The sequence below is a fragment of the Orcinus orca genome, chromosome X, assembly GCF_937001465.1.
Source record: "Orcinus orca chromosome X, mOrcOrc1.1, whole genome shotgun sequence".
NCBI classification, from domain to species: Eukaryota; Metazoa; Chordata; class Mammalia; order Artiodactyla; family Delphinidae; genus Orcinus; species Orcinus orca.
The window spans coordinates 98,364,420-98,508,598 of NC_064580.1; the positions used below are offsets into that span (position 1 = coordinate 98,364,420).

The 144,179-nt window shown below is 40.3% G+C and overlaps 1 protein-coding gene across 2 annotated transcripts; it reads right to left on the reverse strand.

The window, feature by feature from the left end:
• Positions 1–58,579: 58,579 nt before the first annotated feature.
• LHFPL1 (LHFPL tetraspan subfamily member 1) lies at positions 58,580–110,429 on the reverse strand. 2 transcript variants are annotated; one of them, XM_004283970.2, is made up of 4 exons: positions 110,117–110,429; positions 102,193–102,588; positions 90,898–90,996; positions 58,580–59,679 (listed from the first exon to the last, which is right to left on the reverse strand). In XM_004283970.2, exons 2-4 carry the CDS (start codon positions 102,572–102,574, stop codon positions 59,498–59,500), a joined length of 663 nt encoding a protein of 220 aa, XP_004284018.1. In that variant the 5' UTR covers positions 102,575–102,588; positions 110,117–110,429; the 3' UTR covers positions 58,580–59,497. The 2 variants fall into 2 exon arrangements, with proteins under 2 accessions (XP_004284018.1, XP_004284017.1); XM_004283969.2 differs by lacking the exon at positions 110,117–110,429 and having other exon boundaries at positions 102,193–102,714.
• Between the last annotated feature and the right edge of the window lie 33,750 nt (positions 110,430–144,179).

The window sequence follows — 144,179 nt, forward strand, 5'->3', positions numbered from 1 at the left end:
TCAAGTGCATCCTGTTCCAGTAGAACTTAGAGGTGACTTTGGCTTTGGCCATCACCTCGTTTGCTGACTTGTAAGATACTCTGAGCCAGAGAACCAAGCTAAGTCATCCACAGATTCCTGAACCACAGATACTGTGAGGTAATAATTGTGTGATGTTGTAATCTGATAACGTTTGGGGCCATTTGTTAGTCAGCAATGAATAGCTAATACAGCAGGGAAAGCAGCCTCTGAGCTCATGCATCAAAAGGGGAAAGATGAAGTGGGCTCTATAACGTTTTGAGAATATAAGTGGCAGCAAATTTCAGATCACAGTACTGATTATTACAAGGCAGCAGGGGAGGGAACTATTTGAGAAATAATATACTAGAAAAGCCCCTTGTCCTATTGTTACCAATGACACATAATAGAAGCAGAATCAAGGACTCAGAGAAGGAAGTCTCAACTAAGGGCCAGAGGCCAGAAGCCCAAAAGAATTCACACCCTGGGTCACTCTCATGGTCTAGTCAGCCCAGGCATCTATCTTTACCAGAGACCTGGTGGGGCAGAAAGCTCCTCTGTGACCTCTTTTTCAAGTCTTCCTTAGAACAATGAAGACTTGGATGGGAAGGGGAAAATAGTAGGCTCCTGCCACATTTGCAGCTTCTGAAATGTGCTGTGTGAATTGAAGAGGAAATCAACTGGAAGGTGGAGGGGAAATATTAATCTGAGCAGGATGGTGAGAGGAGAGAAGAGCCATGTGCAAATAGCCACTGAGTCTGCTTCATTGTTTTCTGGGACAGGGGCCACATGAGACAGGATGAAAGTCAGAGCTAAGATATCATCCATGGGCTTCCATTACCAGTACTCCAGCTACCGTCAGTCCTGACGTGTCCGATCTACCAAAATAGGGGGAAGGTGAAAGGGATTTTCAAAACTTGAGCTTGAAATGATGCATTTCCTCACCCTTCTTTTTGACTTCCATTCTTTCTGGAGCAATGATGGCACTGTAATTTATGCACATCGTCACAGACCCTGATACAATGCTAGTTCTCTCTTGCTCCTACCTCTCATCCTAGTTGCCTTGCCCCACTGTCATTTGTTTCCTTCCACAATGCTAGGAAATAATTATCCAATGTATTTGGTTATTTGATCCTCACAACAACCTTCTGAGGTGGTTAAGACAAGCACTGTCATTCCTACTGTATTGATGAAGAAAGTGATACCCGGGGAAGTTAACCAGCTGATATAAAGGCACATAGCTAGTTAGTGGCAGAGTTGGTAGAGAAGCTAGATCTTTGGTCTCCTAGTCCACTACCTTTTAAAAAAATCATTCCATGCTACTTCAGAAAAAACTTGAAAAGAAAGTGTTACAAAAATGTCAATGTTCATTCCTGTACAACTGTATTGGCCCTTTCAATAATGAAAGGTTTGTTTTTCCTTACTGACTGAGGGAATGGCAGAAATGGTTACAAGTATACAATACAAATAAGTCCTAAATGTAGGTTTGGTGGTGCATTGGATGACTTCCAGAGTTCCTACATTGACGTCTCTCAGTCTTTGAAAACATTTTTCAAATGGTGATCTGCAGTGTATGATAAGACGTTCCTCTAAGAAAAGATGCCATGCTTATATGATAAGGGTATGATGGGTTTAACAAAGATAAACAGGTTTCATAACTGTAGGACTTCTCAGGGCCTTTAGTAAGATAATATGCAAAGTAAATATATAAGATAAGATTTAAAATATTCAGCCTTACCAAATTTATTTTTTTATGGAGTCCATTTTTCTCTGAGCATCTTGAGGGACTAGTGTACATCAAAATATAGTTTGGGAACTGTTAGACTATGAACTATATAAAATGTGCTTTGTAAACTTATATTAATACATATGTCTTAAGTCCTGGAAACCACAAAGGAAAAAGACTGCACCAAACACATGTAGAACTTGTCTAGGCTGTGGTGTGCTGGTACTGGTGGAAGGAATTGCACATTGCCGCTGTGTTGGAAACGCGTGTTTTCCAATAACAAGAAAAAGACTTTCTCCCCTGACTACTGGTGCAATGGAGTGGAATGAAGTTTGGGAAAGTGAGCCAAACAATCTCCCCATTGAGCTGGCACCTATCTATCCCAGCATGCTTTCTAAGCCCTGTGTGCAACCCCTAAACAATTACAGGTTATGCTTCATTATTCAGCCAAATAGCCCAGGAAGCTTCAGAGCGCAGCTAAGGTTCTGGACTTGATGCGTTTTGAAAGACATAACCATAAATAAGAGACCAGTGTCAGGCCAAGGAATGTAGCCTTAAAACCCTAGAATTTTACAGTTGATTTTCTCAGGTTGAAAAGACCAGCATAGGCATAAGCTGTCTTGGTAGACTTCTGAAGGGCCTCTGTGTATTTTCCAGGATTCTTGGGTCATCTCAGATTGGAAACAAACATAATAATACAGTGTTTTCCAAAGCAGCCAGCTTTATACCTGCTCTTACTCTCATTTTTTTGAAAAGATGGTATAATTCCTAAGAGCAATTGCCCCAATTGCCTTCCTTTACTTGGAAGTAAAGCTCTGGTTGAAAAGAATATTAGAGCCGAAGACGTTGCAAAACAGCTAGCCTCATTATGACTAAATTTAATCCCAGTATGAATTGTTTTTATTTATTTATTTATTTTAACATCTTTATTGGAGTATAATTGCTTTACATTGTTGTGTTAGCTGCACATCGTCACAACCCTGATACAATGCTAGTTCTCTCTTGTAGTATAACAAAGTGAATCAGCTATACGTATAGATATATCCCCATATCCCCTCCCTCTTGTGTCTCCCTCCCACCCTCCCTATCACACCCCTCTAGGTGGTCACAAAGCACGGAGCTGGTCTCCCTGTGCTATGCGCTGCTTCCCACTAGCTAGCTATTTTACATTTGTAGTGTATATGTGTCAATGCCACTCTCTCACTTTGTCTCAGCTTACACTTCACCCTCCCTGCGTCCTCAAGTCCATTCTCTAGTAGGTCTGTGTCTTTATTCCTGTCTTGCCCCTCGGTTCCTCATGACAATTTTTTTTTTGTAGATTCGATATATATGGGTTAGCATACGGTATTTGGTTTTCACTTTCTGACTTCCTTCACTCTGTATGACAGTCTCTAGGTCCAACCAACTCAATACATATAACTCAATTTCATTTATTTTTATGGCTGAGTAATATTCCATTGTATATATGTGCCATATCTTCTTTATCCATTCATCTGTCATGGACACTTAGGTTGCCTCCCTGTCCTGGCTATTGTAAATAGTGCTGCAATGAACCCTGTGGTACATGACTCTTTTTGAATTATGGTTTTCTCAGGGTATATGCCAGTAGTGGGATTGCTGGGTGGTATGGTAGTTCTATTTTTAGTTTTTTGAGGAACCTCCATACTGTTCTCCGTAGTGACTGTATCAATTTACATTCCCACCAACAGGGCAAAAGGGTTCCCTTTTCTCCACACCCTCTCCAGCATTTACTGTTTGTAGATTTTTGATGATGGCCATTATGACCGGTGTGAGGTTATACCTCATTGTAGTTTCGATTTGCATTTCTCTAATAATTAGTGATGTTGAGCATTCTTTCATGTATTTGTTGGCAGTCTGTATATCTTCTTTGGAGAAATGTCTATTTAGGTCTTCTGCCCATTTTTGGATTGGGTTGTTTGTTTTCTTGATATTGAGCTGCATGAGCTGCTTGTATATTTTAGAGATTAATCCTTTGTCAGTTGCTTCATTTGCAAATATTTTCTCCCATTCTGAGGGTTGTCTTTTCATCTTGTTTATGGTTTCCTTTGCTGTGCAAAAGCTTTTAAGTTTCATTAGGTCACATTTGTTTTTGTTTTTATTTTCATTTCTCTAAGAGGTGGGTCACAAAGGATCTTGCTGTAATTTATGTCATAGAGTGTTCTGCCTATCTTTTCCTCTAAGAGTTTTAAAGTGCCTAGTTTCACATTTAGGTCTTTAATCCATTTTGAGTTTATTTTTGTGTATGGTGTTAGGGAATGTCCTAATTTCATTCTTTTACATGTAGCTGTCCAGTTTTCCCAGCACCATTTATTGAAGAGGCTGTCTTTTCCCCATTGTATATTCTTGCATCCTTTATCAAAAATAAGGTGGTCATATGTGCATGGGTTTATCTCTGGGCTTTCTATCCTGTTCCATTGATCTATATTTCTGTTTTTGTGCCAGTACCATACTGCCTTGATTACTGTAGCTTTGTAGTATAGTCTGAAGTCTGGGAGCCTGATTCCTCCAGCTCCATTTTTCTTTCTCAAGATTGCTTTGGCTATTTGGGGTCTTTTGTGTTTCCATACAAATTGTGAAATTTTTTGTCCTAGTTCTGTGAAAAATGCCAGTGGTAGTTTGATAGGGATTGCACTGAATCTGTACATTGCTTTGTGTAGTAGAGTCATTTTCATATTGTTTATTCTTCCAATCCAAGAACATGGTATATCTCTCCATCTGTTTTGTTTTTTTTTTTGTGGTACACAGGCCTCTCACTGTTGTGGCCTCTCCCATTATGGAGCACAGGGCTCCGGACATGCAGGCTCAGCGGCCGTGGCTCATGGGACCAGCCGCTCAACGGCATGTGTGATCCTCACGGACCGGGGCATGAACCCGTGTCCCCTGCATCAGCAGGCAGACTCTCAACCACTGCGCCACCAGGGAAGCCCTCTCCATCTGTTTGTATCATCTTTAATTTCCTTCATCAGTGTCTTATACTTTTCTACATACAGGTCTTTTGTCTCCCTAGGTAGGTTTATTCTTAGGTATTTTATTCTTTTTGTTGCAATGGTAAATGGGAGTGTTTCCTTAATTTCTCTTTCAGATTTTTCATCAACAGTGTATAGGAATGCAAGATATTTCTGTGCATTAATTTTGTATCCTGCAACTTTCCCAAATTCATTGATTAGCTCTAGTAGTTTTCTGGTAGCATCTTTAGGATTCTCTGTGTATAGTATCATGTCATCTGCAAACAGTGACAGTTTTACTTCATCTTTTCCGATTTGGATTCCATTTATTTCTTTTTCTTATCTGATTGTCATGGCTAAAACTTCCAAACCTATGTTGAATAACAGTGGTGACAGTGGGCAACCTTGTCTTGTTCCTGATCTTAGAGGAAATGGTTTCAGTTTTTCACCATTGAGAATGATGTTGGCTGTGAGTTTGTCATATATGGCCTTTATTATGTTGAGGTAAGTTCCCTCTATGCCTACTTTCTGGAGGATTTTTACCATAACTGTGTGTTGAATTTTGTCGAAAGCTTTTTCTGCATCTATTGAGATTATCATATGGTTTTTATCCTTCAATTTGTTAATATGGTGTATCACATTGATTGATTTGCATATACTGAAGAATCCTTGCATCTCTGGAATAAACCCCGCTTGTTCATGATGTATGATCCTTTTAATGTGCTTCTGGATTATGTTTGCTAGTATTTTGTTGAGGATTTTTGCATCTATGCTCATCAGTGATATTGGCCTGTAGTTTTCTTTTTTATGACATCTTTGTCTGGTTTTGGTATCAGGGTGATGGTGGCCTCGTAGAATGAGTTTGGGAGTGTTCCTCCCTCTGCTATATTTTAGAAGAGTTTGAGAAGGATACGTGTTGACTCGTCTCTAAATGTTTAATTGAAATCACCTGTGAAGCCATCTGGTCCTGGGCTTTTGTTTGTTGGAAGATTTTTAATCATGGCTTCAATTTCAGTGCTTGTAATTGGTCTGTTTATATTTTCTATTTCTTCCTGGTTCACTCTCGGAAGGTTGTGCATTTCTAAGAATTTGTCCATTTCCTCCAGGTTGTCCATTTTATTGGCATATAATTACTTGTAGTAATCTCCCATGATCCTTTGTATTTCTGCAGTGTCAGTTGTTACTTTTCTTTTTCGTTTCTAATTCTATTGATTTGAGTCTTCTCCCTTTTTTTCTTGATGAGTCTGGCTAATGGTTTATCAATTTTGTTTATCTTCTCATAGAACCATCTTTTAGTTTTATTGATCTTTGCTATCGTTTCCTTCATTTCTGTTTCATTTATTTCTGATCTGATCTTTATGATGTCTTTTCTTCTGCTAACTTTGTGTTATTTTTGCTACTTTCTCTAATTGCTTTAGGTTTAAGGTTAGGTTGTTTATTTGAGATGTTTCTTATTTCTTTGAGGCAGGATTGTATTCCTATAAACTTCCTTCTTAGAACTGCTTTTGCTGCATCCCATAGGTGTTGGGCCGTTGTGTTTTCATTGTCATTTGTTTTAGGTATTTTTTCATTTCCTCTTTGATTTCTTCAGTGATCTCTTGGTTATGTAGTAGCATATTGTTTATCCTCCATGTGTTTGTATTTTTTACAATTTTTTTTCCTGTAATTGATATCTAGTCTCATAGTGTTGTGGTTGGAAAAGATACTTGATATAATTTCAATTTTCTTAAATTTACCAAGTCTTGATTTGTGACCCAAGATATAATCTATTCTGGAGAATGTTCCATCAGCACTAGAGAAGAAAGTGTATTCTATTGTTTTTGGATGGAATGTCTTATAAATATGAATTAAGTCCGTCTTGTTTCATGTATCATTTAAAGCTTGTGTTTCCTTATTTATTTTCTGTTTGGATGATCTGTCCATTAATGAAAGTGGGGTTTTAAAGTCCCCTACTATGATTGTTTTACTGTCGATTTCCCCTTTTATGACTGTTAGCATTTGCCTTATGTATTGTGGTGCTCCTATGTTGGGTGCATTAATATTTACAATTGTTATGTCTTCTTCTTGGATTGATCCCTTGATCATTATGTAGTTTCCTTCTTTGTCTCGTCTAATAGTCTTTAAAGCCTATTTTGTCTGATATGAGAGTTGCTACTCCAGCTTTCTTTTGATTTCCATTTGCATAGAATATCTTTTTCCATCCCCTCACTTTCAGTCTGTATGTGTCCCTAGGTCTGAAGTGGGTCTCTTGTAGACAGCATATATAAGGGTCTTGTTTTTGTATCCATTCAGCTGGTCGATGTCTTTTGTTTGGAGCATTTAATCCATTTACATTTAAGGTAATTATCGATCTGTATGTTCCTATTACCATTTTCTTTCTTTTTTTTTTTTTTTTTGCAGTACATGGGCCTCTCACTGTTGTGGCCTCTCCTGTTGCGGAGCACAGGCTCTGGACGCACAGGCTCAGCGGCCATGGCTCATGGGCCTAGTTGCTCCACGGCATGTGGAATCTTCCCAGACCGGGGCATGAACCCGCGTCCCCTGCATCGGCAGGCAGACTCTCAACCACTGTGCCACCAGGGAAGCCCTACCATTTTCTTAATTGTTTTGGGTTTGTTATTGTAGGTCTTTTCCTTCTCTTGTGTTTCTTGCCTAGAGAAATTCCTTTAGCATTTGTTGTAGAGCTGGTTTGGTGGTTCTGAATTCTCTTAGCTTTTGCTTGTTTGTAAAGCTTTTGATTTCTCTGTTGAATCTGAATGAGATCCTTGCCGGGTAGAGTAATCTTGGTTGTAGGTTTTTTCCCTTTCATCACTTCAAATACGTCCTGCCACTCTCTTCTGGCTTGCAGAATTTCTGCTGAAAGATCAGCTGTTAACCTTATGGGGATTCCCTTGTATGTTAGTTGTTGCTTTTCCCTTGCTGCTCTTAATATTTTTCCTTTGTATTTAATTTTTGATAGTTTGATTAATATGTGTCTTGGCATGTTTCTCCTTGGATTTATCCTGTATAGGGCTCTCTGTGCTTCCTGGACTTGATTGACTATTTCCTTTCCCATATTAGGGACGTTTTCAACTGTAATCTCCAAATATTTTCTCAGTCCCTTTCTTTTTCTCTTCTTCCCCTGGGACCCCTATAATCTGAATGTCGGTGCATTTAATGTTGTCCCAGAAGTCTCTAGACGGTCCTCAATTCTTTTCATTCTTTTTTCTTTATTCTGCTCTGCGGTAGTTATTTCCACCATTTTATCTTCCAGGTCACTTATCTGTTCTTCTGCCTCAGTTATTCTCCTATTGATTTTCTTCTAGAGAATTTTAAATTTCATTTATTGTGCTGTTCATCATTGTTTGTTTGCTCTTTAGTTCTTCTAGATCCTTGTTAAACATTTCTTGTATTTTCTCCATTCTATTTCCAAGATTTTGGATCATCTTTACTATCATTACTCTGAATTCTTTTTCAGGTAGACTGCTTATGTCCTCTTCATTTGTTTGTTCTGGTGGGTTTTTACCTTGCTCCTTCATCTGCTGTGTCTTTCTCTGTCTTCTCATTTTGTTTAAACTACTGTGGTTTGGGTCTCCTTTTTGCAGGCTGCAGGTTTGTAGTTCCCATTGTTTTTGGTGTCTGCCCCCAGTGGTTAAGTTTGTTTCAGTGGGTTGTGTAGGCTTCCTGGTGGAGGAGACTGGTTCCCATGTTCTGGTGGATGAGGCTGGATCTTGTCTTTCTGGTGGGTAGGACCATGTCTGGTGGTGTGTTTTGGGGTGTCTGTGAACTTAATATGATTTTAGGCAGCCTCTCTGTTAGTGGGTGGGGTTGTGTTCCCTGTATTGCTAGTTGTTTGGCATGGGGTGTCCAGCACTGGAGCTTGCTGATTGTTGAGTGGAGCTGGACCTTAGCGTTGAGACGGAGATCTCTACGAGAGCTCTCACTGATTGATATTACATGAGACCAGGAGGTCTCTCGTGGTCCAATGTCCTGAACTTGGACTTCCCACTCAGAGGCTCAGGCCCGACACCTGGCCGGAGCACCAAGACCCTGTCAACCACACGGCCAGGTACATGGGGAGTTTCTTGCCTTTTGGGAAGTCTGAGGTCTTCTGCCAGTGTTCAGTAGGTGTTCTTAGGAGTTGTTCCACATGTAGATGTGTTTTTGATGTATTTGTGGGGAGGGAGGTGATCTCCACATCTTACTCCTCCACTATCTTGAAGGTCCTCAGGAATTGTTTTTAAAACAAAGGGGTAAGAGTGTTTGCACTTCAAGGAAAAAAACCAAACAACTAACTTCTTCCTCTGAATTATTTTCTGCATTTAAGGGACAAAGCCTACTCCATGTGAAAATGAAATGTAACACTCAAATGCCTGCCCATCAGCCAAAGCAGTAAGTAAATGGCTGTATCAAAATCACCTGAGCGTGTTGTTTAAAACTACATATTTTCCCCACCCCCCACTCCTCGCCAGATGTCTTGAATCAGAATCTCTAGAAATGGAGTTTAAGAATCTAAAATTTGGGGCTTCCCTGGTGGCTCAGTGGTTGAGGGTCCGCCTGCCAATGCAGGGGACATGGGTTCGAGCCCTGGTTGGGAAAGATCCCACATGCCATGGAGCAACTAAGCCCGTGCACTACAGCTGCTGAGCCTGTGCTCTAGAGCCCGTGGGCCACAAATACTGAGCCCGCGTGCTACAACTACTGAAGCCTGTGTGCCAAGAGCCTGTGCTTCACAGCAAAGAGAAGCCACCACGATGAGAGGCTTGTGCACTGCAATGAAGAGTAGCCCCCGCTCGCCACAACTAGAGAAAGCCTGCACGCAGCAATGAAGCCAAAAATAAATAAAAATTTAAAAAATTTTAAGAAGTTCTTGAAGTGATTCTGATGCATAGCCAGGGTTAAGAACCACTAGATTATATGATCTACAAGATCTCTGCTAGATCAAAATTTACAGGTACCCTTATTTTAAAAAGGCAGAGATATAGATCCACAACCTACTATGTGCCAGGAACAGTCTTAAACTTGCAGCCTTTCTTAGCCAATGTTCCTCATCTGAACCACAGATTTGCATGACTATTTTTTCAATTCTCCCAAAGATGGTACATAACGAATACAGATGCATAGAAGTTTATGGATTATACACTCAACCGTTGCTTTGCAGCATTAGGGCTTAGTTCTCTCAGGGTTACTAAAGCCTAGTAGTAGAGAAACAATTTGTGAAGAACAGACGAAGTATCTGAAATATATTTATACTCTAGATGGTTCAGCTACAAGATGATGCTTGCAGCTTCCTAGCTCCCTGAATGACTGTGTGGTGTGATGTAGGCCCCCTTCTCCTTTCCCACACCTACATCAGAAACATATAGTGATTAATAAATAGGTCACTGTTGAGAGTTTGGGATTAATTTGTTACCATAGTGCAAAAGTCTATCCTGAGTAAAGCAGTAACGTTAACATATTTGAAGTTTGTTCAAACATAAAACTATTGAAGGGTTTTTGACAGGATGAGTAACAGGATAAACTATACATTTTTCAAAGATCAGTCTGCAGAGTTGAAACTGGATAGGAGGAGGGCAAGAGTCAATATAGACAGACCAACTTCTTAATAATTATTGAATTAATGTGTTCAGTCAACAAATAATTATTTAAAGACTCCTGTGTGATAGCCACTGTGCTAGGTGTTAGAGATACAAAGATGAACAGTATCATTATAGGTGGTGTTAAATGCTATGAAGAAAAGAGCCAGGGTGCTATGAAAGAGAAAAAGGAGGGTCTACCTATTTTATATAGTAGCATGATGACAGAAATAGTGTGCAAGCCACATATATAATTTTTTAAAAAGCATTTTGGTTGCTGTAGGCAGAATGAAAAGGCTGTAGTGAGGCAAGACTGACCACTGAGCCCATCAAGATTAAGTAATCCAGGCATGCACACTAGAAGAGAATGGGTCAAGTTATCAGGCACACCCTGACCTCTGCAGTTTGGAGAGCTGAGTCAAAGACTCGAGCCAGTGAGAAGCCCTTAATCAGTGGAGAATGGTCCTGGGAGCCCTGTGCAAATATACCTAGGGGAAAAGGGAGCGGGTGATAAACTTGATCTGAGCTGGGTATACACAACTGTCAAAACTCATTGAACTGACACCTAAGGATCGTGAATTTTATTGTGTACACTTTATACCTCCATAAGTTAAAATAATTACATTCAAATGATTTGTCTTAACCAATAGTACCTTCAGGTGAAGAACACGGTGTGAACATAATCATGTTCTACTGAAATTCCAATGGAAAAATTTCACTTGAGGAAGGCCCAAGTTTGCTAAAGAGATATCAATTATTCAGAGAGAAGATAGTAATGCATGAATCATATCATATCTGATTGTTTACATGTTCAATAGAGGTTTTGCAACTAAAACCTGTGTAATCCAGCCTTTGAATGACTGAAGTGTTCTTTTTCTTCAGACATCCAGATGGCTCCCACCTTTCACCCATCCCCATCCCTCTTCCACTGGAGTCATAGTTTCTTCCTCCTATCATCTCACTTTTTTTTTTTTTTTTTTTTTTTTGCGGTACGCGGGCCTCTCACTGTTGTGGCCTCTCCCATTGCGGAGCACAGGCTCCAGACATGCAGGCTCAGCGGCCATGGCTCACAGGCCCAGCCGCTCCACGGCATGTGGGATCTTCCCGGACTGGGGCACGAACCCGTATCCCCTGCATCGGCAGGCAGACTCTCAACCACTGCACCACCAGGGAAGCCCCATCTCACTTTTGAGATTTATTTTCCAGGGGAAAACATTTGTAGCAAAAAAAAAAACAACAAAACCCTTCAATCAGAAAAATTCTCAGGGTTGGCCTCTGGGTTCAACCTGTTTCCCCACAATATTCACACATGCTAGGAATCAGAGTCAATCATGGCAGACCTATGAGAGAGGACTGAAGCACTGGGGTATACACTGAGCGATGAACTGAACATTAACAGCAGCACTGAATCCCAAGTTATGCAGAGAATCACTGGCTCCTACTAGCTACTACCCTATCTCTTTTTCCAGAGTGAAAGAGAATTTTATAGAGAATATTGAATATGGAGATTTTCTTAGTGTCCTCCACTGCTTCTCCCTTTTCCTCAACATTTTATGTACTGCTATCTCCTCAGATTTTCTTCCCATGCTACATAATCTTCTTGGGTGACCTTACTCACTCCAACAGCTTTAACTATTACAAGTAGGCTAAAGACTTCTACATCTTTATCCCTAACTCAGATGTATTTCCTCAGCATAAGACTCAAATATCTAGGGCTTCCCTGGTGGCGCAGTGGTTGATAGTCCGCCTGCCAATGCAGGAGACACAGGTTTGAGCCCTGGTCCAGGAAGATCCCACATGCCGTGGAGCAACTGAGCCCGTGTGCCACAACTACTGAGCCTGCGCTCTAGAGCCTACAATTCACAACTACTAAGCCCGTGTGCTGCAACCGCTGAAGCCCACGTGCCTAGAGCCTGTGCTCCGCAACAAGAGAAGCCACCGCAATGAGAAGCCCATGCACCGCAATGAAGAGTGGCCCCCGCTCACCACAACTAGAGAAGGCCTGCATGCAGCAACAAAGACCCATACAGCCTAAATAAATAAAATACAAAAAAAAACCCCACTCAAATATCTAAAAAGCTTAGTGGGCATCTGCACCTTTATATCCCACAAAAACATAAAACTCAACAGCTCTGTCATTGAACTCTTAATATCCTCTCCTAACTCTTGCCCCAGATCCGTTTTCCCTTTTGAATTATCTCTCTAATATATTAATGACAGTACCCAATCACCCAAGCTAGAAACCTAGAATTCATTCAACCTCAATTTTCATTTTTCCTTCTCACCATCCCCTAAAACCACTCCAATCATTTATTACATCACATCACTTATATGTTATAAGTATCTTTATCTTTGCCTTATACTCATTCTTAATATTACTGCCTCAGTTTAGGATATTAGCATCCTTCATCTATTGCAATCATCTCCAGAGGTATTCCTATAGTCCATTATCCACAGTACTATCTCAATGATCTGTCTAAATATTTGTTCACTAGTTTTTCTTTCTCATTATATTGTGAACTCTTCAAAGGCAGATACTATATTTATCTTTAAATCACTGGTACCTTGTGTAGTGTTTGGCACAGAATAGGCCAGATGGTTGGATGAATGAATGAATGAATTACAGAGGAATCCATCATCATTCCTGAAAAATTATAGAGGTTCAATGGTGAATAAAACAGAACTGGACTCTATTCTTTCCTCACAGAGCCAAATCACCACTGTATTTGGTCAATTATCCTCGTGTCTCATCTTCGTGCCTTTTCTCCTACTCCTATTGTCACTGTACTTTGAACTTTTGATATATGACATTGCAATACTGTGTTTAAGTGAGCATTTATCTGAAGTGCATCTGCAAGTTCTGCAAGGGTAGCATGCCTTGTTCATCTCTGCATCCCTAGCACCTAGCCCAGTGATTGGCATATAACAGGTGATCAATGAATGTGGAAAGAATGAATGAAACAAGGTAGTTCAGCTGCAACCTTCCTGCGGCTGGGTAGGGCCATGCCCATTTCTTCTGCAGTCACCACTCCTATCTCCACAGATACACTGCAAACCTTGGGAGAGCTCTATCTCCAGAGCTTTGGGTAGAGTCTTATTCCTTTGACTTCATCTGGGCCTTTAGTAACTATCAATCCATGATTATTACATGCACAGCTGGTGGAATACCTTAGAGTTGAGCTTGGTATGGAGGCCTAATTTATACTGGCAATCTTTCTGAAATATTACAGTATATTCCCCACATCTAGCTGGCTGGATGAATGATAAATGTGGGGATATGGCTAACAGTAGCTCCAGACTGACCTGCTGAGAGTATGCTTTGTCAAGCATACGTCACAAACAGGAACCTTCCAAGTAGAATCAAATTGGGTGTCATTTTTTTATTTAGCTAAATTAACAGCTTGACATCAACATTTTTCTCTCAGTAGGTAAATGTTTTTCTCTACTGATAAAAATCCCCTCTGTCTTTTCAGATGAAGACCACATAGTAGGCACTCAACGAACATTTTGATGATTTGATGAAATGTTCAGAAGGAGCCTCTACCACCACCTCCTCATTTGCTGTATAGTTTCTTCTCAGGAACGTGTAGGTGATAGAAGGGGCTAGCAAATGGATCTGCTTCTTCTATGAACTCCTTCTTACCACCTTTCTTTCTTCCTTCCCCATACACCCACATACCCCCAAAATCACAAACCACAAATACCACATTTTTGAATTCCTAATTTGGGAGCACAGCTAACAGATTGCAATTCAAGGGAAGGTCTTTGTAAGTTGGAGGAACTCCTGAATTTTAAAACAAGAGCTTCTTTTTAGAACTACCTATGTGCAAATGACAACGTGGAGAAATGGGTCAGCATCTGATTTCCAGGTTAAGGGAAAATCCAGTGTTTTCCACCAAACAGGGATTAGAAAACACCCCTAGCCAGAGAAGCAAAAGAGAGTTAAAGCTGCAATAATACAGAAGCCAATATAGGTTAGGCTGTGCCTGAGAAACTTGAATTGAAATTGAATTGTGGAATTCAATTTCCTAATTCCATGTAGGCACCAATTAAAACCATGCTACCATGCTGTTTCCAGGTGTCCTAACCAGAGTTGAACTTCCCTGAGAGCAACTGTACCTTTTATGAATAATTTGTGGAACCTTACCTGCACTTACTGCACTTTTCTGAGGGACTGGCGCGAAGGAACTTATGCCACCCTCGTTACTCAAGCTAATGGGAATTTGCTCAAGCCTGTTTTCCCAAGCCCCCCTAACCTATTCACTAGTTTATGTTTTGCCTTAAATGTTTCCCTTGATATTTTTTAAATTATCACATTATTTCTTATCTGATTGTATCATTGGCTACTTCTTAACACCAAAAGGCCAATGATACTTTGTCTTTATCAAAGACTTTTATAATTAAAACCTTACCTTCAGCCCAAGAGCAAAACAGAATCCCCAAGAGACAGAGTATCTTGACTGGAGATTTCGTTGGAAAAGCCAAGAGCATGGAGGCCATGATAGAGAAGTAGACTGAAAAGTAAGTTCCTTCCAGGCAATGGCCAAGATAAATAACTGAAAGTGTTTCTTGCTTGAGGATGTTACAATAAGAAATAAATACCCCTACTTCAAAACATACACAGAAGAAAGTCCCAGACAACATTCACTCCATTTTGCAATAAGAATTTAAGAAACACTGGTACATACCAAGCACTGAAAAGGGGGCTGTGAGTTACAGAAATAAATAAGACATTATCTTGCCCTCAAGAAGTTGGCAGACAAGTAGACTTCCCATGGCCCCTAAGGCTTTACATTACCTGGACTGCCTCTCCCAACTCATTTTGGACCAGTCTTGTCACTGTGCACCATGCACTCCCATCTTCTTTCTATTTATTCAACACACCAAGCTTGTTCTTTCCTTAGTGCCTTTGCATTTTCTCTTCCCTTTGCCTGGAATGCCGTTAGCTCCAATCTTTCCCTAGATGGCTCCTTTTCATTATCATCAGTTCAGAAAGACCCTCCCTGAGCCTCCTACCTAAAGTAATCCTCCCCTTATTCTTTTTCTCAGCATCATGTTTGTTTTCTTCAGAAAACTTATTATAACTGACAATTGTTTGTTTTATCCACTATAATGCAAATACCATGAGGGTAGGCACTGAGTCTTGTTCACCATAGAATCCCTAACAGTGCTATGCCTGGCATAAAATAGTTGCTCAAAAATATGTGTTGAATTAATGAATGAGATGATAAGGCACACATATAAGTAACCACTGTATACATTGCAGTATGGAACAAATATAATGGGACAGAGTTGTGGACATTTGCCTCTACAGGATCCATTTGCCCTTCTTCTGGCAATAGTCTTAATATTCCCCTTCTCAACTTCAGCTCACACTTAGCCTTAGAGGGTGGAACATGCGATGCGGGCTGAAGCCAAGCAGTGCCTCATATTCCCCTGACCACAGTTATTGATTCAGTGGTTGGCAAATCAGAGCAAATCTCAGGACTTACTGGGAATGCTGAGATGAAGATTACTCTTTTCTTCCTTTCCCAGGGCAGGTGCGACTAGAGCTAAACAGCCATCTTGTAATCACGGAAGCCCTGAATAGGGAGAACCAATTGTAAGTCATGAGCTTTGGGTTGGGATAATATTTGAACTAGACCTTGAAAACAGGCATGATTATATTTGTTACCCGGTGATTTTTTTTTTACACTTCAAATTGGAAAGAACCTTAGAGACCTAGAAAGTGAGGCTCAGAGAAGTGAATTGGCTTACAGTCACATGGCAAGTTAATGGCAGAGCCACAACCAATATCCAGACCTACTATCTCCTGGCCCAGAACTCTTTCCACTTTTTAGGTAGGATTTTGGATCTGCACTTGGAGGCACAGATACACTATGCAAAATTTGGCATAAAATTTAAATATGCTCATAAAATAATAATCTGTTTATGTAGCTAGAGGAAAGGGTGTCAGTAAGAGATCAGGAAGGAAGTATCAGGTGGGGTCAGATTTTAGAAGGCACAGTGAAGCCATTCACAGTCTTTGAGTAAAAGAACATTATGATTTAGGTACCATAGAAGATGGGGACAATTGAGGCAAAGAGACCAGCTAAGTGGTTGTTATACTAGTCTAGGCTGCCACAGTATGGGACCAAATCAAAAAGTTCTGAGTTAAAAAAAAAAAAGGAAAATAAGGGACAGATGTACATAGCTGACCTCAGAAATACTTGTATTACTGTCTAAAAGCAATTCCAATTATGTTCATTTCTGTGAATGGTGTCAGCAGCATAATAACCATTTACCACTAAATATGTATCAGATTAATTATGCTATAAATTTTATTTCACTTTAACCAATGAATATTGTTCATGTATGCTCAACTCAGCCTTCTGGATATGGTGCTCATTATGATGAAAAAGGGAAAGTGGAGAAACTCGGCCAGCCACTTGGCCTTTGACTTTATCATTTCTCACCCATTTCTGTTTGAGAGTAGCTTTTTCCAATCCCTGAAAGGGAGGTGAGCACCTTCCTTTGTCCTGGATAGAAATTTTGAGGTAAACCCCATCAGGAAAGGACAAGGCCACCCCATAAGCCAAGAGCCTGAGTAAAGCTGGCCACCTGCTTATTCTGTTGCAAGAACCAAAGTGGGCCACTTAGCTTCTCCACTGAGTACCCAGCCAAGATGTGCCCCAGGCCACTGTCTCTGGCTGCTCAGCTGGGGAGTCTGTCCATACCAATCCTGGTAGTTCTGCTTTGCACTATACTTAGCAACATGTCAGAGGCAAAACGTCTGTAGTATTAGAGAGGAGGAAACAAAAAGATTCCAGGGGAAAACTGGAACCCATTTGAGTAAGCAATCATCAGCTGAAGCTAAGCACTGCAGCTATTTATATGGGAATCTTTAGGTTGTAATAGCAACATGTTTATTCATGGCCCAACTTTTTTCTAGGTCAGATATTTCAAAGAACACACACACAATCATACATATACATTTTCTTGCTCTCCCTGAACAGGATGCCTACACTAGAAGATAAACCAGCATTTTAGAATGAAGAGATGGGAGAGGAGCCAAGTGAAGAGGTGGGAAAGATGGACAGAATGAAATAAAAGTCAATGTAAGGGTGACCATATTCTGGACATGCCTAGGAGAGTCCCATTTCATGCCTGTTGTAGACTAATAACAGTTAATTATTTCACTTCCAAATTTATTTGATTTACAGAGTAAATTCTATGGTCATTCTATCAAGTCCATTACCTTAAAGAGAAATACCTTGCATTTTTATAGCTCATAACAATTTTCAGTACACTTTGTCATCCATTATCTCTATTAACATTTAAAACAATTTTATAAGGTGGGTACAATGGGTGTTTATGCTCTTTAAACAGATGACAAAACTGAAGCCAAAAGGGGTTATTTTTCCTGAGGCTAATAAATGGCAGAGCTGAGATTTCTGTTTTCCAATCTTGTGCTTTTTCCTAATTGTACTGCTTTCCTGTCCCCATTATACTTAAGACAAGTGTTCAACTCTAATGTCTAATGTCTAGTGTCAAATAATCAGCATAAAGTTAGCAGGACCAGCTATGTACAATCCTTAGCCCTTTGATTCCTGAGCTATACAAAGGTTCATACAAACCTGGGAAAAGTGCGAGAATCTTCTGTAGGTTAAAATGATGAGAAAGTGTAGGATTAGTAGAGTCATGCCTTATATCATGGTAGCTCCAAACATCGGCAGTCAAAGCTTGGATGACAAAGTTGGCATGGTGGCATGTTGAGTCCAAGTAGACTCTTGGTAAAATGTGAGCTAAGAGAAGCTTGGATTCAGAACTGGCACCTTTCATACTAACCCCTCCTAAAGCCACTGCCTCTGGACCCCTTCTCTGCTCATGTTGCCCATTGTCCCCTGTTTGCCCAACTACCTCTGCAGCAAGTGGCAATTCACAATGTCCTCTTACTCAAGCTCAGATCTCCAATGAGAGGAAGTTAAAACCATGTAGCAGCTGAAAGATACCTGACTATCTAAGTTAGGTTACTCACTATGAGTGGAGAAATGGCGATTTGAGACTTCACCCTTCCAGTGATACTTGCATCTGGAGAGAAGGCATAGGGCCTTCCAGTATCCCTTTCAGATTCCAGCTATAAGCCAGCTCATCTGAGTGCTTGCTGGGTAGGAAACAGCAGCCTAGCACATTCTTCTGCAGCCCTGGCAATCAAACTTGCCAAAGAGGCAAGACAGGTAAAGATGAGATCACAGTAGTATTGTCTGAAGGTGGTTTCTGCCACTCACCACTCTGGCCAGTCCCAAAATGTCTTATTCTTCTTACAAGGACCTTATGACTTGGTACAGTATGTATGAGATCAGAAAACAGTAATTGTCAGTTCTGTTTCAGGATCCACTAACTTCTGTTGCCATGGCCAAGGATTTACACCTGCTATGTATTCATTCATTCAACAAATATTAAGTGCCTACAATACATCAGGTCATGTGGGAGGTGCCACTGATGCAGCAATGAATAAAACATGGTTCCTGCTGTAGATAAGCACAGTCTAATGGGGAAATCAAACAGGTAAATAAATAATTACAATACAGTATAATTAGTGTTATTCATTCATTTGTTCACTCATTTGTTCAACAAACATTTATTGAGCCAAACTCTGTGCTAGGTACTGGGGATATAATGGTAAGCAAGAAAGATAAGAGGCATCTTCCATATCTGTGTGTCTCCTCAACAGTTTACACCCAACACAGTGCCTCACACAAAGATAGCTCTTGGCAAATAAATGAAATAATTTACTTAGAAATTTTTCCCAATTTTTTTCCTAAATAGTGAAACCTTTTCTTCAAAGAAAATCTTGCATGAAAGCCTAATATATCAAATAAATGGAAGGGGGCAGGGAAAAAAGGTAGATACTAATTTCTAAAAAATAAAGTAAGGGAAAGGAATTTTCTGATTGAACTTAGAATGTGAACCCAGTAACTCTGCTCTAGTATTCTATTCACCCCCCCCCAATCTCTCCTACTTCTAAGGAGTCCATGAGACATCTTAGTAGTATGAGGATACCAAAGGATCAGTCTGTTTCTCACATCATAGTTCACAACCCAACAGTATCAATATTACCTGAATAATTTGTTAAATAGACTGATTCATGAGATTCATCCCAGACATACTGTATCAAACTCTTTGGGGTGGAGCCCAAGAACATCACCTTCCAGGTGGATTCTGATGAATACTTGAGTTTGAGAAACACTACCTAAGAAGATTTGTCCAGAAAAATGTGAATTCATTTTCTATTGCTGTATAACAAATTACTACAAACTGAACAGCTTAAAATAATATCCATTTATTAGCTCACACTTCTGTAGATCAGAAGTCCAGGCACAATGTGATTGGGTTCTCTGCTCAAGGTATCCCAAGGCCAAAATCAAGGTGTTAGCTAGGCTGCTTTCTCATGTGGAGCTCAGATTCCTCTTCCAAGTTTGTGTGATTGTACCAGAACTTGGTTCCTTATGGTTGTAGGACTGAGGTCCCCATTTCCTTGCTGGCTGTCAGCTGGAGTCTGCTCTTAACTACTACAGGCCACCCACATTCCTGGCCACATAACTTGCTCCAGCGGTAGAGAATCTCCATCAAGTTGAATTCCTCTTACACTTGAAATCACTTTTGCTAGGAAGAGCCCAGTCCCTTTTAAGGGGTCACCTGATTAGGTCAGGCTCACTGAGAATAATCTCTCTTTCTTAAAGATAACTGATTTGGGATTTTAATTGCATCAGCAAAATCACAGCAGCACCTAGGTTTGTGTTTGATGAATAATTGGGAAGTGTTTTATACCAGAGGATAAAAATCTTGAGAGCTATATTAGTTTGCTAGGGCTGCCATAACAAAATACCATAGATTGGGTGTCTTAAACAACATAAATTTATTTTCTCACAGTTCTGGAGGCTGTAAGTCCAAGATGAAGGTGTTAATAGGTTTGGTTTCCTCTGAGACCTGTCTCAGGCTTGCAGATGGCTGACCTCTTGGTTGCTCTTCATATAGAATTTAATCTGTGTGCACCCATCCCTGGTGTCTCTTCCTCTTTTTAGAAGGACACCCAGTCATATTGGATTAGGGCCCCACCCTAATGTCCTGATTTTAACTTAATTACCACTGTAAAGAACTTATCCCCAAATACTGTTACATTCTGAGGTAGTAGACATTGGAACTTCAACATATGAATTTGGGGAACACAATTTAGCCCATAACAGGAGCCATCTCAGAATTGTGTCCACCATACAAGGCATCTGCATCACCTTTTTGAAACACACAGGTACTCTCAGTTTTGCATTGAGAGTAGCCAAAACAACATAACCAAAAACAACCAGCCCAAAACAACATAACCTACAGGGGGTCTCTGAGGCCTCATATTTGTCAGAATACTGAATTCCAATCATAAAACAACTACTTCCAGGCAGTAAGATTAGTGGTCATGCCGTAACAGGGGGCTTGGAGAAAAAGGAGTAAAAAATGACATCCTAGGTTATTAAGCAAGGGTGAGCTTAGTATTAGCTGTGAATAGCAACCAGCATTTCTGCACTGTGGTTTCTTTTTTTTTTTTTAAAAAGGACTATTTATTTATTTATGGCTGCGTTGGGTCTTCACTGCTGTGCACGGGCTTTCTCTAGTTGCGGCAAGCAGGGGCCACTCTTCGTTGCTGTGCACGGGCTTCTCATTGCAGTGGCTTCTTTTGTTGTGGAGCACGGGCTCTAGGCACGTGGGCTTCAGTAGTTGTGGCTCATGGGCTCTAGAGCACAGGCTCAGTAGTTGTGGTGCACGGGCTTAGCTCCTCCGTGGCATGTGGGATATTCCTGGACCAGGGCTCGAACCCGTGTCCCCAGCATTGGCAGATGGATTCTTAACCACTGCGCCACCAGGGAAGTCCCTGCACTGTGGTTTTGACATTGAGAAAAATGTTTAGGAGCCCTTTCTCTACAGTCATGATTTTCAACATGGTCCCTCCTCAGCAATGCCTACAGTCTCACCTCAAACCTACTGAATCAGAGCTTCAGGACCAAGGTCAGAATATCTGTATTATATTTTTGACATCTTCACTGGTGAATTTAATTATGTGCACCAATGACCCAGAAACTAATGTGCCTAGGGTACTATATTTGCTCAATAAATATATCTTGAATGGGAAACTCTAGATAATTTTCAGTAGTTTATTAGGTTGCATTTTATAGTCATGCGGAACTCTGGGTTCTACATGTAGACCCAAAGTCTGATGTACGTACGAGTGATGTTCATCTCCAGGATCTATTTCAATGCCAGAAGCAGTGATGTTTCGTTTTTGTTTCCTATTTAAGCTCTAGACAACTTGAGGTGCTATTGCTTCTGTCTTGACAAGTAGCATTTTACATATGAAGTGAAAAGATCCTAATTATTGATCCTACTGCTCTCTCATCCCTGAGGATGGTGGAGGACTGACTGAGACTTATGGCAGGCCTCTTGCTTAGAAACGATTCTGGTCAAGGCTTTCTTTGGGTCAGCCTTATTTACCTCACATGAAGAAACACCTTCTTCCCCAGCCAAGCAACATCTTTTTTTCCTGGCTGATTGATCTGACTTGTTGTGACATGAAGCTCCTATAAGCTTCATAGAATCTTCCTCTGCATAGTTTTAAAGAATATTTTTTAAAGTGAGGTCTAAAAACCATGTGAATGAGAGAAAAGGCGATTACCTGATTTAGCATATGCATTTCAAACGGGATCATCTAACAGGAAAATATCGGTTCGTGTGAGAGGGGCAAGGATAAAAGAGAGGAGTGGGAGCCATGAGTACAGCTCACATCATATAAAAGGAAAGCCTGAAGGGCCATCAGGAGTGAGAGGGGCCAGAGCACGAGAGAGGTGGGGGCCATGAAAAGGTCTAGCAAAAAGTGACAGAGCTGTTGGAGTCCCAGAAAACCTACCCTTAATCTCTGCCATGCTGAAAGTGCAGTCTGAGGCCCTGCTGTTTCGGAAGCCCAGAGGAAGTGTATTAAAATGCACATTTCTCTGCGTCTGTTGAGATGATCATATGGTTTTTCTCCTTCAATTTGTTAATATGGTGTATCACGTTGATTGATTTGGGTATACTGAAGAATCCTTGCATTCCTGGAATAAACCCCACTTGATCAGAATGTATGATACATTTTATGTGCTGTTGGATTCTCCTTGCTAGTATTTTGTTGAGGATTTTTGCATCTATGTTCATCAGTCATATTGGCCTGTAGTTTTCTTTCTTTGTGACATCCTTGTCTGGTTTTGGTATCAAGGTGATGGTGGTCTCATCGAATGAGTTTGGGAGTGTTCCTCCCTCTGCTATATTTTGGAAGAGTTTGAGAAGGACAGGTGTTAGCTCTTCTCTAAATGTTTGATAGAATTCGCCTGTGAAGCCATCTGGTCCTGGGCTTTTGTTTGTTGGAAGATTTTTAATCACAGTTTCAATTTCAGTGCTTGTGATTGGTCTGTTCATATTTTCTATTTCTTCCTGATTCAGTCTTGGCAGGTTGTGCATTTCTAAGAAGTTGTCCATTTCTTCCAGGTTGTCCATTTTATTGGCATAGAGTTGCTTGTAGTAATCTCTCATGATCATTTGTATTTCTGCAGTGTCAGTTGTTACTTCTCCTTTTTCATTTCTAATTCTATTGATTTAAGTCTTCTCCCTTTTTTTCTTGATGAGTCTGGCTAATGGTTTATCAATTTTGTTTATCTTCTCAAAGAACCAGCTTTTAGTTTTATTGATCTTTGCTATCGTTTCCTTCAATTTTTTCATTAATTTCTGATCTGATTTTTATGATTTCTTTCCTTCTGCTAACTTTGGGTTTTTTTTTGTTCTTCCTTCTCTACTTGCTTTAGGTGCAAGGTTAGGTTGTTTATTCGAGATGTTTCCTGTTTCTTAAGGTAGGATTGTATTGCTATAAACTTCCCTCTTAGAACTGCTTTTGCTGCATCCCATAGGTTTTGGGTTGTTGCGTCTCCATTGTCATTTGTTTCTAGGAATTTTTTTATTTCCTCTTTGATTTCTTCAGTGATCACTTCGTTATTAAGTAGTGTATTGTTTAGCCTACATGTGTTTGTATTTTTTACAGATCTTTTCCTGTAATTGTTATCTAGTCTCATAGCATTGTGGTCAGAAAAGATATTTGACACGATTTCAATTTTCTTAAATTTACCAAGGCTTGACTTGTGACCCAAGATATGATCTATCCTGGAGAACGTTCCATGAGCACTCAAGAAAAATGTGTATTCTGTTGTTTTTGGATGGAATGTCCTATAAATATCAATTAAGTCCATCTTGTTTAATATATCATTTAAAGCTTGTGTTTCCTTATTTATTTTCATTTTGGATGATCTGTCCATTAGTGAAAGTGGGGTGTTAAAGTCCCCTACTATGAATGTGTTACTGTCAATTTCCCCTTTTACGGCTGTTAGTATTTGCCTTATGTATTGAGGTGCTCCTATGTCAGGTGCATAAATATTTACAATTGTTATATCTTCTTCTTGGATCAATCCCTTGATCATTATCATCTCAATAGATGCAGAGAAAGCTTTTGACAAAATTCAACACCCATTTATGATTAAACACCCTGCAGAAAGTAGTCATAGAGGGAACTTTCCGCAATATAATAAAGGCCATATATGACAAACCCACAGCCAACATCGTCCTCAATGGTGAAAAACTGAAAGCATTTCCACTAAGATCAGGAACAAGACAAGGTTGCCCACTCTCACCACTCTTATTCAACATACTTTTGGAAGTTTTAGCCACAGCAATCAGAGAATAAAAGGAATCCAAATCAGAAAGGAAGAAGTAAAGCTGTCACTGTTTGCAGATGACATGATACTATACATAGAGAATCTAAACATGCTACCAGAAAACTACTAGAGCTAATCAATGAATTTGGTAAAGTAGCAGGATACAAAATTAATGCACAGAAATCTCTGGCATTCTTATACACTAATGATGAAAAATCTGAAAGTGAAATCAATAAAACACTCCCATTTACCATTGCAACAAAAAGAATAAAATATCTAGGAATAAACCTACCTAAGGAGACAAAAGACCTGTATGCAGAAAATTATAAGACACTGATGAAAGAAATTAAAGATGATACAAATAGATGGAGAGATATACCATGTTCTTGGATTGGAAGAATTAACATTGTGAAAATGACTCTACTACCCAAAGCAATCTACAGATTCAATGCAATCCCTATCAAACTACCAGTGGCATTTTTCACAGAACTAGAACAATAAATTTCACAATTTGTATGGAAACGCAAAAGACTCTGAATAGCCAAAGCAATCTTGAGAACGAAAAACGGAGCTGGAGGAATCAGGCTCCCTGTCTTCAGACTATACTACAAAGCTACCTTAATCAAGACACTATGGTACTGGCACAAAAACAGAAAGATAGATCAATGGAACAGGATCGAAAGCCCAGAGATAAACCCACGCACATATGGTTACCTTATCTTTGATAAAGGAGGCAGGAATGTACAGTGGAGAAAGGACAGCCTCTTCAATAACTGGTGCTGGGCAAACTGGACAGGTACATGTAAAAGTATGAGATTAGAACACTCCCTAACACCATACACAAAAGTAAGCTCAAAATGGATTAAAGACCTAAATGTAAGGCCAGAAACTATCAAACTCTTAGAGGAAAACATAGGCAGGACACTCTATGACATAAATCACAGCAAGATCCTTTTTGACCCACCTCCTAGAGAAATCGAAATAAAACAAAAATAAACAAATGGGACCTAATGAAACTTAAAAGCTTTTGCACAGCAAAGGAAACCATAAACAAGACCAAAAGACAACCCTCAGAATGGGAGAAAATATTTGCAAATGAAGCAACTGACAAAGGATTAATCTCCAAAATTTATAAGATGCTCATGCAGCTCAATAACAAAAAAACACACAACCCAATCCAAAAATGGGCAGAAGACCTAAATAGACATTTCTCCAAAGAAGATATACAGACTGCCAACAAACACATGAAAGAATGCTCAACATCACTAATCATTAGAGAAATGCAAATCAAAACTACAGTGAGATATCATCTCACACCAGTCAGAATGGCCATCATCAATAAATCTAGAAACAATAAATGCTGGAGAGGGTGTGGAGAAAAGGGAACACTCTTGCACTGCTGGTGGGAATGTGAATTGATACAGCCGCTATGGAGAACAGTATGGAGGTTCCTTAAAAAACTACAAATAGAACTTCCATATGACTCAGCAATCCCACTACTGGGCACATACCCTGAGAAAACCATAATTCAAAAAGAGTCATATACCAAAATGTTCATTGCAGCTCTGTTTACAATAGCTAGGACATGGAAGCAGCCCAAGTGTCCATCGACAGATGAATGGATAAAGAAGATGTGGCACATATATACAATGGAATATTACTCAGCCATAAAAAGAAATGAAATTGAGCTATTTGTAATGAGGTGGATAGACCTAGAGTCTGTCATACAGAGTGAAGTAAGTCAGAAAGAGAAAGACAAATACCGTATGCTAACACATATATATGGAATTTAAGGAAAAAAATTGCATGAATAACCTAGGGGTAAGATGGGAATAAAGACACAGACCTACTAGAGACTGTACTTGAGGATATGGGGAGGGGGAAGGGTAAGCTGTGACAAAGTGAGAGAGTGGCATGGACATATATACACTACCAAACGTAAAATAGATAGCTAGTGGGAAGCAGCCGCATAGCACAGGGAGATCAGCTCGGTGCTTTGTGACCACCTAGAGGGGTGGGATAGGGAGGGTGGGAGGGAGGGAGACGCAAGAGGGAAGAGATATGGGAACATATGTATATGTATAACTGATTCACTTTGTTATAAAGTAGAAACTAACACACCATTGTAAAGCAATTATACTCCAATAAAGATGTAAAAAAAATGCACATTTCTAACTCGATTGTGTGGAGTGGTTATACAACTCTACACATTTACGAAAAATCCTTAAATTGAATGTATTAAACAGGTGAGTTTTATAGTATATAAATTATACCCCAATACATTTATTTAAATGCAGATTCCTGGGCATCACCTAAGACCTTCTGAACAAGAATCTGTTGGAGTGGAACCCAGCTATGTCTATTTTAACAACTTCCCTTGGTGATTTTGATGCCTGCTGAAGTTAGAGGTGCACCTGGTAACATAGGTGAATCATAAAATATTAGAGTTGAGTGGGAAAAGCAGCAGTGCGATTTAGAACAACACTTATGTAAATTACAAATCTGCACAGATTCTGCATGAACACATACAAACAAAAAAATATGCATTGGTTCTCTTGGAATTGTTGGCTGCAGTAAAGATAGGAGACAGAGAGAGGGAGATTGAGAGAGAGAGGCCAGGGAGCATGCCTTAGCGGAGAGGCTTTTGAACAGTTATCAGAATGTCAAGATTCTACCTTTAAACACATCAAGGAGAGAAAGAATCCCTTTAGTCACTTTCCCAGTGTGCCCATTCTAGTTTTCAAGTTTGTTGGTCTCACTGTTTAACAGTCTGCTCTTTCAACGCCGCGCAAGCCCGGCACTTCCTGATCTATCATGAGAACTTCCAAGCTTCAGCAACAAAACCACAGGGCAGAGAGTGTTTATGGCTGCCTACTAGAGTGACTCCCCAGGGAGAAATGAAGCACTCAGATCTCAGGTTCAATTGAGTCAATTCTCCACTGATTGCTTTTATGCCTCAAAAAAAAAAAAACCCCCACATTTAAATACTTCCAATTATGAACTGTTTGCAGGAAAAAATCAGGACAATTAGTAACAGGAAGCATGTATAAAGAACATGCAATTAAATCTATTGGGTTATCATTTATGTCTAATCTTTCTGAGCATAAATCATTAATACAGACTGTAAGAAGTTATCCCTCTTCACCAGAGGTTGAGGACTTCATCAGGGATTTTCAAAGTGTGGTTCCCTGACCAGTTGCATCAGCATGACCTGGGAACTTGTAAGACATACAAATTCTTGGGCTCCATCCCAGAACTAGTGAATATAACCTCTGGGGGTGGGACCAGCTATTTTGGTTTTAACATGCCATCTGTGTACCTAGGGGGCACTGAACTACTGAACGTCTGCTCTACATTTAAGAAGGGAATCAGCTCAGCCACGCTACTGCCAGAAGAGATGAGCCAAGAAAGGGATGAAAACCTTTGACAGCGAGTCCCAGGAGTAAAATCCATGGGCTTTTTATAAAGACTGTACTCATGCCTCCCCTGCCAGGAACATCCGCAGTTCTCTATGTTACACGAAAATCTTCTCCAAAACTCCATGTCACAATACATTCCTGTCCCCTAATATCAAAGAATAACAATTAATTGGAAAGGGACAAGGACCTCTTTCAGCTTGCTAAATTTTCTAAAGATAGTTTTGCATATTTGTTCTATGTAAAGTTGTATAGAAGGACATTTGTAACTTCAAGGTGTTAAGAGCTAAGTAAAGCAGTCCATCTGAGGACTTTACTCATTCTCTCTCTCTCTCTCTCTCTCTCTCACTCATATACATTATTAGTAAATGGTAGTCTTTAAAACTTAGAGTCTGTTGTCTTTACTCCATGGTATTTTACACCAGGTCACAAGTTCAGTTACTTATATGGACAAGATGGGTAACATAAATGAGTAATATGGGTCTGACATCAGAAAACCTGCCACCCAGCCTCTGTGTCAGAGCACAAAAGGAAGCTCTGGGGACTGTGGCAAACTGGAGAACACACTGGGTGGGTGGGTGGGGTCAGCTGCTACCCAGATCTAGCTGATTTAGATAGATGTGGACAATTTTCATGTGGCATTCTTGAATTTTTAAATAAATGTTGGCCTCAATTACAACCAGCACATGATGAAAGCCAAACAAATTATATCAGCTCAGGGACTAACCAGTTTGGATTTCTGCTTTACCTCGCACCACCCAACCTTTACCAAGAAGGCTTGGGTGTCCACATGCTGTCTTCCTGCTCTCCAAGCCAGTGCAGGGGTCTTCAGGTAAGTTATGTAATCTACATGTGAAAACCACCCCACTGTCAACGGCCCAATAAGAGGTTTGGATTTAGAAAACCCAGATTATTTTGTGTCTTATTATGGATTCAAGAATTGTGGCCGAATTCCAGCTCTTAATGATTGATGCTTAGGGCAAAACAATTTTGTTATCTATTCTATTATTACTTATTATAGTGCTCATTGTAAGTACAAATAAGTACTTATTAAGTATTACTTATAACATCGTAATAATTCTCTGAGAGAGAAAGAGAGAGAGTGTGTGTTTGTTTAGAGTCCTCCGCTATCCTCCCAACAAAGTTACCAGTTTGGGGTTAAAAATAGGGTTGTATAGTTTTGTGTTTTATTTGGCATATCTCTGATTACTAGTGGATTTTTTTCATAGGCGTTTTGATGATATACAACTCCTTTTGGGTGACTGGCCTATTTCTATCATTTACCTGCTTTTTCACTGGACACTTTTTTTCGCAGGAGCTCTTTATATGTCCTGCTTATAATCCCTTTGTATCCTATATATATAAAACATTTTTTCTCAGTTGATATTTTGCGCACACTATTATTTTTGTTGAGGTATTTATTTATATACCAAAAAAGTGGACAAATCCTAAGAAGAGTTTTGACAAATGTGTGCAGTCATGTGACCACCACCCTGATCAAGATAGAGGACATTTACAGCACACCAGAAGTTTCCCTTGTGCCCTTTCCCAAACAATACTGCCCCCAAGATGGCTCTCATGTCTATCACCCTAAACTGAATTTAACATGTTCTTGAGTTTCATAGAAATGGAATCAGTGTATACTCTTCTGTGTGACTTCTTTCACTTAATATAATGTAACTGACATTCATCAATGTTTTGGGGTATATTGGCAGTTTGTTCTTAGAAAAAGGACTGTCTTGTATTCCATCTTATGAATAGACTACAATTTCATTATCTATTCTATTGTTCATGGATATTTGGGTTGTTTCCAGTTTGGGGCTCTTATGAATAAAATGGCTATGAACATTTGCTACAAGTCTTTGGGTAAACATATGTGCTCATTTATCTTGGATAAATACTGAAGACTGGAAATGCTGGGCCACAGGATAGGCACATGGGAATGAAAGTTTTCTTATTACAATGTCACTTAATTGTTTGAAGGTCTTCTGTATTACATGTAAAAATTTTCACAGTGTTCAACTAGTGGTTACTGGGGGGAACAGGGGGAGGGGCAATATAGGGGTGGGGGAGTGGGAGGAACAAACGACTAGGTGTAAGATAGCTTCAAGGATGTATTGTACAACACAGGGAATATGGCCAATATTTTGTAATAACTATAAATGGAAAGTAACCTTTAAAATTGTGTAAAAAATTTTTAAAAAACTAGAAAAAAAGTTTCACAGTGTTCTACCATCGACATTCCTTTTAATGATCAATCAGCTGATAAATTGACTAGTCCTTCAATTTTGTTGAAAGTAAATAATTTAAACCATCTGACTTGCAAAGGAATTTGTTTCCCAATTATTGGAAATCCCAATGGTTAAAGCTAGAACAATTTGAGGAACAAAATAAACAACAGTACAGTATTATAGCCCATCGAATACAAGAAACATCCATGAGTCCATATTGATATAATACAGAATTGAATAAATAAATAAATAAGGTGAAGAAGGCATAGCTATTCCTTACAAAAGAATTCCACGTAATAAATGTAGAAGGAATATGGGAAATACAAAATCACCATTAGAACACCAAACTAACAACTGTAGCAGACAACATCCACCAATGGATGCTAAAAATAGTAGGTAAAAGTTTAAGGAGGACCTGGACATTTGCACAGTCTCAAAATATCGCTCCCAAGATATGCATTAATTACAAAGGGAACATCTAAAATTATTTCAAAGAAGTTAAAAATAAATTTAAAAATTGGAAATTGTGCATTTTAAGATTTGTCTTGTGGGCTACAGACATATAAACACATACACACATTATTTTGTATGCTGTATTTCAGTTTTCTAATCTAAATCTCCTAGAAGTGCCTTTAAAATTAATGGTAGACAGAGAGAAAGATACTTGATAATTTTATATATATATTAGTAATTTAATTTTATTGTTGAAAATTATTGTTTATAATTATTCACTTGACAGCATTAGAAAAACATATAAGCTGAGGAGAAAGATTTTTTTCCCTACTTAAATGAAACTGGTTTCCTAAAGTCTTGGGCATCACATTCTAGAAAGCATTTTAGAAACACTTCGTCCTACACTTGTACAGAGGTAGACATTCTGCTTTTATAAGGGCAATTTTAATCTATATGTAGAAATTAGCAGCACATGGAAGAGAAGCTATAGGACCATAAAGAAGTGAGAAGTCCACAACCTAATCAAACTTACAAGCTTTTGTACAGCAAACAAAACCATAAGCAAAATGAAGAGAAAATCTACGGACTGGGAGGACATATTTGCAAATGATGCGACTGACAAGGGCTTAATTTCCAAAATATACAAACAGCTCATACAACTCAACAACAAAAAAACAAACAACCCAATAGAAAAATGGGCAGAAGACCTAAATAGACATTTCTCCAAAGAAGACATACAGATGGCCAACAGGCACATGACTACAATGAGGTACCATCTCACACCAGTCAGAATGGCCATCATTAAAAAATCTACAAACAATAAATGCTGGAGAAAGTATGGAGAAAAGGGAACCCTCCTACATTGTTGGTGGGAATGTAAATTGGTGTAGGCACTATGGAAAACAGTATGGAGGTTCCCCAAAAAACTAAAACTAGAGTTGCCATATGATCCAGCAATCCCATTCCTGGATATATATCTGGACAAAACTATAATTCGAAAAGATACATGCACCCCTATGTTCATAGCAGCACTATTTACAATAGCCAAGATATGGAAACAATCTAAATGCCCATCGACAGATGAATGGATGAAGATGTGGTACATATATACAGTGTAATACTACTCAGCCATAAAAAAAGAATGAAATAATGCCATTTGCAGCAAAATGGATACACCTAGAGATTATTTTACTAAGTGAAGTAAGTCAGAAAGAGAAAGACAAATACCATATGATATCACTTATATGTGGAATCTAAAATATGACACAAATGAACTTACCTATGAAACAGAAACAGACTCACAGACAGAAAACAGGCTTGTGATTGCCAAGGGGGAGGGAGAGGAGGGGGAGGGATGGATTGGGGCTTTGGTACAAACTATTATATATAGAATGGATAAACAACAAAGTCTTACTGTATAGCACAGAGAAGTATATTCAATATCCTGTAATAAACCATAATGGAAAAGAATATGAAAAACAATATATATATATGTGTATGTATGTATAACTGAATCACTTTGCTGTGTAGCAGAAATTAACACAACATTGTAAGTCAACTATACTTCAGTAAAATAAATTAAAAAAAAAAGAAATGAGAGGTTGACAAAAGTTATTTCTTACCAGTGCTCTCCTTGCTTTTCTCTCTTAGGACTCTTAGGAATGTTGCTGTTGTTTTTAAGCAATAGTCAGAAGATGAGTTATATCACAGTAAGTCTCAGGATATATGTTCTGCCTTTCTTTCTTTTTTTTTTTCATCTTTATTGGAGTATAATTGCTTTACAATGTTATGTTAGTTTCTACTGTACAACAAAGTGAATCATCTGTATGCATACATATATCCCCATATCCCCTCATTCTTGAGCCTCCCTCCCACCCTCCCTATCCCACCCCTCTAGGTTGTCACAAAGCATTGAGCTAATCTCCCTGTACTATGCAGCAGCTTCCCACTAGCCATCACTTTTACATTTGGTAGTGTATATATGTCAATGCTACTCTCTCACTTCGTCTCAGCTTCCCATTCCCCCCTGCTGTGTCCTCAAGTCCATTCTCTATGTCTGCGTCTTTATTCCTGCCCTGCCACTAGGTTCACCAGTACTGTTTTTTTTTAGATTCCATATATATGCATTAGCATATGGTATTTGTTTTTCTCTTTCTGAATTACTTCCCTCCGTATGACAGACTCTAGGTTCATCTACCTCATTACAAATAACTCAATTTCGTTCCTTTTTATGGCTGAGTAATATTCCATTGTATAGATGTGTTCTGCCTTTCTTTTGTGTAGCAGGAGAACAACTCTGAAAGGACAGGTGGGAAAGAAAAGCTTGGTAGGACACCTTAACTACAGGCACATTCTCAGGCAGATCAGTTTTAGGAATTATACATATTTCAGAAAGACATGACAATTTTTGCTTCAATGCTTCAATAGCTTCAAATTGAAAATTAATTATAATGGTTATAATTGGTACAAATATTACTACTATTATATAAGTCATAGTAATAGCTTATATTACATAGCATTTTGGGGTTTTCAAGTTCTCTCATATATATTACCATTTCATGTCATTCTCTTTGGCCTTAGTTAACCTGTAAGCAGAGACTGAGGGAAAGGCTTGAGTGCAGGTGGTATATTAGAGAAGCAATTCGAAGGAGAGAGATGGGGAAGTGAAACAGGAAAGGAGAGAAAGACAATACGTTCTTGAGTTTGGTATCTCCATGGATAGTTGGGAAGCTGAGCAAACTAAAAGAGTGTGTCTTAGAACTACCAGCCCAGGGGAAAATGAGGAAAGCATTTATCCATAAACTCTGGCTCCCATTGGTCAAGGGTAGTCCCAAGAACATTCATTTCCACAGAGTAGGGAGCAATAGACAGGAGCAGTGGGTCTAATGTGAAGCAGTGTCAGATTGGAAGTCTTTGAGGAAATAAACAATGCAGGAGTGGCTGGGGTAGGAGGTAAGGTCAAGATGGTTTGAAACTACACGAGAAGTGTCCTATACATGTCCTTATAGAAACACTATAAGATAGGGCAGGCATTATTAATCTCACTTTAAAAGTATCAACAACCTACTGTGCTATTACTAGTAAATGAATTGGACACTCTGTGACTCAGTTTCCATAGCTGGAAAAAAGCAGGGACTAAAACCTCTTACCCCTTCCATTATGAAAATAACTGGGAACAGCTGCAAGATGCTATGAGCTCCCAGAACACAGCTATGTAAATAAATTATTGTTATTGTGCTTTATAGTCAATTTGAAAACAAGATGAGTCTTTTGTCATTTTAAAATATTGAATTCTACATCCAGCAACATTGAAAAATACAGAGGGGCCAATTTTAGCTCTCATTCTTTATGCATATCTCCCACTGACTTTAAAGGGAGTTTGGCTCCCTCTGTCTATACATAATTATACAAAGTAATCATAAAATTCCACATTTTAGTTCTTGTATAATGAGCCTCAAAAGTCAATAATGAACTACAAATATTCATAGAAAATATTCCTTTCTAATTTTAGGATTGATAATCCACTGCTGCTTCTATTTTGTGCATCAAGAACAACTAGTGGTATGATTACTTCTCAGAATTTATGCCCTCATTCAGGAGCTAAGTGACTCCTTTTTTATTGTATTGTATTCTTTGAAGGAAGCCATATTGAAGCCTTTCCTGGCTCCCTGGCCATCTGTGACTCCATGCTACATCAATACACCTCCACCTCAAAGTACAAGGAGGAGTTAGTCTATAGTGATCCACATGGATACAGGTGGCATGGAATTGTCAGGCTAGTAAACAACTGATGGCCCATGGTCTGGTCCCTGGGACATATAATTAGCTTGAATGATTGTATTTTTTTCCTGATTAACTGGCTGGGTTTTGGTATGGTCATGGACCTATGACCATAGCCCTCGGATTGTAACCCATGCAATCATGCCCAGGTAATCACAGTCACCTTCCTGCGATCCCAGGCCAAGGCAATGACATAGACAGAGAGAATCCTAGGACTGTATAATCTTGTGAGAGCTCATTTCTTCTTTTTCTTCTTCTCCTTCTTCTTTCTCTTCTTCATTGCTGGTTTGTATTATGTGTTAGGTTCTGTTCTACTTTTTAACTCATTAGTCCTTACAATAACCTATGCAATAGTTGTGTTATCATATCCATTTTACAGATGAGAAAACTTATGCTTAGATAGGTTAAATAAATTGGCCAAAGTCACCCAGCTTGTCAGTGGCTGAGAGGGTATTTAAACCAAGATCTGCCTGATGTCAAAGCATTTATTTCTTCTAAGTAACATTCTGTCTGTGTTGAAAGTTCTGTGTCCTCTGGACACAAGTTATCAGGGCAGCTTTACACTATACTTGAATTTGTTATTTCAGTATTTTCTTATTGACCTAGTATAGATACAATTACTGTCCTGACCTCCACATCATTCACCCTGGCCATGATAATTTCTGACTCTGACCCTATCTTGAAAGATTGTGCTTAACCCCAATAGTCCTTGGCAGGAAGATCTAGAGCCCAGAACATTCAAAGTTTTAGTCTCTTCAGACCTTCATGATGCTTATATCCCAAAACCCTTCTCTACCCATTCATTTATTCAAAACATTTTTTACTGAGCTAGGCACTACATGGCCATTACCACTACATTAATGAAGCTTGCAGCCTAATGGGAGAGACAGAAACACACACAAACAACACACACATGCACATACACTCACACATGTGATAAGTATGCTGAAGGAAACAAATAGGGGGCTATGCCAGAGAAAAATGGAGGTGGGTCTATTTTAGATTGTCAGGGAAGGTCACTCTGAGGTGGTCAACTGGAAAGATAGAAAGAGGCAAGCCATGTTAAGAGACAGAGAAAGAGCACAGCAGACACAGAGAAGAGAAATGGCAAAGGGCAAGAGGAAAGGGTTTGGCTAGTTCAACTAATAGAAAGGAGACCAGTGTGGAGTGAAGTGGGAGGGGGATTGAGATGGAGGAGTAGAAGGATATGGAGCTCATCTCCTCCCACAAACACATCAAAAATACATCTACATGTGGAACAATTCTCACAGAAAACCAACTGGGAGAAGATCTCCTATACAACCAATCTACAAGAAAGATCTCCACATAACCAGGTAGGACAGGAAAAAAACTCATCAGGACGGGACCAGCGCCCCTGGAAAGTATCTGTAAAGAGCAGAAAGTCCACACAGGCATACCCTCACCCTGGGGAGCTCCCTTGCCTCCTAGGAAATCCACTGGGACAGACAGAGGGGCTGGAGAAGCCTAGACTCTACTTCAGAGGAGTGTGCACATGCTGGCTTGCTAACAATCAGGGCAGAGAGAGACCAGCACTGGCCACCACCTCCCCACACTTCCCAGTCCGAAGTGCACACTGGGTGGGGCTATAAATATGCAGAGCTGCTAAGCACTGAATATTGGACAGACAGGCCCTGGGAGAGGACTCATCTAGCTACATGGAGACAGCATGGAGGACCTGGGGTTTGGGCCAGCCAGAACCACGGAGCCCTTTTGTCAGTGTGTGCGCGGTGGGGGTGGGTCCGGGTGTGGAGTCCACTATCAACCAGCTCACAGCAGAGACAGGTCCAGCGGCAGTGGACTTTGGTGTGCACACAAGTGGGATCACAGAAACACACGTTTTAGGCAGACAGCCCTTGGGAAAGAATACGCAGTGGTTCATTTCCTGGCAGCAGCACTCTGGCTCTGCTCACACCACATGGCAGCTTGGAGCTGGATCTGGGGTGGACAGATTCTATGAGAGGTCTGCCCCAGAGACAGCCCAGATCCCAGGAAGCAGCATAAGCTCCTGCAGGCAGCACCCTGGCACCCAACACCAGCCCATTCCACACCATAGCCTAGCACTAAGTCTGGGATGAACATAATGGAGAAAGGGATACAACTTTGGGCTGCTTCTGGGCAGAACTGCGGACGCCTGTACAGGCGGTGAATAGGTTGGCTGTGCCCACACGGGACTCACTTGCTTCAGCAGTCACCTCCATTGGGGCAGGGCATGCACAAAAGGGCAATTGAGACTGATCAAAAGCAACCCTCAGGGCTTCTCATCCAATAACTGGGGAGGAGACCCTCTCCCTGACAGGGCCATGACAGCCATGGAGCAAAGAGGAGGCCCCGGCCAACATCCAGTGTAGGCTCTGGACACCACAACACCAATCACACTCCCTATCAAGGGGATAACAGCCAGCACACTCTGAGGAAAGACATGGCTGACATCCATACAAAAACCAGCCCTTGCACCAAAAATATTGGACTCACACACTCTACACAGGGACATTCCCACATAAAAATACCCCTTCAGGACCACAGTATATAACTGTTTCTCCTAAAGTCATAGAGATAGAGAGAGTTAAGTAATAAGAAAAAGCAGAGGAACTACTCCTAATTTAAAAAAACATGAGAAATTCCATGAAAGAACAAATAATGAAACAGACCTCACCAGTCTACTAGACCCCAAGTTCAAAACGGAGGTAATAAAAATGTGAAAGGAATTAAGAAGGATTCTCAATAGAAATGCAGATCCCTGTAACAAGGAACTAGAAACTATAAAGAACAACAAGTCAAAACTAGACAAATCAATAGCTGAAATAAAAACCAATCTAGAAGCAATGAATAGCAGACTAGATAACACAAAAGAACGAATAAGTGACCTGGAAGATAGAATAATGGAAATCACCCAATCAAAACAGCAGACAGAAAAACAAATGGAAAAAAAAAGAAAGCAACATACAAAATTTATGTGATAATATAAGGTGTGCCAACCTACACATAATAGGGGTTCCAGAAAGAAAAGAGAGAAAAGGGTATTAAAAATGTATTTGAAGAAATTATGGCTGAATATTTCACAAAACTAAGGAAGGAAACAAATATCCAGATACAGGAAGCACAAAGGGTCCCAAACAAGATGAACCCAAACAGACCCACACCAAGACATATCATAATTAAAATGGCAAAAGTTAAACAGAGGATTCTAAAGACAGCAAGAGAAAAGCAGAGTCAGTTACAAGGGAAATCCCCTAAGGCTATCAGCTGATTCCTCTACAGAAACTTTGCAGGCCAAAAGGGAGTGGCAAAATATATTCAAAGTCCTGAAAGGGAAAAACATGCAACCTAGGATATTCTACCCGGCAAGATCATCATTTAGAATACAAGGAGAAATGAAGAATTTCTCAGACAAGAAAAAACTAAAAGAATTCAGCAATACTAAACCTACCCTAAAAGAAATATTAAAGGGTCTTCTATAAATAGAAAAGAAGCGACAACCTATAGAAAAGAGAAAATCACAATAGGAAAGGCAAATGTATAAAAGGACTGAAAATCACTTAAATAAGCCAGTACATAGAGTAAAAAAAAATTGTAAAAGCTATTATAACTACAATAAACAGTAAAAGCATGAAGATGTAAAATAGGCATCAAAATCATGAAATATGGGAGAGGGGAGTATAAAAATCTTTTTAATGTGTTCGAATTTAAATGAATACCAATTTAAAGGAAGTAGATATAGTCATGGGTCAACATACTTGAACCCCATGGTAACCAAAAATCAAAAACACACAATAGATTCACAAAAACCAAAAATAAAGGAACTCAATTTACTACAAAAGACTAAATGCTCTGGTCAAAATACATAGGTAGACTGGATTTTTAAAAAACCACGAACCTGCAGTATGCTGCCTACAAGAGATTCACTTCAGGATCAAAGACCCACACAGACTGAAAGTTAGGGTTTAGAAGAAGATATTTTATGCAAATGAAATGGCAAGTAAGCAGGGGTAGAAATAGTCATATCAGACAAAATAGACTTTAAAACAAAGTCTGTAAAGACAGGCAAATAAGGGTATTATATAATGATAAAGGGATCAATACAAGAAGAGGATGCTACACCTGTTAACATATGCACCCAACATAGGAGCACCTAAACATATAAAACAAATACTAATGGACATAAAGGGAGAAACTTACAGAAATACAAAAATAGTAGGAGGCTTTAACACCCCACTGACATCAACGGACAAATCTTCCAAACAGAAAATCAAGAAGGCAATGGAGGTCCTAAATGACACAATAGATCAGTGGGATTTAACTGACATCTACAGGACACTGCATCCAAAAAAATTTTTAAAAGAAGTACACACTGGGTCACAAAACAAGCCTCAACAAATTTAAGAGGATAGAAGTTATTTCAAGTACCTATTCTGACCACAATGGTATGAAACTAGAAATCAAACACAGAAATAAAAATGGGGAAAGAACAAATGGAGACTGAAAAACATCCTATTTAAAAAACCAATAGGAAAATGATGAAATTGAAGAAAAAAATCAGAAAATACCTCAAGCCAAATGACAATGAAAACACAACCTTACAAAATCTATTGGATGCATCAAAAGTAGTTCTAAGAGGGAAGTTCACAGCAATACAGACCTTCCACAAAAAAACCCAAAAAACAGAAAAAACAAACAAAAGAAACCTGAAATAAACAATCTAACCTACTACCTAAAGGAGTTTGAAAAAAACAAAACCCAAACTCAGCAGAAGGAAGGAAATAATAAAGATCATAGAGGAAATAAATAAAATGGAAATTTAAAAAAAACAATAGAAAAGATCAATGAAACCAAGATCTGTTTTTTTGAAAAAATAAACAAAATTGAAAAGCCTCTAGCCAGGTTCATGAAGAAGAAAAGAGAGAGGACCAAAATAAACAAAATAAGAAATGAAAGAGGAGAAATAACAACTGTTACCACAGAAATACAAAAATTCGTAAAAGAATACTGTGTACAGTTATATGCCAACAAATTGGACAACCCAGAAGAAATGGACAAGTTTCTAGAAACATACAGCCTGCCAAAATTGAGCTGAAAAGAAACAGATAATTTGAACAGACAGATCACCAAAAGTGAAATAGAATCTGTTAAAAAAAAAAAAAAAAGACTCCCTGCAAACAAAAGTCCAGGACTAGAGAGATGTACTGGAGAATTCTACCCAACATACAAAGAAGAACTTATACCTATCCTTCTCAAAATATTCCAAAAGATTGAAGATGAGGAAACACTGCCAAGTTCATTCTATAAAGCCACCATCACCTTGATACCTAAACCAAATACACTCAAAAAAAGCAAATTACAGGACAATTATCTTTGATGAATATAGATGCAAAAACCCTCAACCAAATATTAGCAAACCAAATCCAACAATATATAAGAAGGATCATACACCATGGTCAAGTTGGATCAATTCCAGGGTCACAAGGATAGTTCAACATAATCAATTAATGTGATACATCACATGAACAAAAGGAAAGACAAAAAAAAAAAGAAACATGGTCATTTCAAAAGATGCAGAAGAAGCATTTGACAAAATTAAATATTCATTCATGATAAAGACTTTCACCAAAGTGGGTATAGAAGGAACATATCTCAACATAATAAAAGACATTTACAACAAACCCATAGCCCACATAATACTTGACAGTGAAAAGCTGAAAGCCTTCTCGCTGAATTCAGGAACAAGACAAGAATGCCCGCTCTCACCATTTCTTTTCAACATAGTATTGGAAGTCCTAGCCACAGCAATCAGAGAAGAAACAGAAAGGTATCCAAACTGGAAAGGGAGACGTTAAACTGTCACTATTTGCAGATGACTCTAGAGAACACTGAAGTCTCCACACAAAATTATTAGAACTAATAAATTAATTTAGCGATGTAGCAGGATACAAAATTAATATATAGAAATCTGTTGCATTTCTTTACACTAACAATGCAATATCAGAAAGTAAAAAAAAAGTGCCATTTTAAATTGAGTCAAAAACAAAACAAAACACCCTAGGAATAAACTTAACCAAGGAAGTGAAAGACCTATATGCTGAAACCTATAAAACGTTGATAAAGAAAACTGAAGATGATTCAAAGAAATGGAAAGACATTTCATGCTCTTGGACTGGAAGAATTAATACTGTTAAAATGGCCATGCTACCCAAAGGAATCTACAGAGTTAATGTCATCCCTATCAAAATACCCATGATATTTTAATCAGAACTAGAACAAATAATCCTAAAATGTATATGGAAACAAAAAAACCCCCAGAATTTTCAAGACAATCCTGAGGAAGAAGAACAAAGTAGGAGGCATAACTCTTCCAGACTTCAGACTATACTACAAAGCTACAGTAATCAGAACAGCATGGTATTGGCACAAAAATAGACATATAGATCAATGGAACAGAATAGAGAGCCCAGAAATAAACTCACACACCTAAGGTCAAATAATCTATGACAAAGGAGGCAAGGATATACAATGGAGAAAAGACAGTCTCTTCAACAAGTAGTGTAGGGAAAGCTGCACAGCTACATGTAAATCAATGAAATTAGAACACTCCCTCACACCAAATACAAAAATAAACTCAAAATGGTTTTAAGACCTAAATATGGGCTTCCCTGGTGGCACAGTGGTTAAGAGTCCTCCTGTCAATGCAGGGGACGTGGGTTCAAGCTCTGGTCTGGGAGGATCCTGCATGCCACAGAGCAACTAAGCCTGTGCACCACAACTACTGAGGCTACGTTCTAGAGTCCGTGAGCCACAACTACTGAGCCCGCGAACCACAACTACTGAAGCCCATGGCCCTAGAGCCTGTGCTCCGCAACAAGAGAAGCCACTGCAATGAGAAGCCCGTGCACCACAACGAAGCGTACCCCCCACTCGCCACAACTAGAGAAAAGTCCTTGAGCAGCAATGAAGACACAACACAGCCAAATAAATAAATAAAAAGAAAAAAAAGACCTAAATATAAGACATAACACTATAAAACCCCTAGAAGAAATAAATAAATAAATAAATAAAATAAAAAATAAAACCCCTAGAAGAGAACATAGGCAAAACATTCTTGTATGTAAATCATAGCAGTATTTTCTTACATCAGTCTCCCAAAGCAAAAGAAATTAAAGCAAAAATTAAAAAATGGGACCTAATCAAACTTATAAGCTTTTGCACAGCAAAGGAAACCATCAACAAAACAAAAAGACAACCTACAGAATGGGAGAAAATATTTGCAAACAATGTAACTGACAAGGGTTTAATATCCAAAATATACAAACAGCTCATACAACTCAATATCAAAAAAACAAACGACCCAATCAAAATATGTGCAGAAGACTGAAATAGACATTTCTCCGAAGAAGACATACAGGTGGCCAAAAGGCACATGAAAAGATGTTCAACTTTGCTAATTATCAGAGAAATGCAAATCAAAATCACAATGAAGTATCACTTCACACTGGTCAGAATGGCCATCATCAAAATGTCTACAGATAATAAATGCTGGAGAGGTTGTGGAAAAAGTGAAACATCCTACACTGTTGGTAGGAATGTAAATTGGTATAGTCACTAGGGAAAAAAAATCTAGAGGTTCCTTAAAAAAAACTAAAAATTGAGTTATCATAAGATTCAGCAATCTCACTCCTGAGCATATATCCAGAAAAGATGAAAAATCTAATTTGGTAAGATACACACACCCCAATTCTCATAGCAGCACTATTTACAATAGCCAAGACATGGAAACAACCCCAGTGCCCAACAACAGATGATTGGCTTATGAAGATATGGTGTGTATATATATATATATATATATATATATATATATATATATACACACAATGGAATATTACTCAGCCATAAAAATAATGAAATATTGCCATTTTCAGCAACATGGATGATCTAGAGATGATCATACTCAGTGAAGTAAGTCAGACAGAAAAAGACAAATATTATATGATATCAGTTACGTGTGGAATATAAAAAATAATACAAATGAATCTACATACAAAGCAGAAACAGACTCTGGACATAGAAGGGTAAAGGAACCAGGGAAAGGGATAAATTAGGGATATGAGAGTAACAGATACAAACTACTACACATAAAATAGATAAGCATCAAGGAATTACTGTACAGCAGAGCGAATTATACCCAATATCTTGTAATAACCTATAAAGGAAAATAATCTGAAATATACATATATATGTATATATGTATTTGTGTATTATGAATGGAATCATTTTGCTGTATACCTGAAACTAACACAATATTGTAAATCAACTATACCTCAATTAAAAAAAAGAAAGGCTACCAGTCTACTTTGAGCTTATTAATCAAGAGAGCAAGAGAGACTGTTAGATCAGGCTATAGAAAGACATGGGGGCCAGATCTTGACCAGACTCTGTTGGAGGCCTTGAAAAAGTATTTTTGTTTACTTCTTATATTCATGGGAAGTCATTAGTTTTTAAGTGCCAGAGTGATATGATGTAATTCTTAGTATGTAAGATCATTTTGACTATTGTGTGGAAAATGAATTATATGAAGGAAAAAGTGGAGGCAGGGTGACCAATTAGTAGTTGCTTGCAGTTTTTCTGGTGAGAGTTGACGACAGCTTTGATTGGGGTGATAATCATGGAGGTGGTGAGAAATGGACAGATCCAACATGTATCTTGATGGTGGAATTTACAAGATTTGCTGACAGAATGGAAGCTGAAGAAAAGAGAGCAAATCAAGAATGACTCTCAGGTCTTGATCTGAACAACTGGAGGAATTGTGACACCATTTATCAAGATGGGGTATGCTGTGGGAGGAACAGATTTTGGGGAAAAATATCAAGAGTTCTGTTTTGGTCGTGTTCTACTTGAGGGTCCCATAAGACCTAAGTGGAGACATTGAATTGGCAATCAGGTAAATGAATCTGGAGTCCCAGGGAGACATCAGGGCTGGATATGTACATTTAGGAGTCAGAATATAGATGGTAAATAAAACCATGGAGCTGGATGAGATCATTTAGGGAAAGAGTCTGTTAATTGTGTCTTTTGCCTGCTCCAGCCCCACACTGGAATGTAAGCTCCATGAGGGCAGGTATTTCTATTTACTGGCAATTCTATAGTGCCTATATTTGTTCACTTATTAAAAGTTCATTGAATGTGTAGAATGAATGATTTTAAGTTTCTCATTAAATACCTCTCAATAGATGGCACTTGGGCCCACCCTAGCCTCCTAGCATTTGTTTCTTATTTTTTTTAACTATATAAATTTCAGGTAACAACACTATAATTTGACATCTGTATACACTAATCTGTTTTGAGTTTGTTTTTGTTTATTTGTTTTGTTTTGTTTTAGATTCCACATATGTGTGAAATCATACAGTATTTGTGTTTCTTCATTTGACTTATTTCACTTAGCATAATACCTTCAAGGTCCATCCGTGTTGTCAGAAATGGCAGGAATTGATTCTTTTTTATGACTGAGTAGTACTTCACTGTGTATTTATACTGCATCTTCTTTATCCATTCATCCATTGATGGACACTTAGATTGTTTCCATATCTTGGCTATTGTGAATAATGCTGCAATGAACATAGGGGTACATATCTTTTCGAATTAGTGTTTTTGTGTTCTTTGGGTAAATACTCAGAAGTAGAATAGCTGGGTCGTATGACAGTTCTAGTCTTACTTTTTTGAGGAATCTCCATACTGTTTTCCATAGTGGCTGCAGCAATTTACGTTCCCACAAAAAGTGCACAGGGTTCCTTTTTCTCCACATCATTTCCAACATGTTATTTCTTGTCTTTTTGATAATAGCCATTCTGACAGGGGTGAGGTGATATCTCTTTGTGGTTTTGATTTGCATTTCCCTGATAATTAACAATGTTGAGCATCTTTTCATGTACCTGTTGGCCATCTGCATGTCTTCTTTGGGAAAATGTCTATTCAGGTCCTCTGCCCATTTTTTAATCAGGTAGTTTGATTTCTTTGTTGTTGAGTTGTATGAGTTCTTTATGTATTTTGGACATTAACTCCTTATCAAATATATGATTTGCAAATATCTTCTCCCACTCAGTATGTTTCTTTATTCTTTCTTGTTTCTCTCATAAGGAGTCATATTCAGTCATGGTAATAACAGCCATCACATCTCCAAGTTTCAGGGAAAGTTACTGTCTGGTCACATCTGCCTCTCGTGATGTGTTCTTCTCTGTGAGTTTCCTTTGCCTAGGCCTTGTGACTTTTTTACTTGCCACCACTCCCAATTCTTTGCCCTATTACCCAAACGTAGAGGGAACTTGAAAATTGAACTCCTCACGGGGCTATCTGAATCGAGGTCAGGTTGAGAATTGGCAAAGTCTGCCTGGAGAGGCAAAATAGGATAAATGCACTAATGCTTGATTTTATCACACTCCTCTAGGCAAATCCAGCTCACTGCTTGTGCATAGACTGGGCTGCTTAAGTTTATGATCTAGAACTTGTAACTCCAGTAAACATTCCCAGGATCCTTGTAATGCAATTGCACTGTATAATTTTCTTCAGATACTTTAAAAACAAATCCTCATTGCATGTCCAATCTGAGTGCCACCAAGCATGATGCGACATTAAGAATGCTTCAAAGCAGACTTATGTTGGTTCAAGACAGTACTCAGTGACAGTGCTGTTAGAAGCTGCCTTCCCTGGGCTATTTCTCTTCATAAGAAACTCACTGAAGAACCTAAAACAGTCAGATGGCTGGTTTTACTGTGGACTAAGAAAGTTATTTGCTTTAAAAATGGATAGCAGGGGCTTCCCTGGTGGCGCAGTGGTTGAGAGTCTGCCTGCCGATGCAGGGGACACGGGTTCGTGCCCCGGTCTGGGAAGATCCCACATGCCGCGGAGCGGCTGGGCCCGTGAGCCATGGCCGCTGAGCCTGTGCGTCTGGAGCCTGTGCTCCGCAACGGGAGAGGCCACAACAGTGAGAGGCCCGCGTACCGCAAAAAAAAAAAAAAAAAAAGAAAGAAAAATGGATAGCAGTTTAAGAGGCCATACAGCCTGCAGTGGAGTGCAAATAGTCATTTTCTAGATTGGTTGGTCCGACCCAACTCAACAGGGACTAAGTCACATTAAATAGAAAAAGGAAGAGAGACATGCCTCTGACCTGGGTTAATGCAATAACTTCTTATATGGACTTGTGGACTCTCATCTCTTCCATGTGTGTGTTCTCTAGGTCACTGTCAGATAAATTTCTTACTGGGCTATTCACATGAGTAAAAACCTCTAGTGGCTTCCCCACAGCCTACCAGCTCCTGAATTCCTCTGACAGCCTTTCAAGACCAGCATCATCTGACTCCACCTTGCTGCCTAGTAAAATCCTATCCCTCTCAACACCACCATCACTCACACACACACACACACGCGCGCGCGCGCACGCACACACACACGCACGCGCACACACACACACACACACACCCCTCTTCTGTTTACATAGTCAGGCTGCTCCACTACCAGTCCCTTTCCTCCATCCTGGTGCCAATGCTATGCTCATTCCCACTTCTGTGACTTTGCTTACCCTGTAGCCTCAATCTGGAGCACTTTCTCCTCTGTGTCAGCTGAAATCTTGCATTTCTTTTAAGACCTATGTTAAAGCCAACCTTTTCTGCAGAATCCAGCCCATTTTCCTTCCTCATGGTTCCCTGGTTCTCTCATATATCTTTCATGTATACATTTTATTGCCCATCTTAAACTCTGATCTACCCATAATAAAGCTTTCTACTCCTTTTAAATCTTCCAGAATGCATATGAGACTGGGCAAGCCACAGATACTTAATGAATCCTCACTGCCGGAATCTTAGCATTCTCGACTCTTTCCCATAGGAAATAGTGAAGGGAAGACAGAGGCATAGCTCTGCCCCCCTCCCCCAGCGCCAGTATAATTAGCATGGTTCTCCTTTTATCCATTCTGTATATTGAGTTTCAGAGTAAGATAATATTTGAAAAAAAAGGGTTCTGTCAATTTTTTAAGTATGAAAACCACCAATATAGACCATTCATTGAATGTGTCGAATGAATGCAAATGTGGCCAGCACTGTGCTAAGCATTCCTATGTGCAGTTAGGAAAGGGTTGGAGTTATTAATGAATTCTACACACCAAGGATTTGGAAATGTAGAGGCAATGGGGAAGGACTTTCTGGGAACTAGAGTAACTCATTACCTAGTGTTTGATGTACTGAGAAGGTGCAGGTGTTGGCTGTCCATCCCTGGACATCCCTGCTTAAGTTTATTATCTAGAACTTGTAACTCCAGTAAACATTCCCAGGATCCTTGTAATGCAATTGCACTGTATAGTTTTCTTCAGATACTTTAAAAACAAATCCTATTTCTATTGTTTAATCTCGGAATCAAGCCAGACATATTGTGGTGCCGAGTTGGTTGTTTTATGTTTTAAGCACCCGGCTCCCCTGCGGGCACTGGCATTTTTGCGTCTGCTCACATAGCAGGCTGCCTCTTGACCCTCCAGGTCTACTGGGAAACTGAGTTGGCATCAGCAAACTGCTTTACCCATAATTCATTTCTGTAATACTGCACGCCAGGCACCTGAAGCAAAGTGTCCTGCTGCCACCACCACCAGGCAAAACTGAATCATGTGCAGACACCAACGCCCCAGGCTGCTGGCTAAGAATAAGATAAGCTCAAAATAACCTTCACTATCCCCAGCGGACCTTGTTGCCTGCCAGCCTCCTCTTTATCACTGCCTACGATTGGCTGAAGAGTCAGGTAGGCAACTAGTTCCTGAGCCCTGAAATAACATTGACAACAGAGATAAATCTCCTGCCTGGGTTAGAGGCTCATCAAAGCTGAAGGAAAAGATGTTCAATCATTCTGGCACTTTCTCAGCTGCACTCAGGATTTCTAGTATGGGCTTCAGATTTTGGACCTCCCCAGTTCAGATGGGTGGTGTGTGGATGTGAGTAGTGGAGGTTCGAATAGGGTGGGAGAGGTAATAGGCTTAGTGGCAGGGGAGAACCAGGAGGTCTGTGCCCATGAGCTCAGAGCTGCATTCTTGTACCCAGGTCCCTGGTCTCTGTGAATAGACCTATATTCAGGCTGTCTGAATGACAACTACAGCTAAGACATGCCTGGTTAGTGGGAAGCAAAGGTTGCTAAGGATGGGGGGCACCGCTCTGCCCATGAGAAGTCACACTACTCTATACCACCTCCTTCAGATCTGGGGGTACCTTTTCTAAGAGTGAACATAAAGCAGGAGGTGAAGGCTTTGGTGTTTCCTGAGTCCCACATATTGAATAATCTGACAGCTGAGAGCTCCCAGGGCCCTGACTCACCACTCTCATGGTTCCCCTCAACTTTCACCTCAGAAGAGGTATTTTCCTCTCTCGTAGCAGCTAATGGTGGTACCATAGGATGGATTAAGTACTTGACTCTACCCAGCTAAAAGGAAGCTGTTACTGGTTCTTCTAGGATTAGAAGACTTATCAATAACAAGAAGTAGGGATGTATGGGTAGGGATGTATGGGTAAGACAGCAGACCTTACTGACCTTAAATGACCTGTGATATCAAAACCAGGGATTCTCAATAGGAACAGGGAGCAAAGCAGTAGAGCATGAATATTATGAAAAATATGCCAAGGTTATTATGATCCTTACCTTTAACTTTATATCCATGCATTAGCAAGTTACTCTTATTAATTTCCTAATTCACTAAAGAGACAAAAATGGCCCAGATAAGTAACATGACCTACAAAAGGTCACCTAGCTAAGAGCCGTGCCAGAACCTGCCTGTATTCTCAAGTTCTTACGTACCTATCACTGTTGACCCACTTAAACCTTTGACCATGAGAATAAGTGACTTAGAGCAACCATCATCCAGCACTGAGAACCAGGGCTTGCAAGCAATCTTCCTTGACATGAGTATTAATCAGCTCAGGCTACCATAACAAAATACCACAGACTGGGTGGCTTAAACAATAGAAATTTATTTTCTCACAGTTATGGAGGTTAGAAGTCCAAGATTAAGGTGTCAGCAGGATTGATTTCTCCTGAGGCCCCTTTCCTTAGCTTGCAGATGACCACCTTTTTGCTCTGCTTACGTGGTCTATTCTTTTATGCACGTGCCTCCTGGTGTCTCTTCCTTTTTTTTTGTAAGGACACTAGTCCTATTGGATTAGGGCCCTACCCCATGATCTCATTTATCCTTAATTACCTCTCTAAAGGCCCTATCTCCAGATAGAGTCACATTGGGAGTTAGGGCTTAAACATATGAATTTGGGGGGGACACAAAGTCAGTCCAAAACAACATGAAAACTCTGTGACAACTGGGTACAAAGAATATTTATCCCCACTCACCGTGCATCTATGCAACTGCATTTCAATCTTCCTTCCTAACCGCATGCCACAAAGAACCTTCCTCCACACCTCTATAACCATCACTGCTGCTTCCACAAGTCACATTCCTTCCACTCTTCTCCAGCCCCAAAACACACTGTCCCCAGTTCTTCTGTCTGGTCCTGGAGCTATGTCTTCTCATGTATTTTTCATATATGGGTTCTGTGCTCCCCAGAAACCCTATTAGCTCCTTAAGGGCATAGCCCAAATGTCCTGTTTCTTTTGGAGCCCAGGTAGCAAATATCTGGGCACACAGAGGGCACATGTACTAAAACCATGTTATGCCCTGTTTAATGACATTACATGAAATGACAGTAAATGTCACAGCACTCCAGAAATGTTGACTAAGTGACTGCCGAGGGACAGGAACAGGGTCACCTCATCCTCCTTTCTGCTCCCTTTTTTAGTCTTTTCCAAACACCATGGAAAAGGTCTTGCTCTCTGCTTCTGTTAGACAGTTCTATTTTCTGCCCTTACACTCTAGGCAGTGAGAAACTCAAATAAGAATAAAGGGCATTTATCTCACTCTGAGAGGCTGAGGTTTTTTTTTTTTTTTTTTTTTTTTTTTGCTGCTGCTGCAGCTCTGGGGCTCTTACCCTCCCAAACCAAACAGCTAAATAACAAAAAATGAAATTAGGAATAGGAAGCAGGGGAAGGGAAGGAAGGAGGAAGGAAGGGAAGGAAGGAGTAAGAAAGGGAAGGAATGGAGGTAGAAGGGAAAGCCAAGCCAACATTACAGCACCATGCTGCCCTGCCTGCTGAGAACAGGAAGGGAGCTACATTTTACAAAGCACCTGTAAATAGAGTCTTTGTCTGGACGAAGATCCTAATGAGACCTGAAAGAGGAGTGAGCCCTTTTCCATTCTCATGATCATGTTAAAAGTGTAACTTCATCATCTGACTTCTCATCAACCCAAGAATGAGGGCAGCAAGTGCCTAGTGGTTTATTTTTATCTCTGATATCACAGCCCAGATCCCAGAGGGAGCCCAGCCTGGCTTATTTAAGACCACACAATGTTGCTATTAAACTCGTGTGTGCCTGAGGGACCCTTCCTATCTGCTGTAGGGGAAGAGAGAACCAAAGCTGAACCTTGGCTGTCTGGCCCTTGTCTTCCAGCCAGTAGTTTAATAGTAGCACTGAACCAGAGAAGAGGCTCAGTGACACTCCGAGTCTGGTGAGCACATTAAGCAATTGCACCTGGCCCAGTGAGCTGATCTGTCACCAGTTAACAGGTCTGGAGTACTTACTGGACACGACACTTTGCATTAGGGACAGTGGGCCTTTTCCACGGAGATGACATGATCTATGCCTTCAGGAGCTCCATGATCCTGGGACAAAATTAATTCATTAATATATTAGTTTTTATTGCTGCCTAACAAATTACCAGTACTTTGTGGCTTAAAATAATACCCATTTATTAGTTCACAATTCTGCAGGTCAGAAGTGCAGCATGGTGTGACGGGAACCTCTGCTCAGGGTCTTACACGCTGTCAGCTGAGCTGCATTCTCAGCTGGAAGCCCCAGGCTCTCTTGCAGAGTTGAGTTCCTTGCAGTTGCAGGACTGAGGTCCCTGTCTCTGTGCTGACTGTCAACCAGGGGGCCACTCTCTGCTCCCAGAGGCCCCTTCCATATTCAAACTGGCAACAGCATTTCACATCCTTCTCATGGATGTGAATATCTCTAACTTCCCCTTCTGCCTTTCCTTTCTGCCACCAGCTGAAAAAAGTTTTCTGCCTTTATGGGCTCATGTGAGTAGATGAGGCTCACCGGGCTAATCGCCCTAATTGAAGGTCAGCTGTGCCATATAATAATATAATCACAGGAGTGATATCTCATTATACTAGAAGCTCAAACTGGATGTATTTTTAGAATTCTTCCTACCACAAGTAATAAAAGGACACTTGTATATGTGTGTGCACCTACATACACTCTTTTCCCTTCCCTCGTCACCATTCACAGTTCTGCAGACCTGTGAGTCCATAAATCAATACATTTCCAGGATCTAGCAATAGTCAGAATTTTCCCCAACCTCTCCTTTCTTTTTGGTATGATTTTGGAAATAGATCCTACTGTTCCCATCACTTCAGATACTAGTGCAGTCCTTGACTTTAGACCACAAAAGGGTGAGTTTACAGTTATGGTAGAGCACTGCCTTGAGAGCAAATTCTCCCTCATGGTTGGTCAGAAGAATGGAAACTGTTTTGTTGTTGTTGGTTTTACAGAAGTGCTCAATGGTGTGTAGCAGTGGGTGGTGACCATTTACATTTCACAAGTTCCCTGAAACCCCAAATCTCTTTGAGCTGCTGATTTTGAAAGTACTTCCATTTATCTAAATGCTCATGATTTTTCTATTATTTAGAAATAAAATAGGTTTCTGGCTATTGTCACATTTGATAGTCTAAAATACAAATTCAAAGAGAAAACTGTGCACAAGTGAAGACGTGAAAGCAGGATATGTTAAAGTTATGGTGCAGCTGGGAATCAGGTTGAACAGAGGGCTACTGCCCATGCATTGCTGTGATTTCCAGAAGAAAAGGGACGTGCATTATTCTTCAGAACCCAACCCAATAGAAATATGATTATGTTTGAATGGTAGTATGCCAGCCCTGCAAATGATAATAGTCCTTGAAACTTAAGGTGTAAGAAGATTCTAGCCTAAAAGCAACCAGGGAAAGATCAATTACTGAGGATGGCCCTCATATATACCTTCAACCTATATCTGAGTTATTCTTTATACTTATGCATATATACCATGGATATTTACATGGATTCTTTTGAGCTTCCTAACTACCCTGTAAAAGGAATGGCTATGCAAAAAACGGGGAAAAAAAACCTCTTTCTAAATGTGCTAATTGAAAACAACCTTAGTCTGGCAAGAGTTTAGAGTTAGGAAAGGCAATTTTGTTGTTAATGAGTTAATGTTCTACACTACTGCTGACTCAGACCTAAAAGTATGGTGTGGAGATGTGCTCGTCCTGGCTGAGAGAGCAAAACTGTGAAAGAGCTTAGAGATCTGTGGGGAAGTATACTGTCAGAGAAAGGAAAGCTTGCATAACAATGAGATAGGTCCTTTTTCCTAGGTTGTATTCCAAAGAGTTTAGAGTTTGGTTCAGAATCCTAGAATGCTACTGAGTCAGAATTTTGTATAAATAATGAGAGCGTGTCTGACCTAGAAAAGAGAGATGAAGTGTATAAAGTTCAGCCAAAAATAGCTTTGCATTTGGGCGCAGGGAGCAAGGAAGCTGAGACAGAAATGTGGCATTAGACTGGGGAAAATAGAGACTTTACTCTTAAATGGCGCACACAAAAACTCACATGTTCCAGGACCCAGGGCAAAAGCAGTAATTGGATAGGAACCTGGGTCAGACCTACCTGCTGGTCTTGGAGGGTCTCCCGGAGAGGTAGAAGGCAACTGCAGCTCACCCTGGGAACGTAGACACTGGCGGCAAACATTTTCGGGAGCTCCTTCTACCACGGGGATACTGGTGCTCCTCCCTCTAGCTTATTAGCCCCAGGACCAAGCCCTACCCTGGCCCAACAGCCTGCAGGCACCAGTTCTGTGATGCCTCAGGCCAACTAACTAGCTGGGCAGGGACACATCCCCAACCAGCAGCAGACAAGCTACCTAGACCTCCTGAGCCCACAGCCGCCGACTCTGGACGTGGCCCTGCCCACCAGAGGGCCCAGGACCCAGCTCCACCCACCAGGCCAGAATCCCCTGGGCCCCGGCCCCGCCCTCCAGGAAGCTTGTTCTAGCCTCTGGACCAGCCTCACCCACTAGGGGGCAGACACCAGACGCAAGAAAACCACAGTCCTACAGCCTGTGGACCCATCCTGCTTATCAGTAAGCCAGACCCTGCCCTTAGACCAGCTGGGCCCGGATACCTTTCATTTTGGCCAACTAGCAGGCCAACTAGCAGGCCAATACAAGCTTCGGGACACTCCAGACCCCATACCCAACTGTGTCAAGAAGTTCCCCCTCCCCACCACCAGTGATCTGACACCTACTCTGGTTACCCCAGGCTCTGCAACCAGACTTTAGGACCCAATTCTGCCTGCCAGTAGTCCAGCACTAACCCCAGGACCTGGCTTCACCCACCAGCGGGTGGGCAACAGCCCCAGAGTCTTCTGAACACTGACTCTGCCCACTAGTAAGCCAGCACTAGCCTAGAGTTATTACTTTGGGAGTCATCAATATTTAAGTCAGTGGTTCTCAATCACAGCTGCACATAAAAATCACATAGTGACCTATAAAATTTATATATGTCCAGGCCTTACCCTAAACCAATTAAATTAGAACCTCTGAAAGTGGGCCTAGGCATTAGCAGTTTTATCTCCAGCTAATTTCAATTTGCAATCACCGTTCAGAACCACTGGCATAGATCAGTGCTTCTCAAACTTTAATGAATATGAATCACCTGGGGATTTTGCTAAACGGCAGATTATGATTCAGTACACCTGGGGTAGGGCCCAATATTCTAAATCTCTAATGCACTCCCATGTTTTTGGACTATAGCTCACACTTTGAGTAGCAAGGGTATAGATAATATTTAAAGCCATGGAATTGCATGAACTCATCAAGGGAGTGGGTATAGACAGAGAAAATGCAAGAACAGTTATTGTTTTTCTTTGTCAACAGTTGGGACCAGGCAGATTATTAAATTTAACAAGGATTAATTAAGATTTTGTCAGACAGGGCTTCCCTGGTGGCGTAGTGGTTGAGAGTCCGCCTGCCGATGCAGGGGACGCGGGTTCGTGCCCCGGTCCAGGAAGATCCCACATGCCGCGGAGCAGCTGTGCCCGTGAGCCATGGTCGCTGTGCCTGCGCGTCCGGAGGCTCTGCTCCACAAAGGGAGAGGCCACGACAGTGAGAGGCCCGCGTACCACCAATTACAGGGTGAGCAGGGGGCAAAAGAGTGGTACATTTATTCAAGAGGTGATTACATTGATGAACTATGGACTTTGGATTGGGTAAGTAGGATGGGATCGAAGAGTTGATAGAGTGGGGATATTAAAAAACATGAGCTGAAAGAATAAGAAGTGTGGTCAGGAATGGGAGGCTGGAAATCTGGATTTTGGTGATGGTGCACTTATGGCCAATGTCAAAAGTGGGAGCAGCAGAGCTTGAATGGAAGAAAAATATCATCAGAGGTAAGGAAGTCAAAGAACTGAGAGTCCAAGAAGTTGGCAGAGTGGTTCATGTGGATGTTAAAGTTTCCAAAAGGATGACAGAAATAGGAATGAAAAACAAAAAGAAAATGAGCCAGGTGCTGAAGTCTTCAGTGAATGAGAGATGACAAGGGGGTCAGCAGATGATGTCAACAATGAAGATGGGATACTATGGTCTAGCAGCCCCCAGAGTCTGACTCAGTTGGACTGGGGTGGGACATAAGCATCAAACTTTAAAAAAAAATCTTCTCGGAGCAATCTAATGTGAACCAGGATTCAAAATTACTGTGTTAGAATAATCAGTGCGAAATGAAAGGTATTGGGCCACTGGATGGTACATGCCTTCTATAGATCCTGGGGTGTGCAAAGGTCAACAGCAGATAGGAGATGCTGTCTTAGAAAGTTTTGTAAACTCAGAGAAGTAACTTGCCCAAGGACACATAGCTTGGAAATGTCTGGGCTAGGATTCAAACTTTGATCTGTCTGACTCCAAAACCAAACCTGAACTGTTTTCACTTTACCATGTTGTCTGGGGCGGGGAAGGGGGGCAGTATTTTAGCTCGATATACGAAGAGATATCTCAGAAAAAAATTGCCAAGTTTCCCCAAATGGGATTCTAATAGGCCACAGTGGAGGGAGGCAATATGTCTCTGGAATGATTACCATGTTTACCTCTTCATCTACCCCTCTTTATTCCCCTTGATCTTTCTACCAGCTTTGTTTCCTTTCTGTAGTTGCCACCACCTCTTCAGGAAGTAGAGGCACTACATGAAAAGGAGGCAACATCATGGGCTGCCCTCATGGATGCCAGGTGGCCTTGATGCCCTCCTCTCCCAAGTACTGTTCTCTGGAGCCTCCTTTCTGGAGAGGGAGGAAGAACCAGGATACAGTGCTGCAGTCAAAACCAAGCATTTTGTCTCCCCCTACTTCTGCCTCCTGACATATCGGCAGCCCTGTATAATGAAAATCTAAATCATTTGTGTGCACACAGAGCAACTGTTTATTTGCTGTTAGCTTTGAAGACTCAGTGGGGGTTCGATGCCTTTAGAGAAGACATCAGCACTGGGAGAGTCTAATCTCATAAGTAGACGAAATGAAAATTGAAGCTGAAAATACATCTCTCTATATCTGAAAGAGAGGCCAGTAGTAAATATCCTTCAACTGCAGCCCCCCTCCAGATCAGAAAATGCTTTTAAACCAGGGACACAGAGCAGAGATGACTCCTTGTAAGGGTGCTGCCTTCTGTCTGCTAGGAAAGCTTTACTAGGTCTGGGTAGAGATTGATGGTGAGTTCTAGAAATAGCAGAACTTTCCCCTCAAGCCACAAAGTGTGTTGCTTGCCATCTTTTACAAAATACATTCACTATTAGTTTTCTTGAAACTTCCATTTTTTTTCTCACCGACAGACTGCCTTGGGACTAAATACAATCCTGAAGCTTCTCCACATTAGTATTTCTACCAAGAGTGAATGCCAGATTGAAGACAGTGTCCTTAGCACATTATGAAGGAGCCAGACCTCCCTCTTAGTCCAACTTGTTGGACAATTTATAAAGCCTCTGCTTGCCAGCAGCTTCTTCATCCCCTCATCCTCCTAGGGTTTCCCCTCATCCAACCTAAACCGCATATTACCACCGACTCTTGCAGAAGCTCAGAGGCCAGAGCCTGTCCATATTGGTTCAGGGCACACGTCCTTGCGAGGCGGGAACCCACTGCCTGGAAGTCATCAGCATGTGAAAATCAATGGCGGCAGCTACTGCTCTGGGAACAGGGATAATGAGAGGTGACATTAGGGAGAAGGCATCACTCAAGACAGACCTGGATGACTTGACACTTGCAGTATACCAAGGGCCACCCAAGGTGGAGAAATTGTAACCCTACAGACAGAGAGACATGCCAAATGGGTGAGTGCTGTCCATCTGACATTCTTTCCTGAAGGAATATCCTGCTAAATAGACTCTTAAGAAATAATCCGTTGGCTTTGAGCTAGCCTGGGTGAAAAGCCTCCCACCTCTCACCCCTCTACACACAAGATCTAAGTGGTTCCAAGAGTCAGAAAGGACCCATGGTTAAGCACTCGATCTGTGTGCACAGGCGGGGAGCAGACCAGCCAGCCTGGCATGGGACAGACCACCGTCTCTGAGATCCTCACTTTGCTCCTTCAGTCCTCCCCCGACCCATGGGCTCTCCTTCCTCTCTGCTTAACAGCAGCCAGAGGAGGCAGACTTAGCTTCCAAGAGTCTGCTCTAGGCCACAGGGGAAAAAAAATAGGCTAGTCAGACATCTATGCAAAAACATGCTTGGCAGGAAAGAAACCAGACACAGGCAGGGAGGAATTTAAATTCAAATTGAACAAGGGGCTGGATCCCTCTTTGAATATAAACCCCTGCAGGCCTGGTTTCTTCACAGGAAAAAAAAAATCCCTTTTAAATCCTCTCCCCTTTCCCTGGAAGAGGAGAGGAAACATGCCAACTAATACCTTATACAAGGTGACAGTCATTTAAAATGGTTCTTTTGAATTAACCCCTTCCTGCTCAGTCTCCTCTCTAGGGTATAACTACTTTACAGTGTGTTCAGGTATCTGGGCCATGGAGGGCAGCAAAGCATTGACTTCCCGGGAAGCAATGTGTAAGGGAATGGTAGCAACGGGAGCTGAGAAAACTCACTGAGCTGTTATTTTCCATTTGCCGCTCACACCCGCAAGGTCCATTCTCTGCCCTTCTACTCCATGCTCTGTGACAAAGGAGGCTGACCTCAATGGACTGTAGCAACAGCATTTTTTGCCAGCTGGCATCTGGCTGGGTCTGGCTAATGGTGAGCATTGGGAGGAGATCAGAGAGCGGGAAGAGAGGGAGATAAAGATTTTGTGCTCCTGTCTGCCTCCTAGCTGTGTTACATTTGGGCAGAGTTCACACTGTGCTACCTAAAGACACAGCTCCTATCAGGCAGCCCTTCTTGCATGGCTACAGTTCTTGCTGGGTTCCAATAACACAGTTACTTCCCCTTGTCCCTTCAGTCTTTGGGGTGATAACAGCTCCCCGCCATGCATCGCCTCTGTATGCCTCACCATCACTGTAGATGCCCTGAATTTTACCCACACCACCATAAATAGCCCCTTCATTAAGCTCAGCTAGGAAAACCCCTTGAGTATACCATCTCTTTCCTGCCAATACCCTGACTTAAACGCTTATATCACTTTCACAAATCCTATCCCGCAGAATTCCAGAAGGTTCCCTACCCTGAGAAGAAAGATCACCTGATCCAATTGCCTTTTCGAAAGAGACTGATCTGCATTTCCTCAAACACCTGACATATTCTCCATACATTGAGCTCTCCTAATTTAAGGTTGCATTATTGTGCCTACACAATAAAAATGAAGTTTGAGCCAGTTGCATTTTTGTTTTACCTGTTCTTAGTCATCTGTCTTGGGGAGAGGGGATGCTGCAAACCTAATTACATTGCTTTCCTCCCAGTGAGATATGTTCAACTTGCTTTACCTTAAACACTTAATCCAGTTCCATGGGGAAGATGATACTTGACATGAATCCAATCATCAGTTCCTTACTATCTGTTATTCCTGCGGTATTCCCCATCTCGGTGATAGCCCACATCTCAGAGCGATCATGCCAAAATTTTCACTTGTCCTCACCTACCATATCCATTAGACATCAAGTACCATGGGATCTACTTCCTAGATATCTTTTTGAAATTTTAATATGCTCTATTTAACCCAATATACCCAAAATATTATCATTTCAACATTTACTCAGTATAAAATTATTAATAAGATATTTTAATTCTGGTAGGTAACAAAATATTCTAAATATCTTCTTTCAAATTCATCCATTTGCTCCAGCTCCGCAGTCACTATCTTAATTCAGGACTTGATTTTCTTATACCTAGATTATTGAAATATCTATAGTCTCTCCCTATTTTCTTCCATTCTCCTCACATTAGTCAACTGATCTTTGAAAAACACAAATATGTTCACATCACTTCCCTTTCAATGGCCCTCCTTTAGGATAAAATCCAAACTCCTTACCCTAGTGTAGAAGATCCCATTGGTATTTCCCTTTTCAGCTTCAGCTTCTGCCTCCTCCCTTTTCACACCTCTGTTCATCATTCTTGTGATGGGGTCGTGTTTTCTCATGTCTCCATGCCCTGCTTTCCACATTCCCTTGTATAGTACACACTTAGCCTTTGCTGACTAACTCCCCCTATTCATCTCTCAGACTCATCTTAGGCATCATCTTTTCTAGAAATCTTTCCCATGAACCCCTTCACCCCAAGTTGGTTTAATAGCCAACTATGCGATCCTTTAGCCCCCAGCCCTTCACTTGGTAGCATGTAACACACTGTTTGGCAATATTTATCTACATGTCTGTCAATACCCTGTCACTTTTAGGGTGAGAAACTGTATCTTTTTTTCCCCCAGTGCTTAGCACAGAATGTGGCATACAGTAGGATATTCAAAAAGTGTGTCCTGAATGAGTGATTAAATGAATGAATGAGCTCATGAATGGAGTGTATGCTTGAATTCACTTACCTGCATAAGGCCGATATATGGACCCTGACCCTTCTTGGGATGGCATATAACTAATGAGAACATTTTTTGCCATTTCTCTCCTTCCAGGTAGGGCTGTATCGGGCTGTACCGAAACCACTCTGGAGTGATTAAGAATAGAAAGAGATGAGCTGGCCTTTTGTGTCACAGGCCTTCCCTACTCCCTAAAGCTATAGTTATGGAGCAATAGAGCTAGCCTGAATTAATTAGGGAGGAGTGGGGGAGACAAATTCTGTCCCTGAGAGACACCAAGTTCTTCTACACCATCCATCAGCCTTGAGCACAGATGGGATGGAGGCCAAGCCTAAAAATACATCAGCCTTAGGTGACATCAGGACTCTGTTCTTTTATGTCTAATTCACCCCAGATGGAAGGGAAAGCACTTGATGAATAGTCTTTGAAACAAGTGGAGAAATGTGTATCATGCTAGGAATGACTATAGGGGCAAAAGGCCACTGTGGATTTCCTTGTCAATAAAAATGAACTCTAATAGGAATTTCAGTAAGGAACCAGCAGAAACATCCTTGTCATCATCATTCTGAATTTGTGTTTATTGAGCACACAACAAATGCTAGTCTCTGCTCAGAACATTTGATGAACACCATTTCTGTATCTATAAGGGACTAGGGAATACTTGCCACTATTTTGATGCCAGTCACCCAGCCAGAACACAAAATGAACTTTTATGAATATTCTAAAGCATTATGAGGAAGGGGTCTTAGACTATATGCAAGCATCCTTGATTAGTGTTTTCCCCATTGGGAGTCACCCTCCCCATAAGCTTGCTCACAACCGGCAAGGAAGAGAAACAGGAAAAAAGAGGACGAGTCAAGGTATAGTCCTGAGAAAGTCACAAAAATTGGGGCAGTGGCACTCCGTAGATGTTTGGAGATGGCAATAAGTATCAGGGGATGACCAAAGGAATGGAGTGGTAGGAACCATCCCTGTCCATCTCATGGCCCCTTCATGCACAAGTGTTTTTACCCAAACTTTAAGCTTTGGGGTAAGTGATAGGAGCTGTAGAGCTCTGAAGAGCTGCTTGACTGTGCAGTTACCTCTCAACTGAGGATCTTTCTTATCATTTTGTATGAAGGAGCACTTTGCGAGTTGGGGGCTAGTGGGCACTCACCAGCTAGGTAAACATTAGAGAGAATTATTGTTCTTTTTTTTGGCCACACCGTAGGATCTTAGTTCCCCGACCAGGCATCGAACCCGCGCCCCCTGCATTGGCAGCACGAAGTCTTAACCACTGGACCGCCAGGGAAGTCTGAGAATTATTGTTCTTGATGAATTTTGTAAATAACCACTGACCCACTGGTTTAAGGGAAACCGAAAATGAATGACTGGGGAGTCAAAAAGCATGCAAACACTGGGTTACACTACTGGCAAGTGGGTAGGAACTGGCCTCATCTTAGTACCTCTTTTCAAGGCTCCCTTCCCTCCTCTTTCCCACCCTCTCCAATCTTCTGCTAAAGCTCAAGGTTTGAGGCCGTGGTCAAGCTCCATGGCATAAGAATTGGTGTTCCTCATGATGCTCTCCACCAACATGACAGGCTTGGGGTGTCTTCCAGCAAAGCAAGAGAGCCAGGTGCAGATCAACATGGCTGCAGCTGCGCCACCTCCAGCACAGTAGTATGCCCAGCCAAGCCGACAGGTACCTGTGGAAACAGGAACAGAGACATGAGGGTTAGAGTGTCTTCTCATACATTCTCTTTGAGACGTTAGGGTTAAAGTGAGAGTAGGAAACAGTGAATGCGGGTGGGCTTACTCTTTCCTCCCTTGCTGATGGCTGGTATTAGCTTCAGCAAGAGGTTATAAAATTTTATTCTGTTACAGTAGGAACCTGGGGGTGATGTTGGTGGTGGCAGTGGTGGTAATGCTAATGACAGTGATGACAAGAACAACTTGATCAAGTGTCAAGAACTATGCTAAGCTCTTTAGACATATATTTCATTGATCATTATAGTAACTATATGAGCTAGCTACTCTTATTATCCCTGTTTTATACAAGATGAGGCAACCAAGGCACAGGTTAAGTTAATTGTGAAAAATCACACAGAAAGTGGTAGGGTCGGGATATAAACCCTGGCTCATCTTGACTCTGAAGCTCCACAGTTTTAACCACACTGATATATTACAGTTCATGGACTGTTTTCAGAGAACTATATCCTGTATCATCAGGAAATTTGCAGGCAAAATCAAATCCCTTGCTCCATACCACGTGTCTCTATCCTAACCTAATTTTTCAACATCCAGGGAGGAAATATGCATGGGAATCAAGGCCAAGCTTCTAAGGGGTAGTTTCAGTTTGAAGGATAATGGGAAAGGTCACCTGCTCAAAAATATCCACCCCACAACTTATCATTCATTCTACCAGAGGTAGATTCTTTCCTTTGAAGTGTTTGAGTTTTTTCAGAGATCCGTCAGAAAAGGTCAATGCCCAAAGAAAGAAAGCTATTATATTACAAGGGATCAGAGTAATAAATAACTGCTAAAATCAAGTGCTTAAGCAAATAGGACTCCAGAAATTGGAGTAGATGTCCAGTGATACAAAATTGCAAAGGAATTCTGAGAAAAAAAGGTGGGCAGTGACTTTCACCTACCTCACAGTCTTGCAGAAAGTGAGTCCTGACTATAGTCAGTCAGGTGGGGATGTCAAGACTGATCTTCACGACAATGTACTTTTTTAAATTGAAGTATAGTTGATTTCCAAGATTATATTAGTTTCAGGTGTACAACATAGTGACTCAGTATTTTTACAGATTATACTCCATTAAAAGTTATTATAAGATAATGGCTATAATCCCCTGTGCTATAGAATATATCCTGTTGCTTCTCTATTTTATACACAGTGGTGTGTATCTCTTAATCCCATACCCCTGTCTTGTCTCTCCCCGCTTTCCTCTCCCCACTGGTAACGAAGTTGGTATTCCATATCTGTGAGTCTGTTTCTGTTTTGCATGTACGTTCATTTGTATTATTATTTTAGATTCCACATATAAGTGATACCATACAGTATTTGTCTTTCTCTGTCTGACAAACCACTAAGCATAATATTCTCTACGTCCATCCATGTATCTTCAAATGGCAGAATTTCATTCTTTTTTATGATGGAGTATAAATAGTGCTGCTATGAACATTAGGGTGCACGTATCTTTTTGAACTAGTGTTTTTGTTTTTTCCTGATATATACCCAGGAGTGGAATTGCTGGGTCATATAGTAGTTTTCTGAGGACTCTCCAAACTGTTTTCCATAGTGTCTACAGCAATTTATATTCCCACCAACAGAGTACAAGTGTTCCTTTTTCTCTGTATCCTCACTAACATTTGTTATTTGTAGACTTTTTGATGATAGCCATTCTGACAGGTGTGAGGTGGTGTCTCATTGTTTGTTTGACTTGAATTTCTCTGATAATTAGCAATATTGAGCATATTTTCACGTGCCTGTTGGCCATCTGTATGTCTTCTTTGGGAAAATGTCTATTCAGATCTTCTGTACAATTTTGACTGGGTTGTTCCTTTTTATGATATTAAGTTATATGAGCTATTTGTATATTTTGGATATTAACCACTTGCAGGCCATATCATTTGCAAATATTTTCCTCCATTTCATAGGTTGTCTTTTTATTTTGTTGATAGTTTCCTTTGCTGGGCAAAAGCTTTTAAATTTAATTAGGTCCCATTTGCTTAGTTTTGCTTTTATTTCTTTTGCCTTGGGAGACAAAAAAAGACATTGCTACAATTTATGTCAAAGAGTGTTTTACCTATGTTCTCTCCTAGGAATTTTATGGTTTCAGGTCTTACATTTAGATCTTTATCCCATTTTGAGTTTATTTTTGTATATGGTATGAGGAAATCTTACTGTTTTACATGTAGCAGTCCAGTTTTCCCAGCACCAGTTTTTTTTTTTAACAGTTTACATCTCTTTATTCTCAAAACAAGATCACAAGACATTTGTTGTAAGTTACTGGGTAGATTAGTTTTTTTTTTTTTAACATCTTTATTGGAGTAAAATTGCTTTACAATGGTGTGTTAGTTTCTGCTTTATAACAAAGTGACTCAGTTATACATGTACATATATCCCCATATCTCTTCCCTCTTTCATCTCTCTCCCTCCAACCCTCCCTATCCCACCCCGCTAGGTGGTCACAAAGCACCGAGCTGATCTCCCTGTGCTATGTGGCTTCTTCCCACTAGCTATCTATTTTACATTTGGTAGTGTATGTATGTCCATGCCACTCTCTCACTTTGTCCCAGCTTACCCTTCCCCCTCCCTGCGTCCTCAACTCCATTCTCTAGTAGGTCTGTGTCTTTATTCCCATATTGCCCCTAGGTTCTTCATGACCTTTTTTTTTTTTCTTAGATTCCATATATATGTGTTAGCATACGGTATTTGTTTTTCTCTTTCTGACTTACTTCCCTCTGTATGACAGACTCTAGGTCCATCCACCTCACTACAAATGACTCAATTTCGTTTCTTTTGATGGCTAATATTACATTGTATATATGTGCCACATCTTCTTTATCCACTCATCTGTTGATGGACACTTAGGTTGCTTCCATGTCCTGGCTATTGTAAATAGAGGCCAGCACCACTTATTAAAGAGACTGTTGTATACTCTTGCCTCCTTTGTCATAAATTAATTGACCATAAGTATGTGGGTTTATTTCTGGGCACTCTATTCTCTTCCATTAATCTATGTGTCTGTTTTTGTGCCAGTACCATGCTGTTTTGATTATTGTAGCTTTATAGTATAGCCTGAAATCTGGGAGGGTTATACCTCCAGGTTTGTTCTTTTTTCTGAATATTGCTTTGGCAATTTGGAGTCTTTTGTAGTTCCATATGAATTTTAGGTTTATGTGTTCTAGCTCGGTGAAAAATATCATGGGTATTTTAATAGGGATTGCATTAAATCTGTAGATTTCTTTCTTTCTGTGGTATGGCCATTTTAGCAATATTAATTCTTCTAATTCAAGAGCATGAAATAGGTTTCCATTTCTTTGTTTCATCTTCTATTTCCTTCATCAATGTTTTATAGCTTTCAGAGTATAGGTCTTTAACCTCTTTGGTTAAGTCTATTCCTAAGTATTTTATTCTTTTTGATGCAATTTTAAAACTGATTTTTTTTTACTTTCTTTTTCTGATAGTTCTTTAACAATGTATAGAAAAGCAACAGATTTCTGTATATTAATCTCATATCCTGCAACTTTATAGAATTCACTTATTAGTTCTAATTGTTTTCTGGTGGAGACTTTAGGGTTATCTCTACGTTGTATCATGTCAACTGTAAGTAGTGACAGTTTTACTTCTTCGTTCCAATTTGGATGCTTTTAATTTCTTTTTCTTGTCTGATTGCTGTGGCTAGGACTTCCAATACTATGTTAAATAGAAGTGACAAGAGTGGGCATCCTTGGCTTTTTCCTGAATTTAAAGGAAAGGATTTCAGCTTTTCACTGTTGAGTATGATGTTAGTTGTGGGTTTGCTGTAAATGATCTTTATTATACTGAGATACATTCACTCTATACCCACTTTGATGAGAATTTTTATCATGAATGGATACTGAATTTTGTCAAACGTTTTTTCTGCATCTTTTGAGGTGATCATGTGATATTTATCCTTTCTTTTATTAATTCATGTATCACATTGAATGATTTGTGAATATTGTAGCGTTCTTGCATCCCTGGAATAAATCCCACTTGATCACAGTGTATGATACTTTTTATATATTGTTGAATTTGGTTTGCTGATATTTTGTCGAGGATTTTTGCATCTATGTTCATAAAGATATTGGCCTATAATTTTCTTTTTTTTTTTTTGTATCTTTGTTTGCTTTTGGTATCAGGGTAATGGTGGCTTCATAGAACGAATCAGGGAGTGTTCCCTCCTCTTCAATTTTATGAATAGTTTGAGAAGGATAGGTATCATTTTTCTTTATATGTTTGATACAATAGAATTCCTATGTGAAGCCATCAAGTCCTGGACTTTTGTTTGCAGGGGATTTTTAAATTACAAATTCAATTTGACTACTAGTGATCAGTCTGTTCAAATTATCTGTTTTTTCTTGATTCAATCTTGGCAGGTTGTATGTTTCTAGAAATTTTCTTTCTTCTAGGCTGTCTAATTTGTTGGCATATAACTATTCATAATATTCTCATTATTTTTTGTATCTCTGTGGTATCAGTTGTTATTTCTCCTCTTTCATTTTTTATTTTGTTTACCTGGGCCTTCTCTCTTTTATTCTTGGTGAACAAATTTTATCAGTTTTGTTTATCTTTTCAGAAAATGGATCTGGGTTTCATTGATCTTTTCTATTTTTTAATCTTTATTTAATTATTTCCTCTCTGATCTTTATTATTTCCTTCCTCTGCTGACTTTGGGCTTTTTTTGTTTGTTTGTTCTTTTTCTAATTCCTTTAGGTGGTAGGTTAGGTTGTTTAATTGAGATTTCTCTTTTTTCTTGAGGAAGGACTTTGTTGCTATAAACTTCCCTCTTAGAACTGCTTTTGCTGCATCTCATAGATTTTGGAGTGTTGTGTTTCCACTTTCATTTGTCTCAAGGTATTTTCTGATTTACTCTTTGATTTCTTCATTGACCCTTTTTTTTTTTTTTTTTTGCTGAGCTGTGTGGCATGCGGGATCTTAGTTCCCTGACCACGGATCGAACCTGTGCCCCCTCCATTGGGAGTTCAGAGTCTTAACCACTGGACCACCAGGGAAGTCCCAACCCATTGTTTTTTAGTAGCATGTTGCTTCATCTCCATGTGTTTGGGCTGGAGATGGAGGGGCTAGAGCTGGAGCCACTGTGAGGTAGGACTTCCCCTCTGCTCAGTGGCTGTCACCACCCTATCAAGGGTGGGATCTGATCCCATGTTGCTGGAGCAGAAGCCCTGAAGTTTGAGCCCAAGCTGGCTCTGTTGCCTTTATGTGTGTCTTTTCCCCTCTCCCCAAACTAGGATCCTTGCCCCAGAGATGGGGAGTGCTGAAGCAAAGGGGCCCTGTGCAGGCTCTCTGCTCAAATCAGCCACAGACAGAGATCCAAGCTGTCTCCGATGTGCTGCCTGTACAGGCGCCTGCAATTGTTTCCTCTCTCTCCTCAGACACAGCCTCAGGTGCAAGTCCCCTTTGTCTCTCATAGCTGCCACCCATACTTTGTTGTGGAGCCACACCACAAGACAGGCAGGGCCCATGTGAACTGTCAGTGTGTACTTGGGGGTGAGCTATAGTGGAATGGCCACCATCAGAGGTCTAGGCTGCTTCTGATGCACTGCTTGAGTAAGCGCCAATGGTAGCCACTGCTGTTCCAGCCACTGCTGTTCCACCGAGGTTCTGCCCTGAGACCTGATCACCTCTGTATCCCATGGTCAATTCTTCTCCTCGCTTGTGGCTGCCCCAGATCCAGTGCTGCACTATGATGTGGAGTGGGTGGGGCTGGAGTGTTTGCTTAGCTTGGGCTGGGAAGCAGTGGGGCAGTTGTGGGAAACTCGGCAGCCACCAGAGCAGACCTCTCTCTGCCCTGCTTAGGGGGCAAGCAAGCATGCATACACAAGCACATGCTCCTCAAGAACAGAGTCCAGGCTTCCCACTAGCCCTCCTGCTAGTCCCTTTGGTTTTCCAACCAGCCAAGGTGGCTTGTCTCCTATGCATAAGACCCCGGGACTGGGGCACACAATCTGTGTCTCTCACTGGTCAATCCTCAAGTTGGGTCTCCATCTTTGCATTCTCCCTTTTCCTCTGAGTCCCTTCCCAGGGACGTAGGTCCTGACCCGATCACTTTTCTTCCCTTCCTACCCAATTACATGTGTATCTTTTGTACAGACTTGATTGTGCAGGAGTCCTTCTGCCAGTTTCCAGATGATTTTCAGCGAGAATTTTTCCCCATATGGATGCATTTTTGATGTTTGTATGGGGGGAGGTGAGCCTCATGTCCTCTCACTCCACCATCTTGATTGATCTCCCCTCATGACAATTTATTTTTCAATAACCAATTACTTCTCTTCACATGGTTCCCAGGGAACCTAATTTTCCTTCTTTTAATTGTCTGGTTGCCATGTTATATAAAGAGTCTAAGATGCCTCCAAGTCAGGCTGCTTTGCTTTTTCATTAGGGCCAGGCTAATTTATCCCAAATTTCCTACCTCAGAAATAATCTTTCTACCACCAAGTCATCACTCATGCTGTCTCTCCTGACATAAACATCTTCTTTCCTCTTATTCACCAATTCATATCTTCCTCAGAATACTCTTCAGGACTCAGCACCTCCAGGAAGTCTTCCCTGACTAACACCAGTGGGCTCGAGTCACCTCAACCAAGTAGCCCTCCAGGAATTCATCTATATACCCCTTATGTAGGTGTACTTGTTAGGCAAAATGTTGGAAGGAAGTTTTTATATCATGCAGTTTTCACCTACTCTTTACCCCCTTCCAGATTGTTGGCTCAACAGAGTGAATGTATTTGTTTCTTTCTTGATAACGCTCCCATGCTCTGTCAACACTGGGTGCTCAGTATGATTTAGCCTAACAATACTTCAAAGATAGAACCTAGGGGTAAAACAGGAATAAAGACACAGACCTACTAGAGAATGGACTTGAGGATATGGGGAGGGGGAAGGGTAAGCTGTGACAAAGCGAGAGAGAGGCACGGACATATATACACTACCAAATGTAAGGTAGATAGCTAGTGGGAAGCAGCCGCATAGCACAGGGAGATCAGCTCGGTGCTTTGTGACCGCCTGGAGGGGTGGGATAGGGAGGGTGGGAAGGAGGGAGACGCAAGCGGGAAGAGATATGGGAACATATGTATATATATAACTGATTCATTTTGTTGTGAAGCAGAAACTAACACACCATTGTAAAGCAATTATACTCCAATAAAGATGTTTAAAAAAAAAAAGATGGATACACTTGCATTTTTAACCCTTAACACCCAAACTTATGACTTAAATTTTGAATTAAAATTATAAAATCAGCTATTCTATTTGTTTCTGGAATGTGCTATAAGGCCTATGCACATTCTGTTCCCTTTGCCTAAAATGCTTAGTGCATGTGCACATGTACACATACACTTCCCACCACTCTCTTTGCCTAGTGAATGTTCAACCATTCTTCAGAGCTCAACTCAATCATTAATTCCTTAGTGAAGCCTTGCTTGACATCCCTAAGTCAAATTCCATCAAAAGCCCTCATTAGTACAGTGTACCTTTCCTTCTGTACCTGAGTGAATTAATGAATTCCTTATACTCTCCCATGGCAAGTGTCAAATCTTAGTTCTTCAGAGGAGATGGTACTTTACCAATAGACTTAGGCAGTCATATGATTTCCTGAAGTCCCATAGCCCCACCCAAACTCATGGTGAGAGCAACAACAGTAGCTATTGAAACAATGCAATCTTCAGAGAGGGGGTAAATCCGAAAGAGAAGCCTTCTTAAAGAAAGGAATCCAACTATCTACAAAGTAACCTCAACGTGAATAATAATAGTGGAACTCTGGGAAGAGTGAACTGAAAAATAAGATGTTGAAGCAAGCAGCCAATAGATCTGGATTCCCCCCCCCCTCCAACCTTGTCATACCTCCTTTTAGACACTGACTCACTCACTCAGTAAAAGTAGGAGGTTTTATATAATGCTTTGTGTATCACAGAGTGAAAATTCTAGAGATGGGCAAACCTTCAACTTTTACAAACCTTGGAAGGAAGGCTACAGGCTGTATTGCACCCACTTCACAGACAAGAATGTGAGGCTCAATCAAAAGCCCTAGGAACCGTCTCAGAAGCAGAGGTTAGAGGCAGGGATCCAGACCAAGTATCTTTACTTTCATTCTGGTTCTCTGCCCTCTACTGTTTTCCTCATACTCCCAAAAGCCATTTTCCTCTTATAGGACACTTAACCTGTAAGCTCTAAAGAGGGAGCTCCTAAATCAATTTGCAATAGGCTCACCTGAGCTTCTCTCCTAGCCTCCTCCAACAAAATTCTGTGCTCACATAGCAGAGTAGACAGGCGCTAGCTCTTGGGGTGGGCCCACTCTTGGGAAGCTTCCTCCTCTCTGGCATGCTCCCAGTCTAGTCTAGAGAGGCATCAGAAGTCTCATTCTGTTTCTTCAGTTGCCTGTCAGTTCATCCCCCCACTGGAGCAGCAGGGCTTTTTCTATTAGGTACATGCACCCTGGGACCAGGGAAAGACTTGTTTCTGTAAATGAAAGGAATAAATGCGTAGCATGCCATTACTCCAAAGCCCTGAGCAGGAATAAAGCTGACACAGTGGGCAGCTCAAGAGTGAAGAGCTAGCTAGAAAGGCCTTAATAAACCTTATTGAAGTCAAGTCAGAACCAGGTATCACTGGGCTAGGAACCAACACCAAAGTGCCCCCTTTGCCACCCCAAGTGCAGAGTTTCCTCTCACAGAGATGCCTATTAGGCCACTGAACAGCATCTAAGGCCAAGGCTGCTGCCACACAGGAAACCAAAGAGAAACAGAGGAAATATATCTTCTATCCAGTCCTCTCCCTACAACCCTACCTGTTATCTGCTTGAGGGAAGAGAGATGTTACATGACTAGCATTGCAAAAGGGGAAAAAAAAGCAAACCTTTTAAGGACTACATTTCCAAGTTGAGAGCTGCTGTCATTACTCACCTACTCCACAGAAAGCTTGGACACTGGTCTGATGGCTTACAGAGGAACTCGTGTTTTCTATGGAAGGATGCAAATGTAGGGAGTAGTGGCAATGAACTACCACACTTTACCTCCAATCACCTTTTAGTGAAGTCCCATGGACCATCACCAATCCCTAACTTCTATTCCTTGAAGTATAGTTGATCCTTCTATTCATCTGACAAATATTTATCAAGTACCTACTATGTGCCATACATTCTGAATACACCATCTCATTTGATTCTCACAACAGCCATAATTATTTCCATTCAGAGCTGAGGAAACCGAATCTCAGAAAGGTAAATTACTTTACCAACTTACAAATGTCAGAGTTGAGATTTGAATGCCAAGACTAAGTCCATGGTCATCCGTTTCAACCATGCCAGGAGAGTGGAGTCAAGGATACAAATTACTATGGTCCAAGTTTTATGAGACAGTATGATACCTTCAACTAATCACTCCACCTTTCTTGGTCTCAATTTCCTTTTCTTAAAGTGAAGGGAATTTTACTGGAGAGATTTCTAAAAGCAACTTTTAATTCAAATTTTCCATTCTACTATGAATGTGATAAATGCTTTAAGAGACATCTGAGTAAAATAGTCCAGTAACATCCAGGGAAAGAATTATTTGTAGCTGAGAGGATTCAGGCTCAGATAGGACTTTATAGAGGAGATAGCATTTCAACCAGACTTTAATAGTGGGACGTGGGCATTCTGTGCAGGGGGAGAGGTTGGTGTGAGCAAAGTTATATAAGCGAGAAAGCAGATCACATGTTTCAGAAAAGAAGCTGTAGATGGCAAATAATAAGTTGAATCTAGACCAGGAAGGACCATGAAATCTGTCATCTTTCCCACAAGGAGTGGAGAACAATGGAAAGTTTCTGATCAGAGAATGGTATGATACAGCAAGGCTTCTCAACCTTGGCACTATTGACATTTTAGGCCAAAAAATTCTTTGTTGTAATGGGGGGGGGGAGTGTTGTTTTGTGCATTGTAACACCCTGACCTCCACCTACTGGATGTCTGCAAATTACCCCTCCACCACTGAACTGTGGAAACCAAAAATATTGACAGACATTGCCAAACAGATGTCCCTGGGGGTGGAGGTGTGGGGTCAGGGTAGGGGGTGGATTGCTTTCCATTAAGAACCACTGAGTTGGACGTACAGTTTGGGAAGATTAACCTAAAAGCTCTGTGTAAAAGGGATTGGAGGTAGTTTTATGCTACAGGCAGGGACCGGTTAACCAGAGGCCAGGGATGCTGTTGACACATCCAACAATACACAAAGCAGCCTCCCACAACAAAAAATGATCTGGCCAAAAATGTTAATATTTTCAAGGTTTATCAACCATCATTTAGGCAAACACCACATGTTTATACTTCGAATTACCTCCAAAACGAATCTTAGTGACTGAAAGATTACCAAAGCAGAATGGATCCTTCTCCCTTAAGAACAGCTGTGCATGTTTCCTTACTGACCTGGGAAGCTGGCTGAAAGTGGGGCCTGGTCAGCCTTGAGCATTCTAGTGTGCTAGCCCAGGGAGGCTGGAGAAGGTCAAGGAGAGAGATCTCACAAGGTATTGAGAAGGACCTACAAATTCCCTGGGAGTCAAGAGATATATGACGTTTCTTTCTTTGAAGAAATCTCTTAACCCTACTGGATCTCAGCTCTCTTGCCCTTAAAATGAGAGAAAATAATTAAGTACCTGTGTAAAGATAGAGCAATAGGACCAGATGAGGTTTTGAGATCCTCTTCAGAAATAGCCAGGCTCACTGCTGCCTTGCCTTTTAGATAGAATGCACTGAATGCAATTCCATGCTAGAATTGTTCAAGGACCTGTGTCCCCAGAAAATACTTCAGTGAGCTGACATCACACCTGGGGATTGTGTCTACATACATGCATAGGTGTCTGTGAAGAGAAAGATTGGGTGGATGGGGGAGAGAAAAGGTCCTAACTGCAGATTAGCTTTACGCAAAGCTTTTGGATAAGCCCTGAGATAAGCCTGTTCCTTTTTGTGCTTTTCTGTATCATTTCTAACACCCTATCTGTGAGTCATTCTATTCCAGTGTTGAATTTGCTGTGACAAGATCCCTCATAAAAGTTATTAAATCATCACTCAGCAGTGGGCCTGACATTTAAATCAAGACACGTTGCTTTTATTCCAAGTTGCAAATCAAATTGGCTTGGAGTTTGACTCTATTTCCTTTGATTTAGCATTAAGTTATCTTATTATATCTCTGCTGTTTAGAGAACAAATTATCACTGTCTGCTACTTAAACTGACCCTCCCCCTAGAGCCCCAGTCCTATGCTCTTCAGGGACTTGGTGTCTGGCCAGCTGTCAATGGTTCATTAGTGGGAAGGGTTAGCCACAAGCCAATGCTTTTTGTGGGGTCCAACACTGGTGTGGGTGTCAGAGTTGGGAATTAGAGTAAGAATGAGTCTGACAGAGAATATTTCTCTGCAGGAAGCATGGTCATAGTTCTAGCTCAGAAGCCATAAATGCCAGAGAAGTAATCCAAAGAAAAGAGTCCTCCTTGAAGGAAGAGGGGAAAGGCATAAAACGAGAGCGCGCCCATTTTGGAAGACAGTTTGACTGTTTCTTACAAAACTAAACATATTCATATCATATGATCCAGCAATCATGCTACTTGGTATTTACCCAAATGAGTTGAAAACTTATGCCCACACAAAAACCTGCACACAGATGTTTACAGCAACTTTATCCATCATTGCCAAAACTTGGAAGCAACCAAGATGTCCTTCATTAGGTAAATGGATACATAAACAGTGGTACATCCAGACAATGGAATATTATTCAGTGCTGAAATGAGCTCTCAAGCCCTGAAAAGACATGGGGGAATCTTAAATGCATATTACTAAGTGAAAGAAGCCATTCCCAAAAGACTACATACTGTACAACTCCAACTATATGACATTCTGGAAAAGGAAAAACTATGGAGAGAGTGAAAGGATCAGTGGTTGGAGGTATGTAGGGAGGAATGAATAGGCAGAGCACAGAGGATTGTTAGAGCAGTGAAAATACTCTGTATGATAAATACTGTAATGATGGACGCATGTCATTATACATTTGCCCAAACCTATAGAATGTACAACACCAAGAATGAGCCATAATGTAAACTATTGACTTTGAATGATTATGATGTGTCAGTGTAGCTTCATCAGTTGTACCATTCTGGTGGGGGATGTCGATAATGTGAGAGATTGTGCATATGTGGGAGCAGGGGGCATATGGGAAATCTCTGTACTTTCCCCTCAATTTTGCTGTGAACCTTAAACTGTTTTATTCAAGTCTTAATTAAAAACAAGAGTGAGGTAAGTCTGTCTTTGGGGTTTCTCAGGTCTTACATTTTAGAGAATCATCTGATGGAATTCTAGGCTCCTGAAAGGTTGGAGGAGGAGACAGAGAAGCAGGGATATAGAAAGAATAATAACAACCACTAACACCTTGAAAACTGACTATGATTAGATGAAATGTAATGGAATTTTCAGATACATGAAGTTTTGATTTGATGCAAGAGTGGCCAAAAGTCAAGTTCTGAGAGCTAATACTCCAGAAAAAGGCTTACTTGTGACTTGGGATCAGTGGTAAAAGCCAAAGATATTAGTGTGCTAGGGGAGAGGCTGATAGAAGCAAGCCTTAGGGTAGGGCAAGAAGGAATAAAGCTGTTTTAAGGAGGTAAACAGCTCAAGGGTGTAGAGAGAAGACTGAATTCCTATACAAAGATGAGATACTAATTCTAGGAACTCATGGAGTCAGGATGTCCGGAGGTGGTTGAGGTAGAATGCAGAGAGTACCATATTAACATCTGTTCTTTTCATCTAAGATACTCCAATAATCAGGGAATTTGAGAGACACTACTCTAGCCTTAGAGAAGCAAGATAAGGGAAGGAGTGACTACATGGACAGAGGAGGACCTGCAGTGGGAACCAGCATATTGCCCTCGACCTCAGCACCCAGAGCAGAGGGACAGGATAGATACGAGATATGCCGGATGTCTGTCTGGGAGCCACCTGGGGGGCCTTCACAGCCTTCATCATATCAAATCAGGCTGACTGCACTGGCCCTGAGGGCAAGATACTCAGCTACAGAGGGACACCCAAGGTTCCTTTGGAATTCTACAGAGTAGATCGAGAGGGGAAGGACTAGAGAGAGATCAAAGGAGAGAAAGAGACTAAAGGAGGGTCAGTGCAGTAGGTGGAAGAGGATGAGAATAAAGGCAGGGGGAGTTTGTGGAGATAATATTAGAAGATTAGAACACTCGAGAACACGAGACACACTGAGGAGTGAAGAGATTAAAGAGATTGAGCTCTTCAACAGACCTCTTCCTAATGAGAGTCCTATTTTTTCCAAAGCAGACCCAGCTCAGAAAAACCAGGTGCTGCTCCCATTACTGTGGCACCATCTAAGCTTATGAAACCAGAGCTCCAACCCACCACCGCTTGCTGTTCGGTGTGCATGGTTGGTGCGGGGAGGGGGGGGCGTGGTGAGGAAGAGGGCAGGTTGCTATTTGCTTATTCAACATATTTTTTGCCACAGGGACCTGAATTTAGTGCTAAGCAGACAGCAGGGTTTTGGAAGAGGCTGGTGGTCCCATCTGTTCCGAGAAATCCTGCTGACTTTAAGGTCTACATAGGTAGCAGCACAAAAACATTTTCAATGTAGCCAAGCCAAGGCCAAGCTAAATGAGCAGAGAACTTTCTAGATTCAGTATAGATGAATAATTGTTAATGATAAAGCAAAGCCAATGAATTCAAGGGTAATTGCCGAATACCCTTCCCTCCACACCCACCACAGACCCCAGTAAAAAGATAGCCAAAGCCATGAGAATGGGCTCTCTTCTCACTCTCTAGGCTGGATATGAGTGTCAGGAAGAGCCCAGACTGGAGGCGCAGAACCTACTGAAGATTCCAGGAGCCTATCAGGCTCCCTTGCCAGAGAAGAAGGAAACAAACAAACCACAAACCAAACAAACAAACAAACTCCTCTGAAAACTTCAGTAGTTCAGGTAACCATATTATTGCTAGTAGCCACTATTTGGCTGGCTCAGTCAGGTCTGCTAGGGAGGCAGGACATTGTGAGATGCCAACTCTGTCTTGGTCAAATCCAATGCTCTAAAGGGTAAGGGCAGACCAGGGCACTTGCTAGAAAGTCAGGGCAGCACTCACTCAGTAAAGTGTCAAATCCTCATGGTGACAGAGATGCCCTGATTTGATTGATTTTGTTCTCTCTCTTACACAAACTTCTGCTAAACAAATTGAATCCTTTTACTGAAATCTTCCTCACCACTACTGAGCATTTGTTTCTGACTTAACTTCATACTTTGCCAGCCTGCCTTTCCTACTTATATCATTTCTTGCATAACTAGCCTGAGGTTTAGCTACTCTGCTCATCTTTTTATTCCACTGGGGGTGAGGGGGAGGAATTATGTCTCAGGCCAATTTAAATTATGCTACTGGATCTTTTCCAAGATTGACTCCTACTTGCCCCTGAAAAAAACCTCCATGTCACTCTGTGTTGTCCTTCATACTGCCCATCAACTACCCTTGGAGCAGCTCCTCAGAAGATCTTTGGGAACTGCCATAGACTAAAAGTCCGCGTTCCCCCCATTCATATGTTAAATGCTAACGCCCAGTGTGATAGTATTTGGAGGTGGAGGCTTTGGGAGGTGATTAGGTCATGAGGGCAGAGCCTTAATGAATGGGATTAGTTCCCTTATAAAAGAGACCTCAGACAGCTCCCTTGCCCCCTTCTGCCATGTGAAGACACAGAGAGAAGATGGCCCTGTATGAAATCAGGAAGCATTTCCTTACCAGACACATTGATCTCGGACTGCCCAGCATCCAGAACTGTGAGATAAACATTCTGTTGTTTATAAGCTACCCAGTCTTTGGTGTCTCTATAGGAACCCAGACAGACTAACACATACTCTCCCCAAAGAGACAGGTTTAAAAAAAATATCTAATCAAGTATTGGACCTCTCTGACTCAGCATGAGTTCTCTAGGATACTTGACCTCTAAAAAACTGGCCCCTCTTCTCTAACATCTGCTCAATAGACCTCTTCTTGCATCCATTTGAATTTTCTCAGCTAATTAAGTCTGTAACTGGAATAGAAATAGCCAATATTGGTCAAATGCATCTATGTGCCAGGCACTGTGTTAAGTACTTTAAACATGTTGTTCTCAGATATGTAAGATCAACAAACCAGATGAGTGAAAGGGCACCAGAGACAGACGTGGAACAACTAAACAGAGTATTGGTGTGACAAGTGTTATAGCATAGAGTGATATAAGGATACAGATGAGGGGCATCAAATCCAGTTTCAAGGGAGCAGAGAGTTTTCAAGAAAAAGTAAAAAGTTAGGTAGGTGAGGAAGGGGAAAAAGGTATTTCTAACAAGGGAAGAACACATGAAAGGTTGCAAAAGTTTGAAGGAACATGGTATTTTCAGGGTGACTGGGCAAAAGCAGCTTGAGTGGTGATGGAAATGATGGCCAGGGTCCCCATAGACCATGCTAAGGAGTCTGGACTTTATCCTGAAGGCAATGGGGAACCATTGCTAAAAAATGAGAATGACATCTGATTTGCCCTTTTGAAAAGCCACTTAGGCCACAGAGCAAGGCAGCAGTGTGCAGTAACTTGAGGAACAGAGAGAGAGAGTCAGGAACTGTTTTCTCTTATCCAGATAACTGACACTAAGGGAAAGAAGACAGATTATAGAGTTCTCATTGTATGCCTTTGCTAGCAGTATTTATTCCTTCTGATGACTGACATCATTATGGTTTGGGATTGACATTATTATGGTTGTATTTGTTAGATGTCCGTTGTTTTATATATATATACACATATATATATGTATGTATATGTATATATATATCATGCCTCCTCAAATAAACTACAAGCTCCTTGAAGACTGTATTCTTGAATTCTATGAATTATGTACAGTTGTCCATTTAGCAGCTTGTATATAGTAAGTGTCCAGAACATGCTTATTGAGTGACTGTTATCTATTTTTGACATACTATTCAAAAACTTACGAGTGTTAAAAGGCCAGACCTGGCAAGCTAACCTACCTCAGAACTCAGGAATGAATGCACCCTCATTCCAGCCATTGACTTTACCCCGTATCAGCAACGCCAGCATTGAACATCAGCTGTTTCTATCCATGCTCCGTTGGTCAACACATGTATCTACACCATAGAGACTTTCCTGGGACCCAAGTTACCTGAGCAATAACCAATGCCACAAATAATACAATATGTGTATAGCACTTTACCATTTTACAAGGTAATTTTTCCATCCATTATTTCATTTAGTCCTTTTTCATTTATATTATTCATTTATCAACTCCCAACCAGAGACAGAAATATTGTTATAAGGAAGCAAATGAGCAGCCAGATGAAGTGTTTGACCAAGGTTCCCACTTAGTCAGAGGGTAGAGACAGGACCAGGCACATGTGTGCTCGGTAAGTCATGTGGTGCAGGGAGAAGGGCCTGGGATGAGGGTTACAAGGAACTGCATTTGAAACCATGCCCTGTCATTTATAGACTAAACCTCTAGGCAAGTCATTTAACCTTTCTGAGTTTCAGGTCCCCCATGGGTAAAATAGAAGTGACACCACCTACCTCTCAGGGTAGCTGTGAAGATCAAATGAGATGACACATATAAAGCACTTAGCATGGCACCTAGAATGATCAGTACTTCTCAGCTCCTTTTTCTCTCAGCTAAACACTTTTCAACTAGTCCACCAGTTCCCAAAAATGTCTGGGGAGAACTTTACAATTCGGATTCCTAGGCCCTACTCCATGCCTACAGAATCAGTCTCTGAGGAGAGGGCCCAAATGATTTTGATGCAGAGCACAGTGGGAAGCCACCCGAATCAGACCGTATCATGAGCCCAAACTGGTCTAGCTTTTAGATGAAAAGTAGAAGGGAATCAACATTTATTGGGACCTACCTAGCTCGATGCAGTGCTTGAAAGATACGTCTGATGCAATTCTTCTCAATTCACCTGGATGGGGCTTGGTGAAGATGGTTTGAAAAAGTCATATGAAACAACACAGAGACATATATTTTCACCCCTGTAACATTAATTTAGCCAGAGAATTGCTCCTAGGATGTGAAGGAGTTGTCCCTGGTTTTCTTTCTGGCTCCTGACTTTGAAACCCATTTCGTTTTACTTAAAAAAAGGAACTTCTGGGTCAGTCTAAACTATAAAAATAATAACAGTAATTATAATAGCAGTTATTGTTAACATTTATTGAGTACAGACCCTGTACTAAATGTTTTAGGTATATATCATTTCATTTTATCCTCACAAGAGCCCTGTGAAATGGTTGCTGCAGTATTAACACCTCCAATTAAAAAATGATTTCTGATTTTAAAACAGAGGCTTAGGAGATAGTATCATCCCAGAATAGACAGGGAAAGACACTCACTCACTAAAGGTGAGGGGAACAAAGAAAGCTGCTGCTGAAGTTTATAGAAGGAAATTGTGTGGAGGAAATGGAAGCAAGGAAATTAAGCGTGAATCACGTTCTTTGACCTGAGGACCAGGCAGGACCGAGAAAGAAACAGAACAGAATGAATCTGCCTGACTTTACTGCCATCGCGTGGTGGTCTGATGTATAGACAACTGGTTCACAATTCTGCCTTCACTGTTTCAGTCAGTGAGCCCACTAGACCCTCTGCGGGACACTGGGTGGGGAAATAAGGCCAAGTAAAGCTGAGGACCTGCCCTTGAGGCCTTTTTAGAGCCTTGCCTCCCTCTGGAGTCACCAAGCTGGAAGTCACCTTAGGGATCCACTACTCCAGGGGTATGCACCCTCCTCTCATATGGGGAATTTCAGGAAAGACTGAAATGTTTATAAACACCATTATTTTTTCTATTCAAAATAAAAATAGTTCAGCATTCCATGTGATGTATAGAGTCTCATTACTTTAAGTTCTTCTCTATTTTTTTTTTTTTCGGTACGCGGGCCTCTCACTGCTGTGGCCTTTCCCGTTGCGGAGCACAGGCTCCGGACGCGCAGGCTCAGCGGCCATGGCTCACGGGCCCAGCTGCTTCGCGGCATGTGGGACCTTCCCAGACCGGGGCACGAACCCGTGTCACCCTGTATCGGTAGACGGACTCTTCAACCACTGCGCCACCAGGGAAGCCCTGAGTCCTTCTCTCTTTTTAACAGGAGATGGTCAATGAGAAAACTAGCACTGAATTTTAGCTACTGAAATGATAGGGAGGAGGAAGTTAATGGTAGATCAGCTTTCTCATTTTTTACCCCTTACACCTGTTGGGCATTTTTTTCATCAAGCACGTTCATGTAAACTTTGTCATTTCATGGCCAAAACAATCTCTGAAGGTAGATAAAATCATCCTCACTTTAGTCATGGGGAAATAGGTCGAAAGAGCTGAAATCTGTATGTAGAATCTAAAAAGGCCAAACTCGTAAAAAACAGAGAATAAAATGGTGGTTATCAGGGGCTGCGGGGTGAGAGAATAGATATTTAAGGATACAAACATTGCAACAAGTACTAGATAAGCCCTAGAGATCTAATGCACATTACAGTAAATATAGAAAACAATATTGTATGATAATCACCAAACTTGCTAAGAGACTAGAACATAATAATTCCAACCACTACAAAGAAATTATAATTACATAATGTAATATGGGTGCTAATGATCATATTACAATATATAAATGTATCAAACTAACATGTTGTACAGCTTATATTTATACAATACTATATACCAAATGTATTTCAATTAAAACACACAAAGAATAAAGAACTGAAATGACTTGGCTATGGTCACACAGTAAGATGGCAACAGAGCCACCTTACAATTTGTTCATTCCACTCAATGCAACATTTAGAGAGTGCCAAAAGTGTGCCAGGCACCAGGGATCTGCAGTTGAATTAAGTTGCTCCCTCACCCACTGATTCCCTCCTCCAGCTTAGCCCAGCTTCTCCTCTGGGTGGAGACTTCTCTCTGTTTAGGCTAGGAGGGCAACTGAAAAACCTTAAGCAACACCTGAGCTGTAAGTTTTCCAGAAGGATTGGCTGCCCAGGGCATTCTAGCTGATGTTGCCCAATGAATGAGTTGCTTCTGGCAAGCCCTTTGGCTAATCCCTAGCCCCACCGCATGGGTGAGTGATACTAAAAGGCTCCTATCCTCTAGGAGGGTTGCCTTAAGAAGACTGGTTTATTTCTTCACTATCCTTCTGGTTTTTAAGAACAAAATAAATATGAAATTAGATCAAGGGCCTCACCACAAAGGTAGGTAGGTCACGACAGGGAGTTAGGTAGGTATCTGTGGCCTCTAGTTGTTCATCAGTCTAGTCCAATGCTCTCTATGTAAAAACGGGGGAACCAAGGCTCAGAGTGGGAAAGTGACATGCCCAAGCAAGCTTAGGAAAATTAAAACCCAGCTGTTCTGATACCCAGGCGAGGGCTGTTTCTACCACACTCTGCTGCCCCTCTGTGGACATGAGAATGTATTAAGCTGTTTTATTATGCTCTGGTGAGCACAAGAAAACGTCCATGAAGAAGGAAACTGACAGAGAGGAAAGGTAACAGGAAACGCCTGTAAACTGAACCCATAAAGGCCAAACCCCGAGTCACCATAAAAGGCTTTGAACTGGCAAGAATGAAAGGAAATGATGGGAGAAAAAAGGAAATGGGCCTCTGAGAGAGGAAACACAGGGCACATACACAAGGCCTTTAGGTAGCCTCTGTTGTGGGCCTTTGTCAAGTGGAGTGGGTCTCTCCCTCCCTCCCTCCCAGAAGTCAAGCCTGGGGCATCCTCTCCAAAGAGGCTCTTGAGAACTGGGCTGAGTACCTACTAACAACAGGTTACATTTAGTGCAACCTAGTGTGCTAAATATTTTTAGGTGTGTCTTACTTCACTTAATCTTCTCAATAACCTTAGGGAGAAAAATATTTTTATCCACCCCATTAATGGAAATGCAGAGAGGCTGAGTAGTGTGCCCGAAGATGCACAAATAGTAAGTGGCTGGGCTCACATGTGAACCCAGGTTTTTCTACTATTAGCCTGTGTTGTTATTCATCATGCTATGTACAAGTGGTTCCTTGCTTTTTTCTGAAAACTAAAGTACTGGGGACCTTTTCATTTCAACAATTGGTATCATTATAATGATGATAATACCAGACAACAAATGTTGACTGGTTACTATATACCAAACCCTGGACTAGGGGTTTTGCATGTGTGATGTCATTTGATCCACACAACAACCCAGGAAGTAGCAATAAGCTCCAAATGCTGAAAAACTTGCCCAAGGTCACAGAACTAAGGGTGTAGCTATGATAAAGCCCACTCTTACCACTAGGCAATCCTCCCATGGGTTCTTCCCTGGCTCCCATTCTTGGTGAGGCCAATTAAAGGCTTGGTGAAGTAACTAGAATGTGGAGTTAAATGCATCCATTTAATGTTGAACCGAGATAGATTCATTTGTGTGGGATCAAGTCCATGAAATCTTCATTTGATGTCTAGAGTTCAATTAACAACCATCAACGAAACAACTTTCTCAGCTTAAATCTTTCATTTACTTAATCAAATTAAAGTGTGGGAAAGTTGGCACTTGGCCATTGCTGGGAGCCTTTGTCTGACTTTCCGCTTGTTACTGAATAGGTGATTTATTCAACAAACAGATATCGGATTGCCATTGAGCAACATCTCAGTGTGTGTGAGAGTCAGTGAGCTAGCCCCAAGTCCCTAGTGGGGAATTGAGATAGTCACTGTGCTTATTGGGTCTCAGTAGCTGTAAATGAGACCACTGATTGATCTACAAGGTCCCTCCCATTGTAGCTTTCAGTTCAAGTTCATGATTATTGTTTATTTTTTCTCTTTAAAATATTTGTTAATTTCTTATTTTTATTGAGATATAATTGACATATGACATTATATTAATTTCAGGTGTACAATATGTATGATTCACTATATGCATATATTGTGAAATGATCATGACAATAAGTCTAGTTAATATCCATCACCACACATAGTTATACATTTTTTTCTTACGATGAGAACTTTTAAGATCTACTCTTTTAGCAACTTTCAAATATACAATAGAGTATTATTAACTATAGTCACCATGCTGTACACTACATCCCCAGTACTTATATATTTTATAACCAGAAGTTTGTGACTTTTGACTCCTTTTACCCATTTCACTTAATCCCCACTCTCTGCCTCTGGCAACCACCAACCTATTCTCTGTATCTGTGAGTTTGTTTGTTTTTTTCTTTTGTTGTTGCTTGTTTTTTCAGATCCTACAGTATTTGTCTTTCTCTATCTGACTTATTTCACTTAGCATAATGCCCTCAAGGTCCATCCATGTTGTTGTAAATGGCAATATTTCCTTGTTTTCTGTGGATGAATAATGTTCCATTGTCTATATACCCACAGTTTCTTTATCCATTCATTCATCAATGGACATATAGGTTGTTTCTATGTCTTGGCTACTGAAAATATTCTGCAATGAATATAGGGGTGCATATATCTTTTCGAGTTAGTGCTTTTGTTTTCTTTGGATAAATACCCAGAAGTGGAATTGCTAGATCATCTGGTAGTTCTATTTTTAATTTTTTGAGGAACCTCCATACTGTTTTCCATAGTGGCTGCACCAATTTACATTCCCACCAGCAATGTACAGGTGTCCTCTTTTCTTCACATCCTTGCCAACACTTCTTATTCCTTAAATATATATATATATATATATATATTTAAACATCTTTATTGGAGTATAATTGCTTTACAATGGTGTGTTAGTTTCTGCTTTATAACAAAGTGAATCAGTTATACATATACATATGTCCCCATATCTCTTCCCTCTTGCATCTCTCTCCCTCCCACCCTCCCTATCCCACCCCTCCAGGTGGTCACAAAGCACCGAGCTGATCTCCCTGTGCTATGTGGCTGCTTCCCACTAGCTATCTATTTTACGTTTGGTAGTGTATATATGTCCATGCCACTCTCTCACTTTGTCCCAGCTTACCCTTCCCCCTCCCTGTATCCTCAAGTCCATTCTCTAGTAGGTCTGTGTCTTTATTCCCGTATTGCCCCTAGGTTCTTCATGACCTTTTTTTTTTTTATATTCTATATATATGTGTTAGCATACAGTATTTGTTTTTCTCTTTCTGACTTACTTCACTCTGTATGACAGACTCTAGGTCCATCCACCTCACTACAGATAACTCAATTTCATTTCTTTTTATGGCTGAGTAATACTCCATTGTATATATGTGCCACATCTTCTTTATCTATTCATCTGTTGATGGACACTTAGGTTGCTTCCATGTCCTGGCTATTGTAAATAGAGCTGCAATGAACATTTTGGTACATGACTCTTTTTGAATTATGATTTTCTCAGGGTATATGCCCAGTAGTGGGATTGCTGGGTCGTATGGTAGTTCTATTTTTAGTTTTTTAAGGAACATCCATATTGTTCTCCATAGTGGCTGTATCAATTTACATTCCCACCAACAGTGCAGGAGGGTTCCCTTTTCTCCACACCCTCTCCAGCATTTATCGTTTGTAGTCTTTTTGATGATAGCCATTCTGACAGGTGTGAGGTGATATGTCACTATGGTTTTCATTTGCATTTCTTTGATACTTAGTGATGTTGAGCACCTTTTCATGTACCTGTTGGACATCTGTCATCTGTATGCCTTTTTTTGGAAAAAATGTCTATTTGGATCCTGTCACCATTTTTAAATCAGATTGTTTGATTTTTTGCTATGGATTTATATGACTTCTGTATATATTTTGGATATTAGCACCTTATCAGATATATGATTTGCATATATTTTCTTCCATTTGGTAGGTTGCCTTTTCATTTTGTTGATGGTTTCCTTTGCTATGCAAAAGCTGTTTAGTTTGATGTAGTTCCACTTGTTTATTTTTGCTTATGTTGCCTTTGTTTTTGGTGTAAAATCCAAAAAAATCATTGCCAAGATTTATGTCAGGGAGCTTACTGCCTATGTTTTCTGCTAGGAGTTTTATGGTTTCAGGTTTTATGTTAAAGTCTTTAACCCATTTTAATTTTTGTGTATGGTGTAAGATAGTGGTCCAGTTTCATTCTTTTGCATGGGGCCGTCAATTTTCCCCAATACAATTTATTGAAGAGACTATCATTTTCCCATTGTATATTCTTGTTTCCTTTGTCATAGATTAATTGACCATATTTGTGTGGGTTTATTTCTGAGCTCTGTATTCTCTTCCACTGATCTATGTGTCTGTTTTTAAGCCCAATACTATACTGTTTTGACTACTATAACTTTGTAATATGGTTTGAAATCAGGAAGTGTGATGCCTCTGGCTTTGTTCTTCATTCTCAAGATTACTTTGGTTATTTGGGGCCCTTTGTGGTTCCATACAAGTTAATTTCTTCTTTAAATGAAGAAAAAGAAGAAAGAGAGTCAATTACCTAAACTTAACTGATGAATCTTGTGGGTAAGAGCCAGGTAAGTGAATTTCTGGGGTGGGCAGGATGTAGAGCAGGCACTGGGGGAGGGCTGGGATGGCAGGGAACCTGGAAGATGGACTGAGAGACAGGAGATGAGATCCTAGAAACAGGAGAGGCATTGGAAAGAAAGAGTTCAAACTTTTGGAGGGCAAGGGGTCTGAGATTCCTTTTGTAACTGTAAGTTTTTGTTTTGAGATCTGTATCTTCCCCACCCCCTTCAGATCATTTATCTGACACTCCCCCCAAAAAACACACACAGTCTCCTTATCTCAGGAAGAAAGACTGAGATAAGACACACATAAGGAGTAGATATCCCAGAAGACCAGAGAGAGGCCCTAGGTAGACTGCATATGATCTTAGAACGTGGAACACAAAAACTTTTCTACACATCTTTATATCTTTCTTCTATGATCAAGTTTTGCTGGGCAATTTAGGTTCCTTTATTAGTGCAAGTCAAATCTACAGGCACTTTAAAATTTCCCACACATATTCATTCCACTGAGGAACTCTTTGAGAATCCCATCACGTCCAGCCACTGCCTTATTTATTTGTACTCTGATTATACTAAAAGATTGACAGGGAACTCAGGCTGAGCGCAGGTGTTGAGGGTGGGGGAAGACAGGATGCAATACTGGGTACTTTCCATGATGTTTCAGACATTTGTTTCTGAAAACAATAGAGCTAAAGCATATCTTAAGGAAAAAAATTCTCAAATGACTCAAGATACACCCTCACCAATAGAGAGGAAAAAAGTCATTGTAGCACACATAGGACAGTGAATTAGGAGATAAGGCTCTACTCACAGTTCTGCCTTTAACTTGCTGTGTGACCTTACACAAATCGCTGTACCTCTCCATATTTCAGGGTTTCCTCATTATAAAATGGGCATACTACCATCTGCTATGCATGTACTTTCAAGGATCAGATTAGATCATATTCATGAGAACATGTTGCTAATGTGATCCATTGATAAGGTAGAGACCTTACCTTAGAATTATGTGCTCCTGATAACACAATGGTTTTATAAGCTTGCTTGAAAACAGCTATGTGCCATTAGAAGTATTTAGCTTCTCTAAATTCTCAATGGGGCTCATTTGTGTGTCCGATGCTTATAGGTCTTTGGATGTGAAGGAATGCTCTAATAGTTTTATAGATCTAAGAGAATTTTGAAAATCACAGTGAAGCTGAAATATGTGTATAGGAAATCAGTTGAAATCAACTGAAATCTCTGTTCACGGGTCCTGCTCATTACACCTTCACTTTGTCAAGGACCTTGCTATTCTGCATCAATCTCTCTCCACTATAGGATCATTACCATCATCATTCAACTATTTGGTCATCTTAGTAAAAGCCTCTCTTCATCCCACATTCTCCTTCAGTTACTACACACTTTCTCTGCTCTCCTTCATAGCAAAACTTTTTGAAAGAATTGTCGGCACGTACTGCATTCATTTCCTCATCTCACAATACCTCTAATATCTATAAATCCAAAACTGCTCCTCTGGGTCCCTTCGTCTGGCTGACTCCAATGGCCACTTCTCTATCCCCAACCAGCAACTTGCAGCAGCATTAAACACAATTGACCATGCCCCTTTCTTTTTTTGACATACTCTCTTTCTCTTGGCTTTTGTGACACCACACTATTCATTTTCTTTACATCCCTCTGGCTACTCCTTCTGAGTCTCCTCAATAGGCTCTTTCTTCTCTACAGAGGAGCATAGCGGCTAAGAGCACAGACTCTCAAGCCCTGCTGTCCAAAATGGTAGCCACTGGTCACATTGTGACTATGACATTTAAATTAATAAAATAAAATACATTCATAAAATTAAATACATTAATATTTATTAAAATTTAGATTAATAAAATTAAATTAAAAATTCAGTCCCACAAACCTAACATTTCAACCACTCGCCAACAACACGTGGCTTGTGGCTAACACATTGGACAGCAAGACACAGAATATTTCCATCACTGCAGAAACTTCTATTGGATGGTGTTACCTAGACCAGGTTTCTAGAATTTGAATCCCAGCTCTGCCACTCTACCAGCTGAGTGACCTTAGGCAAGTTACTTAATCTCACAGACAAATATCCCTGCCCTCGTGGAATTTATGCTATTCCTACAATGGAAAAATTAGGGTGTGTCTAAAACATAGGCTGGAGATCTATAAATGTTAATAGCTCTTCAAGAGATATTGGTTAGTGGAAAATGCAAAGTGCAGAACAGTATGGATAGCTAGCTAGATAGATACATAATATGATTTTGGTTGGACAAAATAAAGATATGCATAGAAACACATATTTTTACATTTATGAAAAATTCTGGAGAGATACAAAAGGAATGTAATGGTCTCTTTGGGGAATAGTATTGGTGTCAGGAAAAAGACTTACTTTGCATGTTCAACCTTTGTGTACTGTTTTATTTTGTCACATACATAAATTACTTTTGATTAAAAATAGTAATCTTAAATTTATATGTATATGAATTGGCATTTTTCTGGTTGTCTATTATTGTATAACAAACCACTCCCAGAACATAGCAGCTTAAAACAACAATCATTTTATTATATTTCATAAATCTGTCAGTCACAATTTGGTCAGGGCTCAGCTGAGCAATACTTCTAGTGCAATTGGCATCAAAAAGGGTCATTCATATGGCTAGTGTGGAGGGTCCAGGACTGCTTCACTCATATGTCTGGTGCCTTGGCTGGAAGTTTGGACTCAACTGGGCCTCTCTGTCTCCAATTATCTCCAGGACTTTCCATGTGGTCTCCAGCAGAGTAGTCAGATTTTTTTTTATATGATGGCTCAGAGCTCCAAGAAACCAACATGGAAACTACAGGTTCTTTAGATGTTAGGCCTAGAATAAACTTGATGTTACTTCTGCCATACTGTATTGATTAAAGCAGTTGTAGGTAGGCCAGCCCAGATTCGGAGGATAGAGGGTAGAGATTGACTTGGCCTCTATATGAGAAGAGTATCAAAGCATTTGTGGCTATCTCTAATGCAACACAGATATCAAGATTGCTGTCTTAATACAAGTCATATCTTTGATAATTCAGGCTAGGACTAAAAATCATAACTGTGGATGGTTTAGGATAACTTGACTGGGAAACCTAGGGAAAGAGGAGTTGAAGACATGAGGGTTACCCTTTCATACTGGAGGCTGCAGGATGCCATTCAAAGTATCAGAGTGAGAAATCTACTTACTCTAAGAATCAACTTCCCTGACTGGCAATGCCTGCTTCTATTGTCCTCCCTATCCCCTTCACCTCTCTCAAGCCACTCAGGGTACGAAGCTCAGGTAGGGTCCATGTCTTTCTTGGCTCTGTGTCTCTCCCTTCGCAAAATACAGAGCACATAGGAGGGTACAGAGCCTACAGCAGAATCAAAGTAATGCCATCATTTGACAGTCTACCCCCCAGCACATTCTACTCTGCTGTCTATTAAGGAAGCCCATCATCTATTTTAAGTCTAACCCTGTGTTAGATACTTCAATATACTTTTTCTTATTTCACCGTAACAACAGAACTGATATGGGTATTATTAGCATCCCCCATGTTACAGAGAAGGAAACTGAGACATAGATATCTTTACCCCATACAACTACAAAGATGGCAGAGCCTGGATACCAACCGAGATCTTTGACTCCAAACTCTATGATCTTTCAGTATACCATACTGCCTCTCAAGGAAAAGGGAACAAAGGCCTATACACTGGACACTCAGTACTTTTCTCCTATTTCATTCATATATCCTCTTAATATCTAAGGTGTGTGAGGATGCTTCCACACTGCCAGAATCTCCAGGGTATTAAAGAAAGGTCTAAGGAGAAAGGCTATACTTCTAGCATTGGCATTCCCAAATCTTGGTATTCACAAGCTTGGCATTCCCATCACATCATGAAAGATTTCTTTTTAATTCTACTACAAGTTTTACTGCTGCTCCTAGCACCTCTATACTGCAAGGGAACAACTGTTAATAGAGTTGTCATTGTCCTGTATGTTTGGGCAGCTGACTAGAAATGGGTCAGGAATGGCACAGGTTATCTCAGTTTTTCAGTACTAACCAGAAAGGTGCTAATATACAGGCATGCAATTGGAGAATATGGGCAGCAAATGTGGGCTTCAGAGGAAGAAGAGACACAGGGAGTTGGAAGGATGTGACAGTGATTCAAAAAAGGAACTAGGAGGGCTTCACTCAAGCAGGATTCTTCAATTCCTTCACCTCTACAGATTCACAGAACAACACAGTGTCCAGTGCACTAAGGAGAGGGGAGCTAGAGCCCTTAGGCAAATATATGGTGTAGGAGAGAAGGGTAAATAAAGGAGAAGAATGCAGTGGAGAGGGAAATAGTAACCAAAGGAAAAAAAAACCTGAGTAAATGAAGGAAGAGAAAAGTAATGATCCTGTGGTAAACACAATTGAAGCCCATCAACTTGGGACAGAGGCAGCCAAACACAAAATTGCCCATTTGGGAACTAGGTCCTTGGAGGTGGTGATTGGTGCAGAAAACTGCCATACGACTACATGCAAATGACATCTCCAGTTTTTCACTCTGGCATTTTACATTAATAAAAGTAGCCACTCATTTTATTAGAAAAATATTATCCTCATACCAAAATCCAATCAACACATCACAAGAAAGAAATCTACAGACTAATATTCCTAATAAATATAGATGCAAAAATCTTCAACAAAATATGGCAAACCGAATCCAGCAACATATAAAATGGATTATACACCATGACCAACTGTGATTTATCCCAAAAATTCAAGGTTGGTTTAACATATGAAAATCAATAAAATACATATGATCATCTCAGTAGGTGTAGAAAAAGCATTTGACAAAATCCAGCACCTTTTCATGATGAATACACTTACACTAGGAATAGATAGAAAGGAACTTTCTCAAACCTAATAAAAGCCATCTATGAAAATAGCCTAGCCAACTTCTTACTTAGTGGTGAAAAACTGAATGCTTTACCCCTAAGATCAGGGATAAGACAAGGATGTTGAATAGAAAACTCTGACGAGTTCTATTCAACATTTTCCTAGAGGTTCTAGCCAGGGCTATTACACAAGGAAAAGATTGGAAAGGAAGATGTAAAACTATTTCTCTTCTCAGATCATGTGATCTTGTATATAATAAATCCTAAGTAATCTACTAAAAGTTCATTAGAATTAGTAAAGGAGTTCAGCAAGTTTGCAGGATATAAGGTCAATACAGAAAAATTATTTGTATTTCTATACACTAACAATGAGTGATCCAAAAATAAAATTAAGAAAGCAATTCCATTTACAATATAATCAAAACAATACTTAGGGATATATGTCACCCAACAAATTGCAAGGCTTATATAATGAAAACTACAAAATATCATCAAACGAGGTTAAAGATAACTTAACTCACTGGAACATCATCTTGTGTTCAATGAGCTGGAAAACTTAATATTGCTAAAGAGGCAATACACTCCAAACTGATCCAACCTCTATCAAAATCCCAACTGATTTTTTGCAGAAATTGACAAGCTGAACCTAAAATCCACATGTAAATGCAAGGGACCCAGAGTAGCCAAAACAGTCTTCATGACTTTAGATTTGACAATACTGTATTCCTAGATCTGATACCAACAGCACAAGCAACAAGAGAAAAAATAGATAAAAGTGGATTTCATCAAAATTAAATAATTTTGTATTTCAAAAGATGTCATCAAGAAAGTGAAAATACAACCCACAGAATGAGAAAAAGTACTTGCAAATCATATAACTGAAAGGGGTCTAGTGTCCAGAATACATTAAGAACTCTTACAACTCAACAAAAAAGGGCAAATAGCCCAGTTAAAAATCAGCAAAAGATTTGAATAGATATTTCTTCAAAGAATATATAGAAATGGCCAATAAGTAAATGAAAAGATGCTCAACAAAATCAATCATCAGGGAAACACAAATTAAAATCACAGTGAGATATCATTTCACACACATAGGAATGGCTGTAATTTAATAAATGTAAAATAAGTATTGGTGAAGATTTTGGAAAATGGGAACCCTTATACATTGCTGATGGAAATGTACAATGATGCAGTTTCCAAAGTGATGTTTTCACTTTGGAAAACAGCCTGAAGGGTCCTCAGAAGTCTTAAATATAGTGTCACCATTTGTCCCAGCAATTCCACACCACCTAGATACATACCCAAGAGAAATAAAAATATATTTTCATACAAAAATGTATACACAAATTTTTATAGCAGTATTATTCATAATATCCCCAAAGTAGAAAAACGCAAGTATCCGTCAACTGATGAGTGGATAAAATATGTTATATCTATACAATGGAGAATTATTCAGCCATGAAAGGCAGAAGTACTGATACGTGCTACAACATGGATGAACTTTGAAAACATCATGCTAAGTAAAAGGAGGCAGACACAAAAAGCCCCATATTATAATATGATTGCATTTATCTGAAATGTCTAGAACAGGTAAATCTAAATTGATGGTGGTTTCTGGGGGCTGGGTACAGGGAGGAATGAGGAGTGGCTGCTAATGGGTAAGGGGTTTCATTTTGGGGTGATGAAAATATTCTGCAATTGGATAGTGGTGATGATTGCACAACCTTGTGAGTATACTAAAACCCACTAATTGTACACTTTAAAAGGGCAAATTTTATGGCATGTGAATTATATATCAATAAAGCTGTTATTTTAGAAAAGTAGAATTATAGGACTAACAACCCAGTACCTTCCAAGTATTTATTCATTCCTTCACCTATGGCAGAATTATATTTACCAGTCAGCCCTGCCCTGAGCCAGGAACACTGAACATGCCGGGGTCTACATTTGTCATGTCTTCTATATAGCCCTTCCGTTATGTTATGTTTGTAGAGTAAACAGCTCCTTCCTCCAAAAATGAGTCAGGTGAGACTCAAAAAACAATCTAAGGCCACAGAGAAAAAAGGGAAGTATTGGAGCATAAGCTATAGGGAATGGGTGGCCTCATTGTTCCAAAATCCTCTCCTTCAACTGAGGATACTCAAGGAGACCTGGACATTTCTCCTCCTATTCTCTTCCATCATGGTAGGTTGGACAAATATTTTGAAATCTTCCAGGGAGAGTCCAGTCTATTCCCAATTCACAATAATGAACTTAAGCCATTCTCAGTGAAGTTGGTAACCACAGAAGAGCCCAGAGCTACTTCTGTCACCCATTTTAATATTTAACACCTCTTGTCATTAACATGCCAGTAACAATGTAAAAATGCCAGTAACAGTTCCCAGTGTTTAACCTAGGTTCCTAATGCATGATGTAAAGCAAATTACCTCTTGTTATAACCTCAGTGGGGAGCGAGAAGAGATACTATTGATTTGTATTTGGAAAATAGTGCCTAGAAGGATATACAACAGGGACTAGTATTTATTCAGAGGATGACGGATTAGCAGTCTCCAAGCATTAGGAATCCCTCTGTAGATAGGGTTGTCCCAAATCGGTCGCAGGACTCTGGGTAAAATTACATAAAGAGTGTGGAGAGATATGGTTAAAGAAGTAGAATTTATGTTCAACCCTTGTAAATTAGCAAGGCCACATAAGTCTGACCAATCCACCACTTCCCACAAGCTAACATAGTGAGAGACTCAGGCAAGCACCACGAGCAAGCACAGGCACCTCCAAGAGCGCTTTGAAAAACAGATTCCCACTGAGCCATCACCACCATCCTGCACAGGTCACCTTACCTAACTGAAATTGATTGGAGACATTCCCACATGTTTGCATTATCTCTGGGCTATTCCATCCCAAGGGGTATAAGGCACAGCCTGAACTTATCAGCAGTCCTGGAAAAAAAATAAAAGCATACACACAGGTAGAAAAAATATAACAGGTCTTCTATCATCCCAACATTCCCTCTGAATTAGCTCAGCTCAAATTCTCCCTCCTCCACTCAGAGCTTACCTTTCCCCTTTTACCCTAAATGTCTATGACACTACCAACTCAACAGGATTTCTTTGCTGTGCCATAGGTGGTGAATTGCAGTAGATAGTAGAGGGGACAACTCACAAAGAAAGGACAGTATTGGGGATTGAGACAGGCCAGTATGCTTTTCACAGCCAAAATGTTTTTGCCAATGACTTACAAAGCTGAATTGGACTCTCCAACCAGACTCCTCTTCTATCTTAGTCTGATTTACAAAGAATAAAAAGGTAGGGGCTGCTACTCTTTCCTACAATTCATCCTTTTCTAAGAGTCAAGTCAGTCCTTACTAGTCAAAGGTAGGTCATGACTTCTGTAGCTTGAATTCAGCTGCCAGACTGGGATCTACAGAAAGCATCCACGTTATCTAGGCTTCTCCCGGTGAGCAGGGCACCAGACTCCCTCTTCCAGAAACACTTCCTTCTTCTGAGAAACCATCCCAGCTTCATGCTAAGCATTCCTACTTTCTTTGGCTTCCAGAACCTTCCACTGTGCCCCTTGCCTTCACCTCCATTTTGTTTAGGTCATTTGGTTACTACAGGGAAAATCTATGTGATCTTAGTGATAACCTTACTCTTCTGACCAGAGATACAAATCTGGGCCTGCTTGCTGACACTGTCTTTTAAGGACAACTGCCTCATCCACAGCTCTTGTTTACTGCCTAGGTTTACATTTTATAACCTATGATCACCTCTCCGTTGCCTTTGGCGACCATGGATTGAACTAAGCATTGGCATCTGACACAAAAGCAACCAAATTCATTGGCTGGCCAGTAATGGATGACATCATATCATGCTCTGAAGAGAAGAGCTGGGCCAGATTTTTGTTTCTGGAAATTTTAATCAAGAAACACAGATGCTGGACTTCCCTGGTGGCGCAGTGGTTAAGACTCCACACTCCCAATGCAGGGGGCTCAGTTTCGATCCCTGATCAGGGAACTATACCCCACATGCATGCCGCAACTGAGAATCAGCACGCCACAACTAAGGAGTCAGCCTGCCGCAACTAAGACCCAGTGCAACCAAATAAATAATAAATATTTTTTAAAAAGAAAAGAAACATAGAGAAGCTGAGCTAGTTAGCAGATGGAGCAGAAGTTAGGAAAAAACACCAGGAGGTAAAATCAAGTGTGTGTCAAGCTAAAGCCAAGTTCAGTCCAAACTTATGAATAGACATCAATTCTGGGTAAGCTGCGGGAACTGATTGGTAAAATAAGAGAATAGAGAGGCAGGAAGCAGATACATCATGAGGGGAAAACTCCATACTGCTCCTGAAAGAGCTAGAGAATCTAGTCCTTCCCAATGGCTTTCCAGTTCCATTTTTCTTATGTTATAATAAGTCCCCTTTTCATTGGAGAACTCAAGCAAGTCTCTGCTGCTTACAGCCAAGAGAGCCTAACTACAAGAACGCTATACTTGAGTACTACACCAAAGTTCATAGGAAGGTCACCCGCCCTGAGTGTGGATGCAGAACCTAACACATGACACAGAGCCTCCACAAAGCAGGTATTTGACTAATGATGACTGGGTGGCATAGTTAGAGGTTACAGAAAGGTTTCAGACCGTGAAAAGCAAGCTGCCCCAGGGACTGCCAGCCTCACCTTCGTTTCTCTTTCCTCACCGAGGAAGACTCCATATACACTCTGAGAAGCTAATAAGCCCACTTTGCCTTCAGCTGCAGCCTTTTGGAAGATCTCAAAGTACTCGCTAAGCTTGTCAGCAACATGGCAACCAGCTGTTCTCAATACTCAGTGAGGCCAGAGAAAAAGACAAGGACCTAAAGAAAAATCAAGAAAGGTTTAAATAGGAAAACAGAGAGAACTTTCTGACGGTGAGAGAGGGTTTAGAAACTAAAAGAATGACTAATTAAGGTTAGAAATTCCCTTCAGTGGAATGCTTAAAATTAGAAGACACTCTTATCTGTCTGATAGTCTTAAAGGAAATGAAACTGGTCACTCAAAAGACTTTTCTAGGCTCTGGAATTTATCCAGTGGCAATGGAACAACACTCCTATTTTTTCTCACCACAGATAAACTGAAATCATAGGATATGAGGAGGTATGAGCCAGAGTATGTAAGCCCAGAATATGTACAATGGGTTAAGGACAAAATTGGAAACAAAACCTCAGCCTTTTCCTGCTTTCAGTGTGTACCCTTTGAGAGAAGAGTTAATAAAAGGTGAGCTTTCCCACACAGACTAGGAAGAAAAGAACACAAGTTCGTAAAAGAACAGCAGTTCTGTATTCTAACCTCCACATTCAGATCCCTGGGACTGGCATGAGCTCTGACTTCTCAAGCAGGAGCTTGTGCTGGCTAAGTGCCTTTCCTGACACGGCAGGAGGAACCTTTCACCTTTTTCAGTCCCCCTAAAGACAGGGCTTGACTTAAAAGCTGCCTGCTTGGAGTTGTTACCTTGCAATTTTTCACAGGCACCAGGCCAGAGACCAGGAATCTCTGCCCAGGTATGTGTTTTGCCCCAGCGCATGTGGCTCCGTGCTCTGCCCAACCTGCCCTACCACACCTCCCATCCCCTATCCTCCCTCCTGCCTTTTAGACAGGTGAGCACAGTAGGTTGTAAACATACTTCATGGAGACATTGGACCTGTAACTGACAGAAGATTCATTACATTTGATCATAGATGGAGAAAGATGTCCTAGAAGATGTGTTATTTTAAAATGAAGTCACAGGATAATTTATCCTCAATTATATTTGTCCCCAACAGTTCTAATGAATTTGGGATATGAAGATGGGCTTCAAATAGCAACATAGAAGTCATTTTCCGTTGACAGGCTCTGCCACCTTCTGGAAGACTGGGGGCTTATTTAAAATGTAGATTCTTGAACTTCACCCACAGATATTTGATTCAGTAATTGTAGCCCAGGAATATGCCTTTCAAAAGCACCCTAGTGATGCTGATGCTTCAGGTTCTGGTACCAACACTTATGAAAAACACCACTAAAAATATTAAAAGCAGGAGCTCTGGTGGCAGAGAAAATTGGTTGAAATCCCAGCCCTGCCATGTATGAGCTGTAGCCCTGGCTTCTACTTTTCTACATGCCATTCCTAACTACAGGTTTTACTGCCCCTCCAGACACATACGCCCCATGGAGAAGTCTGTCCCAACTGCACCTGCCTCTAGAAAGGGAAAGCCCTTTAGAGTGTGTTACCACCCTTACTCCACCACTGAACATGTGCAGGTGACCAGTGGGCTGCCATCTTCCTTCCCTTCCTCAACTGCTCCTTCCACAAGCATCCCCTATCACAAAACGTACCAAGTGTCCTCCTGAAACACGGTTGCTATAGTTTTCATTCATTGCTCTGACCAAACAGAGGCCTAGAGTTAGACACTTTGCTCGGGTTCAGCCCTTGTGGCAACCTCAACGCCAGTACAAACCTTTGGGCGCACAATCTCGGACAGACCACAGAACCCTCTCTGCTGCTACATTCCAGCTGCCCTCAATCTTCCCCTGCTGCCAGAATGACTACTTCCCCATATCGCAACAGCTGTATAACCATCTCCCACATTCTCAATTAGGTAGATGACTAGTTTTTGTCTCCGGGCAGGGAAAGTCTCCTCAGCTGGGTGTTATCAACCTCCTTTGTCCACCACAACCTCCCATTCACAAGTGCAACTGTTGGGTGGGCAGCCATCTTGTTACACTTCACACCCCACTCCCAAATATCTGTCCAAGTATGGCTGTTTGGTAGTTTGAATTTACTACCCTGAGCAGAAGTCTAGTATGGGTTAATTTGTTATTAATTTGTTCAATTTATTGCTCTTATAGCAACTTCAACTCAAACATAGTGGAAAATTTATGTCTGCCGTCCAGCTATATCTCAGCTTTCCCTTCCCAGGGAACACTCCCACTCAACTCTGCTATTCATTTCACTGCATATTCTCTCTCAGAGTTATAAAACAGTTCACCTCTGCTAGAGATTTCTAAAGTACATCAGGAGAGGCTTCACAGAGAGGCTGCATTTGACCTGGCCTTTGAGAGAGAGAGATTTACAGGCAGAGATGGAAGAAAACAGAATTTCAGAAAAAAGCAACACTATGAACAAACTGAGCAGAGGTTTTCAAATGTTAGTGTGTACTGGAATCATGTTGGGAAATGATAAATAACAAATCCAAGACAGTAGTTAACTTTGCTGTGGGAACAAGAGAATACTATCCGGGTATGAAGGAGATTTCAACAACATTGGTAATATTCTATCTCTTAAGCTGTATAGTGCACATATCTGAACTATTTCATACTATGCTTTCAAAAATAAATCAGCATGAGAGGCCGTGTAAAATGCAGAGTGCCAGGCATCAGTTCTGATTGGGTAGGCTTAGAAAGGCACTAAGGTATCTGTATTTAACAAGCACCCCAGGAAATTTCTTATACAAGGGCTTCATGGACCACTCTGAAAAACATTGTGATAGAATTTCTTCTCCAAATGGAAAAAGAAAAATCAATGACATCAGTGCATAAAGCCCAGGGCTGAGGGTCAGAAACCCTGGACCACAGTCTCTGTTCTGCTTCAAATTTGCTACATGAGTTTTTGTTAGTAGGTTAACTTCTTTAAATACCATTTCTGAAACAGAAAGCCACTTTTATAATCCTTGTTCAGCATGGTAAGGCTAAGTTAAATTATGCCTGAGGAAACTTTGGAAGACTTTCCAGGAAATGCTTGGTTTCCAGAGAAGATAATGGTTTTTAGAAAACAGCACTCTTTCCTTGAATCAAGTTCTCAGTGATCCGTCTCCAGTGGCAACTTTCATTCAGCTTGAAGCATGTAGCATTAGGACCTTCCATGGAGAAAATCATTAGTGCCTGTCTGGGTGTGTTGAATTCCATCTGCTTAACCAAAAAAAAAAAAAAAAAAAGTCCAGAGTGGTAGTTCTCACTTGGGTTGGGGAAAGGGAACACATCAGAGTCACTGGAGAGATCTTCCAAAACATGCAGCCTTCCACCTGTTGCTGTGTGTATCAGTATGGGAAAGAGGACTGGAGAGTTGGGTCCACATTTTTTAAGCACTCCATGTGATTCTGATACATTCCCTGATCTAGAAAGATTCTTGGCCTCCCTCAAGGAACCTGATCCAAGATCTTACACTTTTTCTTGCCAAGAGTTCCTTATATTTACTTCTCACTTATTTCTTCTTTGGTTAGCTCTCACTGAAGGTAGAGGATAATTCACAAGCATCTTGCATATGTATACACAGGGGAATGTAAATAATGACCTTGTTCTCAGGGACTGGGGGCCAGCTGGTTAGAAACCTCAGCATCCCCAGGGTTGAAATAATCTCCTGGCCAGATGTTTCCTTCACCGGTTAGAGGAGGGCATGAAGGTCCCAGTGGAAGGCTCTCTGGACCTGCACTTGTCCAGCTGGATCAGCTGCAGGTGGAGCAAATGGGACCCAAGGGTCCCATCAGGTCACCTTGCTGAGTATGACTCAGGCCAGCAGCTCTTTATTTCTTCCTGTCTCTCCCACTTCCCACCACTCATCTCTGTGGGCAGCCGCCAAATGGGGGAACAAAAGTCAGGCAGGGGGAGGGAGTAGTTCTTAATGGATCCTCCATCTCTTCAGTGGTTTGGGGTCTGGCAGAGATAAACCAGACCTGAAAAAAAATGGCTCTTCCCCCTGATGTATTTTGGTTAATGCGCTAGCTGCCGAGAAGCAGCCAGGCCTGGAGCAACAAAATCAATTTCCCTCTGCTGAACAACAAGCTTAAACTTAACCCTCACAGCTTTCTCTTATGTCTTTTATCCACGGAGCTCAAAATGCTATTCAGGCTTGGCTTTCTGCCACAAGCAAAGCCCATCTCTGAGGAGTGAGACACCAAGATCTCTGAAGAACCTTGGATAATGATTGTATGCCAAGGGGTGCCTAGAAAATATGATACATTCAAGCAGCCTTCACCATTCCTTCACATCTGATGCAACTTTGACAGGCACCAGTTTCTAAAAAGGAAATGAGAATGACACTTAGTTGGCTGGTATTACAGGCGGGGAAGCTGTATAAATTTAGCAATCGGTCCAATATCCCCAGGGATAACCCTTGTAGCACACCTTGGATCTTGATTCTTTCCATGAGTACTGTCAAATGGCATTTTATTCTTGAACTTTAATGACCCCCATCTAAGTGTAAACACTGTGACTATGTTCCTATGAGCAATGGTTGATGGGGAATATAAAATAGCAGAGTCATATGAGATTAACATGATACTGATGTTTCTATTACCACTGTATTATATCTGCTGCTCAATTAAAGCTCTCCTCCACTCAGTCCATGAGTGTCTAAATCTCCATTACCTACCCACATCTCCGTTCAACAATTTCCTTTGAGTTTCTGGACCTAGAAAGTGAGATCAACCAAAATGTATTATATGGAGAACCATAAACATTTTGTGAAAGTCTCACTCAAGCCTAAGATAGGAGGCAAGGTGGGTGTAGGAGCCAGTGTTAATGCTTGGAGTCAGATGGAGGCTATTGCTACTGAAGTTCTGATTCCTAACAGTTAGTCCCTGTTCACCCTCTGCTGGAAATTCTTAGAAAAGCAAGTGAAGCTAAGTTATCACTCTCAAGTCAGAAGAGAAGAGAACTCAGGGTGCTAATACCTTTGAATGGAAGCCTGGAAAAAAACCAAAGGATGTGAATGAACCCAGCTTTCACATGACCAACTTATCCCAAAATACACTAACATTGCCTTAACCATATGTTCATTCTTTCTACCATTACTGAATACCTGCTCTGTGCCAGGCACTGAACTGGGCTCTGGGGCTATAAATATGAGTTGTAAGGAGCACCCCTTTCACCTGCCAGCTAAGTGTCACTTCCTGAAATAATGTGCCCATAGAAGTACCGAGCTAGCCATAGTAAGCCCAAGAATGCAGGTGAAAGGTGAGCCAACTTAAGGTTCATTTGTAATATCTGTGGAGTCCCCAAAGGGAGGTAAAGTCATAGGCTTAAACCAGCCTTAATAACTGGTTCTGTACCATGGTTTTGAAGCGGAAGAGAGAAATTAATCCAATGACTTTCCAATGTGGCCAGAAAATCATTAGTAGCTAAAGAGTGGGATTATTCAGAGATAAGGGAGGTTAGAATGTGAATTCAAATAGGAGAAAAACCATATGATCATCTCAATAGATGCAGAGAAAGCTTTCGACAAAATTCAACACCCATTTATGATAAAAACCCTGCAGAAAGTAGGCATAGAGGGAGCTTTCCTCAACATAATAAAGGCCATATATGACAAACCCACAGCCAACATCGTCCTCAATGGTGAAAAACTGAAAGCATTTCCACTAAGATCAGGAACAAGACAAGGTTGTCCACTCTCACCACTCTTATTCAACATAGTTTTGGAAGTTTTAGCCACAGCAATCAGAGAAGAAAAGGAAATAAAAGGAATCCAAATCGGAAAAGAAGAAGTAAAGCTGTCACTGTTTGCAGATGACATGATACTATACATAGAGAATCCTAAGGATGCTACCAGAAAACTACTAGAGCTAATCAACGAATTTGGTAAAATAACAGGATACAAAATTAATGCACAGAAATCTCTGGCATTCCTATACACTAATGATGAAAAATCTGAAAGTGAAATTAAGAAAACACTCCCATTTACCACTGCAACAAAAAGAATAAAATATCTAGGAATAAACCTACCTAGGGAGACAAAAGACCTGTATGCAGAAAATTATAAGACACTGATGAAAGAAATTAAAGATGATACAAATAGATTGAGAGATATACCATGTTCTTGGATTGGAAGAATCAACATTGTGAAAATGACCCTACTACCCAAAGCAATCTACAGATTCAATGCAATCCCTATCAAACTACCAGTGGCATTTTTCACAGAACTAGAACAAAAAATTTCACAATTTATATGGAAACACAAAAGACCCCGAATAGCCAAAGCAATCTTGAGAACAAAAAAATGGAGCTTGAGGAATCAGGCTCCCTGACTTTGGACTATACTACAAAGCTACAGTAATCAAGACAGTATGGTACTGGCACAAAAACAGAAATATAGATCAATGGAACAGGATCGAAAGCCCAGAGATAAACCCATGCACATATGGTCACCTTATCTTTGATAAAGGAGGCAGGAATGTACAGTGGAGAAAGGACAGCCTCTTCAATAAGTGGTGCTGGGAAAACTGGACAGGTACATGTAAAAGTATGAGATTAGAACACTCCCTAACACCATACACAAAAATAAGCTCAAAATGGATTTGAGACCTAAATGTAAGGCCAGAAACTATCAAACTCTTAGAGTAAAACAGAGGCAGAACACTCTATGACATAAATCACAGCAAGATCCTTTTTGACCCACCTCCTAGAGAAATGGAAATAAAAACAAAAATAAACAAATGGGACCTAATGAAACTTCAAAGCTTTTGCACAGCAAAGGATACCATAAACAAGACCAAAAGACAACCCTCAGAATGGGATAAAATATTTGCAAATGAAGCAACTGACAAAGGATTGATCTCCAAAATTTACAAGCAGCTCATGTGGCTCAATAACAAAAAAACAAACAACCCAATCCAAAAATGGGCAGAAGACCTAAATAGACACTTCTCCAAAGAAGATATGCAGATTGCCAACAAACACATGAAAAAATGGTCAACATCATTAATCATTAGAGAAATGCAAATCAAAACTACAGTGAGATATCATCTCACACCGGTCAGAATGGCCATCATCAAAAAAACTAGACAAAATAAATGCTGGAGAGGATGTGGAGAAAAGGGAACACTCTTGTACTGCTGGTGGGAATGTGAATTGGTACAGCCACTATGGAGAACAGTATGGAGGTTCCTTAAAAAACTACAAATAGAAATACCATATGAACCAGCAATCCCACTACTGGGCATATACCCTGAGAAAACCATAATTCAGAAAAAAGTCATGTATCAAAATGTTCATTGCAGCTCTATTTACAATAGCCAGGAGCTGGAAGCAACCTAAGTGTCCATCATCGGATGAATGGATAAAGAAGATGTGGCACATATATACAATGGAGTATCACTCAGCCATAAAAAGAAACAAAAAGAAACAAAAATTGAGTTATTTGTAGTGAGGTGGATGGACCTAGAGTCTGTCATACAGAGTGAAGTAAGTCAGAAAGAGAAAGACAAATACCGTATGCTAACACATATATATGGAATCTAAGAAAAAAAATTGTCATGAATAACCTAGGGGTAAGATGGGAATAAAGACACAGACCTACTAGAGAATGGACTTGAGGATATGGGGAGGGGGAAGGGTAAGCTGGGACAAAGTGAGAGAGTGGCATGGACATATATACACTACCAAACGTAAAATAGATAGCTAGTGGGAAGCAGCCGCATAGTACAGGGAGATCAGCTCAGTGCTTTGTGACCACCTAGAGGGGTGGGATAGGGAGGGTGGGAGGGAGGGAGATGCAAAAGGGAAGAGATATGGGGACATCTGTATATGTATAACTGATTCACTTTGTTATAAAGCAGAAACTAACACACCATTGTAAAGCAATTTTACTCCAATAAAGATGTAAAAGCAAAAAACAAAACAAAACAAACTTTGCATAATGAGTCTAAGGAAAGAGGGAAACAGAAAACATCACCTTAACTGGCACAGCAAAGAGAATCTGGTGCTTTTCCTACGAAGGCCGGGAAATCATGATACCTTAGCTCAGTGTTTCTCAACCTTGGCACCACTGACATTTGGGACCAGATACTTCTTTGTTTGGGGGAGTGGTCAGCTGTCTTGTTCTTGTGCATTGTGGGATATTTAACAGCAACCCTCACCTTTATCCACTGATTGTCAGTAGCACCCTCCCCAATTTTTGATAACCAAAAACATGTCAAAGACCTAACCAAATGTCCCCTGGTGGGGGATGAGGTATGTAAGAAATCAGCCCCTGTTGAGAAGCACTGTCTTAGCTCATCACTAACGTCTCACCCCAAGGCCACATAAATGCAGTCATTGGAGAGAAGAAAGAAAATTAGGATCTGGGTTATCTTGCCAATGAACAAATTTAAGGAAAGAAAGGAAGTGAACAAAAGAGAGGTCACTGTCATTTGCTTACAGCCACAGGGCAACTTAGTGAAAGAGCCAGAAGTGGGATCCAAGTTTCCTGGCTCCAGGCACCCACACTGTGCTGCTAATGGAGATGACAGTGATAATGAATAGTGATTCTACGACTTTAGGAACAACAGCAACAAACTTCAGCAATAGGTTCTACCAGCGCTTTTTCCCACTGCCCCAACTAGGTGTAAAACATAGCTCACATGTTCACACACACATTTGCCTGTCTGTCTTAAACTTGCTTTTTCTTCTCCGTTCAGATTAAACTGCTCCCCTTGCTTTCCTACAGTCTGCCATTTTTGCATTTTGCTCCTTCCTAGCCCATCCACACACTGCCAGCATCCAGGTCTCCTGCATTAAATTTAGAGGGAGGCTGAATGAGGGAAAAGCTAAGTAGGGTGCGTCAGGGCCATAGGAAACCTGGATAGTCTGTTAATGGCTACTAGACAGGGCTAGCCTTAGATGCTGTCAAATAAGCAGTCACCTGAAGTCTGCCTGGTACCTAGCATTTCACTATTAGAGATGTATTTTTTGGTGAGGACTGTACATTAAATTCTTATTAGTAATTAACACCTGGGTGTATGTGTCTATCAGATCACTGTCCTCTGAGATAACTACCAGAGATCAGGGCTCTTAGAGGTCAAGTTTATTTTGGAGCAGTAATACTAGAGTATAAGTTGCTGCCCCTGGAAAGCAAACCTGGATAATATTCTTCAATGGGCACTCTGCAGGGAGAAGAAGGTGATGAAAATCAGGGCTAAAAAAACCAGGTATCAACTCTGCCTACTAGCCAATCTTGCTGAGAATAAAACCCTGATGTAGATTGCACTTTGGGGAGTCCCAGGCTAGGTGTTTCAAACGAGTCCCCATTCATAGCCCTAGAGATGGACAAAGGGGAGAAGCTGAGAGTGGATTTCCCCATGAGACAACATCCCCACTACCCACACCCCTGCAAAGCTCCCCAACCTACCCAATCCCAGCAACACCGTCTTACCTCCCACGAACTGTGCGGCTCCCATGCAACGTCCCATCATTCTGGAGATGAGTTCCTCCATGCAGCAGCCTAGGACAGCAGCCAGTGCCACCAGGAGCAGCAGAGCACAGCCGGCACCTGTCACTACTGTGCACATCTGCCAGGCCAGGCTTGGGATGGCATTGAAGCTGGCATAGCGCCCACACTCTTCCACCATGATCAGACTCTGCCCCTCTCCCCTCACAGGGTAGTTGCACCTCCGGAATGTGCTGAATGACACTGGCTTCCCCAGCTGGGATCCAAAGAGCCAGTAAGGCAGGAAGTAACTGGTGGAACTGGCCACAGCGGTAACAAGGGACAGGAAGGCCCAGAGGGTCCCCGCCAGGGTCAGGCTGCTCCGCATGGTCCCAGGTTTCTCTGCGGGGATGGGGAGATGAGTTGGGTCACAGCACCAAATGTAGAAAGTTATCATGTAGGCTCCATTGGCCTAGTTTTCATCTGCCTGGCCAGTCCTGGGGCTCAGTCATGTGCTTCTTGGCCCTTACTTCTGGGTAAGATTATTGTCTCAAGGACCATTTGGGTCCCTATGGGATTCTGCTCTCCAGCACTTTTCCCATCTTCCCTTCCTTCCGCCTGATTCAGAGTTCTATGGTCTCTAGGCTGCCATGGAAGAAGCGTAGAACTGAATTAGTGACTGTTCTGCCCACTCCAATGCAGCCTGAGCAGACAGCTTTTAGCTCTTGACATCCAGCATGGAACAAGTGACAGGAGGGAAGTCTGAATCAAACCAAGGCTCTCTGGAGAGCCCCCAACTTCTGGTGTAATGGCCTTGTTGACCTGAAGGCCTGGAAGGAGGCAATATCTCAAGAAGGCCAGGAACCAAGTTGTTTTCAGAGAGTTAAGAAAGAAGGAAGATAACTCACAGGGCCTGCCTCTACTCCAAGGGAGAAGAGGGAAGGAGAGCTCACCATGGAGTTAGAGGATGTGCCCATTTGACCTTGGTAGGATGTCCAGGAGAGCATTAATGTGGGCTTTCACAGTACTACATCAGCTAGGTTAAAATGGGTAAATAAAATAAGGGGTGCCTAGTCTCATACACTTTGCTTATCACTGAGTGAGCACTGTTCAGTCACTTTTTCCCAAAATCAAAATGGGAGGCACCTTTCCAACCAGTGAGGGTTGTCTAACACTAGGCTATCTACTAAGAAAACCTGCCTGGTCCTTTGCTGAATGAAGTTAAGAAAGCATCTCATCTCTCTGAAATGGATCAGGTACCCCCTGCCTGGCATCAGGAACATAGATCTATAGCTGTAAGGGCCTTTCAAGGTGCCTTTTGGAACAAGTCATCTCAGATTCAAGACAGTGAGAGTCTTTTTAGATCTAATCTCCTCAGCCCAGCTCACAGATGGTTTTCACAGACCCCTCTGTCAAAAATCCACCACTTCCCTCCCAACTCCATTAATCTGCCATTGCTTTCTGGCCTGTTTCTCAATGAGGGCAGCCAGAGACCACACTGAAGCTTGCTGACAGCACTGTGAACATCTCCAGCAAGCAGACGGTGGAGTTTGTTTCAGACACGTCTCCATGATTCATCACCACTGCGTAAAGTTACAGGTGGTGGGAGAGGGGTTCAGCGGTGGGGGACTGAATGCACGGGAATTACAGGAACTGGCTATATTGCCAGTTTGGGACATTGTCAGGAGCAAGCAGCAGTTGTACTCAGGGTCGCAAGGACCTTGTCCAGCCATGAGCTCTGTCATAACCATCATCAAACAGTACCTGGCACAGAGCGGGCACTGCAATCCATATTTGTTTAATGAAACCCATTTTATAGAAGCATCCAATTTCCAGGCTGGCAGGGATCTTAATGAATCACCTAATTCAACCTTCTTGTTTTACATATGGGGGAATACACCCTTGTAAAGGGGGAAATAATTTTCCCCAAGTCGCAGAGTAAGTTAGCAAGCAGCCACACTGGAATAAGAAACCCAATGTGCAGATTCCTAGATCAGTACTTTTGTACTACACAGAGCTAATCACCCCCCTGCCCTATCACTTTACAGATGGAAATACGGAGAGGAAATGATTTACTCAAGGGTAAAGAACTAGTGAAGTACACTGGCCGGACTAGAGCCCAGTTATTTGATTCTTAGTATAATGCTCTTTTTTCACTCCACCACAATTCCCCTCCTGATACATACGTATTGTGTGCTATGTGTTTCGTGCAGGAAGGGAGCAGAGATCATAAATTGCAGGTGCTTACTTTGGAATGTTAAGGCTTTGGGAAGAGAGTGCCCTGAGCTGGGCCCCAGGGAATGAGGCTTTATGCCTGGGAGTGGAGGGAATGAGAGAAAGATGTGATGAGGGATTGAAAGCCAACAGGAGGAGAAGTGGAACTAGTTTTGAGTAATTGCTGTTAGAAAGCAGGTACGCTTGGACGCAATGAGGCAATGCCTCTGCTTGCTATATTAGAGCATGTAAGATTATGGAAAATGCAAGCAGCCCTCTTTTATGAACTTACTTCTTCGTGAAGAAGCCCAGGCCAGAGGATGAGAGGAAACAAGCTGATGAACAGCTGCTGGCTGTAGCATCATATTCCCTTCCAAGTCCATTATTTCATGTGCTCTGCCCAACAATCTTCTTAGGTTGGTAAGAAAGGTATGAATAGTACCCCCAGTTTACAAATGAGCAAATTGAGGGTCAGAAAGCTAAGTGACTTGCCCAAGGTTACACAGTGATTCAATGGCAGAGTCATAATTTCCCACTTCTCCTTCATCTGCAATTTTCCCCCATATTCTTCCTCATCACCCCAAAACTGTTTCAATGAAAAGCCTCCGTGGTTTCCCACCCATGATGCCAAAACTGTTTAAGGATGGCAAAAGAATTAGAGGGGAAGGACAGGGAAGGTAGGAGGAAGGCCACTTTCTCTAAGCAGCATGTAACCGTTAGGACCCGGGTATTCATTGTTTCAAGTTTGTAGTCAGAACTAACCCCATATGTCCCCCACAAATGTCATCACCTTGAGATCAGAAGTACCAGTATGACAGCCAGTAGAAGGGCAGAGATCTTAAGGCAGAGAAAGGGACCATATCAGTGAGTGGTACCTACAACTATACTAAAATAGGAGGGGGGCTTCTGACATAAGGTTATCACCATCTGTGACAAAGCAGGATGTTTAAAAAACTACAAGACTGCCAACCACTGTTACCATAATTTCATTAAAAAAAAAAGGCATTTCGAAGCCAAGAGGTAGGAAGTCAGGATTACAAAATTCCTTTTAAATAAAATAGGTTTAGCTTTAGAAAAACTCATTGGCCTTCAGAATTTAAATACTTTCAACTTCAGGAAAAACTCATTGTCCTTATTTCATTTAGAATGAGGGTGTCCAACCATGCTAGTTCACTTGGGACTGAAGGATGTGGGACTGTCAAGGATGAAACTAGAAAAGTCCCAAACTTGGATGGGTTAGTCATTCTCTTTAGGACTAGAAGTGTGGAGAGTCAGCACTGTCCATGGACAGCATGTTGAGAATCACTGCCACAGATAATTTTCTCATGTTATCTCTCCAGGACCTAAACAATATAAAGTTAAAAGTGACCATGGAATTAAATAATGGAGAGATGAAATCTTTATATTTTGAAGGTAAACCTTTCTGAATCATAGGCTTGACTTCATGTAGACAAGAGAGGTCAGGAACCAGTTGCTCAATATTTTCTGTTCACAAAATAAGCCCCGGCCCAGCTTCACCTGTGGCCAGATAACGAGGCAATGGGCCATGCGGAGTCTGCATGTACATTGCTACATGTTCACATGTACAGACAGGGAAGTGCATTCACGCAAATGCTTTGAGTTACTGCACCACCTGCAATGGAGCAACCTCCCTTCATGACAGCCCTCCAAAGCAATCCAAGTTCATTCCCAGGGGCTATCCAAGTCTCTTTACATTCACATTAATAAAAGTCACACACAATACTATACTTCACTCTATCTTTATTCCTCTTGTGTATTTCATGTAGCAATCGCTTTTTTTCCCTGTCCTGGAATGCCTAGCCACAGAGCCACACTGGATTTCAGAAACCAAGAACTCACCCTGGTGCTCCTGCTAAGTGGTCCAGTAACCAGGTATTGATAGGATTGCTATTGACCCCCTCTCTTTGGTTACATGGTCCCTCACCCTTAGTTGCTCTATCTCATAAATGGGTCACATGCCTGTTTCTGAGAGCAGTTGTATGAGATGCAGTGAGTCTGGCTAGAAAGTTATAACAACCAGGGTAGAAGTATGAGGTCTGTTCTAAATTTGTTGTTTTTACTAAAGACTAGTGGTAAAGATACAGTGGTCATTCTAACACAGACTCATGGATAGAGGTCATTTCAACCTGTTAGATGCAGGAAACCCACCTAAGCCATACATGTCAAACAGTTATCTATATTGCTTTCAAAGAACTCTAGAGAAGAGAACTCTACAATTTTTCTCAGTAGCTTGATAATTCTCACTGTCAATAAATCATTTGTTACATCTCATTTTAAACCGTTTTCTGGTGCAACTTAAGGCCAATTCCTTTGGTCGGGGCCTCAGAGGGAATAGAGAACAGCTTGGCCACTGTCCTCCAGACGAGAGCCCTTCATCAACACAGATTAATTCAGATTGCTGGTAGCTTACCTTTAGACTTTTTCTCCCCAAATGAGCACTCCACCTCTCCCTGTGGTGTCTCGTTGCCAAGACTGTAATCATTTGTTCTCACCTTTTCACTCCCATGTGTACCTACTCATATGTGGGCACGCACTTAGTTAGTATCAGTGAAACTGGAAACATTGCTCTTATATTTTTCTTGGTGGAGAAAAACAAACCAAATTCTTCTAATACCTTACCTCCTCCCCAGTCCCCACAGAAAAAGACTCAAATCCTTTTGTTCCCACTCAAGCTTGTCATACAATTTCTGGGTTAAGGACAGTGCTATCTTGGCTAACAGGGTCCAGGTAAAGAAGCCAACGAGTTAATGACCAGAATATGAAGTGGTCAGAAAGGGAGTCTCTGACTTGCATCTGCTGAGGAAAATGTGACTGCAACACTACCGGTTTTGGACTGCTTTGTGAAGAGCAGCTCTGTTGGCAAAGGAATATGAACGGACTTTTGCCTCATGCCCCTAGACTGTGCGCATAGCCTACCTGCCAACCCTTTTACAGATACATCATGCTCAGTGTTGAGACTTTAGGAAATAAGCAGGCATATGGTTCCAATGGGTAAATAGAGTCCTACTCCAGAGAAATGTCTTGCCATTGTATCAAATTGGATATATAAGCAACCTGACCATTCTAGATCTTTCTGCTTCAGACACAGCCTCAAAAAGAATCTACGACCACTTCCCAAACATTTCTCTCTTTATTTTCTGCCACCTGAGTTCCCCAGAAGTTTCTCCTCCTCTGTACATCTCCACAATGGGAGTGTCTCCAGGTTCTCCTGTGCCTGAAATCATCTCATGATTTATCTACTCCCAGAACTTTGTTTCCCATTTGCATCCCGGTGACTTGAAGAAGACCTCACTTTTTGTAAGCTTTATTGAGGTATAATTGATATATGAAAACTTGTACATATTCAATGTATACATCTCTCTGAGTTTGGACATATGCCTACATCTGTAACACCATCACCACAGTCAAGGTATTAAATATATTCATAAACTTCAAAAAGTTCCTTGTATTGTTTTGTGGGTTTGTGTGTGTGCTAAGAACACTTAACATGAGATCTATCCTCATAATGAATTTTGAAGTGCATATTGTTAACTCTAGGTACAAAGCTGTACAGAAGATCTCTAGAAGTTATTCGTGTAGCATAATTGAAATGTAAACCTATTGAGAAACAACTCCTCGTTCCCCCTCCCTCCAGCCCCTGGCACCCACCATTCTACTCTATGCTTAAGAAGACCTTGCTTTCAGTCTAAGTCTTGTCTGTCAAATCCTCAGCTTTCTTGCTCGCTGATTGTCTTTCTAAGCCTTCTCCCTCCTTCCATCCTCTTTTAGTCTGGGGTAGAAAGACTAGCAAAACTAGCTGTGTTGGGTTTGTTTATTTATTTATTTGCATTGCTCCATCCTGAGGTGAAGATGTCCACAAGCAGGTAAGGCACGAGGAGGCAGGAAGCCAGGGAGTGAGTGCAGAGACAGGACCAACCAAGTCATCAACAACCTAGAAGGCCAATTCTAAATAATCAAGTTGGCCAGGCAGAGACAGAGAGAGCCCATAAAAAGAACCTCCATGTCAAGTCCTGGGCTATTCCCCTTCTCCTGGGTCTGAGGTTAGAAAGGTGGGAATTGGAATGATTTCCCTAAATTTCATATGAGCTTCTCCCTTCTTTGTAAATTAAAAAAAAAAAATACTGCTCACTGAGCTCTCTGTCTTGTCTTCTGCTTTGGAAAGTGGCATATCAGTTAGAGATCTTCACCCCAGTTCTTATTCTGGCTGGAACGATGCCACCACCTTTAGTGAGCAATTGATTGGCTAGGAGTCCTATCTCACTACTCCAACCAGCCTGCTCTGGCAAGACACTGTTAAGTCCTATCAACAATGGACTAACCGGTAAAGCATTTCCTCACACGCTTAGGTTCATAGCCCCAGGCCTGCTATTGTTGCCCAGGAGTCCCTCTACCCATGGCCTCAATAGTGAATAAAATGCCACCATAGCCAACCTCCCCCATTCAGTGAATCTGGCCAGTGTAGGAAGAAGGTGGGCTGAAGGCTTCTCCTCTCACTTCAGCAGACATGAGAGGCAGCCTGGCATATGAAGGGTGTTTTTCAAAATGGGGTCCCTAACGCCTCTGCATCAGAATCACCTTCGATGCTTGTCCAAAATGCAGGCTGTGACATCCTTTTAGGGTTCACTGAATTAAATTTTATGAGATTTGCATTTTTCAAAAATCCTCAATTGATTCTGATGGAAATTAATGATTGAGAAATACTCTTTTAATGGACAAGAGTCCAGATTTTAGAATCCAGATCTGGGATAGGGTCCTAAGGTCTTCCCCTTGCAGGTTATATGAACTTGAAAGGATCAATTAAAACCTCTGAGTTTTAGTTTCATCTATAAAATGGAGATGATGGAACATAAAGTTCAAGTGAAGTAACATCTGTGCTATGTATACCTAACACCAGGATAGGTGCTCATTCCCCCACCTATCAGAGAAGACTCCATTCTCCCATAAGTAATAGAGAAGACTCAAAGTCACCCAAGAAGTAGAATATCATACCTCTCCCCTTTCTCTGCTAACCAGTCTTTCAGTGATTTCTCCTCACCCCTAGACTTCTTTCTGTTTTCTGTTTCCCACCACAAAACAGAATCATTTGGCCCAGTGTTCCTTTCAAGAATGGATTTATAGTTAAACTATTTCAGGTTTTTCTGGAAATCGTCATGCTTTGGCACACAGTAGGAACTCAAATATTTACTGAGCTAATGCAATCTTTTATTTCCAGCCCAACTCACTTTAACATCTGCATTTCAGTTTAACCCCAGCACCCCATTTTAGTACCATAACCCCAATTTAGGCAAGTCTAAGAGATCAACCCAGCATATCAGCAAACCCAATCCACTTTTATTTCAATAGATAGGTCAGAACAAAATCCTTCCCTCCACTCCCAGAGACATGGACTTCCTCTCCTCAAATTACCAACTCTCCTGGGGAAACCAACTAGCATTTAACCCTTAGGTCTTCACACCATGTCAGTATGAAATAGGAATTCAGCCCTGATTCCTCTTAGCCTCTGTGCAAACAACAGACTTGAGGAAGTAAAAATGCACCAGGCTGCCTTTGGGAAGAAAACAGATTCTCTGAGCTGTGAGATGAAAGGACAGGAAGCCTGAGAAAGGAAGGGGAGAAGGGGGGGTTGAGCAAGGGGAGAGCAAACAGTTTCTTATCCAGCTGTTTCAATTGCATTTGGCCCAAGTTGCAAATTTACCTTCTGACCACGAAGGCTGATTGACTTGTTTCCTCTCTTCGGACTCAAATCTGAGAAACAACTTCTCCTTACAGCTTGTCAGAAGGGGATGGGAATCCCAGCTGCTCTTTGCAGTGATGCCTGAAAATCTTGCTTTACCTTTGGGACAGAGGGGCGGAGTCCAACCTAATGGGAATTAACTCCAAACACGCTGGAGGCTTCAAAGTCAGCCTCAGACATGCAGGTACTTGAAGTAGCTTAGCGGGCACTGAGTCCTCCACCTCCATCCTCACAGCTGCCAAGTTAGCTGTGTGTGAGTGTGTGAGTGTGTGTGTGTGTGTGCCTGCCCACACTTGAACTGCATATCTATCTCACTTCCTCACCTGTTACCCAAATGCCTGCTGAGGAATAGAGGTTCTCCCTAACTTCCAAAGCCCTAAATAATCTCACCATGTATATTAGGTAGCACCTAATGTGGCTGGAAACAACTCAGAAGACACATGCCTGAAGGGAGTAAGACAGGATAACCTCTTTTTCCCAAACTGATTTCCACTATGTGATAGGGAATGTGCTCCCACAGAGCAACCTATGGCTCAAAGATATGACAAGTTTACATTTCAGAAACTTAAAATCACACATTGAAAAAGCTTAACAATACCTTTAAAAAAATAACAGTACTACCAAAAGTCAGTGTCTAACTTATCCCAAAGCACCAATAACTGTTTTTGTGTTTGAGAAAAGAGCTGAGAAGACTGGAGATTAATGGAGCTTTGCCTAACACTCTGCTCCAACCTGATGTCATCTCTCCCACCTATAATGTCCCTGGCACTCCATGTTTATTTTGGTAAACGTATTACCTTCTACCTTGTATTAGTTTTTTGCATATATGTCTCATTTTGCCTCTGAGTTGCCTTGTGAACAGGGAACTTTGCTGAACAAAATGAGTTAGAAGAAGGAATGGTAGTTAACTTAACTTAATAGAGCATACTAGACTGATCCAAAACATCTTCGCTTCCATAATTGTCCACTTGCCTTCTCAGAATGCAATGAAGGTTATCAGGCTTGTTATCTAGCATTTAGTGGTAACAATTCAAAATATGAGAGTAAATGAACCAGCAGTTTAGCACATTCATTGTACCCTGATAATTTAATACAGTTGCTGAAGTTTTTTCCTGCAGGCATCCTTTTATCAGTGATAAAGCCTTATATTCTTCTATGCCTACTTTCCATCAGTAGTTTCTAACCATTTTTTTCTGCCCCAACACACTGATAAACCACATTCCCATCTGTAATAATGGCTTACTATGTCCTTTTCTGGGGGAGGAAGAGATGACCCCATAGGTGGAATGTCAGACGTTCAGCAATATAAGCTCCCGATATAAGTTTTATAATCTCCCTGATCGTGTCCCCTTAAAAACGATGGCTTCAGATATAGGGATATATAAAAAGAAATGCTACGGGCTTCCCTGGTGGCGCAGTGGTTGAGAGTTCGCCTGCCGATGCAGGGGACACGGGTTCATGCCCCGGTCCGCGAAAATCCCACATGCCGCGGAGCGGCTGGGCCCGTGAACCGTGGCCGCCGAGCCTGCGCGTCCGGAACCTGAGCTCCGCAGCGGGAGAGGCCACAACAGTGAGAGGCCCGCGTACCGCAAAAGAAAAAAAAAAAAAGTAGAAATGCTAGACCCTCTGTCATTAAAAATAAGTCAGTATTAACAGACACATAATAACTGTGTGTGAAACATGGATGAAAATTTTGTCATCAGAAAGATAGTGATTCCACTCTATGCACTGATAAATATTGCCTTTTGCTTAGTGGCTACACCTGACATTTGGGTAACTGACTCCTATTTGCAACTCTAAGAGCTCATTTTTACTTACCTCTTCTTATCCTCTTTTCCCTGTGCCTCCAGTTTCCTTAAGTAAATACTATGGAAACTGAAATGTATGCTAAATAATGATCAAATTTATTGGATAAAGTTTTGCTTTCTGTTAATTTAACAGTTGATAGTGGTCTCAGAAAAAAATTGCTGGTATCTTGTGGCTCTTGATATATTTTCATCTAAAAATGCTTTTCAGCCCTGCTTCCAGAAGATCATATGGGAAGGATTGAGAAGGGAACACTTCTTGTTATTTATTTAAGGGATAGGATGATATATAATATTTTAATAATGCTAAAATAGGCATTGGTCAAGGACCCAGGGAATACCTACATTCTGCTTTTGATCAGTATGGAATAAGAGATCCTGCAAAGACAAGATATGGTGATAGGTGATTCTGATACATATCCCCACCTCCCACTCCTAGTTCGCAAAACACTGCTCTATACAGTAGAATTTCCCAAGCAAAATCAACACTCCCACGACATTTTGCAGTCTAGACAAGGGGTCAGCAAGCCAGAGCCTGTGCTATGCACCAAATCCAATAGGCTGCCTGTTTTTATAGTTTTATTGGCATAGAGCCACAACTTATTCATTTATGTACCATCTATGGCTGTTTTCATGCTACAACTGCAAAGTTGAAGAGTTGTGACAAAGATCTTATGCTCCACAAAGCCTAAAATATTTACTCTTTAGCTATTTACACACACACAAAAAAAATGCTGACCACTGGTTTAGACCCACACCGATAGATTATAGTAGAGACATTAAGTTAATTGTTATGAGAAAGGCATTGAAAAAGGAGGAAGGGAAAGTGAAATAAAGAAAAGTGCTGTTTGCTTTCAGCTTTGTTAAGGTGCCAGTCAACCCTTGCCAGTCCTTTAGAATCTGTGAAGTTAACAACGCACTAGAGATCAGTATAAACCAAATATTCGGTAAGCTTGTGAAAATGTATTTCTCTGTTAACTGACTATCCTTTGAACCTGTGTTTATGTGTTTCTCCAATATGCCTTAAGTTTTTTTAACTGACCATTTTATTGAGATATAAGTCACATACCATGAGGTTCACCCTTTTAAAGTATAGAATATGGTTTTCTTAGTATATTCACAAAGTTGTACACTCCATCACCGCTAATTCCAGAACATTCTCATCACCCCAAAAACAAACCTCATACTTACTAGCGTATAACTTAACTTATTTATTCCTCTTTTGTCAGAGCTGCTTCTTCTTTGGGGGCTACTTGTTTTTGTTTTTTTTTTTAAACTTTCTTATTAATATGGCTCTATGTTTTGTTCTAGTCTTACAGGAAGGGACCATTTATTTCCAGAGTCCCATTGCCCTTGAACTTTGGAGAATTTGCACTATGTGCTTACAAATTTAAAACCACATAGATTCCATGACCTGTCACCCATGCAGGTTGAATATGGAATGTACACCTTGCTTATACTATAGTTTCAGTTCTAGACTGAAAACCTAGAGATGAAACTTATATCTTTCTTTTTTGTATAAAACTTAGAACTGACAACTCTTTTGGTGAATGTCCTTATTCAGCTCAGAGGATGACCTTATGTGTGTGATGTGGTGTGCAGGTAAATATTTAATAACTGGCTTCACATGGCAGGGGAGCAAGAGAGCCCTGATTGGTGGCATTTGCTGATCGCTGTGTTGTAAATACTCCCACCATGGCCAATTTCAAGCTACCAACTTGAAGTCAATGAAAGTGGAGTTGGGAAGACATACACACAGTCTACTCTCGTGAGCTTGTACAATCCAATTCCAGCACACTACTGGAACTCAGATTCAAGGAATTACTTCAGTCTTGGTTTGTGTAGATTTATAAGCTATAAACAATACTAACCAAAATACTATAGCTATTATAGTTGTTTATGTGTTGCACACAGACTTCTCCCCACTCTCTATACACTATGTTAGCTTGCACTGAAACATTTCAAAAATATTTTGCTGCCCCAACTTAAAGCCTTTAGAGTGCAATGTGTGTATTATTAAGAAGTAAAGCAAAGATAAATTGTTCATAGATCTTGTTGCCTGCTTTAACAACTTTTGAGATAGTATCTTTATTATATTTATAATAGATTAAAAAAAACAGATCGCAATCCCTTTTTAAAGAAAAACTTTAAAATGTAACATACTTTTAGTCCAAATTGTGCAGTGTAAATTAAACTAAATTACACTATATTAACCACTATGAGCATCTTTCTGTAAGCATATTTATATTGAAATTAACTTTCAAAAAGAAAAAATATGGGGCTTCCCTGGTGGCGCAGTGGTTGAGAGTCCGCCTGCCGATGCAGGGGACACGGGTTCGTGCCCCGGTCCGGGAAGATCCCACATGCTGCGGAGCATCTAGACCTGTGAGCCATGGCCGCTGAGCCTGCGCTCCGCAGCGGGAGAGGCCGCAACAGTGAGAGACCCGCGTACCGCAAAAAAAAAAAAAAAAAAAAAAAAAAAAGGAGAAAATTTGTCAACATATTAAATGAAATTCTTTTGAGTCTTACTTTTATTTTCAAAAGTCCTATATATTAGGTGAGGAGGATCCATCACCCATGCTGATTGTTTCCCTCTTGGAGAAGGGCAACCTGCCAACAATTACTTATTAATTTCTAACATGTGCCAGGCTCTATGTTAGGTGCTGGAAACACAAGAGTTAAGAAGATAGACAGGATCCTTTATGATTTTTACATTCTACTCAAAGAGATGCAAAAGATTAAACGAACAAACAAACATGATAATAATGGACAGTGATGAATATTGAGTAATTAAAAAAATAGTGATATTGATAGAGTAATGAGGTTGAGGGAGACCTACCTTAAATAGAGGAATTAGGGAAAGCTTCTCTGGTGAGGCTTGGAGCTTAAAAGTTGAAGGATGAGAAGCAAGAGAAGAGCTGGAAGAAGTTGGGTGAAAACTGTAAATTCAAAGGCTCTGAGGAGGGGAGGATCTTGGCATGTTAAGGAACAGAAAGGCCAATGGGGCTGGAACATGGTGAACCAAGAAAGAGTGGTACCAGGTAAGGCTGGAGAGGTAAGCAGAGGGCAGATCATGCAGGGATTTATAGGATTTCTTTTTAAGTACCATGGCTAAGACCACACAACTTCATACGTACTTCTGTGAAAACAGGAGCAGCTACAAGGAAACAGTGACCATCATCTCCTATTTTTATCTCAGGGTTTCTGATGTACTATTGTTCACAGATTTGTTAGTAGTAAACTGAGGTTTATTACTTAGGCCTGAGATTTACTACTTTATCACTTAAGCTGCCTTGACCTAGTCTAAGTCATTATCCTCACCAGTCTTTGACCCTTGACCCGCCTTTCTGATCTGCCCAGCTCAGAGCAATGGGAAGACACTGTGTGGTTTAAAGGATTATCTGATTTATAGTTGGAAACTGTCTTCTTTTAAAGTATAAAAATTTGTAATATTAGCATTTCCAGGCCCCAGGTCTTCCTCAAAAGCTTTCATCTTCTCTCGGAGATCATCTTGCATTTACAACAGCCAAACTTCACTTTTCATTTCCCTTTTGGCCCCTGCATTCAAGGTACCCCACTGCTGACTAATTATGAGATTGATTTGCCTAGGAACAGAAGGTCCACTTTCTCATGCTCCAGTTAATCAAAGTTTGACTAGAATTCTATTCCTAGGGCAATGTCCTAAATGATGGTCCACACAGCTGAAAGAACAAACGGTCTCCTCCCAAGTCTCTCAACAGTATTTCCTCTGTCCTTCTCCACCTCACCTCTCTTACCACAAAGCCATCAGTGTCTTTTGAAGCCTTCCTAGCACTAAGACCCCTATCTTCACAGTTGGCCAAACCATGTGGGAGAGTGGCCTCTGGTAGCATAACTGATTTTCTAAACCACCCTGATTCATTTCCCAAAGGATACTCTAACTGGGTTATGAGTTTCAGTGAAACAAGAAGCAGCATTCCAGAACCAAGAAATCCTTGCTATCCTTGCCTCTGATTCCTGAAGCAAGTCACAGAGTTTTGTCAGTTTGGGGACCTCACTCACAAAGATTTGTTTCTGGGCATTTAATTGGTTATCACAGCATTACTACCCTTTCCTGGCTTTGCTGAATGGTGTAGCCAGCCAGGCTGCCCCAAAACACCTGAGCAATCACACTACAGAAGGACATTAAAAGAGCTGAAAGGATAAGTGTACCTCCTGCCAGTTCAGTGCTGGCTTAGAGGCTGAAGGAAAACTGAGGGTTACAGGATAACCAAAAAATGCTCAGGAAATGAGATGTAGAGCTCAGGAAATACACAACAGCCTTTTCCACAGGGGTAATCTGACAGGGCTAGTGGCTGGCCAGTGGAGACAGTGCTACGGGCCAGACTACTTGCCCACAAAATCCCATGAAGCAACAGCTGCAGGAAGGAAGGACCACACAATAAGAAAGGCCCTTCTCTATGAACCTTGGCTTTGTTCTCTGGGTAAGTATTTGGGTACTGGGGTAAAATCACCCCAGGGCATATCTGAGCATTTGCCTAGTGACCTGCAGTATATACCATGTTTTCTTGTTAGCTGTGGATAAAATACAACTGGCAGCCAAAAAAACTTTGTTCATTCTCTTCCTGGGATGTAATTCTGCTTTCTGGGGACATCATAGGCACATCTGTGATTCTAAAATGACTTCTATCTAGAACTGCCCATAAGGCTGTCGTCACGGATATTTGCTGGGCATTTGGAGCAAACATTGCCTAATCTTTGCAAGCAGGACTTGCCTTTTACTTAGTACCTGACCCTTAAATTTGAATAGTAAAGTTGATCCTCACAACAGCCTTATGAAGTAGACATTATCTCCATTTTCAGGGCAGAAAACTGGGGCTTAGAAATGTTAAACGATTTTCCCAAAGCCACAGAACTCTAAGATGACATATTCAGGAAAACACTTGGAGACAGAAGACAGGTTGCATGGGAAAAGAGGGGAGGGGCCAAAACGGGTATGAGGGAAAGGAAGAAATATGGCATGAACCCTACATTTCTACTTTGAGAAACCAGGTACATGCAGATAGCCTTTATTAAAATAAGAATAAAGGCAAATTGCAGTGTGACCTCCCTACACCCCTTCTCTTTGGTGATGGACAGTGAAGAGCAGGGAATAATTGAGTTCAGCTTGGCTATTAGGTTAGAAGCATCTCTGGAACATCCTAGTACATAGTAAATAGTTATATGAATCTGGTGCTCAGAGGGAAGTTCTGGACTGAGAGTTCAAGTGTGGAAGACACAAGCCCTAAGAGTGGATTACAAGACCAAGATGTTTGTCAAACATTATGGCCAAGGACATGAATAACCCTGATAAAGGTTATCCCCACATTTAAAGGATGGGTAAAGAGACAAGGACCTATGAAGGAGACACAAATTGCTCAGTCCTTCCCTTACCATCCTGTTTCCCACACACCACAACCTCTCAAGAACAAGAGCTGGCTCAGGAAGAACTGGCTCAGGAAGGATGTGGGGATATGGAGGTTGAGGCAGACAGTGGTTAAAAATCCTTCAGTGTTAAGTGCTTTATCGACCAACCATTGTCTGGAGGTAACCAGGGATGAGCTGTGAGAAGCCAATCTCACTCAAATGCGACAGTATTTCCAGCTTGTTTAACAAGTCTCTTTCATTTTTAATGAGTTTTAAGGGGCCACTCAGTAGCTGATGCTTGCTGTGCTTGGCAAAGAGCCATCAACTCTGGTACCACCTGGTTTTCTTCTTTGAGTTTAGAGAAATTTCGAGGAATGGCAGGGAGGCTGAAAGCAGGTTCAAGCACCTTGGATTTGACCTTGAACAGTCTCCTGTGCCTTTTTCCTTTACTCTTGTGGGATACCACAAGCTAAATTAATGCTGTGGGAATCACTCCACAAATAAAAGACTCTCTGTTTGATCTTGGGGAGTCACTTATATCCTTCCCAGAACTTAATTTTCCTATCTAGGGAAATATTTTAGAAAATTAAAAACCAGCCTCATCCACAGTGGAAACAGATCATTTATTAAGTTCCAAAATGACTTGGAGGACATTGTTGTCAGTATTATACTACTGATGGAACCATTCTGTTCATTCTACAATGAATTGTTGACCATTTGTTATGTATAAGGCACTGGAAATACAGTGATAAATTGTATCAGACAGAGAAGGCCCTTGCTCTCACCAAGCTCACATTCTAGTGAGGAAGATATTTTTTAAAAAGTGAACAATTAATGAAGTAGAATGATAAGGTCTAAAGCAAAAATAAAATTTGATCATAAGAAAGGGTGTTGGGGTGGGAATAAGGGCAACTTTAGTTTAGATGAAGTAGTTGGGAGAGGCTCCGAGCTGGTATTTGTCAAGACATGAAAGATCAGAAGGAGCCAGGCATGCAAAGAGCCAAGGTAAGAATCTTCCCCAGAGGGAAAGTAGAGGCAGAGGACACAGAAAATTAAGAAGCTTTAAGTCATAAAAATGCTCGGAGTATTTAAGGAATTGAAAGCAGGTTAAGGACAACTGGATGTCCATATGCAAAAGACAGAAGTTGAACCCCTACTTCACGTCATGCCATAAACAAAAATGAACCCAAAATGGATTAAATATCTAAATATAAGAGCAAAGAACATAAAATTCATAGAAGAATACTTAAACATAAACCTTCTTGACCTTGGATTATACACTGTGTCTTAGATATGGCACCAAAAACACAAGCAACAAAGGAAAAAATAAACTGGACTTCATCAGAATTAAAAACTTTTGTGCATCAAAGGATACTATCAAGTTAGTGAGAAGAGGGAATTCCCCGGCTGTCCAGTGTTTAGGACTCTGTGCTTCCACTGCAGGGCGCCTGGGTTCGATATCTGGTCAGGGAACTAAGATTCCACAAGCCATGCAGTGCTGCCAAAAAAAAAAAAGAAAGAAAGAAAGAAAAAGAAAGTGAGAAGACAACCCACGGAATGGAGGGAAATGTTTACAAATCATATATCTGGTAAGGGCCTAGTATCCAGAATATATAAAGAACACTTACAACTCAACAACAAAAAGACAAACAACCTAATTTTAAAATGGGCAAAGGACTTGAGTAAATATTTCTCCAAAGAAAATATGTAAATCGTCAATAAGCTGGTGTGAATGTAAAATCATGCAGCTGCCATGGAAAAGAGCTTAGCAATTCCTCAAAAAAGTTAAACACGTAGTCATCATATAATCCAGCAATTCTACTCCTACCTATATGACTCCCCCCAAAAAATAAAAACAAGTATTAAAAAATTGTGCATGAATATTCACAGCAGCACTTTTCATAGTTGCCAAAAGGTTTAAATAACCCAGCTATCCATCAATTGATGAATAGATAAGCAAATTGTGGTATAGCCATCAATGGAATATTAAACACCTATAAAAGGAATGAAATTCTGACACATGGATGTCATTATGCTAAATGAAATAAGCCAGACACAAAAGATCATATATAATATGATTTCATTTATATGAAATGTCCAGAATAGGCAAATTTATAGAGACAGAAAGAAGATTATTGTTTGCTAGGGGCTGGGGGGAGGGGATGGAGGAGTGATTACTCAATATGCATTGTTTCTTTTAGGAATGATGAAATATTCCAAAACTAGATAATGGTGAAGGTGTCAGTGTCACAGCTCTGTGTTTATACTGAAAATCATTTAAAATGAGTGAATTGAATGGTATGTGAATTATATACCAAAAAGCTGTAATCACAAAAAAGCAGGCTGTTATAGGACAATAGTGAGGGAAAGTGACAGAAGGGGCAGAGATGTAAATGACCTGAGGATACCATCGTCCTAAGGTTTCATGCAGATCTAAAGCTTATAATGATAAATGTAGGCTGAGCAGCTTCTTTGGCCCCTCTGTGCTAGACCCAAGGTCTCTAAAATCAAAGATCAGAGAACCCTCTAACTCGGGGAAAGAGAATGCTTTCCCCAATTGAAAGTAATGGAGAGAGGATACAGTATGCTTGTTCCAAGGACATGGAAGTTTAATGGTTCCAACTGCATAACATCAAAAGCTCTACTGTCCGGAACTGTGGCTCAAGGATCCCTTTGCTAACATTAACAGCTACATTTTATTAAATGCTTACTCTGTGCCAGGCATTATGTTAGATAAATTCATATAGGTTATCTCATTTGATCCACACAACAATCCAGTGAGGATTTAACACGTTTATATCCCCAATTTGACAACTGAGGAAACTGAGGCATAGCTGGGTGAAATCCTTGCCTAAGATTTCATAGATAAGAAAGAGTACCAAAGTTCTGTCAATCTAAACTTGCTCTTAAGCTCCACATCATACTACCCTGCCTCCTCTGACCCCCAGGAGTGCTCCTCTTTGTGGTGTTAGAAGAGGGGGCATTGAGATCCTTCTAGAAGTTAGGGGTATGCTCCTAACACCTTTTATTCTTTCTCTGGTAAATTTAGTGGGCTAAATAGACAACATTTTGGTCAACCAGAGGTGTAGCTGGCTGCTTTAAAGGAGATAGGCAGAGTTATTAGAAACAACCTGTCTGTACACATTCATGGTGCTGCTTCTCTGACCCTTTAAGGTCTGTGAGAAAAGAGAAGTGTATGTTGGTCATCAGAGTTCAGGCATGGTTTCCTTCATCACATAAACAACTTTACTCTAGAACTGTAAAGGTGTCCTTAGATAGCAATCATTGCTAAAAATACTAAGCACTTACTATCCAGTAAGCACTGTGGTAAGTGCTTTTACATAGTTTATCTCATTAGATCCTGACAGCAACCTTGTGTAGGAGATACTGTGTTATCTTCTTTTTTATAATTGGAAGTACTGAAACATAGCTAGAACAAACTTGTCCTAGATCTCTCAGCTCATGAAAATACTGAAGCCAATATCCACTTTCAGTCAGTCAGATCTCAGAGCCCTTGACTTTTTAAGGGTTTTTTAAAAGAGTTATGGTAAAAACACATAAGTAACAATTTCCATCTTAACCATTTTCAAGTGTACAGTTTAACAGTGTTAAGTATTTTCACATTGCTGTGCAAAAGATCTCCAGAACTTTTTCATTTTGCAAAACTGAAGCTCTATACCAGTTAAACAAAAACTTCCCTTTCTCCTCCCCAAAGCCCCTATTAATCATCACTCTACTTTCTATTTCTATAAATTTGATTAGTTTAGATAGCTTATGTAAGTGTATTTGCTCATTTTTTAAATTGGGTTATTTGATATTTTTGAGTTTTAGGAGTTAATTATATATTATTGACATTAACCCCTTAGCAGACATATGATTTGCAAATATTTTCTCCCACTCTAAAGTTTGATTTTTCACTCTGTTTTGATTGTGTCCTTCAATGTACAAAAGTTGTTAAGTTTGATGTAGTCCCATTTGACTCTTTTGCTCTTAGTGTCATATATAATAAATCATCACCAAATCCAATGTCATGAAGATTTCCCCTATGTTTTATTCTAGCAGTTTTATAGTTTGGGGTCTTATGCTTAGGTCTTTAATCCGTTTTTAATTAATTTTTGTATATAGTGTAAGATAAGTGTATAACTTCATTCTTTTTCATGTGGATACTCAGTTTTCCAAATACAGTTGTTGAAGAGACTATCCTGTTCCCATTGAGTGGTGTTGGGACCCTTGTCAAAGATCATTTCACCATACACATGAGGTTTTATTTCTAGGCTCTATATTCTATTCCATCTGTCTATATGCCTGTCTTTATGTCAGTAACACACTGTTTTGATTGCTGTGGCTTTGTATTATGTTTTAAAATCAGGAAGTGTGAGGCCTCCAACTTTGTACTTTTCCAAAATTGTTTTGCTATTTGGGATCCCTTGAAATTCCGTATGAATTTTAGGATAATTTTTTCTGTATTTTTGCAGAAAAATAGAAAAAAATAGAAAAAAAATTTGTCTATTTTTAGACAAATGGGACTACATCAAACTTAGCAACTTTTGTACATCAAAGGACACTAACAACAGGGTGAAAATGCTACCTATGGAAGGGGAAAATATTTGCACATCATACATCTGCTAAAAGGTTAATAACTACAATATATAATGAACTTCTTTGACTCCTTTTCTGCAAAATTGCTATGGGGATTTTGATAAAAATTGCATTGAATCTGTAGATTGCTGTGGATAATGTGGACATCTTAACAATATTAAGTCTTACAATCCATGAACATGGCTGTCTTTCCATTTATTTTTGCCTTTAAAAATTTTTTTCACCACTGTTTTGTTGTTTTCAGTGTGTAAGTCTTTCAACTCCATGGTTAGGTTTATTCTTAAGTATTTTATTTTATTTTTATTTTTATTTTTTTTGTGGTATGCGGGCCTCTCACTGTTGTGGCCTCTCCCGTTGCAGAGCACAGGCTCCCGATGTGCAGGCTCAGTGGTCATGGCTCACGGGCTCAGCTGCTCCACAGCATGTGGGATCTTCCCAGACCGGGGCACGAACCCACGTCCCCTGCATCGGCAGGCAGGCTCTCAACCACTGAGACACCAGGGAAGCCCTAGTATTTTATTATTTTTGATGCTATTGTAAATGGAATTGTTTTCTTAGTTGCATTTATGGATTGTTTGTTAGTGTATAAAAATGCAACATATTTTTGCATGTTGATTTTGTATCCAACAACTTTGCTGAAATAGTTTATTATTTCTAACAGTTTTTTGTGTGGAATCTTTAGGGTTTTCTACATTTAAAATCATGTCATCTACAAACAGGGATTATTTTACTTCACCCTTCTGATTTGGATGCCTTTTACTTATTCTTATTGCTTAACTGCTCTGACTAGAACTTCCAGTACTATGTCGGATAGAAGTGGTGAGAGTGGGCATCCATGCCTTATTGCTGATCTTAGAGGAAAAGCTTTCAGTTTTCACCATTAAGTATGATGTTAGCTGTGAGCTTTTCATATATAGTCTTTATTATGTTGAGGTAGTTTACTTCTATTCCTGGTTTATTGAGTGCTTTTATCATAAGAGGATATTGGTTCTTGTCAAATGCTTTTTCTGCATTGAAATAATCATGTATGTGTTGTCACTCATAACGCTAATGTGTTGTATTACATTTATTGATTTGTGTATGTTGAACCATCTTTGCATTCAAGGAATAAATTCCACTTGATCATGATGTATAATCCTTTTAATGTGCTGTGGAATTTGGTTTGCTACTATTTTGTTGAGAATTCTTGCATCAATATTCATCAGAGATGTTGGTCTATTTTTTTTTCTTGTAATGTCTTTGTTTGGCTTTGATATCAAGGTAATACTGACCTCATAGAATGACCTTAGAAGTGTTCCTTCTATTTCTGTTTTTCAGAAGAGTTTCAGGAAGATTGGTATTAATTCTTCTTTAAATATTTGGTAGAAATTTGCAGTGAAGCCATCTGGTCTTGGGCTTTTGTTGGTTAGGAAGTTTTTAATTACTGATTGTAATTTCTAACTTGTTATCAGTAAGTTCAGATTTGTTATTTTTTCATTATTCAGTCTTGGTAGGCTGTGTGTTTCTAGGAATTTATCTTTTTTTCTAGGTTATCCAATTTTTTGGTACATAATTGTTCAGAGTATTATTTTATAAGCTTTTTTTCTCTGCTATCACTTGTAATCTCTCCTCTCTTATTTCTGATTTTAGTTGGTTAAATCTTCTTTGTTTCTAAGTTAAGCTAGCTAAAGTTTAGTCAATTTTGTTGCTCTTTTGAAAAAGCAAACTCTTCATTTAATTGACTTGTTCTATTATTTTTCTGTTCTCTATTTTATTTGTCTCCGTGCTAATCTTTATTATTTTCTTCCTTCTCCTAGCTTTGGATTTATTTTGTTTTCCTTATAATTTTTTTTTGCTTGTTTGTTTTTTCTCAATTTATTTATTTTTTATATCCCTTTAGGGTCAACATGTTTTCATTTATTTATTTTTTTACAGTAGTTCATTGTTGGTTATCTATTTTAAATATAGCAGTGTGTATATGTCAATACCAAACTCCCAATCTATCCCAATTTCTTGATATGCAAAGTTAGATTGTTGATTTGAGATCTTTTTTATGTACACATTTACAGCTATAAACTTCCCTCTAATCATTGCTTTTGTTGCATCATATAAATTTTGGTATGTTGTGTTTTCATTTCATTTGTCTCAAGGTATTTTCTAATTTCTCCTGTGACTTCTTTTTTGACCTATTGGTTGTTTAAGAATGTATTGTTTAATTTCCACATATTTGTGGATTTTCCAGTTTTCCTTCTGCTCTTGATTTGTACTTTCATTCCATTGTGATCAGAAAAGATACATTGTACGATTTCAATCTTTTTGATTAAGACTTGTTTTGTGGCCCAACTTATGTCTATCCTGGAGTATGTTCCACGTGTACCTGAGGGGAATGTATATTCTGCTATTGTTGGATGAAATGTTCTGCATATGTTTATTAGATCTAACTGGTCTATGGTGTTGTTCAAGTTCTCTGTTTCCTTATTCATCTTCTGATTTTTCTATACATTATTGAAAGTGGGTATTCAAATCTACTAATATTGTACTATTATCTATTTCTATCTTCAATTCTGTCAAAATTTATTTTGAAGCTCTGAAGTTGGTGCATAAATATTTATAATTACTATATTTTCTTGCTGAATTGACCCATTTATCATTATACAATGTCCTTCTTTGTCTCTTGGAACAGCTTTTGACTTAAAGTCTATTTTGTCTGATATTTTTATGGTCATCCTTGTTCTCTTTTGCCTACCATTTACATCATAGCCCTTACTTTTAGCCACCCACATTGCACTATCTCCCTTCAGGCATCCTCCTGTGGAGTGAGAATGGGTGACTTGAGTTCCTTCTAGAAGTTAGGTGTGTGCTACTAAGACATTTTTTTTATTTTTTCCCATAAATTAGTGAACTAAAGAGCAAGTTCTATATAGTTGTCCAGGGGTCTGGTTAGCCCCCCTCAGAGAAGGAGGTTGGTAGATTATCAGAGTGTCTTGCCTGTACATTCATAAGGCCATTTCTCTAAAACCTCCCACTGCTCCTCTGTTCTGACCAATGAGATGGTGCTTCAACAACTCAAGTCCTTTTGTAAGGGTCTCTGATATTTCTTACCACTGAAATAGAATGGAGCATAAAGGACTCTCAACCCTTTGAACCTCCTTCATCTCATCTTTTGCCAAGAGTGCTCTGTGACCTTAAAATCCAGAGTTGGCTGTGGTCAAGGCTTGTGGAGGTCTTTTAAGTTTTTCCTGTGAGGAAGAATGAAAAGTATAAAATGAGAATTCTTGCTAGATCTGTAATCAACTTTTCTGAAACTCAAGTCCTCTGAACTGACATAAGACTTTGCTTTCAGAATGAACCTCGTTACCCACATCTGAGTACTTAGCTTCCAAGGCTACTTCCTGAGCCCTTCAAAGCAATCTCTGAGAGCACTGCCTATAGGGAAGACCACTTACAAGCCAAGGCAGTGGCAGGAAAACTAGCTGCTGAAGCTATCAGTCTACCAATGACATGCACTTCCAATTTTATCCCTCATACCACAGCCAGCTTTAGTTCTCACTGACTTCCATCCTTTGCAGAACAACATCTTCCTATAAATGCAAATATTCAGGTTGACCATAGCTGGCTTTGTGCCTGTGGCTCTTTGATAGAAACAAGGCTAATAATAGAGTTTTGTGTGAAAATAAAGAGCTGAATGACATCAAATAATCATGAGGCATCCTGCTGATTAATGGGCCAATTGTCCTGAAGGTCATCTGGTCCGAGCTTGGCTAGAAATCATTAAAATGTGGGTTGTTACACAAAGCAACAGCTGCCTCTTCAGAGCTTCCATTTTAGCCCAGAATAAGAGATGACAATCAAATTTTTGACTCACAGATGGACTGTACCTTTAACTGAAGCTTGCATCAGCTTTTCTTCATGATTCCTAAGAAGGCAACTGATACATGATGCATGTGACCTGATCTTCCCTTTGTGAAATTCCCACATATCCAGTTTCCAGGTGCTCTTTTTCTTACTCTATGTAGTTTCTATAAAAATTGAGCTTTCAATATATACATCAAAGTATAAAAAGTGTAGAGTATATACAAATTATAGAGTTTATTGAACCACTGGCTTCCCCCACTAGCTTTTCTTACTGTCATTTATTTTGTTTTCTTCCTTTAGGTGGGGGTAGGGAATGCTTTCCAATGTCTCCCTTTGGGAATAAAGGAAGCCCTCAATAAAAACATTGTATCACTGAAAACAAACTTTTGGTAGGCTTGCCACAAGAGAAAAACAAACAAATAAACAAACCACATCATCAGGAAATAAAAACACCTTTGGTAGGTTTCAATGTGGAAGCCCCCAGTTTAGCGAGTTTTTCCTAGTGTGCAATGTTTGTGTGTGTGCGTATGTGTGTGTTGTTTTTTCTCAATCATTTTTATCATTTTCCTTTTTTAGTGAGAGGAAGCTCTTATTATCTTTTAATAAAAGATGACCACTTCAGCTTTGCTAAAGCAAACATTCAGGACAGATCAGAAAGGTTAAGACCCTGGGCTCTCTGTTCACCTTGTCCTTGGGTCTAGCCAATGGACCCTCTAATGGGGAGTTGGCCTTCCCGGGAGGCCTTCTGTGTCTTGAAGTTTGCCAGCTTCTTGGCTAATTTTTATTTCATCAACCCCCTTCCTTCCCATATACACACAGGAATCAATACTCCTCAGGCCTCATCATGTAAGACATTCAAGCCATAAAGTTTTCTCTTAGAAATCCTGGCATTACACAAAGGAGTGGTGACCTTCTTGTTTGTTCCCTGAAATCAATACTTTTTGTTGCTATTTTTTAGTTTTGAAAATGTTTATTTTCTTTTATTTAAAAAATATCTCCTTTGTTTCATCAGCCAAGGTGAACCCCTGTGGGACCTAAAAACTTAAAAGACTTTCTCACCAGTATCTACCTATTCTTTAATCTTTAAGTAATAGCACACTGTACCCCCTGGGTCAGGCCAAGGGGCTCCCCTTAGAGAAGACTTGGCGCTTGAGCTTTGCAAATTTAAATTACGAACAACTGGGGGGCTCAATGTGGTAGACTCCCTGTCTTCATTCTTTCTCTTTTTGGCAAAGGGATGGATTTTCTTATCTTTAAAACAGAGAATAGTACCATGTAGTTGGCTACAGCTAGTGTGCGGTATGCTTTGGAGATATTTTCTCATGAAGACCTAGAGATTTCCTCATATGATTATACACTCTGGAGTTCCAAATGTTTTAATCTGAGCATTATGTTCCCTCTTGGACTCTAACTTCAGGTCTAGCTAATGGTGCCAGTAAACAAGGAGTTTGCCTTTCCAGGAGGCTCTTTTCATTTTAGTTATTTTATTGACTGGAAGCCAGAATTTTGGTAAACCTCTTCTTTGTACCCCCACAAAATTCAGTATCCTCATTCCATTATCCACTTAAGCCATAAAGTCTTATTCTAAGTGTCCTGGCACCTCACAAAGGAATGATGACCTTCAGGTATTAGCCCATAAAGGGATACTAATAGTTACTACATTTTTCGAATGTTATACTTTTTAAAATTTCTGTTTCAACATCAGAACCTCAGTCATGTGGTTTGTCGAGGTGAAATCATTTGTCCTAAAATGCTCTCCTTCGTCAATGTCTACCTATTTTCTTTATTTTAAAAAATTTTTTAAATTGAGATAAAGTTGATGTACAATATTATGTAAGTTAGAGAGTACAGCACAGTGATTCACAATTTTTAAAAGTTATACTCAATTTATAGTTATAAAATAGTGGCTATATTCCCTGTGCTGTACAATATATCCTTGTAGCTTATTTATTTTATGCATAGTAGTTTGTACCTCTTAATCCCCTACCCCTATCTTGCCTCTCCCCACTGGTAACCACTAGTTTGTTCGTTCTTGCACTCCACCACCGCCTCAGAAATCAGTGGTCCCTGACGACTCCTTAAAAATGTGGTGGTTCTCAATAATTATCCATGAAAGGGATACTTCTTAGTTGTCTTCACTTTGGGAAATTTGTGTTTGTTTTTTCCTATTTAGAAAAGAGCCACTAAGTCTTTAGTCAGCCAAGGTAAAAGCTTGGTAGGTCATCATGTAAGCTTGGAGACTCCCTGTCCAATGTCTCAAAGTTCTATAATTGATTAACAATGATTTGCTATTCCCAGAGTGTCCCCAGAGTGACCCTCTAGCCAACAGCCTTTTGTCATTCTTCCTGCCTCTTTCTCTTGCTGTCAGCTTGGATCCTACTCCCAGCCTTGTCCCCAAAGAAACACATGCGCACGGGCGAGCGCGTGCGCACGCACACACACACACACACACACACTTAAGAAATTTGTAAGTCTCTCACAGGTATGTAGGTATACAAGACTGAAAGTCGTGTATATGAGAGCTCTTTGGGGTGGTTTTTTCCTGTGTGTAGGATATGTGTGTGTTGTGTGTGGGAGAGTTCATTGCTTTTTTCATTGTAAGTTCATTTTTTTCCTTATTGCCTCTTTAGAAATGTCCCCATGAATGTCTCCATTTTCTGTCGTCTTAAAACAGCAGCACATGCTGTCCTCTTTGGTCTGACAAAGCTGACCTTCCTCTGCATTGAGACCATCTTATTCTTTCTCTTCTCAATACCAGGCTTTTATTTCAAGTTCTTCCCCAAAACATTTAAAAAGTAAAAACTTGTCTCCACAAAACACAAATTCATTAAGATGCAGGTATAAATGACTAGAAAGTTTGAATGTCATAATTCCCCACCATCCCCCCATTTTTATGTTTTTTTGTTTGTTTGTTTTCTTTTTAAATACAAGATTTTTTTCCCCCCTAGCATGTCTCTTTAGAGATATCTCCAACAGAAAGTTATGTTAGCCCTCTGGGTCAAGCAGAGGTGACCTTCCCTTAGGAGGTATAAGTAACTGGGATGGTGCCCTATGGCAGCCACTTGCCTTTTTTTTTTTCTTATTTTCTTCCTTTAATGGTAAAAGGAAGAAATTCTTATCTTGTAAAAAAAAGAAAATAGCTTTACTGTTAACTAGAGAAAATGAAGCATCCATTTTTCCGGTGGCTTCAAATTTTGCAGCCTTAAATGTTTTAATCTTTTAAACAAATGGAGCCTCTAAACTGAAAGCTTGCCTTTGCAAAAAGCTGTTGGCATGTCAGCTTTCTATTCACGATAAGTGAGTTTTCTGCCTTACCCCCTTTTTTCCACCCCAACCCACCAGTAGCTTTGTGAAGCCACTTGAACTGTAAATCTTTTGTTGTATAACCTAGAACCACACATACGACTAATAGCCTTCCTGAGTTATTCATTATCCATCTAAGAGAAACTTTTCCTTGTTCTTTTTTTCCACCTTTTTAAACATATTTCCCATTTTCTTAAGTCTTTGGAATTTACTTTTGTTTCCTTCTTTTATGTAAACAATAGCCCCCAGGTTTTGTAATCAACCAAGATTAACCCACATGAGTCTTGAAAGTTAGAGATGCCATCACTGACATCTACCTGTTATGTAGTATCCAAATAACTGCTTTCTTTAAATTTAGATTTTCAATGTATTTTTGTTTTCTTCTTCTATTTCATCAATAGCCCATTAAATATGCAGTCTGTCAATTGATGTGCTCTGGGTTCTGAAAGCTTGAGGGTGCACTGACCAACGTCTGCCTCTTTTGTCCTCTTTAAATAACACTGCACCTTAGTGCTGGGTCAGGCCACATGACCCTCCTCTGGGTAGCCTTTTCACCCCTAGGCTTCCTATTTATGAGGCACTGACCATAGTGGAAATAAAAACATTTCCTTAGCAAACTTTCAAAGAAGTCAATTGCATGGAGGTATAAACGGCTGAAAGGATTCAATGTGGTAGCCTGTGTTTCCATTTATTTTCCTGTTTATTTCAGTGAGAGGAGGGAATTGGTTTCTTTTAACAAAGCATGCATACATGAATCTTCAAGATTTCCTCACTGATTGCTACATATTATTCAGCCATAAATGTTTTAGTCCTAGTAATCTTGACTCCCCAAATTTGATTCTAACCAATAAACCAATGAATAACAATCTTGCATTCCCAGGCTCTTTTCATTTTTTATCATTAGAAATCAGCATTGTTTCCAGTCTCTCCTTTTCTTGCACCCACCCACCACCACAGCAATCAATATTCCCTACTCACCCCACAGGCCTCCTTCCAGGAACCACTTGAAACATAAGGTCCAGTGTTAACTATCCAGGTACCAAAGAAAACCGTGGTGGGTTTCATGTACTATCCTTCTAATGAAGCACTCTCCTATAAAAATACAATGTGAATAAAAAAATGTAAGCCACAGATATAAGTTAAAAATTTCCAGCACCCCACGTTTAAAAAAAGAACTTATTTTTAACAGTGTATTTTATTTACAGCCATACATACAAATATTATTTCAATATTTAATCAAATATTAAAATTTATTAATGAGATAGTTTACCTAATTTAAAATTTGGTATGTATTCTGCACTTACAGCATATCACAATTCAGGCCAGCCATATTTCAAGTGGTAATTAGTTACATGTCACTAGTGGCTTCTGTATTGGATACCTCAGCTCTATGGGATACCTTTTGTTGCTGTCTAAATTTTTTTGAGATATAATTTACATACTGTCAAGTTCATCCTTTTAAAATGTATAATTCAACACGTTTTAGTATAGTCACGAGGCTGTACAAAAATCACCACTATTTAACTTCAGAGCATTTTCATCTATGCAAAAAGAAACCTTTTACCATTAGCATGTATTCCTCCCTGTCCTGTCCAAGCCCTGGCTACCACTAATCTACTTTCTCTCTCTGTGGATTCGTATTCTGGACATTTCATGTAAATGAAATGTAATATGTGGACTTTTATGTCTGGCTTCCGTCATTTAGCATAATGTTTTCTAGGTTTATCCATATTGTAGCTTGTCTCAGAAACTCATTCCTTTTTCTGGCTGAATAATATTCCATTGTACGGATATACCACATTTGGTTGTATCCATATACTGGTTGATAGACATTTGGGTTGGGTCCACTCTTTGGCTGTTATGAGTAATGCTGCCATGAACATTCATGCACAAGGTTTTGTACGGACATATGTTTTCACTTGTCTTGGCTATATACCTAGGAGTGAAATCACTGGGTCATATGGTAACTCTATGTTTAACATTTTGAGGAACCGCCAAAATATTTTCCACAGCAGCTAATCTATTTTACATTCCAACAGCAATGTATATTCTAGTTCCTCTACATCCTTACTAATACTTGTAACTTTCCATATTTTTTAAATCATAGCCATCCTAGTGGGTGTAAAGTGATATAACATGGTGGTTTTGCTTTGCATTTCCCTAATAGCTAGTGATGGTGAGTATTTTTTATACACTTATTGGCCAGTCCTAGATCTTTTGTGGATAAATGTATATTCGTGTATTTTGTCTGTTTTTTAGTTGGGTTATTTGCTTTTTTGTTAATAAGCTGTGTGTTCTTTATATTCTGGGTACTATACCCTTAAATACATGATTTGCAAATATTTTCCCCTATCCTGTACATTGTCTTTTCATTTTCTTGATGACATCTTTTGAAGCAAACTGTTTTCAACTTTGATGAAGTGCCACTCATCTGTTTTTTTTTCTTTTGTCACTTGTACTTTTGGTGTCATATCCAAGAAATCATTGTCTAATTCAAGGTCATGATGATTGACATCTAATTTTCTTGTAAGAGTTTTTTTTCATTTTTAAAAATCGAAATATAGTTGATTTAAAATATTTTGTTAGTTTCAAGGGTGGGTATAGCATAGTGATTCAGTATTCTTGCAGATTATACTACATTATAGGTTATTACAAGATACTGGGTATAATTCTCCATGCTATATAGTAAATCCTTTTTGCTTATCTATCTTGTGTATAGTAGCTTTTATCCGTTAAGCCAATACCCCTAATGTCCCTCCTCCCTTCCCTAGGGTGACCATAGGTTTGTTTTCTATGTCTGTGAGTCTGTTTTTATAGTTTTACCTATGACAGTTAGGTCTTTGATCTATTTTGAGTTAATTTTTCTAGTTAATTTTTGTATATGGTGTGAGGTGAGGCAGGGGTCCAAATTCTTTATTTTAGTTTTTTAAATAGAAAAAAACTTTTCTTTTAAATAGAAAAAATTTATAAACAAAAATACATTTAACTATATGTTATATTTACCTACACAGTTACCTTACTCAGTACTTAGGGCTTTCTCAAATTTTTGATGAGCTGCACACAGCCTGGGCATGTGTGTGGTCATCTAGACTCCCAGGAATACATAAGAGCCTTTAAAAGTTCATTTGGACATCTCATTCTCCAGCTTTTCATTTTAAGTTTTTGGTTAGCCTGTTGTTTTTTCTTTTTTTTTGCTCCAACTATTGTCCACTATTTAAGGCAATCCTGAGGTTAAACAATGCTTGTAAATATTTTTGACAAATACCCCCAAGAAAAGGGTTTTTAGGACTATGTGAGCTCTGAGTACATTCTTGCAAGTAGGGACATTCCAGGATCAGTCAAATAATAGCAGTTCTCTGGGAGTGAGGCTTTGAAGGAACTCCAGAACTGTCCTACTCCCTCCAGTGCTCCCATTATGTTGGTTTTTATTGTGATTATGACTACCACAGAGCTGGAAAGAATGTAGTGTAAATAAGAGATGTTAAAACACCACAGCTCACTATTCTAATCAAGATACAGATGTTTTTCTTGAATAAACATTTCCAAAATTGTCATAAGCTTTTTGTTAATTTCCAGAGCTCTGAAAACATTGATTCTGATACATTTTATCTGTTTTCTCATTGCTTTTATGGAGGAGAGAATTTTGAAATGTCCTTTGCCATTTTTGCCAACATTAGCCTGTTATTTAGCTTTCACAGTTATTTTTTGCTTGTTTGTTTCTTCAATTTGGACAGCAGCACATGTCATGGGATCAGCCAAGGTGATCCATCCCCTGTGGATCCTGAAAAGTCAGAAACTTATTTTCCACCATCTGTCCTATTACGCCCTTGGTCAAGACAACTGACTCTTCTCCTGGCAGCCTTCACACTCTTGGGCTGCTTAATTAAGAAGATCTCACCTCAAATGGAAAAAAAAAACCCATGGGGCTTCCCTGGTGGCACAGTGGTTGAGAATTCGCCTGCCAAGGCAGGGGACACAGGTTCGGGCCCTGGTCCAGGAAGATCCCACATGCCGTGGAGCGGCTAAGCCCGTGTGCCACGACTACTGAAGCCCGCGCACCTGGAGCCCGGGCTCCGCAACAAGAGAAGCCACCGCAGGGAGAGGCCAGTGCACCACAATGAAGAGTAGCCCCCGCTCGCCGCAACTAGAGAAAGCCTGCGCACAGCAACAAAGATCCAATGCAGCCAAAAATAAATACATAAATAAATTAATTTTAAAAAAATCTTAAAAAAAACCCCCAAAACCCATGGATCCTCAGGGGACTATCTTAACTAGTCATTGACAAGGCACCATATGCAGCTGGGAGTGATCCATGTGGAAGCTTCTTTTTATTTTCCTCTTTTTTGTGATAAGTGGAAAGAATTCCTATTGTTTAACAGAGGATAATGTCTTTTAGTTAATTAGACCAAACAACCATCATGCATCATTAGAAGGTTTACATACATGTATATGTATGGCTGAATCGCTTTGCTGTGCACCTGAAACTATCACAACATTGCTAATCGGCTATACTCCAATATAAAATAGAGTTAAAAAAAAAAAGAAGAAGAAGAACGTTTAAATGTTTACTCACTGATGGATGCGTACTCTGCATCCTTATTCCAGTGCTTGGCTTACTCCTTTCACTGAACCCTTGCCCCACTTGTCCTTCTGGCTAAATGTGTGCTTAGTCTTGTGCTGAGTGCTGTGACCATTATCACAAATGTGACACCTGGAGGCTGTCCTGGTGTGGGGTTTCCCAGTTGAATGGTACCCAAAGGGTTCCCTTGAAACCCTGGGGTTTGCTTCCTCTGGCATCACTCCAAAAACTGTGGAGACTGTCCAAAGGAGAGTCAGTCAACTGAGCCCAAGGGCTGCAGGGCACTGTCATTAAAAGATTGCAGCACAGGTAGACATTGGTCAGGGAGTCGCCACCGTGGGTCACCACACAATGCCAGGCGATGCTAGAGAAGAGGAAAGTCTACCAATCGATCAATCCATCAACTGATCGATAGGATGGTCACCTTACATTTGACACTATCTTCTCTCTGAGTGGTTTTTCAGACATCCCTGTCTTCTTGCAAAATTTCAAAAATTTGCAGTATTGCCACATACACATGTACACTCCAGTCATTGGAGCTTACTCATAAGGTCTGTTGCACACATTTCAAATCTTTTAATTCCCATGTTTTCTATGAACTTTGTGCTTCATAGCATCCCAAAGTTGAACTGAGCATGGTCTCTATCTAGTAACATAGTCCCCTAAGGAGCATGTTAGCCTACTGCAGTAACCTGCTATTTACAAAGCACTCTATTGCCTGTATTCTCCACAGTGCCAATCTCCTGCCCTTCTTTACCTATCCCTAGCGAGACATCAAGGTGTTCTTATCCCTGGGCCATAGCAGCTTGCTATCTCCCCTGGAATTCTGTGTTAACAACTGACTTATTTACACTAATTAGTGACTACATCAATGAGAGCAATTTAATCACACAGCCTTGGTTTGTCCTACTATACAATGACTAACATGCTTCCTTATTTTATTTTTCTCATTATCTCTGACCAGCACTCTCCTTGGGGTAGTCCCACAGTGCCATCCATCCCAGATTACATTATGCGTTGCCTGTATTTCAGGATGCTAGAGAGGGACCTCTCCAGCCTTGGAAGAGGACTGTTCCTAAGAGAACAGGTAAGAGTTAGGGAAGTACGTGCACTTTTGCTATACCTAGGGGGAAGATTGACATTTACTGGTGAAGATTTACAGACTTACAAATGGGACTTTTTCTGTCACAATTTCAGTTAAAAATCCCAAAGCTGAAGATAGTAAGAGTGAACTACCTCTCCACATATACAAATTCCAAAAAAAGCAACAAGAAGCTGCTAGAAACCCACTCCAAGGCTTTCTAACAGCTATTTCAAATGTTCCTGTAAACCTTACCCTACCCCCACCCCAGCTGAGCTAGATGGGAGAAGTATGTTGAATTAAATGAATTCGTAAGTGTTGTGAATGATGGGGCGATGGGGCTTTCCCCCCACAGTTTGGATAGTTCCCTGAGCTAAGAGACACGGAAAATGGAAAGCAAGAAGTATGTGGGTATCAAAAACAAAGGCCTGTGTCCTGATTCTTGGCAGTGTGAATAGTGAGGTCTCATGACTCCAGAAAGGAAATGGCTATGGGATGTGTGTCTAAGATAGGACCATAAGAAATCTCATAAAATATACCAGTGTCCCAACAGAAAGATTGCCATGTCCCAAGCAGGCACTGAACAGCAGCTTCCTGCTGGGCCCCATGAGTCATCAGAACAGGGAGAGTAGCAACAGGGCTGTGGCAACTTGCGTGAACTAATAGACAAGACCAGATGGCTCCACTTTTCTCTCTTCTCAGTGCCTTAGTATTGTGTAAGCGCTCACTGAAAGAAGTGTCAATTACTCAGGCTGATTATTGAGTGGGGTTAGACTCTTAATAAAGACAGCACACTTTTTACTGGGGTTAATGGGAAAGTGAAGAATGTAGCAGGGGCTCCAGGTACAATTTGGGCATTGTCAGGATAATTGGTGAGGCTGGAAAGGATATTACTGTAGGACCTAAGGTTTCTTCTGGGAAAGAGTTATATGGGCAAATGAGCAAATTTGATTCAATGGAAATAAATTAGTATCTGAGGATGAGGGGAGGTAGGCTTTAATTATAGCATGGTGTATATCAGATTGTATTTTAGGTCAGGCCTCAGAGACTTAAGTCCAAATCCTTTAGCAAGGAGGCTGCAGTAAACAGAGTAAATCCATAGGATATTGAAAACCAAAGAATCAGCGGCATGGGTGCCAACAGCTTTGGCAGCAATGTGAAGCATGACCTCTGATACAGTGTCAGTAGTCTAAGTGCAGGCATCTGCAGCATTGTCACAATGAGGGATGCAGCATCTGCAATGTTACCTTGGTCCAACAAAGAGTATAGACATTGGTGTTCCTGGTGAAAGCATCCTTATCCTGGAGCCATCTGTGGAGAGTAGCAGCAAAATACATCTTAAAAATAGATAGGGAAAGAAATGGGTTGATATCCTTTAGAAGGAGATTGTTGCAAGCTGGGCAAATTAGTCAAGAAGCTCACTTTACCATCCTACTTGGCTCACCGCAGAGCAACCCAAATCCATTTCACCATCCTTGTCAAGGTAAGCAAGAAATGGCTACTGCCTGGACAATTGCAAGGGAGAGGCTCAAGAAAGAATGGACTTTGTAGTAACAGAAAACACAAGAGTGGGTGGCTGGAAGTAATAAAACTTCATGTGAGATTCTAAAGTTGACTGCAGCATTCCTTTGGATATATGGATGAGATTTGATGTATATCTAGCTTCCTCCTCCCTCCTCTGACATTCAGAGCAAGACCATGTGGACATAAACATTTTTATCTGAGATGACATCAGCATCTTAACTCCTTACATTGCTCTTATTTAACAGGCGCCTAGTGGAAAGTGACGAAGAAAGCCAATCAATCAATAGGCATCAATGGTGTCAGATGTGACAAGAGGAACACTGGGAATCTTAAAGGAGAGTAAAAAGGTATTTGACCAAGGGGCCCTTTTACCACTTCTATGAGGAAAAGAGAGGCCAAAAACCAATACACTTTTCTAACATTACAACTTTGTCTAGTATTACCTCAAGCTGAGTGTAAGTGTAGAAAATACCCAGAAACTGAAGGATCCCCACTTCAGAAATGTCATCTATGAACAAAGATCAACTTTGCTCATTTTCTAAGTGAGTGATACTTTCAGTGCCACAGACCTAAAATTTAATAGAAATAGTGTTTTTGAGACATCTGCCAATGTGACTGAGAAGGAATTTCCAACTAAAAAGTCCTCACTTCAAGGCACTGTTTTCATTGACATTATTACTGTGATACAAAAATCCATGTGTGACTATTTTTGTGGCCTGGCTGGTAACATATAGATATGGACTATTTTTTTTCAAACCAGAAATCAAGACAGATGGTTTATCAAGATTTCTTTTTCTGATTTGCTAATGTATTATGAACATTCTTACAAGTAAGTAAGAATTAACCTGCACTTAGTTATACATTTACTTTCCCTTTATTTAAAATAAAATAGTAACAAATTGAAACTCTTCTGGAAATACCTGCATTTTTTTTACTTATTTGTGCAATGAATTTGTTGATAACATTTCAGCTATACTTTAAGTAGCATCCTAGAATCCCTCAGTCCCTTACCCTTCCATGCTAACTGCCTTGTCACCATACCCAAACATCTGTTTTGTTTGTATCTGCTGAGCTCTGCAATACAAAGTTGGCCCCACTACAAATGAATGCCATTTAATCTCAGTTCAGCCCTAAATACTGATTGGCATTTCTTATTCTGCTCATCCCTGTGTTGATGCCCCTCAAACAGCTGTTCAAAATTGTTTCACTTTTCACAGGCTCTCAATCCTCAAAGAAGAAAATCAAAGGAAGGAAACAGAACAATTTCAAAAAAGTATAATTCATGAAAATGTATCTGAAATAGGATTTGAAACTGCATAGTAAAAAAGGAAATTGACCCAGTCAAAGCAATGAGACATATTCAAGTAAAGTTACTAGACTCTAAGGAGAAAAATGTCAGTAAAAGGACAAAATTGCTCATAAAGGACAGAAAGCCAGATTGTTGTCAGACTTTGACAACAAATCATTATGCCAGCAGGAAATGGAATAGCATAGTTAATAAACTCAAGAAAAGAAAAGATGAGCCAAAGGTTTTATACCCAGTCTGATTTTCAAATGGAAAGGCTACAAACAAATGTTTCCACATGTGAGAATTCAGGGAATATTGTCCCCACAATTCTCTCCTTATTTTAGAGGATGAGCTTCTGACAACCAAAACATCTAGAAATATCATCAACCTAAAGCCTGATGGCATTGATCATTAGTGGCAGCTAAAATGACAGGAAAGAGAGGAAACCAACATTGTGTACCTCCAAACAGAACACACCACCACCTAAGAAGTCAAAAGAAAAAAATAAATAAACCCAAATCTGATCCATCCTGTAGAACCAACCACTAATCTACAGGAAATTCAGGACTGAGAAACATATTAAACTGCAACAGAGAATGTCATCAAGTGAAATCAAGACTGTGGGAAACTCTGGAGAAAAAGAACACCATTTCTTCAACAAACAAATTACAAAGAAAAAAGAGGACAGTCTCTAGATTAAAAGAGACTTATGGGAGAGTGGGAAACAGAACTAAACTAGTGCTTAGGAATGAACACTTGTCTGATAAACTTATAAAGAAAATAAAGAAATGATTACTATAAAGGTCAGGACTGTGATTAACTTTGAGAAGAGGAAAGGGGTTGTGGGTAGGGTAGGTAGATGGCAAAATTCTATTTTTTAACCTAGTGGTGGTGGTTATAATGTTGTTTGCCTCATAAAAACTGGTTGACCTATACATTTATTTTATGGAGTTTCTTATATCTGTTAGATTTTATACTAAAAAACTATTTTTAAAAATATACTATATATTGCTTCATATAGATTTTATGTTACAGCATTAAAGCATTAACAGCCAGTCCAAATACAAAGAATTTTACACAGCAGGGCAGGTCTAGAATGGTCTAGTTGCTTAGGAGATAAAGAAAAACTTAGGGTTTATGCAGACTCTTGCAGCAAAAAAAAAAAAAAAGGAGAAAGAGGAAGAGGAAGAGGAAGAGGAGGAGGAGGAGGGAAAGGGAGGGAGGAAAGGAGAGAAGAAGGGAAAAGGAAAGGAGAGCGGGAGGGATAGGGAAAAGGAGAACACCATAAAACACATTCTCCTTCTCTTGTCTATAAGAAGTCTCATCACTTCCATTATTTCTGTTGTAAGTGGAGTTCCCCCATGTTTGCAACAAACGAGCAACAGAGAACTGTTTAAGAAAACAGTGTGCACAGGGACTCAGCCAAATACTGCCAATTAACACAATTGCTTGCAGAAGACCAAAGCTAACAAAATCAACAACTGTGTCTGGAAGTTTTATAATATCTTACGAAATTTTAAGTTTGCAGTGTTATAGCTGTACTTTAAAGTTCAACCATATGGATAAAGGAAGGAGTATTTACCTGGAAGCAAGATTTGGGGTAGCCCCAGCTACACGTTAAATTACATCACTTAAAACTTTGAGCCTGTCTCTTCAGAAGATGAGTGATACCAAAATTTTCTTGAAGCTCTATATCTCTAAGTTTTTAATAAATTGATTTTGAGTAGTATTATCTTTCTATGGAGTTAGACGATAAAGCTTAAAATCTCTTCACAACGAGTTAACTGTAGTTGAAAAACGCTTTAAGAGAAATAAGAAATAATATATTAGCACTGGGCTTCCATGGTGGAGCAGTGGTTGAGAGTCCGCCTGCCGATGCAGGGGACGCGGGTTAGTGCTCTTGTCCGGGAGGATCCCACATGCCGCAGAGCGGCTGGGCCCGTGAGCCATAGCCGCTGAGCCTGCACGTCCGGAGCCTGTGCTCCGCAGCAGGAGAGGCCATAGCAGTGAGAGGCCCGTGTACCGCAAAAAAAATAAATAAATAAAAATAAATTTTAAAAAAATATATATATAAGCACTTTAAGAAACACTTTCAATACAAGTTTTAGCTAAATATACAATTACAGGTGTTCCAAGGAGCTGCTATTTCTAAGATTGTTTTTTTAGCACAGTTCTGGAGATATATTGTTCTCTAAAGAGTTGGAAAAGCGTTGATTTGCTATATACTGAAATACTCACCTAAGAAGTAGGAGTGGAGAGGGAAAAACATGTTAAACCAGAATTCTGTTTCAGATAAATTTCAGGGCCAGATTTTTACCCTCATCTTAACCTCCTGTAATAATAATGTTTACATTCAAATTACGCTTAGCATTGTCATTTCTAGAAAAGTATGGGATGTAAAACTGCTCCTAATAAGAAAAAATCTCTGGATTGAAAATGCTTATTAACCACTAATTGGCATTAATAGCGTTCCAAACCCATCCACCTACCACCATGAGAGAAGTCCAGAGCGTGGCATGATGGGCCACACTCTGAATACCCTCCTTTAGTGAATGGCAACTGCCATATCATGGGAGTATATCACTCAAAACAAAAAAACACAATTCCTAATTCCCTCCAAACGCTCACTAAAATTAGTATAATAAATTCAACTTCCTTTTCGATGTCTTACCCATCTGAAGGAAGCCTTCAGATTGCAGTTCAGATTCTGATCCTTCTGTTGCTGCTCTTAACTGGGAATGGAGGTGGAGGGTTCTGCCACTCACTGGCACTTCTCTCAAAAGTCCAGTGGTCCAGTAGTCAAGATCTCTCCCTCTATGTTGCTGACCTTGTGGATTGTGGTTGGCTGGCCACTCTCTGCACACATTTCTACTCACTTGAAGACCTACTCATTTGAAGATCAATGATTCCAGACTACCTGGAATTCTTTGCCCTCTACTAGTTGCCCACATTCCTTTCCACAGTAAGATTTCTGGCTGCTCATCCATAATCAGGATGCCCTGGGTATGCAGTTGCACACTTTCCTTTCCACTAAGAAACCAGATTTGATTGCTATTATAGTTGGAATTTCCTATCCACTGACAGATTTCTTGTCTACTACCGCTGTAGCTGGAGTTTCTGGCCCACTATAGCTGTCCATTTTCTTTTCCAGCATGACCCAGGATAACCTATTGTCAGGATTCTAGAGTTTCCTGCTGACTCTGAGGCAAGACTTCCACTACTTCTATTATAGTTTGCTTCTACCACACTCCAGTATTTTCTTCATACTAGGAGACTCTCTCATGTCCTTAATTATTTTTCTTCACCAAATTTGCACTTGGGGACAAAAACCAATGCCAGTCACATCCACAAAGTTTTCCTTGATAAGCTAGTTGTATATAATACAGCTTAGCTGGCCATGTATTCCCCCCCTTTCTTCAGATAAGCATTTACTCATATGGATCAGACAACATTAATAACTAGTCTAGAAACAAATGCCACTGCAATTCATTTGGGATGATACTTTTTCCTCTCTTCCTTCAAATCAGCACTTACTTACAATTGATCAAGCCCCATAACTAACTTGCCCGGGATCCTATATCACCAGAATTAATTTTGGTATTAGAATTTGTTCCCCTCCTCTCTCAGATTAGAATTTACTTAAACAACACAAATACTAGCCTAGAAACAAACATAACCTCATATAATTTGAGAAGTCACTTTTTTCTTCTCCCTCTTCAGAGAAGGGATTACTTATATGAATTGGACCCCATGGATACAGGCATATCTTGGAGTTATTATGGGTTTGGTTCCAGACTACCACAACAAAGCAAATATTGCAATAAAGTGAACCACACAAATTGTTTGGTTTCCCAGTGCATATAAAAGCTATGTTTACACTATACTGCAGTTTATTAAGTATGTAATAGCATTATGTCTAAAAAATATGCATAACTTAATTAAAAATACTGATAAGAAATACTAACCATTATCTGAGACTTCAGTGAGTCAAAATCTTTTTGCTGATGGAGGGTCTTGCCTGGATGTTTTGTTTGTTTTGTTTTGTTTTGTTTTTTGCGGTACGCGGGCCTCTCACTGCTGTGGCCTCTCCCGTTGCGGAGCACAGGCTCCAGACGCGCAGGCTCAGCAGCCATGGCTCACAGGCCTAGCCGCTCCATGGCATGTGGGATCTTCCTGGACCGGGGCACGAACCCATGTCCCCTGAATCAACAGGCGGACTCTCAACCACTGCACCACCAGGGAAGCCCTCGCCTGGATGTTGATGGCTGCTGACTGATAAGGGTGGTAGCTGCTAAAGTTTGGGGTGGCTGTGGCTATTTCTTAAAGTAAAACAACACTGGGGCTTCCCTGGTGGCAGGGTCCTGAGCCTGTGCTCCTCAAGAGGCCACAACAGAGAGAGGCCCGCGTACCACCAAAAAAATAAAAAATAAAACAATACTAAAATCACATCAAAAAAAAAATACCTAGGAACAAACTTACCCAAAGAGGTGAACGACCTATATTCTGAAAACTATAGAAGAGTAATGAAGGAATTTGAAAATGATAGAAAGAAATGGAAAGATATTCCATGTTCTTGGGTTAGAAGAATTGATATTGTTAAAATGGCCATACTACCCAAAGCAATCTACAAATTTAAAGCAGTCCCTATTGACAGATGAATGGACAAAGATGTGGTACATGCACACACACACACACACACACACACACAATGGAATACTACTCAGCCATAAAAAAGAATGAAATAATGCCATTTGCAGCAACATGGATGGACCTAGAGATTATCATACTAAGTGAAGTAAGTCAGAAAGAGAAAGACAAATACAATATGATATCACTTATATGTGTAATCTAAAATATGACACAAATAAACTTATTTACAAAACAGAAATAGATTCACAGACATAGAGAAAAGACTTGTAGTTGCCAAGGGGGAGGTAGGTGGGGAAGGGATGGATGGGGAGTTTGGGACTGGCAGATGCAAACTATTATATATAGAATGGATAAACAACTGTATAGCACAGGGAACTATATTCAATATCCTGTAACAAACCATAATGGAAAAGAATATGAAAAAGAATATATATATATATATATATATATATATATATATATATAAAGGAATCACTTTTCTGTATAACAGAAACCAACACATTTTAAATCGACTATACTTCAATAAAAAATAAATTTAAAAAATAAACAAAGAAGCTCCTATCAAAATACCCATTACATTTTTCACAGAACTAGAATAAATAATCCTAAAATTTATATGGAACTTCAAAAGACCCCAAGTAGCCAAAGTAATCTTGAGAAAAAAGAACAAAACTGGAGGTTATCATGCTTCTGACTTCAGACTATACTACAAAGTTATAGTAATCAAAAGAGTGTGGTACTAGCACAAAAACAGACACATAGATCAATGGAAAAGAATAGAGAGCCCAGAAATAAACCCCCACAGCTATGGTCAATTAATCTATGGCAAAGAGGCAAGAATATACAATGGAGAAAAGACAGTGTCTTCAATAAGTGGTGCTGGGAAAAACTCAACAGCTACATGTAAAAGAATGTGATTAGAACATTTCCTCACATCATATACAAAAATAAACTCTAAGTGGATTAAAGACCTAAATATAAAACCTGAAACAAAGGCAGAACACTTTTTAACATAAATTGTAGCAATTTTTTGATCTGCATCCTAAGGCAAAAGAAATAAAAACAAAAATAAACAAATGAGACCTAATCAAACTTGAAACCTTTTGCACAGCAAAGGAAACCATCAACAAAATGAAAAGACAACCTACAGAATGGGAAAAATATTTGCAAACAATATGACCAAAAAGGGGTTGATATTCAAAATACATAAAAAACTCATACAGCTCAATATCAAAAAAACTACACAAACTAATTAAAAAATGGGCAGAAGACCTAAGTGACATTTTTCCAAAGAAGACATACAGATAGATGGCTAACAGTCACATGAAAAGATGTTCAACATCACTAATCATTAGAGAAATTTAAACCAAAACCACAATGAGATATCACCTCATACCTGTAAGAATGATGGTCATCAAAAAGTCTACAGTTTGGGCTTCCCTGGTGGCGCAGTGGTTGGGAGTCCGCCTGCCGATGCAGGGGACGCGGGTTCGTGCCCCGGTCCGGGAAGATCCCACATGCCGCGGAGCGACTGGGCCCGTGAGCCATGGCCGCTGAGCCTGCGCATCCGGAGCCTGTGCTCCGCAACGGGAGAGGCCACAACAGTGAGAGGCCCGTGTACCGCAAAAAAAAAAAAAAAGTCTACAGTTTACAAATGTTGGTGAGGATGTGGTGAAAAGGGAACCCTAGTACACTATTGGTGGGAATGTAAATTGATGCAGCCATTATGGAAAACGGTATGGAGGTTCCACAAAAAATTAAAAATAGAACTACCATATGATCCAGCAATTCCAGTCCTATGTATATATCCAGAAAAAAAACAAAAACACTAATTCAAAAAGATACATACACTCCAATCTTCACAACAGTATTATTTACAATAGACAAATGGAAGCAACCTAAGCATCCATCAACAGATGAATGAATTAAAAAGGGAAGAGATATGGGAACATATGTATATGTATAACTGATTCACT

Bases quoted from the DNA above. Each gene is read 5' to 3' on its own strand.
- LHFPL1 (XM_004283969.2), bottom strand. From the start codon at position 102,643: ATGATAACTTTCTACATTTGGTGCTGTGACCCAACTCATCTCCCCATC. The intron at 90,997-102,192 runs GTAAGACGGTGT...TTTTTTTTCCAG, and splicing joins AGCCGCACAGTTCGTGGGAG to GACTGCTGATAAGTTCAGGC. The intron at 59,680-90,897 runs GTAAGGTGACCT...CTGTTTCCACAG, and splicing joins CTCCAATCAATTTCAGTTAG to GTACCTGTCGGCTTGGCTGG.